Genomic DNA, 130,303 nt, shown 5'->3' with positions numbered 1-130,303 from the left:
GCTGGTATTTCTTCTTCCAAGAGCATGGGTCCTGTCAAACTAGACTCCACCCTCATGACTTCATTCAAGTTTAATTAGTTTCCAAAGGGAGGCCTCATCTCCAATGTCATCACAGGAGGCTCTAGGGAATTGAAATGTGAATTTTTTTTCTGGGATGTGGGGGTGAATACGGGCACACAGCCCAGCTGCAGTCGATGGCAAACGTAGGCTCAGGGACTATTGCTATGACACGAAAACTTCACCTCAGTGACTATCCCCAGACCAGCTGGCGTGTCACTGAAGGACAGAGAGATTCTCCATGTAACAGAGTCTGTCCATCTTTTCTCTCATTCATTTCTGAGCACACACCCAGGAGAAGGATCTAGAACTGATGCTGTAGGAGGCAGACAGAAGGAAAAAGAATTCCTTTGTGTTGGAGTGTCCTGGACTAGGAGAACTGGAAGGTTCTCTGGGAGCTCAGAGGAGGAGGAACAGCCATGACTGTGGACTATGTGAGGAGAACAGAGGATGCCCGGAAGTGGGTGGTGCCTGGACTGAAGAGTGGTGAGGTGAAGGAAACTCCTGGCTCAGAGGAAAGTGTGTGTCTGTGCTGGAGATGTGAGAAAAACCAGGAGCCCTCTAGGCACTGCTGCAGACTCAGTCTTAACCAGAGCCAGAGTCCCATCAAGGCAAAGTCTGGGAAGACACTCAGGGTCAGGTCACAAAGAGGGCGAATTTTACCCTGCAGTTTACCAGGTCCCTGGAGGATTTCGAGCAGGGGGGTGACAGGATGAAGTTTACAAACAAAAGGATCAACCAGACTGTGAGGGGAAAGCTACAAGAGGGGAGGAGGGGGCTGCAGCAGGGTGAGAAGCTAGGAGGTTGGCAGTGTTCTCAGTGGTAGTGCTTGGAGGGCTGGAAGTCCAGGCAGAGGAAGAAGACACTTCCGGGATGCAGGAGGAAGAGATGCCAGAACATAGATGAGGGAAGAAAGGTGTCTTGTTAGGGAATCTGTTGCTATGACGAAACACCGTGACCAAAAGCAACTTGGGAAGGAAAGGGCTTATCTCTCTCTCTCAGTTCCATATAACATTCACCATCAAAAGCAATGATGGACAGGAGCTCATGTAGGGCAGGATCCTGGAGGCAGGAGCTGATACAGAGGCCATGGAGGAATGTTACTTACTGGCTTGCTTCCCATGACTTGTTCAGCCTGCTTTCTTATAGAACCCAGGACCACAGCCCAGGGATGGCACCACCCACAGTGGGCTGGGCTCGCCTCCATTAATCACTAATTAATAAAATGCCTTACAGCTGGATCTTATGGAGGCATTTTCTCAATTGAAGTTCTCTCCTCTCAAATGACTTTAGTTTGTGTCAAATTGACATAAAACTATCCAGCGCAAAAGGGAAACTCCAGTTACACACACACACACACACACACACACACACACACATATGGATATAGAAAGACAAAGGCCAATACACAGGAGCATAAGCAGGTGGCTCTGGTGCCTTCGCCTTGGGACCTAAAGATCTCAGGACACCAGAACTTGTGAACTTGTAGCATGTTCAAGACCATGTTGAACCGACTGGTTGGAAACACATAAGCAGTAAGATTAAATATTTTTTTCTTCTTTCCTAAACATTCTCACCATTCCTGTAGCCAATCAGCAGCCAGGACACCACCTCAAAGAGAATTAAGAATGAAATAACAGGAAAGAAGAGAGGGGAAAGTTAGTACTTTAAAAAGAAAGCAAAACATTAAAACTTTGAAAGTGTAATGAAAGTCCTGGAAAACCGAAAGTCCCTAAAACGGAGAGGTTAAAAAATTCATGTTATAAAAAAGGTGTGAGGATGTGGCTCAGTTGTGTGTATGAAAGCCCCAAGTTCGATCCCCAGCACAGCATAAACTGGGCTTGTTGGTACAAGCCAGTGATCTCAGCACTCGGGAGGGAGAGGCAGGTAGAGGAGAAAATCATCCTTGGCTACTTAGCAAGTTCACGCAAGGCCAGCCTGGGCTCTCTGAAGCACTGTCTCAAAAACCAAGCGAGCAGACGAGCAGTGGTGAAGCCGATGTTGCTTTGAGGCTAATCTGCTGGAGTCAAATTAGAGTTCGTTCTTTTGTTTATCAATGGGATTCTGGGTTTATACACTGAAAGAAACAACTGATCCAGGTTGGAGCTGTTTCCTAAGACAACTGATTAGCAGGCAAGGTTTTGAGATGACTGGATGCATCTCACAGGCAATAGCCTTAAGCTTGTGACGATCACACGTTTCTGTGGGAAATCTCTGGAGATACTTGAACAGGTCTGAGACTGGGAACAGAGCAGGAGAGCTGTAAATGTTAGGCAAGAGCCTTTGTTTTTTATGAATACTTTAGCCTCAAGTTATACCCATGTCAATAGTTTCATCTCCCTAGAGCTTCTTTTCACAAGCAGTGGTTAATTAAGAAGCTTTTTGGAGTCTGGCTTTAGGCAGGATTTTATTATCTACTAAGAATAGAACATAGAGGGCTTGTAAAAACTTAAGACTTAATAAAAGCCTAGAACATTGTAGATATTTAATGATGGTGAGGTATACAATACCATGTTTACACACACACACACACACACACACACACACACACACACACACACAATTAAAATAGGGCTGGAGACTTAAATGAAGAGTGCTTGCAGGGCTGGAGAGATGGCACAGAGGTCAAGAACATTGGCTGTTTCTTCCAGAGGACCCAGGTTCAATTCCATGTCAGCACCAATGTAACAGCTTACAACTGTGTGTAACTCCAGTTCCAGGAGATCCGACATCCTCACACAGACATTCATGCAGGTAAAACACCAATCAATGCTCAAAATAAAAATGATTATTTTAAAAAAGAAAAAAAGAGTGATTCCTGCTCTTGCAGAGGACCTGGGACCTAGCACTCTCCTCTGGCCTTGGAGGGCACCTGAACACACACACACACACACACACACACACACACACACACACACACACACACAAACACGAATAAAAATAAAAGAAATAGCCTGACATTGATGGCATGTGCCTTTAATCTCAACACTCAGAAGGCAGAGCTAGGTGGATCTCTGTGAATCTGAGACTAGCCTAGTTTACATTATGAGTTCCAGGCCAGTCAGGACTACATAGCAAGAACTATCTCAATAAATAAATAATAAAAACAGATAAATGAATGGGGGCAGTGAGAGAAGATACTGTGCTTCCATGTTTGGAAGATAGTGATACAAAATGGGATGAACCTGGGAATGGAGGTAAGGGTGTGTGTGTGTGTGTGTATGTGTGTGTGTGTGTGTGTGTGATGGAAGAGACTGAGCACATTTGTTTAAAAGGAATACTAAGTTCAGCATATGTTTGAATCCTGTTCACATAAATTATTAGATCTGACCTTAGACCTTGTTAACTCTTTTCTTCCTCAGTTTCCTCATTTGAAAAAAAATGAAGGTTATTGTGATATTTGTAGGAAAACAGACCAACCTGGAAATCAAATGTTAAAGACATAGACCAGACTCAGCAAGGCGAATAATGCATGCTTTCTTCATATGAGGAGTCTAGATTTAAAATTACATATGTATGTGTTACAAAAGGACAAATGAGGTTCAATCATAGCAATCCATATGATAGACGTGTGAGGATTAAATACATTAATATGTGTAAAGCAAATGAATCTATGTCAGACACATCAGAAACACTAAATAAGTGCTTGCTGTCACTGTTAACATTCTTTTCTTAAAGACCTTTAGAGGAGATGAAGGTGAAGACTCTGTTGGGAAGCAGGTCTGTGTGGGACAGAAGCTTATGAGTCTCCATGACACCTAATAGGTTTTCTGCCCCTCCCCCCATAGGTTTCTCTGGCAATGCAGTAAGCCAGAGCAAGCTGAATCGAGAAGTATAACAGCAGTCTTATTTGAGCAAAGCAACTCCTGGGTGGGTTCTCCAGTCTCAGAGATCAAGGCTGGAGAAGCTGTGTAGATGAACGGTCTTATTAAATAAGAAACACAGAGCCAAATGCAGAGTTAATAGCCCAAGAGGTCAGAGCAATAGCTAAGAGCTAAAAACCTTACCCTTCACTGCCACTGCTGTCCTATCTCTCCGCAAGAGGCCTACTTCCTGTGTCTCTGTCATTTTATTGACTTTCTGTTCTGCCTTCTCATTGGTTATAAACCCAACCACATGATCTCCTTGTCACTGCCTGTCTGTACAGACCTCCAGGTCTTCTATGGTTGGTATTGAGATTAAAGGCGCGTGCCTCCATGCTGGCTGTATCCTTAAACACACAGAGATCCGCCTAGCTCTGCCTCCCAAGTGCTGGGATTAAAGGCGTGCACCACCACCGCCCAGCTTCTGCTATGGCTTGCTATTAGCTCTGACCCCCAAGCAACTTTATTTATTAACATACAAATAAAATCACATTTCAGTACAAATAAAATATCACCATAAAGCTGCACGCCTGGACTAAAGCAGGTAGGTTATATAGGTTGTAGGCAAGGGGTGATGACGTGTCTGTCACAGGGATTTGTGCCCAAGGATGGTCAAAAGCTGAATGCTTAGGTAGGGACTTGGACAGCTGGCGGTAACAGGGGAGGAAGTCGCAACCGTCACCAGGAATGAGGAACTGGGCTTTTTTGGTGCCTTTTCTTTGTTGGAGATTCTCTGAGAGGACTGGGTTTGGGGAGAGAGAGAGAGAGAGAGAGAGAGAGAGAGAGAGAGAGAGAGAGAGAGAGAGAAATGGGGCTTTCTGAATCGTGCAGGTGCAAGCTGGAGGTTCCAACCGAACAACACCCTCTTCCCAGCACTGATTTCCAACAGTTGCTTAACATTACTACAGGGCAAAGAATAAACAATAAAGTTATCTTGCTTGAATGATGTCAGATAGTTCTAAACCCAGAAAAAATTTCCCCCACTTAAAAAAGAAATGGCACTGGAGAGATGACTCAGCCACTAAGAGCACTGGCTGCTCTTCTGGAGGACCTGAGTTTGAATCCCAGTACCGACATGGCAGCTCACAATTGTCTGTAACTCTAGTGCCAGGGGACCCAACTCCTTCTTCTCTGGCCTCCATGGGCACTGCATGTTCATGGTGCATAGACATATACACAGGCAAAATACCTGAATGCACAAAATAAAAATAGATAAATCTTTTTAAAAATTACCTTGCTTAAGGGTGGTACGTGCCTTTAATCTCAGCACTTGGGAGGCAGAGACAGATGCTCTGTGTGAGTCTGAGGCCAGCCTGGTCTACATATTGAGTTCTAGGTCAGGCAGGGATACATAGTAAGACTCTATCTTAAAAAAAAAAAAAAAAAAGATGTAAGTGAAAACATGCTGAGAAACTGCGTCTTAGAAATAAAATAGCAGTGACAACGAAACTGATGTCACTCGACAAGACTGTGTTAATGTATATTAGCATGTGAATACATATATGATTCATGTCACTGTGTGATACTATCTTAGCAAAGAAGTTGTGCCATCTGTGTGGGCGCAGACTGAGGGTTGAATTCCTCCAGACTATTGCAGAGGTTACAGCGCAGCGCAGCACCGAGTGCTCCTGTTAGGGAGGCATCTCAGTGTTTCTTGTGTTATGTCGTATGTTTTCTTTTTTAAGGTATCATGTGGTCCTTGAGTCCCATAGATGTTATAGAAATGTCTTCTTGTTCTGCTAAACTTAATTCGTGTCTCTTGTAGTGATCACCGTAGATTATGTTATGCAGTGGGCGGTCAAGTACAGACACCTGGCACGCAGCAGGTGCTCTGAACATATTTAAGTAGAATGTGGCAATTACAAGAATTAGCAAAATCGGGCCCGTGAAATGGTTCAGCGGGAGAAAAGAGCTTGCTGTTGGAGCCTGACCATCTCAGTTAGATCGCAGGAATCTGAGGTGGATGGAGAGAACCAGTTTCTGTAAGTTGTCCTCCAACCTCCACAGGTGCGTGGCGGAAACACACGCGCACGCCCGAACCCACACCCACCATATATAGTTTAAAAAAAATTAAATTAGCAAAATTTCTAAGTATTTAATTTTTATTCTCAGTTCCAAACTATAAACTCTAACTACATATTTCTAGTTAGTGTTTTAAGGTCACATAAATCTGCAATAAAACACCCTACCTAATGCATATTCTGAGCAGTGTTTGTAGTTTGGGTAGATTTGCCTTCAAAACGGGCACACTTTTTCTTTTTCTTTTTCTTTTTTCTTTTCTTTTCTTGCCAGCATGTGTTCTTCCGAAGGACTGATATTTGTTATATAACTTTTCCAGCCATTCCTCTGGAAGGTCCCTTCTCTTTGGCTTAGTTCAAACCTGGAAACCAAAGCAGGCCGAGATGGACTGCGCGAACGCGCGCGAGTTCTGACCCTAGTACCGCCCCGTAGTCCGCCGCGGGGACTTTGAAAGTGCGCGCGTCTCAAACGCTTCGGCGGTTGCAGCGAGTGTTGGCCGGAGCTGATCTTGCACTTCCCGGTGCAGCTGTCTAGACAGATTTGAGCCAGCTCGGCAGTACTGACCTAGTGGTTACAGCGAGTGTCGCTGGGAGCTGTTCCTGCACCTTCCGGACTAGGGCCCAGACAGCTTTGACTAGCTCATCACTTTCCCGTTTTTACCCGAGGGTGTGACTGTGGTAAGGGAAAGCGTGGCGGACTCGAGGGAGGACAGCGGACAGGGGTGAGGGGTGGGAGATCGCGGACCAGAAAGAGGGAGGATCGCGGACGGGAGGGAGACAGTGGCTAGGGGACTCAGGACCCATTGGACAGCGGCCGAGGAGATCTACGGGGAAGGACAGCTGACAGGATACACAGAGGCCTGGGGAGGATTGAGGGAGGACCCAGGGGTAGACAGCAGGCAGAGGAGAACAGGGGGACCCTTTGGAACCATCGCGTACCTCCAAGAATCTGACCCTGAGCTCCTGGATCGCCGGGAGTTTGGGGGTTCAGGGAGGAAAACACCCCCTTCTCCATGAAGGAGTTGGGGAAACACCTTTCAGCTAATGCCTCTGCTTTTTAAGGTGAGGCCATAGTAGAGTAGAAAGGGTTAGGGATGTGGCCTCGGGCACAGTCCTTGCCTAGTGTTATGCTCAGATCGCGGGGACCCCAAAAGACCACCGCGGAGACCGAATCCCATATGTAAAAGTAAAGAGCCTTTATTTCAAGCTCGGAGTTTCAAGCTCGGAGCTTGGTTTCTCTGTCTGTCCAACGCAGCGAACCTGGGCTGGGTAGGGTTTTTTTTTTTTTTTTTTTTTTTTTCTGGTTATTTTTTGGGGGCGGGGAGGTTTCCAGACAGGGTTTCTCCACGTAGTTTTGGTGCCTGTCCTGGATCTCACTCTGTAGACCAGGCTGGCCTCGAACTCACAGAGATCTGCCTGGCCCTGCCTCCCAAGTGCTGGGATTAAAGGCGTGCACCACTGCCACCCTTTTTTTTTAATCATAGCAGAGGTTGGGGTGAGGGGATTTCTAGGGTTCAGGACCCTGATTGGCTGACCTTTGTCTAGGGTTGTCTATAAAAGGGAAATGGGTGTGTGCTAGGATCAGGGACACCTGGCGATCTTATCTATTCTTACCTAATGGTTGGAATGTTTGGGATGTCAGCAACGATCAGATTAACCAAGCTTGCTGTACACTTGTAATCTTAGTCCTTGGGAACTGAAGCAGGGGGATGGAACAGTGGATATCAGCTGGGTATACACAGTCAGTTGAAGGCCAGTTAAGCTCTGGTGAGACCCAGACTCAACAGAACAAAACATGACTAAGGATTTAGCAAGCCCATCAGTAGAGCCACCAGCTCCATCACATGTGCCCTTGAACCCTAAGCCTAAAGGTGATGTGGTTTAAAGTTAGTTATTTAACAATTAATGCCTACGGAAAGTATATACAGACCTAAGGTAGTATATAGACTTAGGCTCAAATTCAGCCAGGAAAGAAAAATACCATTAGACACCTGAAATGGGTGGGGCATAGCATATTTTGATACAAATAGCATTAAGTAGAAGGTAAGGCAGTTTTGAGTGTCCAGAATATAAGGGAATGTTGAAACATTTAGACCTAGGTGTTTTAATCTTTTTAAATCGCTGTGTCTGTGTATCCAGTCCTCAAGCTGCAGGGACATGGACATTGACATTCTCCACGCCACTCTTTGCCAAGCATTTTGCACATGGCTTGCCTTCTACAGGCTGATTTGTTCCCTCCATTTCCCAAACTGAGTACTGAGGGTGGCACCCGTTCTCATCTAGCATCTCAGAGTTAAACCCATCTCGATTGAGAAGCCCACAAAATCATGTCTTCAGCTTTGTTCCAGATCTATATTTGGGGCGTCTATTTAATTTGGCTGCCTGTTTGACCTTTCCACCAAGATCTAATAAAGCATCCAAAAATGAGCTCTCAATCTCCGATACCCTCATTTTTTTTTTCATTTGTTCAATGTAGAAAGCCTCCCACCCCACCCCACCCCCTTTTATTTTAACTTTTTTCTTCCTGGCCACAGTTAAGCCATCAGGAAATCAAGGCATATTCTGGACATTTCTGGATAGTCCTAGACATGTGCCATCAATGAAATCATACGTGTGGCTTTCTGTATCTGGTTTTGTTCATTTAGTGAGTTTCCCTGGATCACTTGTATTGTCCATAGCAATACTTGGTTACTTTGTATGCAGATCTCACACTGTGCTCCTCATACAGCATCTAAGGGCTACTTCTCTTGTCTGTTTGGACTGGTAGGAGAATTGCTGCTTATATGCAGTTTTCTTTTTTGTTTTGTTTGAGGCAGGGTCTCAGTGTTGCCCAGGTTGGTCCTAGCCCCAAATGCTGGAATTACAGGCATGCATATAGGCTTGTCTTAAAGGAAAACGAGACCTGTTTGTGACTTCTCCTGGGAAGTATGAGAGGGAGACATACTGTTTACCTTTATGTTTTGGCATTGGGGATCGAACTCATGGCCATGTGCATGCTAGGCTAACACTCTACCACTGAGCTCCTGCTTACTTTTTTGAACTAGGTATTTTTTTATTCAAGTTTTTTAAAAGTTTTATTAAAAGTTTTCTTTTTAAATTACACACACATACACACACACACACACACACACACACATACATACTCACACACACACACACAATTGTGTAAGTGTGTGGGCAGGTGTGTGCCAGTGTGTGCAGAGGTCAGAAGACAACTGGTGGGAGTTGGTTCTCTCAACTCTCTGGGTTCCAGGAATCGAACTCAAGTTGGCAGGCTTGGCAGCAAGAGCCTTTACCTTCTGAGCTCTATCTCTAGCCGCTAAGTATACATTTCCTAGTTAAAACTACAACCCCTGACCACTGATAACCACGAGTAAGTAATCATATCTCTGTGTTTCAATTTTACCATTGTAAATAAAACCGGACAAAGTATTTGCTGAGGTCTTTTTCAGTTCTCAGATTGTGTATTTCTATGATAAAATGATGTTATGGGATTCTTCTCACAGTGTTATTCTTTATAGCTGCATTATAACTTAGCTTGTTTTCATCATAGGACCTAAAGTGATTTCTACAATGGAAGGAGTCAATAATTTCAAGACACCAAACAAATTATCTGAAAAAAGGAAATCTGGTAAGCTTGCAGAAGTAAGACCTATTCTTGTTGCTGTTTCTACTGGAGAAGTTTTAGTGTTTGCTCGTTGTCATTGTCTGTGAACAGTCGTAGCGATGGTTATTATAACCATGCTAACCATAATGACGTGCAGGCCAGACTTTCTGTCGGCTGACATGGTCGTTTGGGATTTTAGGTTCTTCCTGGTGATAGTCTTCTTGCTTGAATCAGATGTTAACAGGAGTTGGTTCTCTCCTAGGAGGAGACTCCTAGGATTCTTTCCAGGAGTCCAGCATCAGGACTTGCATAGCAAACACTTTCTCCTGTCGATGTGTCTCGAAGATTGTTTAGGATGTCTTTTTTGTTTGTTTGGTTTTCGAGACAAGGTTTCTGTGTCACCCTGACTGTCCTGGAACTCACTCTGTAGACCAGGCTGGCCTTGAACTCAGAGATCCACCTGCCTCTACCTCTTGAGTGCTGGGATTAAACCACCGCCTGGCTTGTTTAGGATATCTTAAGTAGTTGGTCATGTATAGATTAATCGACATTTTAACAATTTTTTTCCACTCCAAGCTCTATAACTTTTTAAAAAAATTACCTTGTTACACTGGCTCAGCGTGCTTTTGAGTAGAGGTGCTAGTGGGCATGTTTGTGTTGTTCCCGATGTATATTAGATGTAGCTGTTCACAGATGCATTTATCAGGCTCCAGCCTCTCTCTAGCCTCTGAGTCTTGAGATTATAGCTTGTGCTCCCACACCCAGCCCATAAGGACCTTTAAGAACATCTGTTTAGTCCTCAGTGTGCCCAGACTATCCTTTACATCAGTGAGTATCTTTCTGAGATGCGTGTCTGTTTTTATGATTTGTTACTCTGCCATCCCTGTCCTTTGGTGGGATGTTTCGATTGGTTTCTTTTTCTTCTGGTTCTGCTTCTTTCATACCTGGTAATTTTTGATTAGGTGGTAGATGTTTTATGTCTTCGAGTGCTGGATTTTGTTACTCTACAGGGTGTTCGGTTTTATGAAGCTCCAAAGCTTATTTGGCTGGATGATGGTGAGCCTGCTCCTTTTGAGACTGGCCTTTAAGCTTTCTTACAGACTTTGCTTAAGCTAAAAGTTAGCAGTAGTACTGAGTTGTTCCTTTCAAGGGCTTCACTTAACAGTCTGCTACAGTGCCTCTGGTTTGGCTGATGATGGTAAAGTGATCTTACCCCTAGGCTTCCGTTGCTTTCTTGGTTTGGGGGATACTACCCATCACGTGTGCAGTTAAGTACTAGCCAAGCACTCTACGGGGAATCTTTTCTGATGTCCCTTTTCTTTCTTTTAGCTCCCTCCTGCGTTCTGCTCTGCAGCTTCCAGCTACCTAGTCCTCCTTGACCTCTGCTCTCTGTGTCTGATTTAACAGTACTCTTGGGTTTTTCCTGGGTGCTTGAGTCTGGGACTGCCTTTCGGTGCCATGGGGCGATGATGGGGCTTGCTTCTTCCGTTCATAGGCGCCATGGGGCGATGATGGGGCTTGCTTCTTCCGTTCATAGGCGCCATGGGGCGATGATGGGGCTTGCTTCTTCCGTTCATAGGCGCCATGGGGCGATGATGGGGCTTGCTTCTTCCGTTCATAGGCGCCATGGGGCGATGATGGGGCTTGCTTCGTCACTTTGTCTTTGCTCAGGGGTCACAGCTCTGCTCTGCCTCTTGTCACACATCTGAAAACTACTGTATTGGTCAGGTTTTCCAGTTCACAGAGAGAGCAGCTCCAAGAGCAGTGATTCCTGACCAGAAGCAGACCTGCCTCATCTTTGTAATAATTATAGAATGCTCTGAATTGTTTAGATTTGTTTTGTTTTTGCAGATGCCCAAGCAAATTCTAGTAGTATTCAAACATATGTGTCCATGGTGTGTGTGTGTGTGTGTGTGTGTGTGTGTGTGTGTGTGTGTGTGTGTGTGTGATCTTCTTGGGCACATGTCATGGGATCAGGAAACTTTATGTAAAAGGCCAGGTTGTACATAAAAGGCCAGGTTGTACATAGTTCCAGGCGTGTCCAGCCTGTGGCACATAGGTCATATGTACCCTGGGATGCTATGAATGTGTCACAGCACAGAATCAGAAAAGTACTTAAAACACTACAAAATTTTCTTGCAATTTTCTGTTTTTGTTTTTGTAAACAGAGTGCTGTTTCTGAGCATGGTCTTTGCAGATGACAGCGTGTCTCAATGACACACAGTGATGTTCCTGGTAGACCTTGAGGACCACAACGAGACTTCCTTATCCTTGCTTGTGTGCTTTTCTTCTTTTATCTCTTTATTTTTTCTTTAAGATATGTTTTTATTAATGACTGTTTGTATGCGTGTACGTGTGCATGCCACATACATGTGGGTGCTCTTGGAGGCCAGTAGAAGGCATTGGATTCCCTGGTCCTCTGTAAGAGCAGCAAGTGCTCTTGACCACTGAGCCATCTCACCAGCCTCTCAGTTCTTTATTTTTAAATAGCCCTTTAAGAATGTAACAAAGGGCCAGTGAGATGACTCACTAGGTTGACCCGAGCGTAATCTGCCCAAACAGTTCAAAAGCTGTCCTCTGACCTCCACATATGTGCCATGCATGGCATTCATATCTACACATACACAACTGCAAACACATACCGTGTATACAGACACACAATAATAATTACATCGATTTTTTAAATTTTTACCTTGTATGCCATAAAAACAGGGCATTTGCATTAGTGTTAGTGTGAGAGTTACAGAAGTAGTCTTGATCAAAGGGTACTCACGTACTTTGTAAAAAATGATGCTATTACTAATCTTACCAGTGTTTCCAGACTATGAGGATTCTTCTGTACTGCTGTTTTCAAGTGCTAACTTCTTGCTTTTGTTCTTGATTTTTAGTATTATGTTCGACTCCATGTGTAAATATCCCGGCCTCTCCATTTATGCAGAAGCTTGGCTTTGGGACTGGGGTCAACGTTTACCTAATGAAAAGGTGAGTGCAGGATTTGTGGAACTTAGGTCCATGTGCCCGAACTGGCTAAGTTCCTCATCACACCTGAAGGCTACATTCCAGTTCTCAGACTCTTGATAACTGCCAGAGCTCGTGGCCCAAATACTTTACTCCTAGATTCCTCCTGGTGGATTATTAGAAGGGAAGTAGCTTAATCCTTTTCTGGCTTCTCTAAGAAGGGGAAGTGATAGAAAGATCCTCGAACATAGCTTTGAGTGTGGTATAGGAGAATTGGTCTGTGTGGAGTTGAAATAGCTGTCAGTGAAGAAGAGCGTGTCAGGGATGGGGAACTCTTGGCAGTTAGTGACTATAGGGAGAGTCAGTACTCTTTAGGGATGCAGCCCGTCACAGGCTACCTGCACTCCAGGAGATGGTCTTGTACCCATGCACTAAGGGGACTCAGTGGGCTTAAGGAATAAAGAGCACATGAAGTTAGGGGATGGTGGGATAGAAGAGGATCGGAGTGGGGGAACAGGAAGTGCATCTGATCAAAACGTGTTTGTATGAAATTTCAAATAATAAAAGAGGGCATACCATTATACATAGACTGTTTAAGTTAAATTTCTTTAATATTAATTATAGAATGTTGTAACTCATCTCTGCTACATATAGGTAAAATGTTTGATGAAATAGTAGACTGACATGCTAGCAGTTTTCAAGTTTAATTGTACTTTTATAAATTGTAACATCCCGTCTTTATCTTTCTCCTTTAATTCCTTCCCAGAGCGTAGATATCAGTGCATCAAGACACTGACTTAGTCAAAACAGAAATGTAACGTGTTGATCATCTAAAGAATTTACATATTTTTAAATACATGTTTCTATGGAGTCAATTTGATGATATTGTTGGTTTTTATTCATTTTGTACCTTTAAATTTACACATGTATATTTTAGATCTCCACGAGGGTTGTCTCATTCTCCTTGGGCCGTGAAAAAGATCAATCCTTTATGTAATGATCATTATCGAACTGTGTATCAGAAGAGACTGAGTGATGAAGCTAAGATTTTAAAAAACCTCAATCATCCAAACATCATAGGTAAGTACAGGCTGACTTGGTGGTAGTGTGTGTTGGAGCAATGTTCTGTGCATCTGGAAACACTATAGATACACTCTGAAATGGTCTTGCTAATAAAGTGAAGTTGGGCCTGGATGTTATTGGAAATCAAGTTAATGTGAATTGTCTAAAGTAAAAATTCACATAAGGAGATGGAGAGATGGACCAGCAGTTAAGAGGACTTGGCACACTTGCAGAGGACCCAGATTCAGTTCTTGGCACCCATATGGTGGCTCACAATCATCCACGGGGGATCCAGTGTCTTGACTTGCACTGGTACCAGGCACACATGTGGTGCACATATATACATGCAGGCAAAATATTTATACACATAAGAGAAATCTAAAAAGAAAACATTTAAAATCCACATATCTTAGATGTTTAACCCTCAGCGATTGAGGTGGAGTCGTTTGGTGCAGGTGCAGTGAGGATCTCAGGACTTAGACTGGTCTTCGTTTAGATTACTTACGTGTATATGGATGGGCTCTTGCATTGTTTTGCCTTTGCATGTTTAGTACTAATGCAGCTGGAGGAATCATTCTATTGATGAAAGCATAGAAAAACTGTTTTGATCTGTGGTGCTAGACACACACTTGAGGACATTTAAATTATACCTGAGGGTTAATTTTTTAAATGACAGCTGTCTCATTGTATTAGTTCAGGTCGAAGTTACATTACGGAAGAAGCCCCGGTTTCCAGAGTCTAATAGAAAACTGTTGCACTTTCTTAAGGGTATCGTGCCTTTACTGAAGCCAGTGACGGCAGTCTGTGCCTCGCTATGGAGTATGGAGGTGAGAAGTCTCTGAATGACTTAATAGAAGAGCGCAACAAAGACAGTGGAAGTCCTTTTCCAGCAGCTGTGATTCTCAGAGTTGCTCTGCACATGGCGAGAGGGCTAAAGGTAACTGCCATTCTATTTACATAGCTTTGGTGGATGAGGAAGAAAATAAACATGGTTACACCTGTGGTGCTGTGTTTTTCGATGGATACAACCTAAGGGCTGAAGGTAACTGTGCCATTCTATTTACATAGCTTTGGTGAAGTAGGAAGAAATTAAACATGGGTTAACCTATGGTGCGGTGTTTTTGGATAGATACAACATAAGGGAAGAGAAGAAATGTATATAATAATTAAGTACTAGTAATAGTGACTCTAGGAAACTACTGATGACTCACAGTGTAATGATGATAGTGATGTCAGGGTTACATGTAAGGTTTATGAAATGGTTTATGGAGCAGATTGAGAAAAAAGCATTGTAAATATAGTTAGTACAATTTAGTACATTTATAGATAACTTTAAATAGGATAGAGCTGGGCTTGATGGTGCACACCTTTAATTCCAGAGAGGCAGAGGCAGGTGGATCTCTGAATTAAAGACCATCCTGGTCTGCAGAGTGAGGTCTAGGATAGTCAGGGCTACATAGTGAAATCCCATCTCAAAAAACAAAAACACAAAGGATAGAAACATCTGAATTACTGATGGCTCTAAGTATGTATGTATAATGAAATTAATAATATAACCATGTTGAGGCCTATTGACCACATGCTGGGCTGCATTTGAAGTAAGCATAGGAAGCTCCTGTGGAAGAGCAGGTCATGGACTCTCCTTTCTAAGCTGGGCACATAGTATAGTGCTCAGGTGCTGACAAATGAACAGCCATTTTGCAGCACTGTTCAAAATGTGACTGTGATTACATACAACCCCAAAAGGAGTTAATGCATAAAACATAATATAGCTGTGGAGTACATCTCTGCTTCTGCTCATAAATTATAGTGGCCCCATGCTACCTGCTCTTCTTGCATTACATCACAATTTGAGATACGTTTGCTTTATGGTGAAGATTTCAAAATTTAAAACTATTGGCCTCAAGTGAAATTGGAGTGTTTTGAAATCTGATAGAAAATTATATGGGCTTTTAGAATTCAGATATCTTTAAGAAAATTTAAATGACATGGCATGTTCTCTTCCTATCTTCAAGTACTTTGAAATAGATAAATAAGTCCAGTTTACAAGTCATTTTTTTTTTTTTTTTTGAGACAGGGTTTCTCTGTGTAGCCCCTGCTGCTCTGGAACTTGCTCGGTAGACCAGGCTGGCCTCGAACTCAAGAGATCCTCCTGCTTCTGCCTCCCTAGATATGCGCCACCGCAGCCTGGCTCAAGTCATTGTTTTATTGAAAGAATTTTTTTTAGTTTTTTTTTCTGCTCATGTATTTGATTGTTTTTACAATTTTAGTATCTGCATCAAGAAAAGAAGCTGCTTCATGGAGACATAAAGTCTTCAAATGTTGTAATTAAAGGTGATTTTGAAACAATTAAAATCTGTGATGTAGGAGTCTCTCTGCCATTGGATGAAAATATGACTGGTAAGTACCGTTGTTGTAAATTTCTGCAATTTTTGACCTCCTAATTCCAGCATTCTAAAACATAATAAACTACATAGTTTCAAATGAACTGTTTATGGTAAGTGTATAATACAGAGTGTCTTTCTGGTGTTTTGCTTCCTCTGAGCTCCCAGCTCCTTCCCTTGCTACATGCACAGTTAATGACCTTTTGGTAGTGTGTCTGTGTATTTTTTGTCTTAGTTTGACTTGTTGATCAGTTTAGGATGGCCTCGGGCTCACAGTCCACCCACAGTCTTCAGTGTATGCCCACACTGGCCCTTACTAGCATGGATTTTACCTGAATAATTTTGGAAAGACACACCCACCAGACTAGAGCTTCCCCAGCTTCTGGGCATTCTAATCCAATCATGCTAATCAGGGTTGACTATTATGTCCTCCCTTTTCTCTTCAAATGTTTCTTTCTCTACTTGTAAATTTATTGAGAACCTCAAAGTAGAATTTTGAAGAGAAGCTTCTTTGATTAAACAAACTGCTTGTTTTTCTCTCCCGTTGTTTAGAAGTGAGGTATAAGCGTTGTGTTTTCAATTCTATCCTTATTTATAAAATGGAGATTATAGTAATGAAATACTAAAAATTATATTTGTAGTATAATATGCTTTAACACTGTTCAGTGAATTTGATTTATCTTAGAGAAATTGAGTTTTAAACAGGTAAAGGAAATTTTGCCTTACAGAAGATGTCATAGAATACTTTACTGGACAAAGGAATTAAATTAGAGACTACTAACAAAAATATCTAAGAGAGCCTTGAGTTTTGGGAGTTTAGCAATGCAAATTTACATAACTATTGGGGACTCACTGGCCACAGTTTTGGAAACTCTTTTGAACTGATTTATAAAGTGAAACAACTTGTAAAGTCACTAGTCTCCCTTGGAAACTTGTAGCTATTAGTGATTATGTTAAAAAATGACAAAACTCACCCCTGTTGGCTGCACTTCCTTGTCAGCCTGGACAGAAAAGCAAAGTCCATGGGAGGAATAAGAAAGATAGGAACCGAAGTCTCTGGGAAATGTTAATAAAGCCAAAAGCTGGATCTATGGAAAAACAAAGGTTCTCACCAAGATTGAGAAAAGAGAGAACATAACCACCAATGTCAGACATGAAGAGGGTCACAGCTGCACATTCTACACATGTGTAAGGACTATTACAGGCAGCTGTATTTCACCAAATATGACAGCTTATATGAAAATGACAATTTCCTTGAAAAAATGCAGTTATCAAAATTGATATAAGAACTAAGAAATCCAAAAATAACTAGTAAAGAAGCATTCGTACAAAAAATCTCATGGTTGATTTAAGAAAAGAGATATGATGAGCAGCTATCCATTGTATTCTATATACTAGTAAATAACAAGAAAATGGAAAGTTAAAAAGTCCATTTATAACTGATAAAACCCCAAGATATTTAAAAGTCTAAGAAGAAAAAAAAGAATAAATTCACTAAGTCTAAGCCTCTAGTCTGGAAGCCATAAAGCATCATTGAGATGGACCCAGATAGAGAAAGATCTGTTTATTAGAAGACTTGATACTATTGAGATGTTAATTCTTTGCAAATTGATCTAAGGAGTCCATTCTTTCCAAATTAATTTTTGCTGGTTTTTGTTGTTGTTCCTTTTCTATTGAAGTTGACAAAATGACTTTAGACTGTAAGGGACTGTGAGTGGCATGTGCTACTCCTGGGCAGATGCTTTAAAGGCCAGTGTGCGATTGATTATCCCTCTGGTTCTCCTGACTTAGCAATCATGGAAGCCCTGAAGTTTCATGTGGCTTTCCTCTGTGACTTCAGAGCTTAGAGAAAACCCAAGACCTAGACATGGAGTTGTCTGCCGTGCCACACAGCTTGCATGTCTTTAAAGCTAAGCAAGGTGGTCTGGCTTGAGTCTGGAATTTTGACATCTATCTATACTCTAAATTCCTGTCACCTAAGAGAACTGTTTTCTTACATTCCCATCAACTGATGAGATTTTAATACTTACTAGTTTGATAAGGGACAGATCTTTATAGTGAGGTTGAATACAGTGGTTAACTTCTGAACTCCCCATATAAATGAGTTTTGCTTGTGTTGTTTTGTTGGTTGCTTGTCTTTCTCCATGATCTTCAATGCCTGTTCTTATGACTGTTCTACTTGTATTTTTTTGTGTCTCAGTGTCTGATCCTGAAGCCTGTTACATTGGCACTGAGCCATGGAAACCCAAAGAAGCATTGGAGGAAAACGGCATTATTACTGACAAGGCAGATATGTTTGCTTTTGGCCTTACTCTGTGGGAAATGATGACTTTATGTATTCCACACATCAATCTTCCAGATGATGATGATGATGATGATGATGAAGGTATAAATACAAATAGGTTTTAGCATAAATCTGAGTTTCTTTCTGGTAACTAGTACATCAATTGTCTTTCCATTAAAATTCAAACAGCAAGTTGTTTAAGATTATAGTAACACTGTGATTAGTTTGGCTAGATTTAATCTCATACAAATGAGATATAGATTGAGAATAGGGACATAGGGGTATTCCTCCCTTGTAACTCCTTCACCCATGGGTTCTCATTTTTCTTTAATAAATCTACATTTGCTGGATGGGTAGGTGGAGTATCTAGTTGGAAGTTTCCTTAACTTCTTGCTGGAGAGAAAATATCTAATCTCTGTGGCAGGAGAGCTGAACAGACTGACTGTGGTATAGGGGAACACTTACTGGATAGCTCTGTCTTGTTGCAAGAGGGTAGCTGTTGAGCTATTCCATAACCTACATGATTTTGCTTATATCCATCTCTTAACTCCCTCATGTGAAGATGCAACCTTTGATGAGAGTGACTTCGATGATGAAGCATACTATGCAGCTCTGGGGACCAGGCCATCTATCAACATGGAAGAACTAGATGAGTCCTACCAGAAGGTCATTGAACTTTTCTCTGTGTGTACTAATGAGGATCCTAAAGATCGTCCTTCTGCTGCACACATTGTTGAAGCTTTGGAACTAGATGTCCAGTGATGCTGTTTGTGGTGGTCTAAGCATGAAGCACAGCTTGTATGTGAACTGTTAACTCAGATGCATTTATTTAGTTACTATGACCTGCAGTGGCTAGACTCTGGAAGTGGCTTATTTTAGGACCACTGCACATAGTTAATATTTGCATAACTTTCTGAAATGTTATTTCTTATAAGCATTTAAAGTGGCTTACTTTAGGACCACTGTATATAGTTAATATTTGCATAATTTTTGACATGTTATTTCTTACATGCACTTACTGTACTGGATACTAACTCTTCAGGTACCTAGATGCTGCCCCTACTGATTTAAAACACTAGTCACCCTGTCTGGAGAGGACTTAGAATCGAGGGACCATTGCTTTACTAAAGATCTTTTTAGATATTCTCTTTAGTGGGTTAAAAATGTCACTTTATACAGTACAAAGTTAATCTGCATCTACTCATAAAGTGTCCAGCGTTAGCTGGCCTGTTGGCCCATGTGCTTATTAAATGTTCCCTGGAGCTTGAGAAGAGCATGGTTCAGAAGAGTCGCTCCTAGGGTTTTCAGACCCTGGTTACAGCTGTCTTGCATCTCTTTTCACATCTTAGTGTCTAACTTATTGAATATATTTTTATGCTAATATATTTTGTTTTTACTGATTGCATCCTAAGTCTTTTAAAGTTGTGATGTAAGAATAAATAATAAAGGACAGTTTTGGTACCAGCCACCTCAGCATTATCCTTTATTGTTTGTGTTGCCATTGGACTTGTAGAGTGAATGTGGGTTTTCTTAAAACCTTTTCTTATGTGTAAAGTGAGGTTAAATTGAATCAGTTGTTTGAGTCACAGCTCTTTGGAATTACCATAATTAACTGAATTGGTGAAACCAGGTGGTATACTCAGACTTGGGCTACAGAGAGAATTTAGGTAATGCAGCAACAGATCACTAATTAGCATGCTGTCCATCAAAACAGTAGGAAAGTGACAGCAAATTGAAAGTTTACTCATAGAAAAATTGTGTAAATGTGCACGCTGAGATTCAGTAGTCTTACCAACCCTTTCTCTGATATATTTTTAGTAGGTTTGCCCAAGTGACCTGCTTACAGACCATAAAGCATGAATTGGCTCTAATACATAAAATTTGCACTTTGAGACTTATTCCCAGTTCCTATAGACACCCTATTTCCCATATATCATTTTATATAACCATACTTGTCACAATAAACCAGTACTGGCATGCAATTCAAGTCCACATTTTATTTGGATTTGTTTAGTAACTACTTTTTCTGTTCCAAGATCCCATTCAAATGCCATACTTGGGGATGTCACAACCCCTTGACCACTAAATTTCAGGGTGTGGTGGTTTAGGAATTTGTATAATAGACCTTGACTGGGAGTTGTCCAATGTTGATTTCATGTTCACATGGGACAGGACCTGAGAAAGGTAAATACCCTTCTCATCAGCAAACCATCGAGTGTCAACATGGTAACACTGACTGTTGACTGACTGAGCTGTCACTATTGTTTGCATAGTGTCTGCTAGTACCGTACTCATTTATGTGCAGTCTGCCTTGGAACATGTGGATTGAATGTTCCCATAATTCACTTCTCAGTATGCACTCTTATTACACGACTTCATGCTGCTATTCAGATCAGCTTGTCGCAATGTCTCTGCTGGGGGCTCTTTCAGTGGGCTCCAGTGTTCCTTTGACATGCACCAGAAGATGTGGCTTTCCTTTTTTTTTTTTTGGTTTTTCGAGACAGGGTTTCTCTGTGTAGCTTTGCGCCTTTTCCTGGAACTCACTTGGTAGCCCAGGCTGGCCTCGAACTCACAGAGATCCGCCTGGCTCTGCCTCCCGAGTGCTGGGATTAAAGGCGTGCGCCACCACCGCCCGGCGGCTTTCCTTTTTAAACTTTTTGATATTACAAGATCTAGGTTCATTCTGTATAATCTGACCCAGCAACTCCAGGTTTTTTTTTTTTAAGAAAGGTATTAGAAACAAGATCTAAGTGCTCCATGTACTTGTTGCTGTTATTAAATACCAAGACGTGTGTGTGTGTGTGTGTGTGTGTGTGTGTGTGTGTGTGTGTGTGTGTGTGAAACCAAACTGCAAACAGAGCAATGGTGTCAATACAACCCAGTGTACATTTAAATCCTAAGACACCAAGTGAATTGAGCTGCAGAACTCATCAGAAGCAACGTATCGAGACCCAAAGTAGGATTATAGGGAAACTATTTCTTTCTTTTTTTTTGAGACAGGGTTTCTCTGTGTAGCTTTGTGTCTTTCCTGGAACTCACTCTGTAGACCAGGCTGCCTTTGAACTCAGAGATCCGCCTGCCTGCGCCTCCCAAGTGCTGGGATTAAAGGTGTGCACCACCACCGCCTGGCCGGGAAACCATTTCTTTCAGCATACTATTTCCCTAATATCTCTACAGTTTTGTTTTCAAAAGATATTTATGATAAAGAATAATTTATCAGAGTATTAACAGGATGTTATGAATTCTGGGCCAGTGAGACGGCTCAGTAAATAAAAGTGCTTGCATAATCCTGGCCACCTGACTTGCATCTTTGGAACCCATGGCAGAGAAAAGAACTGACTCCCAAGAGTTGTTCTCTGGCTTCCATGTAGGCACCGTGAAATGCACACATGCACACGCAAACACACTAATAATGATAATTATAAAAAATTATAATTTCTCACAAATCATTGAACAATGAAATAATATTAATAAACTTTATAATAAAACATTTAAAGAGATTTTGTGCAGAAATAGCATTAAAATGTTTGCATAATTACAGATAATTTTAACACTTCCACATTCTTTCTGGAAATATTACAGGCAAATCAAGACTTAAAGATGAACCGATTTTACAATGAGCAATATAACCTAGAAACAAAACCTTCATATGTCTCATGCCAGATATCAATTAAATGACCTTTAAGAATTAAAACAATCTCAGTAATTTTTTGCTTTACAAATGAGTATCCAAATTATACTAGAAAATTGAGTGCACTTAGGTGTACAGAGTATTCGATAAGGTCATTGTGTTCTTAGGTCCACTAGTTTGGTTCATGACTTCAATTACCTACCAGCATTTTCACGCAATAAAAACCTCAGAAAACAACAGTGCCAAATACAGTCTTAATTAAATTTTATGATGTGTGCTTTTATTAATATCCTAAGGGATTAAAATACTAAGTCAGAGAATTATTTCATATAAATGGATATGAGAATGATTCCTGGTATCTTATTACACACAGGAAATTCAAAATACTTTCTCAGTATTTCCAACTTAGCTGCTACAGTATGCTTATAAAGTGAGAACGCTACATAAGGAATTCTGAAATGATCTTATTGTCTGTGTTGAGATTTGCTTCTACTGATGAAGCATGAGACAATCATGGTCTAAGTGTGTTCACGTGTTCCTTTATAAAGTGGCCAAGTTTCTGCAGAAGCCAACTTGCTGTAAAGTTTTCAAAATTAAGAACTCAGTGTATCCAAAGATCTTTTTTTCTCTGAATCTCAAACCAAAACAAATTATCTCTCTAACATATAAGAAATAAAATTGGTATGCACATGTATACAAGTCTTATAATTTTCATTCTGATACTAATTAGTTATCTAGCTGAACTTCTCCATACAGTACCAGTTTTGTAGTTGCAAATGGCTTTAGCTATGAAAATTATATACAAGGAAATTAGGGGTGTTGCAGTACTTGGTTGCAAATAATTTGCCATCTGGTGTTGGGTCAGAAAATGCAATTTCATTAGTGCTGAGAAAACAGCCAAACATGAAGCAATTCCTACAAAATAAAAAAAAGAGAAAACCATTTATCAACTAAAATTTTAGATTTCGATTAAACAAAAACAATTATATACATTAAACAATATAAGTAATCGGTTAAAACTACCACTGTTTTTGGTACCAGAATGCCTTGGATTTAGAGATGGATGTCCCATGGCATCATCTCAGATCAGAAACTCAAAGGTCCACAGACTGGAAAGAGAAAGAAAACTAATTTCCTCAAGATGACTTCTGACTTCCAAAAGTATGCCATGGCATGTGCACACCACACAAAAAACAAATGATAACCACACCACCACCAAAGAAAAATAAAAACTTACTTTTCTCAAACCAAATACAGATGTTTGAGAAGGTTAAAAGAAATCTAAAATTTCCTTGATCTTGTTCAACTGTAATTAAAAGTACTGAAAATGAAGTAGTTAAAAGGAGTTCAAGGCTGGTGAAATGGCTCAGTGACTTAAGGGCACTTACTGCCAAGTCTGATGACCTGAGTTCAAACTCCAGGACCCATATGGTGGTAGGAGAGAACTAATTCCTGCAAGTTGTCCTCTATACACATGCTATGACACATGTGTTACCTCCCCTGCCCTCCCCTACATACAAAATAAATAAATGTTAAAAAACCCTCCAGGGATTCTGTAAAATAACTAGTTATACTCTATGATAGCTGGTTTTGTCAATTTGATTGAATTAAGACATAGATGATCTGGTAGAGCGCACCTCCAGATGTGTCTAAATGCATCTGCATATACAATTAGATCATGAGGCTCTGACCTAACAGATCGATCCTTGATAGGTGCATGCTATGCCACTCCTGGGAGGTGATGCCTAGTTAGAGGAAAGATGTTGCTCGGACATGTTCTTAGGTGCTCTATCTTGCACCTGCTTCTTCCTGTATTTCCTTTTTCCTGCTGCTTGGGCGCCATGAGGTAAGTTGTTCTGCTCATCAGTGCCCTCCCTGCCACGATGGACTGACACTTCTGAAACCCTGAGTCAAAGTTAATCATCCCTACTTTAAATCAGGTCAAGCACCCTGTCACAGCCACAAAAAGGTAAAGCACTTCAAACTCTTCAATGTGGTAAAAACCAGATGGCTAAGAAATGTCCCAGGTTAATGGAGATAAAGTCTAACCAAACCTGAACATGGTGCCAAACACTGGTGATTCCAGCACCTGACAGGCTGTGGCAGAAACAACACTAGCTCGAAGATAGCCTGAGCTACACAGGGAGTGTCAAACAGGATGAAAACAAACAAAACATCTAAAGCAGTGGTTCTCAACCTTTCCAATGCCACAACCCTTTAATACAGTTCCTCATGTTGTGGTGACTCCCGACCATAAAATTATCTTTGTTGATACTTCATAGCTGTAATTTTATAGAGGAGCAGTGTCTCAGTTCCTGAGACCTTTGGAAATAAGTGTTTTCCAATGGTCAACCTATAGGTCTCTGAGAACCGCCGATCTACAGAAACATAACCACTACACAACATGACCTTGCACAGGGGAAAAAGACTAGTAAAAAGCATTTGAGATTAAGTCATGATAATGAAACCTGAACTATCAACTATATAAAGATATTGATACTGTTTCTTTTTTTTTTTTTTTTTTTTTTTTTTTTTTTTTAAAGATTTGTTTATTCATTATGTATATAGAAGAAGGCACCAGATCTCATTACAGATGGTTGTGAGCCACCATATGGGTGCTGGGAATTGAACTCAGGACCTCTAGAAGAACAGTCGGTGCTCTTAACCTCTGAGCCATCTCTCCAGCCCGATACTGTTTCTTGAACTTGACTGTTCTGTGGTTATATAAGAACATAAATATTCTTGTTGTTAAGGAAAATAAACTAGGCTGGGTGACGGTAGCGCACACTTTTAATCCCAGCACTAGGGAGGCAGAGCCAGGCGGGTCTCTGTGAGTCCTAGGCCAGTTTGGTCTACAGAGCAAGATCTAGGACTGGTACCAAGACTATACAGAGAAACCCTGTCTCAAAAAAACAAAAACAAAAACGAAAAAAGGAAAATAAACTGGGGGCTGAAGAGATGGCTCAGTGTTGGGAGTACATATATACTTGTAGAAATGAAAGAGAATGGTCCTAAAGGCTCATATATTGGAATACTTGGTTCCTAGTTGGTAGAACTGTTTAGGTAGGATTAGGTTTGTCATTGGGGATGGGCTTTGATATTTCAAAAGCTCATGCCATTCCTAGTTAGCTTTCTCTGCCTCATGCTTGTGGATGAGATGTGAGCTCTCAGGTATTGCTCTAGGACCATGCCTTCCTGCCTGCTTACTGATGGTCACTCTGGAACTGTGAGTCCCCAAATTAAATACTTTCTTTTCTAAGTTGCCTTGGTTATACTGTTTTGTCACAGTAATAGACAAATAACTAAAACAGTACTGCTCTTGCAGAGGACCCGAGTTTGGTTTCCAGTACCCATATTGGGTGGCTCACAACTATCTGTAACTATCCAGCTCCAGGGGATCTGATCTCTTTTGGCTTCCAAAGACACTGCACTCACATGGCTTATACCCAGACATATATGTAAATATGGACATAAAAACAATACATTTTAAAAACAAAAGACAAAATGAGGTGTGCATGGTGGTGCATGTTCATAATTCCATACTTGAAGCAGAAGATCACTAGTTCAAGGCTAGCCAGGGCTAACAATGAGACTCTATCTCAACCATAAAACCCATCTGAAAAAGAAAAAAAATGCAAGAAAGAAGGGAAGGAAAAAGAGTTACTCTTAAGCTTTGGCATGGATTACATATTGAGTTATTCCCTTCTAATGTCGACATTTGCTTTAGTCTGACTTTAACAGTATTTATACAGAAATGTTTTAGCAAAATTCTTTTGTTTGGCTCATGAGCCAAGGAAGGTTCTGGGAAAGCTAATAAGTCATTGTGCGGGGTTGGGGATTTAGCTCAGTGGTAGAGCGCTTGCCTAGCAAGTGCAAGGTCTGTTTGGTCCTCAGCTCCAGGAAAAAATAAAGAAGAAAAAGAAAAAAAAAAAAAAAAGAAAGAAAAAAAAAAGTCATTATGCAAGGTGAGCTATTCTGTCTCCTTACCTGACAGTGTCTACCAGTCGTCTTGCAATGCGTTTTCTTCTTTTCAATCTGTAGACCCAGATTCTACTTATCCCACAGATTGCAGGTTCTGGTACATCTGAACACCTCCAAGCTCTAGAACACTCTTTAGTGGCACTTGGTTCCGACAGGACACGAAAGGCCTGCAATGACACACAGTAATGTCTACAGTTAAAACCACAGACTTTTCTTTTAAAAAGCAACAAAAATCAAACTTTAAACTTTAAAAATTAAAATGCATACTTTAAACAAAACCTGTCTATAGTTAATCAATCTCCAAAAAATAATATTTTCTGTTCTTCCTTAAATTCTTATACTTCTGTGTATAAGTGTTCTTTCTGCCTGTATGCATGTGCACTTGTGTGCCTGTTATCTGCAGAGGTCAGACTATGAACCACATTAAACTACAAAGCTTCTGCATAGGAAAGGACACAACATGGTGAAAGACAACTTATGAGAAAACATCTACAAATCATACACATTGTAAGGAGTTTAAGTCCAAAATATACAAGGAACTCAACTTAATAGCAAGAAAATAACTCAAATTTTAAAACGAAACAAGGGCCCAGTAAGATGGTTCAATAGGAAAAGCATTTGCTGTACAAAAGTGACAACCTGAGGTTTATTTCCTAGAGCTCACAGTGGAAGGTGAGAACCAACTCCATATGTGCCACACACCCATACATCACGTACACTATCATAATAAAATAAAATTTAAGAAGTGGGACAATGGCCTGACTACCCCTTCTGAAAAAGACCTATAAATGGTTCACAGGTGTTTAAAGAAATGCTCAATACTATAATCAAGGAAATGCAAATTAGAACAAGGAGGTATCACATCATATCTGTTAGAATAGTTACATAAAAGTCTTGGCCAAGAAGGGAACAGGGAACAAAGGGAACCCATATATGCAGCTGGTGGGAGTGTAATAATCAGTAGCAGAAACAGTATGGAAGTCTCTCAAAACCATCAACAAAAACTATCAACTCAGTGCTCCCACTTCAGGGTATGTCTACAAAAGAAAAAATAGGAGGTTGAAGATGCCTCTCAGGTTCACTGCAGCATCATCACACACAAAACCCAGGGCATAGAATCAACTTAAGTGTCTGTCAATGAAGAAATAAAACAGTCAAGGAAATCCCATTCAACTATAACATCCATTTGGGGAAAATGGATAGACCCATAGGACATGCTAAGCACAATTAGCAATCACGAAATGGCAGATCTTACACAGTCTAACAAATAGAGAATCTAAAAGTTGAACTCATAGAAGCAGAGAGTAAAATGGCTATTAGCAAGAACTAGAAGATGGTGAGGGAAGGTACTGGGGAATGTTTGTCAATGCTTCATTTAGATAGAGTAAATTCTGGAGGCCTCCGCATGTTTAGATGTTTTAATGTATATATGCATGCATGTATAGGGTACGTCCAGTATAGTTAAGATATAGTTAAGCCAGACCCAGTGGTACAGGCCTGAAACACAGTAGGCTAAGATCACAACTTCAAGGCCCACCTCATCAACTTGCAGAGAATTTCTTTCAGAAAGTTCAACGTGGTGTTTTAATCTATGGTGACATTATGAGTTAACTAAGTAAATCAAGGCAGATATCATTTTTATCACCACACTTATTTTCCTGTGAGGAAAATACTGAAGATGTAATTTCAACAACTTTCTTTTGTTTTGGTTTTTTTTTTTTTTGAGACAGGGTTTCTCTGTGTAGTTTTGGTGCCTGTCCTGGATCTCGCTCTGTAGACCAGGTTGGCCTCGAACTCAGAGATCCACCTGCCTCTGTCTCCCGAGTGCTGGAATCAAAGCCATGTGCCACCATCGCCCGGCAATTTCAATAATTTTCAAGCAGGTATACACACATGCACAAATACAAAGTGGTACTGAAATCAACCTAGAGCCTTGTGCATGCTACCGGAATGCTCTACTGCTGACCTGCAGATCCATATCCTTTGGTTCTTTGTTGTCAGCAAAAGTGGTTTCTTTGCCTTCTTTCCCAGAACCAACTTTATTAAGGTATAACTATTAATGCATATTTGGTCTTATTGATAATACAAACAAGCTCCTTTTCTCTACTTTATAATAACAAGATAACTGTTTTTTTAGATCACTGCTAATTAGTTTCTAAAATAGGTTCTAGTTGGGCATAGTGGCACACGCCTTTAATCCCAGACTTGGGAGGCAGAGGGAGGAGGATCTCTGTGTTCCATTCTAGGCCAGCCACAGCTTCAGAGATCCTGCCTTTAAAAAGTATATGCTAAGTGAGGAATAAGTAATGACTATTTTGTTAAATACATCCACGAAGCTGCTGTGTAATAACTTAGGTCTACAGATTCTTATATAAAAATCACTGCATTTTTATACTCCCAGGTAGGAAAACAGCTACATGAAAACAAGACTTATTCTGCTTAAGACAGAATACTAAATACAATGTAAATAAGTGGATTTAATTATAGTCAAAGATAGCTTAGTAACCTGAGACATACAACATACCTGTTTGATGGGCTCCGCTATTAAACATCCCACTACTCTCTTTTCATCAATAAAGAGGAAAGTTTTGGTTTTGTTTGGACACATGGGAACAACCTGATGGAAGCCCAATTCCAGATCCACAAGTTCTTGGACATCTTCTACCTGAGTTAAAAAATAGAAGGTGAATTTGTTTTAAAAATTACAACAAAACTAAATTTGTGTATACTCACAAAACATGATCACCATCTTTTAGCTTCTTTTATTTCTATTTCCCAAATTTATAGACACTCAACCTTATTTCAGAATTGATGTACACACCTGATACTTAGGGAAAAGGGCTTAAGAACCTGCTTTAAAGAACGCTTTTAAGACACTCAGACAATCCTAGGAGAGAGGGGTCAGAGGCACCAGGTGGTTTCGCTTTAGCTTTATTATTCCTATTGGCGACATTCAACTCAGGAGAACTAACACATCCAGTCCAGGCACTATAACCACTATGAACTATAAACGCTTAGGCCTATCAATAAGGAAGTTGTTGGCACACCAGTTCACACTTTATTAGTGGGTTTCTGGAGGAGAGAATGAGAAAAACAACCCCATACCTTTTTGATGGCATAACTTGGATCCTGTGGCAGGACCAGCACAATCTTCCCATCCCAAAACTCTGCTACTACCCGTTCTCTTTTCCAGCCCTGTCAAAGTGGGAGAGGGGAAAATTGTTAAGTTACAAACAAAACATAGAAAATACTTTGGTTTGGAGAGGACTGGTGGTCAAACAATGAGTGACAGGAAAGACAAGATGGAGGGAGGATCTGGCCTTGACCACCCACCATGTAGACAAAGGCTACTTAGCCTTAATCAGAGACAATTCTCTCTGTAGTGAATGGTGGAAAATATTCATGGCTATTCAGGGTGCTGAGAACAAATGTTTAGCCCTAACAGGACATTTATGTCATTCCCTCTAAGATTCAGAACATCACAGAAGAGACAATAGAAAGAGCCAGAAGACAAGGAGAAGGGCTGTAAAGTGCCATCTTCTGGGCATGACACAGCAATTGCAATTCTGAACTCGCAGCAGCTGTAGCCCACACTGGACCTGAATAAGACCTGCTGAATTCCCTGAGGGAGGCAGGTGGGCAGCAAACAAGCTGAGTTCCAAGAAGTGGAGGATCACAAAAAGAGGATACAAATGGACTAAAGAGAGAGAAACCCAGGTCATACTGAGGCCCAAGTGCTTTCTCCTTTCAGCAACTCAGCACAGGTCTGACCCGACACGGTGTTTGAATACTTGTCCCCTGCTGATAGTGCTGTTTGAGAAGGTTGTGGAGCCTTCAGGAAATGGAGCTTCACTGGAGGAAGTGGGCTACTGTAGGGTAGGCCTTGAGGTTGTATAGTTGGGTTCCATTTTCTGTTCGCTCTCGCTTCCTGACCACAGATAACAATGTGACTGGCTGGCCGCCACCTCCTGTAACCATGCCAGAAGCTATGTCTTCACGATAGTGGGATGGTCCCCTTCAACTATAACCCAGGATAAACCCTCCCCTCTTTAAATTAATTCCTGCCAAGTATTTTGTCACAGTAGGGAAAAAGTAATTAGTTCTGCACAAAGGAATGCGGAAGCTCTCATTCACACATTCCCTCTTCAGTGTTTCTGCCCACATCCCTCTAAGTGTGTAGAACCTTATAGGGATACAGTCCTCAAGAGCCTATTATTGTGCTAAGTCACTTCTCTACTTCCAGTTTCTGTCAGTGAACCTTCTCTATGCATGTGTGTATGTGATATGCATGCATGCATTGGCAATGTCCTTACATTTTTGCCCCATACTTGAAAAGAGTACACGTTCATTGTTTACCACTCTGATCCCGACATCCTGCAGAGGGCAGGGGTTTACTTAATCTAGTACACTGGGATTGCTAAATCTGAGACAGCATTATGTAACTGCTGCAAGCTACAAAGTAGGATTTCAGTTGATTATGACAAAGCTAATTCCTGGAAGTAGTCAAGGGCCTTCCAGAGGTCAAGCTGAGGCTCAAGGAGCCATGGTGATATTTGGCTTTTGATTATCGGCCGTTTCCTGCTATGAGTTTCTCGTGTGCTATTGTAGCTTTTCCATCATTTACTGGGCACCATTTCCCCTCTACTAAAGGAATATTTAGATGACCTTGTGCGCTGACAGCTATGCACAGCCAGAACCCCAGTTCAAGCCTCCCTGTAATTATCGTCATTGGCAGTATCCGGCCACGTCCATCCCCAGATGGAGGAAAGATACCTCTGTACTCTCTAAGAACAGATTTAAGCATCCAGACTACCTGTTTGAGAAAGCCTGGAGGATGTGCCAATTAAGCTTAACTTCCTCCTTTCCCAAATCTTACCTCTAGTTCCAGATCTCCCTTTAACTATCACCAGAGGCATCTAGCTGTGCACAGGTTGCCTAGCGACTGAGCACACTTTCCCCCACCCTGCAGATAAACAGCAGATAGGAGCCACACGAAAAAAGAAGGCAGTTTTATTTTCTCCCATTGACCTAGCAACTTATAGATTCTTAACATTTTCTACTAATCACGTTTAAGACTATAGTTGAGCACATAAGATCCTTCTTCTTAGATATTACCCGAATTTAGCCTTTAGTTAATTCATTTCCCCATTGGTCACTTCCCTTTGGGGTTGCAAATGATAATTAACAATTACTGCCTCTCTATGTGATTCTTATCACCCCTCCGTTTGACCCTGGAAGCCTGGCTTTGCACTGCCAAGGGATTACTGCTTGTAAGTGTATATATACCAGGACTTCCAGGGCACAGGAGAACGGAGAAAAGAGAATGGAAGAACTAGATGGGTAAGAACTTGAGGGACAAACTGAGATGGGATAGAACTAGACAGAAGGGCTAGAAGAGAGTACCAGAGGAACGAGATGGAAGATGAGGAAGAGCCAGATGGGGAAGAACAAGGTGAAGAAAGAACAAGATGAGAGAGGAGATGGAAGAGGAGCTGATATGGGAAAGAACTAGATGGATGAGAACCTAGAAGGGGCAGAACTAGATGAAGGAATTAAAATAGAACCTGGAGGGGACAACAGATAACTGTAAAGAGAAATTGGGCAAGAAAGGAGCTAAAAATGAGAGCAGAGTATAAGTTTGTAGAGAGAGAACTGATAGAATAATAGTGTATGGACTAAGGAATTTCATGTACATAGATTCATTTCTTTTCTTCAAAAATTAATTATCAGCTGGTTGTAGATTCTTCCCAGACCCTGGGAGGGGACTCTCGAGGGGCTGGACCCCCGAAGTCCCCGATATGTAACAACTTAACCTTTAGATTAGGCATAGCTCCAGTCATGTTTGCCTCATATATGCAAGGACCTGAGTTTGAGGCCCAGCACTGAAGGATAACAAGCAAAGATAACTTTTTAATATCATCAACCTATTTTTATTTTTCAGGGTTGTGTAGGTGCCAGCCAGAAGAAGACATTATGTGTCCCGCTCTTTCATTCTCTTACTTCTGTAAGACAGGGTCCTCACTGAAACTGTAACCATGCAGGTACCTAGAAGAGCCCAGAAATCCTTTTCCACACTCCTCCTTACAGCTCTGGGGTTCTAGACTCCTATGCAGCCCCATCTGGTGCATCAACCACTTTTACCCTCTAAGCCAGCAGTTCTCAACCTTCCTGATGCTGCAACCCCTTAATAGTTCCTCATGCTGTGGTGACCCCCAACCTTAAAATTATTTTTGTTGCTACTTCATAAATGTACTCTTGCTAATTTTATGAATATAAATATCTGATATTTCTGATGGTCTTAAAGAGGATGCGGCCCATAGGTTGAGAACCACTACTCTAAGCCATTTCCCCAGCCTGATGTGTTTGTTTTCTTAAGAGAAGATCTCATTCTTATAGCTCAAACTGACAGGCTGGCCTGAAACTCACTATGTGCCAGACTACATTCAAACTCACAATGATCCTCCTGTCTCAACCTCTTCCCAAGTTCTGGGATCCCAGGTGGGAGCTAACATTCCCAGCTAACTTCTATTGCAAGTAGTGAAATATTTATAGATATAAAGATCCGTCAACAATTAGGGCACAAAATGCCTCCTTCCATAGTTTTACTTAGAGCAAACTGAGAGACTTCTCGACTCACCACATATTTAATGCCCTCCAGAAACCTGTGGTGATGCTGGAGGTGCTGCATTTCATCTTCAGGGTTGGAAGCAGTGTAGATCATACCACAAGACTTACACATAGTCGTCCCAAAATGTTTCTGACCTGCATCCTAAGAGCAAGCAAGCAAACAAACAAAAGCATAAACCCCAAGAATTAGATGAACAATGGACTTTCTTTAGGAAGGACACGAAAGACCAAGAAAAAAGCAAAAGCCTCATTTCTGAGGCTTCTGTACTAATCATTGCTTCGTCTTAAGTCATTTAGAGTGTTAAATACTTTATCCTAGATATTAAAACTCTTTGCCTCAATTATCAAGAATTGGTAAAGTTCTACAAATTCCATTCTCATAAAGCATTGTTTTTAATGACACTGAAAATACTAGATTCTGAATTATTTAAGACAGGGATCAGCAGTTTTTTCTGTGAAAAAGTGGAAGTAAATACTTTAGGCTTTTCAGACCATGTGTGGTTTGTCACTGTTGTGTTTGAATATGACTTATGCGAACACTTGGTTCCTGGTCGGTTGGAGCTGTTTGGGAAGGTTCTGGAACCTTTAGGAGGTACAGCCTTGCTGGAGGAAGTACAGCACTTAGGGGGCTGGCTTGTCCCACTTCTTGCTGTTGTCTCTGCTTCCTGTGGGAGGCTGAAATGGGGCCAGCCAGCTGCCTACTCTGGTTGCCTGCAGTTTTGTCTTCCTCATCATTAGGACTCCCCTTTGGAACCAGAAGCCAAAATAAACTCTTCTATGAGTCACAGTATGTTTTATCATAGCAACAGAAAAGTAACTAATACAGTCATATATTCTCTTTGCTTTAAAACTTCTGAAAGCCTGAGCTTGGAGGCACAGACTTATAATTAGAGCTACTTCAGAGGCTGAGGTAGGATAAATGCAAGTTCAAGGCTGGCTTGTACAACTTAGTAAAATTCTGTCCCCAAATAAAAAGTCTTGGGGGTTCAGTGTAGCTTAGTGGCAGAGCCTTGCCTATCCATGAAGGAAACCAACAGGCTCAATTCCTAGAACCATGAACAAACGAAAACATATAAAAATGTTAACTACCATTTTCCACTCACAGATTCCAGAACTGGATACAGCCCATGGCCATGTTAACATTGTTAAACTTAGTTCTAGTTTGAGGTCGCTCCTTCCATTGCATCTTTTGTTGATCAATGGTTTTCTTACCAGGGCACAAACCATTCATAGCATCCTACTCAAACACTGGCACTACGAGCTCCAAAGTACTGGCTAGCTTTGAATGCTACCACATCAAAACTGGCGATTACAGACCTGGAAATCTACAACCCAAGATAGCCATGCTAGAAGGCTGACTGCATGTTCTACATGTGCAAAGGGGTTATTTTAAATTTACTCACAATGATGAGCTGGTCTTTTCCTCCTTTATTTGTATCTCTGGAATTCAGATTTTTCTGCACAATTGTCTGCTGCAAGAAGTTAGTACATGCAGTGGATCCCAGGGAAGACTGCTCCTCAAGTGGAGACCTTGAAAGAGAAAGTTGGTAAATATCACTGAACAGTGGCAAACCTGAGGTCCACCCAGACATGATCATTCCTCAAAGAAACATAATGAGTAAATTCAGTGTCAAGACTCAAATCCAGATCTGACTTACATCCAAAAACATTCCTCTGTAGTATCAGGCACACATATATAGAATTACTTTGGAAGCTAACTTCACTCTAAAAATGGACTTTTCTTTGCTGTCAGATCTTAGGACAATATTTACCCATTTAAATAAAGAAATTCCTAGGTAGATGTTCATGTTGAATCTCACAGACCCAAGGCAACCATAGAGTCACCAGCATATTAGGATCCAGCAACTTTTTACTTGGTGGGCACTTAAGTGCCAGTGAGAAACCCTGTCTCAGAAAATCAAGTGGTCAGTTCCTTAGGAATGTCATCCAGGGTTGACCTTGGACTTGCATGTGTGCACATGTGCACAAGGGCCCACATGAATGTATACATGTATATGTACACACACACACACACACACACACGAAGAGGGGAGGGAGAGAGAGAGACAGACAGACAGACAGACAGACAGAGAGGAGAGAACTTGGCCAAAAATTTCTTTGCTGAATACCTAGTCATTCAACACCAAATGGGTGAAAAAAAACAAAAAACAAAACAAAACAATGTTTTTTTTAGCATGATGTTTAGACAATATAAAACTTGGATCTTCTACTTGTCATGTTCTACCTACCTACACCACCTCCCCATCACAGTATTTAACTTCAGCCATGACTTATAATAGAATTAAACTACTCTTAATTATTTACTTCTCTGGTCACAATTTTTCCCATCTGTAAAATGCAAACTACAAGTATCTATGATTATAAATGTTCATTAAAATTTAGTTATCATTAACATATTGTCACCTAGGGAAAGCAATATAGCCCAATGAGCTTTTGATTCAAATGTGAATTCTATTCCTGGGCCTAACACTGTCACCCACTAGCTGTGCAGTGGTGGTTAAGTTACTTAGTTTCCTCAGCTGAGATGTAATTGTAACAATACTAATAGTACTTACCTTCTAGATTGTCCTGAGGATCTTTAAGTGAAATAATAAACTAATTCTACAAGCCTGGTACTATATAATAAATGACAGTTATTACTCAAGTCCATGAAGATCTATTCCATCTCTACGAAAAAAAATTAATCTTCTATTCTCAATATTCTGATTATTATTATCTGATATCATATTAGTGATTCAGAAAAAAAAAGAAGTAGCTTTATAAGAGAAAAGGAAGCCTATCTAATTTAATTAATAAAATTAGGATGAGAGAGCAAAAATAATTCCTACCTTTTTGTACTCACTGAAGAAACACTGAAGATGGGAAAGACGACAGACTCGGGAGAAACTGTTAGGGGGAAAACCAGCAATAGTTGCATTACCAAAGAAAATCTAAGCTGACTCATAAGATTCTGAAAGTTAGTAAGAACAAAACATCACATTCAAGAGTCAACCATAATCAAGATAGTATAAATTGCCAAAGGAGACAGGTAGATCAATGGAACAAAGCAGATCAGAAATTGCCCTACACAAATAAACCAACGATTTTTGGCAGAGTCAAAGGTAGTCTTTGACAGATGGTGCTAGAACAATTGGGCACCCATTCAAAATGGGTCACCAATCAAAATGTAAATCATAAAAGTATAGGCTAAACCCGTGACACTAGATTAGAGACATCAATAGGAACTCATGCTAAAACATGAAGATGAAGACACACAGAAACAAATGTGTGTGTTCTCCAGTCCTGTCTGGAGAGAAGGCCTGGAAGCAACAGCACTCTAGTAACACTTATACTCAGAGCCCAGATCTTGATTTCTACATACCATCCTCCAATAAAAGGAGTCAAAGTTCTGTGGAGAAATTGCAGATTCTAGGGCTGGAGCAAGGAAAATACAGAATGAGCCCATAGCAACATGTAGAAATCAGGAACTAAGACAGCACTCAAAAAAACAAGATGAGACATGCCAAAGAGAACTAACCTGAAAAACAACCCTCATGGTCAAAACAGAACAATTTGAGTAATAAAAATATATTGGATTTAAACCCAAAGTGTAAAATAAACGTTCACTTATCCTTAATGACACATATCCATGAGCTCATTTGTTTATTTAAATGAGGGAATAAATAAAAAGATAAATCTGAAAACATTTAACTTCTTAGAGAGCTTAGGTAGGGCTGGTAAGATAGCTTAGTAGATAAGTCACCTGAGGTGGAGGACTGATCCTAAGTTCAACCCATGTAATAAAAAACAAACAAACAGACGCAGAGTTTGGTGCCTGTAATCCCAGTACTCCTACGGGGAGATGGAGTCAGAGGAGAACCATCAAGGCAGCTTACAGGCCAGTTAGCGGGGGTACGAAAACAGAAACAAGAGCCCCTGACTAAACAAGGTGGAAACAGAGAACCCACTCCAGAAAGCTATCCTCTGACCCACACACATGCATCATGCCATAAGGGCACCTACACTTGCATGGACAATAGTAATAACTAGAGAGCTTAGGAAATTTAGAAATAGCCAGAGTTACTTAAGGATAAATTTGTTTTTTTCCTGTCTGATGTTTTAACCTAAAAATCTCCTTTCCTGCTTTTCAAAACTTACTGCTCTGCTTTACCAGAGGCAATAGTTCCTAGAGATAAATAGATATTAATATAGGCACACTCATTTTTTTAAAAGGCCCAGAAAAAATTAGTATATATAAAATTTCAAATTGATATGCACAGTGAAGCTTGTTACAAGTTGCTAGGCTGATTAATGCAGATTTTCTTACTTACTTGTCTTGTTCTCACCAAGTGCATTCTCTGAAGGAAAACTATGTTCATCAAGTTTACATTCTTCTGAAGAAACTACGGCACCTGAGGAATTCTGAAAATAATGAACAGGTTAGGAAGTCCTAATTCTTAGTTGTCTTCTCTTGAGTGAAGGGATCTCAATAGACTGATCATGCATAATACTTCAGAGCATGATTCATCAATTTTCAATCTATTTTTAAGGAGAATTTCCTTTGCATTCATTGAATATGGATCACCTTTTAAACATCAGAGCACAGACATAGACACAGACTGCCATATTTATAAAAATGCACGCTTCAAGGACTGGAGAGATGGTGCAGTGATTAAGAGCTCTGGCTGCTCTTCCTGAGGACCCAGGCTTTGTTCTCAGCACTCACATGGTGGTTCTAGTCTGTAGCTCCAGTTCCAGGGAATTCAATTCCCTCTTTTGGCCTGAAGACACTATACACACAATAATGAAATTAACTTTTAAAAGTTAGTGAAAATGAAAAAATAAACTTTCTCAAACTAGAAAGGGATAATTCTCATTATGGACTTTAAAAAACAATAACCAAGGCTAGAGAGACAGGTAGGTTGGTTGCTTGCTTTGCAGTATGAGGACCTGATTCCAGCATCTGGTGGTGCTTGTAATCCCCAGGCCAGGGAAGCACAGACAGGCAGCATACTTGGATCCTGGGCCAATGAAGAGACCCAGTCTCAAAAAACAAAAACAAACAAACAAAAAAAACCAAACAAACAAATCTCCCAAGTAGATGGCACCTGAGAAACACTTGTCATTGGCCTCTCATTTCCAATGTGTGTGCATATGTATACACACAATAGCAACCTCATTCTGGAATCATTAGAGGGAGTTTTGCCCATAATAATTCCTACTTTTTTTTTTTTTTTGGTTTTTCGAGACAGGGTTTCTCTGTGTAGCTTTGCGCCTTTCCTGGAACTCGCTTTGGAGACCAGGCTGGCCTCGAACTCACAGAGATCCGCCTGGCTCTGCCTCCCGAGTGCTGGGATTAAAGGCGTGCACCACCAACGCCCGGCTAATTCCTACTTTTTAATAGTAGCAGAGAACAAAAAGCAAAGTAGAAAAAGTCCTGCTTACATTTCAGAAAATACTACCTAAAGCCTAGAGGTCTCATTTTTCTATCAGTCTTTATTTTCTCATTTTATACAGGTGGTCCTCCAAACTGTAAAGAAAATCAAATTTCATTTACTCATGTGAGCTACATAATTATATATATAATTTATATCTAAGCTTTATTAAATCGCCAGCTGTTCTTAAACGATACATTTAACTTTACCTTTCTTAGTTTCTCACTTTTACTTCTTGCATCCAGTAGGTCAATGTTCAATTTCTCTTTCACTAACAAGGACTTTGGCACTTGCTTTGCCTCTGGGACAGCATCTTCGGTCACCTCTGGTCCGTTTTTCTGTAAGTGTATTGGTAATGGCTTATCTTCCAGGGATGATTTTTTAATAGAGTTTCTTTTTCTAACAAAAAATGCTGCTCCGCCCTGGAGTGTAACTTGTGGTTTTATTTTCTGGCTTAGAACCCGAGGCGGAGTATTTGGATGGTTTTCCGCTGGATAACAAGTATTCTCTTTATCCACAACTGGCTTATAGATCATTTGATTTGGCTTGGAGTTTTTAGGGTTTCTTGATAGGGACTTGATGTGCTTATGATTTGGTTGATATTTAGCCGTTAAACTCTTCTGTGGTTTTTTGTTCTTCTTGGTACAGATGGGTTTTCTCTGCATTTTTTCTGTCACACTGGAAAAAGATTTATCTTCATTTTTAGTTGCTAGACAAATAGATCTACATTCTCTTATCAACTTCCTCTCAAGTGGATTGAGGTATTGCTTATTTTTATTGTAGAAAGATACAGTAGACACAGCAGATTTAAATAGTGAACTGTAGTTTGCAAATGACAACCTATTATCTTCTGTTGTTTTGAGAGGACTGGAAGTGAAATGGCCTTGGTAGAAGCATGACTTTTCTTCCTTTTGGTCACTGCTTTGACAAGTTTGTTTTTTATTAGGTGACGGAAACAGATTTTCAGAAAAGCTTACTTTGTTTGATGAAATATCTGTTAATAGGCTATGAAAAGAAAAAAAAAGTTCATCTGTAAGTTCAGCATTTTTCTTCAAAATTTATTTAGATCTACTAATAAACTTCTCCTCGCTAGTCACATGAAAATAATACATCCCTGTCCATTGTTTAACATATTCATATTACCTATTAGTTTAACAGAATCCTCAAATTCTGTCTTTATTAAATAAAGCATTTAAATGTATTTCTAAAAATAACTTCCAGAAGCCAGGCTTGGTGGCACACACCTTTGATCCCAGCACTCAAAGATAGAGGCAGGCAGATCTCTGAGTTTAACACTAGCCTGATCTACATGTGGAGTTTCAGAACAGCCAAGGATATATAAAGACCCTGTCTCAAAGAAAACAAAAACAAAACAGAAAGATAACATTCATAAAAGCAAACGGTGTTTACAAAGAAGCTTTGATATGCATACAAGTATGTGTATTTCACAATCTACTTCTCTGTCCTCCACTGGCTCCGGGCATAGTAGCACTTACATTTAATCCCAGCACTCAGGAGGCAAAGGCAGGCAGATCTCACCGAGTCTGAGGCCAGCCTGGTTTACATGGTTAAGATGGTCTCAAATAAAAAACAAACAAAAAGCCAAAGGGCTAGAGGGATGGCTCAGCTGCTGGGGGCGCTGGCTGCTCTGCCGGAGGACCCAGGTCTGAGTCCTCGCACATAGTGCTTCACAAACCATCTATAACTTCAGTCCATCTATGGGAACTGCATCCATGTGGTACAGACATAAATACAGACAAAACACCCCCAAGAATTAAATACTTTTTTAAAAAACTTACAAATTATTCTCCATGTATTTTCCCCAACTAGCTCTTTAAATACCCTATGGTAAATTTTCTGTAATAAACTGTCTCTTTGAGGCCTTTTTATATCTCTGGCATGACTGAATTTTTCTTTCTTTAAAGAGTTCATATATATCGTGGTGGTGGTGGCCTACCTCTTTAATCCCAGCACTTGGGAGGCAGAGGCAGGAGGATCTCTGTGATTTTGAGGCCAGCCTGGGCTACAGAGGGAGTTCTAGGAAAGCAGGGGCTACACAGGGAAACCCTGTCTCGGGGAAAAACAAACAAACAAAAGAGTTCATATGTATAGGTTAAGATTTACCTATCGCCATTATCAGCATTCAGAGTAAGTCGTTTCCTCTTCCTTGGAGTAAAAGCTGCCATCATTTTAACTGAATTCCTAAAAGCAATAAATAGGTCGGTAATAATAAAGTCATCAAATGGATAGAAAATGCACTATGCCAAAATTGTATTTCAAAAATCTTAATTCCAGCCGGGCAGTGGTGGCACACGCCTTTAATCCCAGCACTTGGGAGGCAGAGGCAGGTGGATCTCTGTGAGTTCGAGGCCAGCCTGGTTTACAGTGGGAGTTCCAGGACAGTAGGGGCTACACAGGGAAACTTTGTCTGAGGGGGAGGTTGGGGAGTTGGGATTCCAAATAAATGATTGCAAATAAATACCGAAGGAAATAGTGCCTCCCATAGCCAAGCCTGGCCTCAAATTCAAACTCACTTTGGAGCCAAAGATGAACTTAGAGAACTTTTGAGCTTTCCAGGGCTGGGATTATAGACTGAACTAGCATGCCTGTCTCCAAATAACAATTTTTTTTTTTTTTTTAAAGCCAACTAGTCAGGTGTGAGGGTGCTAATAAGAGGCTGAGGCAAAAGGATCCCGAGTTTGAGGCCAGCCTGGGTCACAGGGGTTGCAAAAAGAGAAGTTAAGCAGTCAGTTACTCTGAGACTTGAACAGTGACAGAAGGAAGGGAGGGAGGGCGGGCAGGCTGGGGAAATACCGCCCGCACCAGGCATTCGAGCAGAAAGGTGAGCCCACTGACAGGGCAGGTGGACCCTCATTAGGGGCACACTTTCCTTGAATTAAAGCAATCCCATCAAGCTTTAGCCCTCCTGGGAGGCCTTCCTTGGCACTGCCCTCCTTCCAGAACGCCCACTGATGGACGGACGCTCTAGTCCCCCCAGCTCTCCGCGCACCCTCTGCCTCTTCCACACTCCACTTGGCATACATTCTGGCTAACCATCTCCACAGCCTGCACGTCCAGTGACCGACCGCAGAGCCTGTGCGGACCCTTCCTGGAAGTGTGAGCAAGGGAATGTGGGGAGGACAACCGTCCCCCACAGCCCGCGGCTGGGCTCCCTCGCAGGAGCTTCCTTATTTATGAAGGACGCGGACCGCGTTCCGGCAGCTGCTGAGGAGATGCAGCAGGCAAGCCTCTGCCCACTGGGAGGAAACCCTAGCACGTTCTTTCCTTCCTTCGGATCTGGCATGTCAGTCCCACAGAACTGCACAAGCGCGACCTCTAAGGCGAATGGAAAAGTCTGCGGGGTTCAGGGACGCCCCACCCGGGTTGCGTGAGAAGCCGGCACCGGGAGCACCGGCCCCGCGTGAGGAGCAGGCGGCGTCCGCCCACAGCCAAGTTCCCCTGCCCCGTGACGTTACCCGCGTTCCTCAGGGCTCTCGCTGGCTCGGCGTCCACTCCGGCCGGGGACCCACTCTGAGAGCGCTCCGCACCTCAGCGACCCCACAACTCTCCTCACAGGAGCCCGGCGGCGCTCTGCCAGGGCGTTCAAATTCACGCGCGCCACTTGAGACCAACGCCGCTGCATTCTGATTCGTCGCTGCGCAGCGCTTCCTAGAGCCTGAGCCGTGATTGGTTTCTCGCCAGTCCTTGCCCCGCCTCCGGGGTGGTGGCCTCCAAGATTCTCCCGCCCTTGTGAGGCAAAGCCGACCCGGGTCAAGGAAGCCACGCCTCCTTAAAAAAAAAAAACAAACCTGCAACCACCTCCCGCTCCAGACTACAGGCCAGTGATCGTGCATTATGGGAATTGTAGTTTATGGTTCAGCTGAATCGGAAGTAAAATTCTGAGGTGGTTAGTGTAAGTAGTTTACATAAAATGATATCTCCAAGATACTGGAAGCTCTCCCTTTTCATAGTTGAAGTCTGATTATTGGTTTTGCTTTTTAAAAAAAATCAATGATATTTTAGGTTTCCATTTCATTATTTTATTCTTCAAATTATGGCATGAACATTCACTAAATTCTTAAGTGTCAGATACTTGATATATTTTAAAAAGATTTTATTATTTTTAATTATTCTCATGTCAGCGAGTGGGTATGTGCATATAAGTGCAGGTACCAGCAGAAGCCAGAGGAGTTGGATTCCCAAGTTTTAGACAGTTGTAGGCCATTCAATGTGGGCATTGGGAATTGCACTCAGGTACTCTTCAAGAGGAGTATGTGTTCTGAATAGCTGAGCCCAAAAAATATCTCCAGCTTGATGCTTTATAAATTTTATTTCACTTACTCCTCACCACAATCTATGAAGTTTGTATCATCATTCCTACTTTACGGAAAATTAAAGCCAAGACCTGAAGACATTTGGTATTTATGCAGAAGGCCTGTGTCACCCCACCCAGCTCTACTTTATCATGTGTCCTTTAGCAAGTGGAAATGTTCTTAAAGCACTCACAGGTTTTTAAGGAGTCATCAGCTTCTAGCAGTCTCAAACACATGTTTAGTTCTAAATGAGTTTAAGTGATGTCGTTCTTCATAGAACAAAATTGGCTGGAATGGGTTCAAATGACTAGCAATTTAGCTATTTTCATGATTCGTGAATAGGTCAACTTCTAGGTTAGAAGATAGAATGAAAGTTCCCATTGCGTAATGGTAGAATAGTGTGTTTTGTTGGGAGATGTCTTTGAAACTGAGGCCTTGCTACCCCAGATTTACCTACAACTTAAAATCGGGCCCCATCTCCCGAGGTCTAGAATCCTAACTATAACAGAGCCCCAGACCTTAGCACAACTGACTCCACGATGGAAATGCCATTCAGGCTGTAAAACTGAGCACGTGGACAGTACCACAAGCCAACATGAAAGCTAAGACCAAATCCACCAAAATCCATAGTTCTGGGAGAGTCTCTAAATGTACTAACTTTGCTTTTTGGCTTCTGTAGTCTTGCTTCTGGCTAACTGTTCTTGCATGTCAACCTAGGACATGGTTTTTGAGGTTAAAAGTTCTCCCTGAGCTTTAAAGGCCTATGGCTACTCTGGGATCTGAACACCTAGTGTGATCACCTGCCAGCAAATAAAGACTTTCTGTTGGCTTAAACCGGTGTCTGAACAGTCTTCTCCCGTGGATACTCCGGAACCCTGACTAGCACCAAGAGACCCAGAATAATAGTGGTTATTGTAAAGTAAAAGAACCAGAGTAGGGGAAACCGGTTAATATCAGGTCATGGCTAGTTACTTTTTTGAAAGAGTTAAAAGCCAGGGGACTTCTTTATCATGCAGATTTTACTAGACTGGAATTTCCTGTTTTTAGGGAAGACCAGGCTCTCCAGGGACCTTAATACTTCAGGTTCTGTGGCATTTAGCCTGAGTGATTCCAGTTTTGTTTGGTCTGACTTGTCGGGGCGTGTTGAGATATTCAGTTCGAAATGGACTCTCATTTTTGTTCATCACAACTAAGAAAAATTACATCAAACCTAGGTGCTCTGGAGCATTTTGTAAATTTATAGCAAGAAGTGATGACGTTCAGAGGTTTGGGATTTGTTCAGTCTTATAGGTAACACAGAGAAGACATTAGATTTAAAGGAACAATAGTCCGAGTCCAACCCCCAATACGCAGACTGCCTCTGGAGAATATCAATAACAACTCATTTGAGTACCTTCTATGTTATGCCCTGATGCACAGCAATTTATTTAATTGTGACAGGGCAAGACAGTGCAGAGGTTCCTCTGTCTTGTATTCTTGCTGAAGCCATTTCAGGTTTAACTAGAATTTGATTGGAGAATCCCATGGAAAATTAGCCAGATCTATTCTGACTAGTTTGGTCAAGCCAAAAACAAAACAAAAACTTCACTTATGTCAAGTAGTGAAGGAATGAGTTCATTTAAAATTGAATTGGCTCCTACTAGGTGCCTACGGATGTAATGGGTACAGGGACTTTTAACTATGAAAGAGGCAGTTCCTGCATCCATGGAGCCCATGCTGGGTTGAGGGGAAAAACAGATAAAAAACCATTTTTCCTTTCCGGCTTCAAATAAGATGCAGTTTCCCGCTAATTTCCTTCAAGCGGCCGCTAGGGCGCACTCCTCAGTCACTGGGACACCCGCCCTCCCGCCAACTCCCTTCCCTTCGCCAGGACCAAAGATGGCGCCGACAGGACGGCATTGTGACGCGACCGCACGTCCGCCGGAAGTGTCCGGAGGAGAGCCTGGAAGCCGGCTCACCCTTGCGCCTGTGGTTATCTTGAGCTTCGCGATTTGAGCACGAGTTGCCACTCTTCTAGCAGGATCATGGTGTTCTACTTCACCAGCAGCAGTGGTGAGTGACGCCAGACCCCCGCCCCGGGGGTCCTGCTGCCCGCAGCTGCCTCCAAAGCCGGCATTCCCCAGCCGCCGCTGGGCTTGGACCTGGTCCTGAAGCGCATCCTCCTGCGGGCGCCTCTCCTGCCGCTTTCTGGGTCCCTGCGGGGCCGTCCCCTCGGTTGCCTGGTGGTCCACTGGTCAGGGCCTGGTGGGAGCCGTGGCAGTGCGCCCCCCTCTTTCCTTACTCCCGGGAATCATTCTCATCCCCAACCTGACAGACCCGCCAAGGCTTCCTGGGCTTGGGCAGTGTGTGGGTTCCTGCACACCCTCCCCGCCTCAAGCCTTTGCCCTAGCATTCTGGCAGCACCCTGGTGGATCGACGTTCACCAATGAGACAGATGCCAACAGCTGTCTCCTACAGGAAGAGTACCTTGCCCTTCTAAGAAGGGAGGGGCTGGGGTGCCATGGAAAGCAATAGGACTAGAATGTCAGTACAACCCGTCGTCACTGGGCAGAGCTGATGTCCAGGTGACATATGGTAATACCACTGAGCTGGTTTTTGGAAGGCCAGAAAAGTGGTGTTTGGTTCCCAGGAAATGCTGTGTCAATCTCGTTTCTTTGCCCATATTGCTCCAAATCAATCCCAAGACAGTGAGTGAGTGGTTCAGGCTGGCTTCAAACAGGGACCCTCCTGCCTCAAGTCTCCCTAATGCTGGCATTCCTTTCTTTCTTTCTTTTCTTTTCCTTTTTCTTTTTTTTTTTGTTTTGTTTTTCAAGACAGGGTTTCTCTGTGAAACAGTTCTGACTTTCCTGGAACTCACTCTGTAGACCAGGCTGACCTCGAACTCAGAGATCCTCCTGCCTCTGCCTCCCGAGTGCTGGGATCAAAGGCGTGCGCCACCACCGCCCGGCCTTGGTACTTTTCTTTTTATTTGTTTATTTTTGAAACAGGATCTAATTATATAGCTCTTGCTGGCCTAGCACTCACTATGTAGATCAGACTGGCCTTGAGTTCCCAGAGCTCTGCCTCCCCAATGCTGGGACTAAAGACATGAGCTACCTAATCTTTCATGATACTTTTAATTGGAGCATTATTTTGTGAAGTGTCCCTCAGTGTGAGGTTTTGTTGTTGTCTGTAATAATGCTATTTCTAAAAACTCTATGTTTGTAGGTGTTTTGCTCATCCACACACCACTTGTGTGCCTAGTGCCTATTCGGGTCAGAAGAGGGTGATGGATCCCTGAAACTGGAGTTACAGACAGTTGTTTGAGTTAGTGTTTGTCTAGCATTCTTGAAGTCCGGGGTTTGATCTCTAGTACCACGTAAACCGAGTGTGTAGTACACACCTGGAATCCCATGATTCAGGAGGTGGGGGCAGGAACTCCCAGGCCTCCTGACTGTCATTTAAAATGTATGGCCTCATAACTTTGGTTTTGTTTTGTTTTTTTGAGTCAGAGTCTCTCAGATAGACCAGGTTGCCTTTGAGCTGGCCTATGTAGCCAAGGATGGCTTGAACTCCTGACTCTTCTCCCTCTCAAATGCTGGGATTACAGGCGTACTACACCATCACAGCCCAGTTCTGCTCAGTGGCACAGACTCCAGCCAACCCCGTTCCTGTCTACCAGGCATTGTGCTTGTAGACTAGAGATCAAGTCACAAACTTAGATCCACTTAGGATCAAACAAGTTTTGGTGGGACTTGCTTGGCAACCCAGCACTTAGTCTTTTCAATGTCCTAATATTGACTTTAGAATCATGATTAAGGAAAGCTTACTAAAACACAAAAAAATGTTCATTACCTCACCGTAAGATTTGGATTCAGTTTGTCTGAAGTAGTTGGAGGGGGTTAATAGAATGAATGGATTGAGCCAGTGTTTGAAGAGGTTTGAGGCTGTGAGTCCCCTGAAGAGAACAGGGCTTCCACTAGCATAGCAGACTGAAAGATAAGTAATGCCAGCTAGATGGGGTTACACAAAATAAAAGCCAGCTAAGTTTAGGAATTTTGGTTGTTTGTTTGTTTGTTGAGAGAAAGTTTCTCTGTGTAGCCCTGGCTGTCCTGAAGCTCACTCTGTAGACCAGGCTGCCCTCGAACTCAGAGATCCCACCTGCCTCTGCCTCCTGAGTGCAGGGATCTGTTTTGAAATATTTGCAGTAGAGATTTTTGTTTGCGGGGGCATGGTTGTTGCTCATCATTGAAGAAGACAAAGGTGTAGGACTGAGCTGTAAGTTGCTGTTAAACTTTACCCCTGAAGTGAAGTAAATAAAAAGCTCTTTCCCTGAAAAGGAGGAAAGCAACCATTCAACAGTAAGGGTTGGCAAACGTCTTGTTTGGGGACAAGAGACTATTTTGAGCTCAGTAAGACTATAATGCATTCTTCATGGTTTAATCTTCTCCTGCTGTTATCAGTCACTTGGAAGTATAAAACTTATACTCAAAGGATGCAAGAGCAGGTGGGTAAGCCAGGTGTGGCCTATGGTTCATATCTCCTAATCAGAGGCTTTGACACTTGGGTACGCCATGAAAAGTTTCTTTGGTGAAGTTAACTAGTTGTCTTTTTGGCTTTGTTTTGTTTCAGTTAACTCATCTACTTACACTATCTACATGGGAAAGGATAAATATGAAAGTAAGTTGACAAAAGCATTTGATTTTGAAATTTCAAACAGGTAGGTGCTGTTCCTGTGCCCTGTTTGTTGGGTTTATGATTTTTGTTATTAATTTCTTTAATTCCTTTTGAAAATTATACTTGACAAACAGCAGTTGTCCATATCTTTGAATACAGTGTTTTGATACATACATACATTGTGACGTAATCCGATCGGAATCCGTGGCATATCTGTCAACTCAAACATTAACTGAAAAGGAATGTTATAGTATTCAAAATCTTGTCTTCTAGCTACTTCGGCATAGCCTTTGGTAATTGTGTTTACTCTACCATAGAATACCATACGTGTTCCTATCTGATTATTACCTGTTGACCAGCCTCTCCCATAGCTCTCCAGTCGCTGGTAGCCTCTACATCTGTGAGGTTTGACTTTCTGCCTCTCCTCTGCTTGTCTTGTTCAACTGGGTCTGGCATGTAGCTTAGTTGTAGTTTATGTGCCTTGTATGACTATAATCCCAGTGTTATAGGGGGCTTCCTGAAGGCTGACCGCAAATACTGCAACTAAGCTGCATGCCAGACCCTTTGAGACAAGATTGCACTCTGTAGCTCAGGTTGGCTTAGAACTCATAGCAATCCTCTTGCCTCATCCTTTGAAGTGCTGAGCTTACACATGTGAACCACTGTGGCTAGCTCAAGTTGACCTTGCTGGTCGAGAGAGCACAGGAGTTTGCAGCACTGATCCTCAGTGTGAAGACGAGAAAGGCAGAACCTCAGAGGAGATGGAGAGAAAGTGTCATTCCCTGAAATCAGAAAACACAGCTGCCCTTCTCCTGGGGGGTAGGACAAGGGTTTAGAGAAGCAGCTGTGAAGTCGAACCAGCATCAGCTTGTTGCTCAAATCTTAAATTGGTCTTTTAATAAAAAAGCCCAGAGCCAGATATTGGGGTAATGCTGAAAGATCAGAGAGACAAAGGAACAAGCCACAGCCACATCTCACCTCACCAACTCCACGAATTCTATGACTGAATGTCTCTGAAGCTCTCCAGCTGAAAAGCCTTTAGTTCCTGTCTCCTCACACCTTATATACCTTTCTCCACCCAGCCATCACTTCCTTCCTAGTGGTGGGATTAATGTCTCCTGTGCTTCCCAAATACTGGGATTAAAGGTGTGAGATCTCAAGTGCTGGGATTAAAGGCATGTGACTCCCAAGTACTGGGAATAAAGGTGTATGCCACCACTGCCTGTTTATTTATTTTTTATTTTTTTTTGTTTTTCGAGACAGGGTTTCTCTGTGTAGCTTTGGAGTCTGTCCTGGTACTCTCTCTGTAGCCCAGGCTGGCCTCGAACTCAGAGATCCGCCTGCCTCTGCCTCCCAAGAGCCGTAGTTACTTAGAGTGGACATGAAAGCAGATCTGTCGCAAGTACGATTTTCTTTCTACTACATCAGGGGTGGAGTCTGAGACTGTGGCCTCTGGGAAGCACTTCGAGCCAGGCTGCTACATGAGTGATGCAGGTTTTGCACTTTGTAACCAGGGGACAGGGGGCAAGGCATTCCTACGTGTCTCTCTCCTTCTGTGGTTGCATACTCTTCATTGAGGGCTTATGCGTGTGGGGCCTCATTCTAGCCTGTGTGAGGAAGACATTGGTAGGTCTCCATTCAGGTATACACACACAAAAAGAAGCATGTGTATTTTGTTGTGAACCTAAAACTGCTCTGCAATATAGGACATGTTTTAAACTGTGGGCAAAATGCAGTCATCACTAGCACATGCTGTAGAAGGGACGGTGAATGTGGTCTTGAGGCTCTGAGCTGAGAAGTCTCAGATGTGTAGTAGAATTTATGCCTAGAGACACACACCTAGATTCCACAGCCGTGAATCTGGATGTCTAGAGTCTTCTGGTGTTTTGTGTCATTGTGTATGTATAGAACATTGCTCGTCAGGAAACTTTGAAGTCGTGTAGAGGTGTCCCCCCTTCCAAGTTAGCCTAATAAGAAAGGGAGCTGCGTTTAAAGTCTCCTTTGGGGGATATTCATAGTACCTCCCACTTATTTCTAGTAGCCCTGCAGTTTCTAAGTGAGCACTGGATAGAGCAGGAATGGAATTTTTAAGACAGGTCTTTTCTCTTCATAGCCAGCAGGTGGCCTCAGTCATACATAGCACACTTAAGAGAAATTTTTTTTTTTTTTTTTTTGGTTTTTCGAGACAGGGTTTCTCTGTATAGCTTTGCGCCTTTCCTGGAACTCACTTGGTAGCCCAGACTGGCCTCGAACTCACAGAGATCCGCCTGGCTCTGCCTCCCGAGTGCTGGGATTAAAGGCGTGCGCCACCACCGCCCGGCTTTTTTTTTTTTTTTTTTGGGTTTTTGGAGACAGGGTTTCTCTGTGTAGCTTTGCGCCTTTCCTGGAACTCACTTGGCAGTCCAGGCTGGCCTCGAACTCACAGAGATCCACCTGCCTCTGCCTCCCGAGTGCTGGGATTAAAGGCGTGAGCCACCACTGCCCGGCGAGAAATGTTTTACTCCTAATATTTTCCTTTATTTTTTCATTATTTGCCCACGTAAATTTCTGATATCTGCCAGAAAACTCCTGGTGTCTACTGTTGCCAAGAGTGCCCTCTCCCAAGGTATATATATCTGAGCCAGTAATAGGCTCTCCTTTTTTAGGTACATCTAAAATCTTCACATAGGAATCACATGTTTTCCTTCAAGTTCTTAATTGATGCTTACCTGCCACATGTACAATTTAAAATATTGATACTAATATAATTCTTAAATAATAAAAAATCAGTTCCTGCCAGGCGGTGGTGGCACACGCCTTTAATCCCAGCACTCGGGAGGCAGAGCCAGGTGGATCTCTGTGAGTTCGAGGCCGGCCTGGGCTACCAAGTGAGTTCCAGGAGAGGCGCAAAGCTACACAGAGAAACCCTGTCTCGAAAAACCAAAACCAAAACAAAACAAAAAAACAAAAACAAAAATCAGTTCCTTACCTCTAGTAGCTCATTCCTCCCCATCTTCCCAAAACTCTCCCTTATAGTGTGTTTTTCTCTGTCCTGCCAGCCAGCTCCCTAATAATGATGTGGAGACTTATTAACTATGAAAGCTGAGCCTGTAGCGTAGGCTTGTTCCTAACTAGCTCTTACAATTTAAATTAACCCGTTTCTATTAATCTTCATTTTACTGTGTGGCTTTTTACCTTTCATTCTGTATGTCCGACTCCCTCAGTGTCTCATTGGCGTCTCCTCGACCTCGATTATCTCCTCTTACTTTCTCTGTCTGCCCAGAAGTCCCACCTATACTTCTGCTTAGCTGTCGGCCATTCAGCTCTTTCTTGAACCAGTCACAGTGAACAATCTTTACGTGGTGTAAATATCCCACACCACTCCCTACCTCCCAGAACAGTTCCTTTTCACTCTTTCCCCTCCTTTTTCTGCTAGTTAGTAGGATTCCGGATAGGATTTTTACTTTCTTTGCATACACACACATTTTGTTCATGATACTTGTACATATACGGTCAAAGGTTTGTTTTCTTTCATTGCTTCTAAGACAGGGTCTTACATCTCTCTAAGTTGACCTGATCTAACTTTTTAGTCCAGGCTGGCCTCAAATTCACCACCCTCCTGTCTCAGCCTCCCACGTGTGTGCAGCTATACCCTGCTGAGTTTTTGAGGTTTTTCTCTGTTTGCTCGTTTGAGACATTTCCAGGCTGGTCTTAACTCCTTATGTGGTCAGGGATGACCCGGACCTTGATGCTCTTGTCTCTACCTCCCAATTGCTGGGATTATAGGCTGTGTGAACCACACTCAGGCTTTTGTGGTGCTGGGGACCAAACCGAGGGCTTCATGAACACCAAGCAAGTAATGCAGCCACTAAACTCCAGTCCCAGACCATCATCATTGTTATTATTTATTATTATGTTGAAGTTTGAACAAAATCATGTTAACATTTAAGAAATATAGTTAGGCAGTCAGAATCACCTACTTCCCAGCTGCTGAGGTTTTTTTCTAGTATTCGTCTCACTGAAAGGAAGTGTCTTTGGGCTTTGAATCAGAAGTGTGAAAAAAGCCATGCAGTGTATGTTTTCTGACTGTAAAAGCTGTCATTCTTTCTTTTCAAGCTACCAAGTCCCCACCTCTGTTGTCTCTATTAAGGAAGAGGAAAAAGTGAAGGAGGGTGGTATGTGTTTCCCTTCCCAACATAAAAATCCTGGTACATTTCCACTTAACAATTTTTCTTAATAACTTTTTCCTTCCTCTTGTATCTTACTGTAGATGAAGATCTGATAAAGTATGGCTGGCCTGAAGACATTTGGTAAGCAGCAATTTTTATTCTGCTTCATTTAGATTGTCATTTAGATGTTTAAACTTGACCATCTACCTGCCTCCTTTAATTACAATTACACCTCCTATGTGGTGTTTTTGTTTATGATGTTCATGAGTAAATAGCTGTGGTTCCCTTCAGTGTTCCACCCCTGTGACCCAGGAGAAATGTGCGGGCTCCTAACAACACACCTTCTTAGCCACTTTCTTTTTCCATGTTCATTTTCCACTGCTTATTCTGACTATCATATTCTCTCTCCTGGAACCTAGTCTTACCATTTGAGTAGAGTATCATTCTCCCTAGAGATAAGTTCTCAGGTCCTGTTTACTTGGGTATAGTTGTTTTTTTGTTTTTTTTTTTATTTGTTGGTCTTTGGGGGCCCACTACCCAGCTCCCAAATAAATACCAGAGACTTATTCTTTCTTATGAATGCTTGGCCTTAGCTTGGCTTGTTTCTAGCCAGCTCTTCTCAAATTATCCCATCTACCTTTTGCCTCCAGGCTTTAGCCTTTCTCTGTTCTGTATACCTTTCTTTCCTTCTTTCTCCGTGGCTGGTTATGTGGCTGGGTGGCTGGCCCCTGGTGTCCTCCTTTCCTTCTCTTTTTCCCGCTCCTCCCTCTTCCTCATTCTTTTTATTCTCTGTCTGGCAGCCCTGCCTATCCCTCTCCTGCCTAGCTATTGACCAGTCAGCCCTTTATTAGACCATCAGGTGTTTTAAGCAGGAAAAGTAATACAGCTTCACCGAGTTAAACAAATGCAACATAAAAGAATACAATACATCTTTGCATCATTACACAAATATTCCACCACATAAATGAATGTAACACATCTTAAGATACTATCCCACAACACTTGGGTGTGATAACAATAGTGCACATTTTTCAAGCACTTAACTCTGCCAGATTTTTGTCAAGTGTCAATACATTTAATTTCTCAACAACCTCTGAAGTATTGCTATCATTATAGTTGAGGAACAGAACAGGTCTGCACTGGTTACTACTGGCCCAGCCTGGGATCTCATAGGCCCAGCTCAGCTTCCAAATCACTGATTCTCCGTCTTCTTAGGGCACCATCTTCTGGCTTCAGTTCGCTGCCCCTGATCTGCTCCCTCTCCCACTTCCCTACCAGGCCCAGTGCTGCAACTCTACAGGTCGCTTTTCTGCAGCTGTGGGCTGGAGAACTTCCCCTTATTTCCCTCGAGTGCTATGAGGTTCGATGGCTGCTTTTCCGAAGAGCTGGTTCAGTTTTCAGTGAGGTGTGCGGCATTGAGCACGTAACAGGGAAGTATTGTGCAGAGAGTAACTCAAGCTCCGCTTGCTCCCCATTACCAGCAGCTCTGCTCAGAACCCCCCGCGTATCTGCAGGAGTTCCCCCAAGGGCCTCTTGGACTTCTCCCTACTTAGTTATGACGGGCTCTAGTTCATGGCCCCAGTGGGCATATTCTATCATTCCAAAGTCCACACTGAGAACCAGGAGGTAGCAGACACATGAGGAATTTTAAAGGCTTAAAAAACCAAAAACTATTCCAGCACAGTGTCTTAGCTTCTGAACTCAAATGTACCATCAGGTTAGCTACTGCTTAGGGTCCCTTCACTCAGTGGTGGGCAGGTTGTATTGCTCAGAATTTCTGGAATTCCTGGCCTTCCTTCAGAAGGCTCTGTGTCTTCAATCAAGCAACTATTCACCTGCTTTGTGAACCACTGAGGTCATCAGTGCTGGTACATATCAAGAGCTCGGTACATCTGTTGTCGTCACACTTCCTCACTGTGACTGGGTCCTGTTGTCCCCTTTGAGTGTCTGTCATCCCCAGCAGAAGTAATTCCCATAGATGCCCCTTTTTCCTCTTTAGTTTTCCAGCTAGAGGTTGACTATTTCAGGCTTTCCTGGAACTCACGATGTAACCCAGGCTGCCTTTGAAAACACACAGGTTTCTTGTCTCGGTCTTCCAAGTGCTAGAACTATAGCTACTTTGTTCATTTATGCTGTACATTAGCCTGCAGATGTGAGGATCGCTGCCTATGTAGGGAAGGTTACATATTAAGATACATCTTGCCGGGCGGTGGTGGTGCACGGCCGGGCGGTGGTGGCGCACGCCTTTAATCCCAGCACTCGAGAGGCAGAGGCAGGCAGATCTCTGTGAGTTCGAGGCCAGCCTGGTCTACAGAGTGAGTTCCAGAAAAGGCGCAAAGCTACACAGAGAAACCCTGTCTGGAAAAACCACACAAAAAAATACATCTCGAAAGTCAGTTTACCATAACTTTTAAACTTTTTTTAATTAAACATGTAGGAAACAAATTTCTAATTTAAAGCCAACACTAGTAAATTGCGGCTTGAGTTTTTATTTTCATTTTTTTTTTTTTTTTTTTTTTTTTTTTGGTTTTTTCGAGACAGGGTTTCTCTGTGTAGCTTTGCGCCTTTTCCTGGAACTCACTTGGTAGCCCAGGCTGGCCTCGAACTCACAGAGATCCGCCTGGCTCTGCCTCCCGAGTGCTGGGATTAAAGGCGTGCGCCACCACCGATGGAGACTCACTAGGCTTATATCTACAGGTACCTGGAGATTCCTTTCAGTATCTTTAATAGTCTAGAGATGAATGACTTATTTTCAGAAGTTACTTGAGAACTCAGGGGAGCTGTAGTGGCCATCAACCTCAGGGCCTATTCCAGGTCATGCGCTGTCAACCCTGACAGTCTTCCTGGGATTGACCTGGACTGAAGAGCAACCCTGAGCTCTTCTGCACTCTAGTTTTAACCTGGTATCCCCTGCTGCTGCCTTGGGGGATTTACCTGGGCAGCATCTGAGTCTATCCTGGTGAAACTTGTGAGATTCCTTTGAGCAAGGACTTTTCTAGGGATTAAACGAGATTAGAAGTAAATTAGTGTTTTGTTTGTTTGTTTGTTTGTTTGTTTTGAGACAGGGTTTCTCTGTGTTGTTTTGGTGCCTGTCCTGGATCTCGCTCTGTAGACCAGGCTGGCCTTGAACTCACAGAGATCTACCTGGCTCTGCCTCCCGAGTGCTGGGATTAAAGGTGTGAGGAAAAGAGACATGGTATGTCTTTGCTACCTCCAGACTGCCTAATGAGTAGTATTTTCACAGACCTCACTTTAAGGGACTGAACCATTCCTGTGTCTCTGTGCCCTCAGGTAATTGTTCTTTTATTGAAAATTCTAGTCTCCGAGTTAGTGAAGGGTGTCGAGATGAGCAGGGATGGGATTATAACAAGGACAGGAAGCTAAGAGTGGGCATAGTTTAAGTGATCACTTTTAGGAACACTGGAAAGACTTATCAAACACAGGAAGTTTGCTCTGAATTGTTTTAGGGTTGGATATTTCAAACCCCGTATTTCCTTTGTAGTGATGCACTGGTATATGTAAACCTGAAGTTGGTATATGCTAGGTGTGAAGAGACACCATGACCACAGCAACTCTAATAAAAAAGCATTTAGTTGGGGCCTTACAGTTTCAGAGGCCATTATCATCATGGTGGAGAACATGGCGGCACACATGGTACTGGAGCAGTAGCTGAGAGCTACATCCTGCTCTGCAGGCAGGAGAGAGAGAGAGAGAGAGGGAGGGAAGGAGGGAGGGAGAGAGAGAGGGAGAGAGAGAGAGGGAGGGAGGGAGGGAGGGAGGGAGGGAGGGAGAGAGGAGAGAGAGGAGAGAGAGAGGAGAGAGAGAGGGAGGGAGGGAGGGAGGGAGAGGGAGGGAGAGAGGAGAGAGAGAGAGAGAGAGAGAGAGAGAGAGAGAGAGAGAGAGAGAGAGAGAGAGAGAGAGAGAGTGTGAGTGTGACTGGGCCTGGCATGAGCTTTTGAAACCTCAAAGCCCACCCCCAGTGACACACTGGCCACACTTCCTAATCCTTTCAAAGAGTTCCATTCCCTGGTGACTAAGTATTCAAATATATGAGCTTGTGAGGGCCATTCTAGCCATGATACTCCTGTGTGCTTTGACTGCCTAGGTATGAACTCCTTAGCAATATTGAATTATTTTGGTATTTCTATTGACAGCGTTCCGTTTAGGAGACCTTGAAGAAAAAGCAGAATCTAATATAGCTGCTATTGCTAGTAGGAAGGGCTGCTACTAATTAAGAGCTGTCACTGAACAAGCAGAAGTCAGGATGATGGCAGAGTTTCCTTCTCAGTTGAGGTCAGTTCTTAAGTTTCTGAAAGGAGAATGAGATATATAAAATTTCTAGATTTATAAAAAATATGGATTTTTCTGGGCAGAAAAATGCCCAGCTAAAGGTGATAATTAGTATGAATTTTGCATGGGAATGCAAATGATAAATGAACAGTTTGGAAAAACATGAATCAAATATGATGTAATGTCCATTTCTGGCTATCAGTAATGACTAAGAATAAGAAGCAGCATAGATCATTTGTCCAAAGTCTGAGTATTGTTCTGTATCCAGAACAAATAACAAGAGATTTAGCTTCTTTGAGGGCATTAGGAACAGCGTAATCTTAGCCTTCAGACTGAATCATACTTGTCTATATCCTGTACCAAGTGAATTATGACCCTTTCACACCTAGACTAGATGTCAGTAACAAGGAAGTGCCCGGGGAATTCTGTAATTGGTACAGTGATGCCTCCTTAGGGTTTTGTTTCTTTGTTTTTGAGACAAGTTTTACTAAGTAGTCCAGACTGACTCTGAACTCATGATCCTCCAGCCTGCTGGGATTATAGGCCTTTGCCACTATGCTCAGCTTCCATAGGCTTCCGTAAACCTCGTTAGGAACAGTACCAACAAAAGTTAACAGTTACGGTGTCAGTGGTGTGTAGGAAGGACTGCCACTAATAAAGAGCTGTCACTAAACACGCAGAAGTCAGAGTGGCGGGTGGTCCTTGTCAGTTGAGGTCAGTTCACAGTGTAGTTGTTTGTGGTTTAATGCTTCAATTCTAGGCCTCTGCATGTTGCAAAGTGAGTCAGCTTCATTTGGTGAGTTATAAGCATGAAAAATGTCACATCAACTTTGAAAGATTGCATTAAATTGATGGATGATAAGAACCCTGTCTTAATTAGGGTTACTGTTGCTATGATTAAAACACCTTGACCAAAAAGAACTTGGGGAGGAAAGTATCTATTTCACTCACAGTTCCATATAACATTCATCATCAAAAGAGGTGAGGACAGGAACTCACACAGGGCAGGAACCTGGAGGCAGGAGCTGATGCAGAGGCCGTGAAGCAGTGCTGCGTACTGGCGTGCTTCCCATGATGCTCAGCCTGCTTCCTTATAGAACCCAGGACCACCAGGCCAGGGGTAGCCCCACCCACAATGGGCTAGGCAACTCAAGCTCCCACTTACATGTGGCTCTGTTCAGAAGCCCCCATGTATCTTCCCACATCAGTCACTAATTAAGAAAATGTCCTACAGGCTTGTCTATAGCCCCATCTTATGGAGACAGTTTCTCAATTGAGGTTTCCTCCTCTGGTGGCTCTAGCTTGTGTCAAGTTGACATAAAACCTAAAGGAAAAAAAAAGTACAAACCCTAAAGAAAAGTGAATTGAAGATGCTGTGGAGGCAGGCTGGAGAGATGGCTCAGAGTTTAAGAGCACTGGCTGCTCTTCCAGAGGTCCTGAGTTCAATTCCCAGCAATCACATGGTGGCTCACAACCATCTGTAATGAGATCTGGTGCCCTCTTCTGGCATGCAGGCAAACATGCAGACAGAACACTGTATATATAATAAATATTTAAAAAAAAAAAAAGATGATGTTGAGGTATGTCCCACCTTATTCCCAGCCCTTGGGAGGCAGAGGTAAGAGGAGCTCTGTGAGTAAAATGCTAGTCCAGTCTGCATAGCAAGTACCATGCCAGCCAGGGCTATGTAGTGAGGCCCTACCTCAAGGGAAAAAAAAAAAAAAAAAAAAACCTACTGTGGGGCATTCTAAATGATTTTAGGACAGTGCCAGTGTGTCATATAGACTATGTTCACCCAGGGGTGCGTGTTGATGTCATTGTCTGGGTGGGGGAGTGGGTGGGGGGATTGGAAGAATTTTTAGTCTGATCCATTTAATGATGCAGGCTGCTTAGTGAGCTGACTTTTCTAAATCTGAGTTTGATCCTTGGTTTTGATTCTTTTGCCATTACTTGAAACTTGGGGGTGTCAGAAGCCATCTTCTCTTCTACTCCAGACGGCAGTCCCGTGAAGCTCCCAGGTTGGCAGCAGTGGAGTTTCACTGACTTCTTCCATCCTTTCTTACTGAAATGCTTCCCCTGCTTTTTTTTTTTTTTTTTTTTTTTGGTTTTTCGAGACAGGGTTTCTCTGTGTAGCTTTGCGCCTTTCCTGGAACTCACTTGGTAGCCCAGGCTGGCCTCGAACTCACAGAGATCGCCTGGCTCTGCCTCCCGAGTGCTGGGATTAAAGGCGTGCGCCACCACCGCCCGGCCCCTGCTTTTCTTATCACTGGAAGTTTCCCTCCTCCCGGGATGTTGTCATATTTATTATCCGACTCATCTTGGCCCGTAGCCACGCCAGCTGCATAGCTCTGCAATTCACTGTGCCTCCTCAGGGTGCTGGCCAGCCCTTTGGAGATGGTGACTGCTTTCTAAGAAGTCCCAGGGAATACGTTCCTGGAATGGGATGCTTTCGATGCAAGTGGCCGAGGACATGGCTGTCTTGTTCTTCTAAACGTTGTGTCTTCCTTTGCAGGTTTCACGTGGACAAACTCTCTTCGGCTCATGTATACCTTCGATTACAAAAGGTAACTGAATGTAAACACGAATTCCTGACTTTGCCTTTGGTGAGGAACACCATATATTCTTTTTGTGTGATTAAGTTGCTTCAATTATAAAAGCGTTCAGAGTCATAAAGTTTAGTAAATGTCTTCCTCCTGCCCAGAAAATGGTTATGGAAACTTCTGAACGGTTTCCCAGGTAGCAGCCCTGCCTTGTCTAGTCCAGTCCAGTGGACGCTGTCAGTCCTCTCTGCTTCCTCTCCTTTCAGTTCAGTCGGGGCTGGCATAATATTTCCAGTGGCTTCTTTTTCTCGGGCTCACACAGCCCGCCTGGCTGACTGAGGGCAGCTGTTCCCAGTTTCCAGAGTGTTGGCCTTGGACAGTCTCAAACCACATGGTGGCGATAGAGGAGCGAAGATGCCATGGGAAGATGCCATGTGCCCTGATAACACAGCACCACTATTTTTTTTTCTAACCTGCCTTTACCCGTGTGTTTTTCATAGTCAAACTACACGGTGTGTGTGCTTGTTGTATGAGTTACCTTTTAAAAATAGATGTATTTTGGACTTAGAAGAAAGTTACAAAAGTTGTATGGCTTCCCTGTTGCTAGCATATTCTCATATCACATGTCAGAGTCTCAAAACCATCAGGCCAATCCCGCTTACTACTCAACTAAATCCTGAACTTTATTTGAGCAGGTTCTCTATTAATGTCTCTTTTCTCTTCCAGAAGCCATTGTAAGGTACCACGGTGCATTCACTTGCCCCCTCTGCCCTGATTTCCATGACAGTGTTTTTTCCTTGTGTTTTGTGATCTTGCCAATACAGTCAGTGACCTTCCAGAATGTCACTCCGGTTATATGTGTCTTATTTTTCTCATGACTAGATGAGGTTACAGGCTTGAGGGGGAGAAAAGCACAGAGGGCAGGGGCCTCTCATTCATCATGTCAGACAGTACGTACCTTCACATGACTTACACTGGTGCCATGAGCCTGAACTGCCTGGGCAGGGCTGAGCCTGCCAGCCTTCTCCGCCATGGCACTGCCTTTCCAGACTTGGTTACTACAAATCAAGTTGGGGTCCAGCTTCCACTCATGGGTAGGGCATAGTTCTACTTTTGTGAGTAGGGTCCATTTCATTATTTGGGGTTCATGCAGAAGGGGACTTGTTTCTTTCTACTTTGTATGCATTAGCAAGGACTTGTATTTATTATGTGCCTTGGGCCCTGTGTATATTCCGATGCTTGTTCCCTGGCTCATATTATATTCAGCTCTAGTGAGATGAGATCCCTTCAGCCTGCCCCTGTGTTCTACTGACATGCACCAACCTCTTTTTATTTATTTTAATTGAAATTTTATTCATTTTTTATTTTGGTTTTGTTTTTATTTTGAGACAGAATTGTAGCTAGAGTTTTCCTGCCTGGCCCACAGTCAGGACAAATCTCTCTCACCTGTCAGTCCCACAGCCGCTCAGACCTGACCAAGTAAACACAGAGACTTATATTGGTTACAAACTGTATGGCCGTGGCAGGCTTCTTGCTAACTTTTCTTACAGCTTAAATTAATCCATTTCTATAAATCTATACCTTGCCACGTGGCTCGTGGCTTACCGGCATCTTCACATGCTGTTTGTCATCGTGGCGGCTGGCAGTGTCTCTCTGACTCAGCCTTCCACTTCCCAGCTTTATTCTCCTCCTTGTCCCGCCTACACTTCCTGCCTAGCCAATGGCCAATCAGTGTTTTATTTATTGACTAATCAGCAACACATTTGCCATACAGACCATCCCACAGCACTTCCCCTTTTATTTAAGAAACTTGTGTACATAATTTTAAATATAGCTGGGAATGTATTTTAGTGGTAGAGTAGTTGCCTAGCATATAGAAGGAAGGCTTTGGGTTCACCTCTCAGATAATACACATACACACACACACACACGCACACGCACACACGCACGCACGCACACACTTGAAAATTATGGAAGTTTGAAACACAGGAGTGAGGTAAAGTTATTTCAGCACTAAGTTCTTTGTAGCATTTGTCCTCTGACGGGTGTTTCTGTAATCCCATGCCTAACAAAACCAGATTCTCAACTGATTTTCCCCACTCTTGCCCCTGGAATGTCTCTGTTCTTTGGAAATAACTTTACGTACTTAGATCTTTGACTGATAGCAATTTCGGTGGAGAAAGTGGCCCCTCTGTCATTTTCCCCTTGTAGTGGTAAATAGTGGGGATCCAACACAAGAGCTGAGTTTGCCTGGGGGGTAGATGGTCTGAGATGTTTGGGATCCAGAACTCCAAGGTGTCTCCTTCAAAGGAAAGCATAGGGACCTCAGCCAGGGAGACTCCCAGATGTCAGAATGTCCAGAAAAGAATGAGGACAAGAACTACTAAGACATAACTGCAGCTAATATCTTCAGCATGGTTTTTAATGTATTAAGTATAGTTGTCTGTGTTGGTGCCTTCTCTTAGTTCAGGTAGCATCCTCTGGTGAGCATGGTAACTGTACTTACCTGAAGAGCCCCTTGCTTGCTGTAAGCCCATGCCGAGCAGGTAAGGCAGCAGGTGCTGTGAGTGTTCCAGTGACCATCAGTAACAAAAGAGGATCATTTGGTTTCTCTTGCAGGGAGAGAAGATAGAAGACATTCCAAAGGAGGTTCTGATGGACTGTGCCCACCTTGTGAAGGCCAATAGCATTCAAGGTCAGTTTTCCTAGAAGTGTTTTCTGAGTCAGCGTGCACCTTTTCTGTGTCTGGAATGAGGTCCATGTTAGCAGGCATGCTGTTGACTTGGCATGCGGCTGAGGACAACAGAGGATAGGTCTGAGGAAGGGGGAGTTTTGCTGCTTGTCAGGGCACTAAAAGCACTTTTCCTCTCCTGAGTTTCACTGTCCTTTCTGAGTCTTGGCCTTTGTGACTCTTTCCCTTTGCTTAAATAGGAAGTCATCCAGCTCTGCCTAAGACTTCCGGCAACACAGCGGTGTTGAGAGCTAAGGAGATGTATCTCGTGGCTTTGTTGCTAATGTTGGCATCTGCTATTATCATTTGTCATCAGATTTTAAGATGAGAGGGGCTTGTTTCAGTTTTCTTTTAATTTTTTAAATACATTTTTATGTGTATGGCATTTTGTTTACATGTGTGTCTCTGTGCCATGTGCATGTCTGGTGCCCTTGGAACACAGAAAAAGGTGTCAGATTGCCTGGAACTGGGGTTACAGACAATTGTAAGCCACTGTGTGGGTACTGGGAATTGAACCCAGGTCCTCTGAAAGAGCATCCAGTGTTCCCTAACTACTAAGCCATCTCTCCAGCCCCTTGTTTGGGTATTTTGAACCAGGATCTTGCAATGTAGCCCAAGCTAGTGTGGAACTCACTGTGTAGCCCAGGCTAGCATCAAACTCACAATTTTCCTATTTCAGCTTCCTGGGTATTGGAAGTGTAGGTGTGTGTGTGTGTGTGTGACTACACCAGGCTTAGAGCTAGAGTCTTTAAATCATTGCCTTTACTTTTTCCCTTCTCTCCCATGCTTTATCCTTCCTTTAAGTTGTGAAGGTTTCGAGTCCTTTGACTCTGTTGTCCTTCTTACCCACAAAATCTTACTTAGCTGGTCTGGGCGATCCTTGGGTTCATTATCTTTCAGAAGCTCTCTGGGTGAGCCAGTGTGCAGTGTGGGTTGGGAACAATCACCCCGTTGTGTTTTAGGTAGTAGTGAAAATACTGGGCTTGGTGCCTGCTTAATTCTACTAGATAAGATTTAACTAAAGGAAAGGTGTAGGATGATAACTAGGATGGGGATAGCAGTTATGAAGACGGTTGATAGGTACTGAACTAAATAAATGATGGAGCTAAGAGGTGAGATACAGGGTAGAGTGTAGACCTGGATAGAGAGAGATAACCGGTTATAAATGAAGCTGGAAGATAATCCAGAGCAAACACAGCTGGTAACAGGCATTGGGGGGTCCATGATTACATGATGAGAGCTTGGCAGCCTTCCTTCATGAGACTGGTGTCTTCAGTCTCAACTCAGGCAGCCTTAATAACAAGCTACAAGTGTATGCAAAGAGGCCTAAAATGTGCCTTCTGGAGCCGCCACTTTTCAACTCCACAAAGCAACAGGTTGTTCCGAGTGAGGATATTCTACTATTGAGTAGAATAGACTGCCTGAGATCTTCAGTTGCTGAAGTAAACATTGAAGCAAGCAAACTGTTGATTCTGTGTTCCAACCTCTTCCACACGGCCTTGTTCTTCCCTGTGCCCCGGGTTCGCAAGTGAGCCTTGGTTCAAAGAGCTGTTGACTCCTCATTCTTGCCTCAGTTTCTTTCTCTCTAGAGAAAACACAGGGGAAGAGGTGACATGGTGATTACTCCCCTTCCTCCCTCAGCCATCCACAGTGAGTGCTCACATAGCACAATGTGAAGCTGAGCCCAGGTTTCTCTCCTAATGAGTTAGTACCAAGGATGCTGCTGAGGACTGAAGAGAACTGTGAGTCTGCAGAGGACACTCCACCTGCAGCAACTCTGTAGTTATCAAGTGCTTTCCTGCTCCACACCACGGGAGCGGGCATTAAACTCGCTGGTTTCTGCTAAACTGGCCCATTTTAGGTCAGAATCATAGGTTTTGTTTCCGGGAAAAAGGCTCCACTGATAACCAAACCAACCTTCCTAAACGTGGTGGTTTCCTCAATGTCAGATGGGGTCAGAGAGTGATAGGCACCTCTCAGCTCACACGGCTGGTTAGGTATTGCCAGGCTGGCTCTCTGAAATCCCAGGCTGTGGCTGGATTTTCCTGGCTAGCCATTACCACCTCAAAGATTCCTTCAAGAGTCTAAGGAAACTCAGGCAGTCCTTTTCTCTTGAAAACTATGCATCTGATAATTTTGCGTTCAATTTTAGGGCGTTCTTGGAAGTCCCTGATGTTAGTCATGGACCCTTGCTTTTTCCACTGTAATACTTTGGCTTAATGTTTGATTTCCCTCTTGCCTTTGGTGCTTCAGGACATCAGAGGTGTGCTTTTCTCAAGCCTTGTCTGGGGTGGATGATGTTTTGCTGTGGGTGAGGGCTGCGCCACTCAGTTTCATATTTCCTGCCTGTTGAAGATGGTCTCTCTTGGCAGGTTGCAAGATGAACAACGTTAATGTGGTATACACACCATGGTCTAACCTGAAGAAAACAGCTGACATGGATGTGGGGCAGATAGGCTTTCACAGGCAGAAGGATGTAAGTGTTCATACCACCCCAGGAGGGGAGCCTGACTCCAAGCTGAGTGTGATGTTCCTAAGGGTGTTAAACTGGGCGAGTAAAGCCCTGGGAGGCCAAAGCCTTGCACCTCCTAGGTGAGAGAAAATAATAAGGCTAAGTACTTTCCCCCTTACCTCCCTCCCTCAAAGGTCAAAATTGTGACAGTGGAGAAGAAAGTGAATGAAATCTTGAACCGATTAGAAAAAACCAAATCGGAGAAGTTTCCCGACCTAGCAGCAGAGAAAGAAGGTCGAGACCGTGAAGAGAGGAATGAGAAAAAAGCCCAGATTCAGGAAATGAAAAGGAGAGAGAAAGAAGAGATGAAGAAGAAAAGGGAAATGGATGAACTTCGGTACGATGGGGCTGTGGTCTTGCTGGTGGTTGACGCAGGTTGTCCCCACAGGCTCTGCTCGCACATTTTCCAGGAAGGATACTGCCCTGGTGGTGGTGTTAAAGGTGGTTCTGTTGATGGGGTGAATTGCCCTTCATGGAGGTGTTGGGTGGGAGTGAGGGGTGAAATGAAGGTCGGGCTTTACTTCACTGTATGCCATTGTGAGCTTTCCTCAGAATCCGGTTTGTTCTTGGGAAAGGAAAAGGTAAAGGAGTGTGTAGTGAGCAGCTGTACCGTTTGGACAGAGGTGTGGAGCTAGGTGACTCAGGGCTGTTCTCAGATGCCTTTTCCGCCTTTTGAAAGTTGCAGGTAGTTAATGTAATGGGGCCCACTTCAGTGTCCTACAGTTTGAAACAGCAGTTAAAACACGGTTTGTCTTCTGAAAGCGCAGTGAAGGTGGACATGAGAATGCTGACTGTATCAGTTTTCTGTTGCTTCTATAACAAATTGCCCCAAATTTAACTCCTCGAGGCAATGTAGACCTAAGAAGTTCTGACTAATCCAAACAGGAATCGGCAGGGCAGTTCCTTTCCGGAGGCTCTCGAGGAGGCCCCTGTTTCCAGAGGCTGCCTACATTCTGTGCCTTGTTGCCCTTCTTGTGCCTTTTCTGCTTTACGGAGCCATGTGACTAGATGAGACATAATCATACCATCCCAGTAATCTCCCTGCCATTTAGAACGGTCACATCTGCACAGTGTGTTCCTGTGCGGTGTGCTTCTAGTGCATGGTTCTCAACCCTCCTAATGCTGCAACCCTTTCATACAGTTCCTCATGTTGTGGTGACCCCCAACCATAAAATGATTTCACTGCTACTTCAAAACTGTAATTTTGTGACTGTTATGAATCATAATGTAAATAGGATATCTGATATGTGACCTCCAAGGGGGTCCTGACCCACAGGTTGAGAACCACTGTTCTAGCTCTTTGGCTGTGAACATTCTAGGGGAGGGAGAGCTTCAGGAGCGTCGTTCACCTGCCACACTGAGTGTGTCACTGCACTCGAATAGGCACCTTGCTCCTGTTTTTGTTGGAGTGAGATGTTGGCTTTTTTTTGGCATAGCTAACCTCAAACTGGTAATCCTGCATCTGCATCCTGAGTGCTGGAATTACTGGGATGTACCAGTACACCCAGCTCCCTCGTGTTTTTCTTTTCATTTTTTTTCTCTCCTTAATGTAGTGCTGGGCATTGAACTAGGGCCTCATGCACACCAGGCAAATGCTGTAGCACAGAGCTCTGTCTCTGAGGCCCTTTTTGTTTCCCTTAATGGGAAGTTGCCCTCATAACTTGTAGCCATGGAACTCCTGGGTTTCCATGGATGCCATTCATGGTATGTGCACCAGAAAGGGCATAAGACCCGTGTGGGGTGGCATCAAATAAAAGCCAGCTATCTGGCCTTGCCCTGGGTTCTTAGGAAGCCTGCTGGGCAAGAGCACAGCTGCTATGATCATATATGCTCAGGTGTGAGGTCCCTGCTTATGTTCCTGTCCAGGTTCTGCTGAAACTGAAGGACTGGCTTCTTTTAGGGTCGAGCATTCCGAAGGGGGGCTCTGGAATGTCATCCTGCTCTGCTCTGCTCTGCAGCAAGCCGTACATAGACTGAGATACTTGCTATGGCCTGCAAATAAGAGCCCGCTGCGGGTTGTTAAAAGTGGCTCACTCTGGTACTGTTTGTGAGTCAGGCAAGCAGGATTTCCAGCTAATTCTTGTTTTTAGTTGGAGCAGGGAAATATATGCCTTGAAGAAAACATGACTTTCTGTTTCCTTTGCATTTGAGCAGTTTTGTTTAGAGATATGGATGTTTAGTGTTCGAAGCACAATGTCACTTCATTTGCATCTTTGCCAAGGAGGAAAGATGACACTTTGAACATTTACCATCTGTCTCACACTATACTTAAAAGTGCTTCCTGCGTGTCCTCACGGAGCAGCCAGATATTCTGGGAGTCTGAACAACACCAAGCAGCTTGCTGAGCGCTATAGCTAAGTGTGTGTGTCTGACTGTTAAATCCACACACTACTATGTTCTGCTGCGTTACACAATACTCATTCAGAATACGTAGATCCACACACTACTACACTCTGCTGCTTTACACAATACTCATTCAGAATACGTAGAGTAATAGAGAGATGCTAGGGTTTACCTGAAATGCATTCTTGGTTTTGAATTAAGCTATATACTATTAAAGTTGGGGGGGGTAGTATTTATTAGTTTCAAAAGTTACAAGCATTTAAACAAAGACCCCATTAACAAAAACTATTTTAGTATCTTCTAGGTTTGTTTTTAAAGTATCTCCATTAAAACTATTCATGGAACTGAGGGGAAAATTCTCCATCTTGCAGAGTAAACTCTCCTCCAGAAGGTCAACCAACCCTTCCATTTTCACCCATTTGTAACCATCCTGTGAGCTTCAGTTGTGTGGTCCCTGGTACTCACAAGCCGTCTAAGTGGCAGTCCATCACAAGCTTCAGAAGGCAGAGCATGAGGCAGGGCCACTGTGTCAGTGAGATGATAGCCTGTCAGGGCTTCTTCCACAAACTCGGTACTTCATTTTGTAAAATCTCCAGCAACAGGCATTATGCTTCCAACATTTGGTGGGCTTGTTTTTGAGACTTTGAGACACAGGGTCTTACAATCAGCCCAGGCTGGCCTCCATTGAAGCCTGGGATTTCACACCCCTTCACCCCCATAATCTATTTTAATACACTTATCATGCTAGCATCTCTTTAAGTTCTATCCTTGAATCTTCTAACCAATAGATCAACTCTGTGCTTCTTGTCTGCTTTATTTTAATCCTGTGTTTTATTTGATTTTTTGAATTATATCAAACACTTATGAACATGAAGTTTAGTCTACCATATAGTCTACCATATAGACCAAAAGACAAAAGCAATGATCAGGAAAATGGAGTTGGACTGTTATGACAAAGGAGCTGGGGGGTGTTTGAAATTGGGGGATACAAGTTAGAACTTGTGACTCTGTAAGTTCTGAAGTTACAGAACTGAGGCTGAAGTTCAGGATGGAAGTGCAGTGGGAAGTCACAGGCCAATGTGTCACCAGCATAAAGACATAAACTTGGTTTCCAGGCAGAGCTCTTCAGCAAGGAGAGTCACATGCAACTGGATAACTAAGTGGTAGAGAGGAAACTGAGACTCACCTGCAATTCTGAATCTGTTGTCCCTGATACAAGGCCAGAGTCAGAATCTTACAGGAGCAAGTAAACAGGAAAAAGTGTGTTTAGTGACTTGAGAAGATTCAGCATAGTTCATAGGTGTCATGGGGTGTGTGTGGGGAAGTGGGCTTGTATAGGCAGGAGTAACATTTAGAAGGCATCATCAGCACAAAGCCTTGGTCAGAGGGTGACCAGTCTCTAAGAGGGGACTGCTCTACCTCCTTTTTATTGCTCATTGCCTTTTTTAAAAAAGAGGACTAGGGGTTGAACCCAGGGCTTTGTGCCTGCAAACACTCTATCACTGAGCTATATTCCTTTAAAAAAATTATCTTGAGATACAGTCTCACCAAGTTGTCCAGGCTAGTCTCAAATTCATGATTCCCCTGCCTTAGACTCCATATGGCTGGGATCATAGACAAGTGCCACCACACCCAAGCTCCTACTGCTGTCTACTGTGACTGATGCTTTGTGTGCGGGGATTCTTCCTGTTGATTGTAAGCTCCCGCAGAGCCTTGTGACCCCTTGTACAAGTCAGCATTTGTATGTGTAGTCAGTCATTGTATCATGAATGAATACATGAAACTGGCTTCCCTCATAGAGTAATTCTAGAAGCTGACATCAGATGGTAGCCATCTGCGAGGTGCGGGTCTTAGGGTGGTGACCATCTGCGGGATGCGGGTTTTAGAGTGGTAGCCATCTGCCGGGTCTTAGGGTGGTAGCCATCTGCGAGATGCGGGTTTTAAGATGGTAACCACCTGTGAGATGCAGGTTTTAGGGTGGTGACCATCTGCGAGATGCGGGTTTTAGGATGGTGGTAACCGTCTGCGAGATGTGGGTTTTAAGATGGTGGCCACACATGAAATGCTTATTAAGTAATAACCTTACTTTAACTGTTTTTTTTCCTTCCAGGAGCTACTCGTCACTAATGAAAGTTGAGAATATGTCCTCAAATCAAGTAAGTTCACGTTTCTTGCTCTAATGTTGTGCCTTGAAATACTCCACAGAGAGTCTGGTAATTGAGTTACTGACTTGTTGCAGATTGCTTGCTGTGAGTGAGATCTAGCACACTGAGGGTAGATTCTGGCAGCCATTGCCTGCCTGCCCTGTGGTCTGGTGTTTGCTTTTGTACGGGTCACTTCACGGGAGGAGAGTCTGACGCCTCACCTGCTGTGACGGGCCAGCTAGTTAGTGTTGCGTGGTGTGTCTGTCATCTCTCTCTTACTCTAACACCATACCTGAGAGAATCAACTGATGAAGAAAGAAGCTTTATTTTGACTCAGGATTTGGGAGGTTTGGGGCTATGGTCAATTGCCCTGCTGCTTTGGGTCCTACATTAAGACAGTGCATCGTGATGGGAAAACATGGGCAGTCAAGCTGCTCACCTTATGACAGATGGGAAGCGAAGAGGGCAAGAGAAAGGGGAGAGTCCAGTACCTCTGAAGGGCATGCCTCTTACCTGACTTCTTCACGCCAAGCAGCACTTCTCCCAGACGTACCATGGGCTGGAGAACAAGCCTTCAGCACATGGCCTTGGGGGACATTTCCAGACCCAGACTATGGCACGGCACTGTAATCAAGTTCCTTCCTCCTTCTGTTTCCAGGCTTTTGAACATATTTGCATTTATTAATTTCCTCTACTAATGTGGCTATAGATTTCACAGTATAGTTAAACAGAACCAGAATTGCACCTTTCAATGAAAAATACATGTACCAAATGCAGAGATCATCTATTACAGCCTAAATACCAACACTGATTTTTTTCATGCTTGTTAAGACCAGGAATAAGTGTTTACGTGTTTCAGGTTTTTTGTTTGGCTTTGCTTTGTTGCTCAGGGTGCCATGAAACCCTCCTTCACCCAACCTGGTCCAGACTTTCTCTTCCTGCCTCTGCTTCCCAAGTGCTGGCATTAGAAGTGTGCACCGTCACATTTGGCTCAGACCCTTTTATAATATGGTTTTAAAATGCATGCTTTAGGTCTATATTGTCAGATATGTTAGAGATGAATTGCAAATGCTGTTTAAATGAAAATTAAGTTAACACTTGTCTTCTTTAGTCGTACTAGCCTTGTGTGGCCCAGTGGCTACTATTTCAGCACAGAGGAAGAACCTGCCATTACTACAGAAAATTCTGTTAAGTGTCTCAGTTTCCCACTTAAGGTTATCTATTCAAGCTCCAAGTTAAGTGCATGAATTGGAATCAGTAGGATTTTAGACTTTGTTTATATCCAATACCTGTCCATCAATGTGTAAAAATGCGTCTTTACTCCCACCTCTGTGAAGGACTAAATTTTTGAGTCTCCTTTATGAGTTAAGATGTATCTTTATAAATTATTTCTCAAAAATTTCAGAATAGAACTGTGTAGTCCAACAGGTCTGAATTTGAAGTCAAGAGATTTAAACTGTCACTAAGGTGAGCCTACATTTTTAGCCTTTCTGGGGGGATATTGCTCAGTACAGAGACATTACCTCATGAGGGTGTTGTAACCTGTAAACAAGGGTGTGCCGTGAAGACCGTGCTAGACTCTGTCGTGGCATAGGTCCTCGTCATTGGTCCTTACTGAGTCCTGAGTTTGTTTGGCCCTCTGCACATTATTCTTGGCTTTCTGAAAACTCAGAACAGTTTAACATTAGCAGAAACCTGTGATAGATTCCAAGTCCAATTCAGTTAAAACTAATGCTCCTGCCTCTGCTCTGCTGACTAGTACTTATTCACACTTTGTATTTAGAAGCTTTCTACCAGAAATCTGGCCTGTGTTTCAGCTTTGTACATATCATTCCTGTCATGGTAGATCTTAAAAGCTTATATGTTTTCTGGAGTTGGAAACACACACACATCATCATTATCATCATCATCATCATCATCATCATCATCATCATCATCTCTTGATATCTTTGAGGCATTGCTTCCAAGGCCCTGGGAATACTAAACTCTGAACTCTGTAGATGTTCAAAACCCTTATGAAATGAAAAAATATTATATATAACTTATATTTTATCTCCTCATGTGTTTTATTCTGTCTATTGTTATTTATACCAAATACAATGTAGATGCAAAGAGTTGTCACAATGTGTTGCTTAGGAAATAATGGCAAGACAAGGGCCTGTGCCTGTGTCTGTGGGATTCCTAAGTGCTTTCTGTCTACATTTGGTTGACTCTGCAGACATAGACTCCCGCAGATGCAGAGGACCAGTGGTGCATGTGTATGCACAGATACTGTCACTAAGAGCCTCCAAGACTACAGTGTTCAACTAGAGACTAATGCTCACCAGTCCCCCTTCCCCCCTACTCTGTTCTTGCTGTTGTGGGTGAGGTGCTCAAATGGGAAGGCTTCGGTCTCCTTGTAACATTTCCTGTTCTCTTACCATCTTGTTTTGAGCATTCAAAGACTGATGCTTAGGTGAGATGGGACTGTGCAAGCTTATCAGGAAGAATGCTGGTCTCCGTCTGAGCTAATTTTCATCTAAACTTGTAGTCTTCTATTTAGTATAACCTCTTTAACTGTAATTTTCAGTCCTTTTTGGTTTGGACTTGTGTAGCTAGAGTTTTCCTGCCTGGCCCACAGTCAGCACAAATCTCTCTCACCTGCCAGTCCCACAGCCGCTCAGACCCAACCAAGGAAACAGAGACTTATATTGCTTACAAACTGTATGGCTGTGGCAGGCTTCTTGATAACTGTTCTTACAGCTTAAATTAATCCATTTCTATAAATCTATACCTTGCCACGTGGCTCGTGGTTTACCGGCATCTTCACATGCTGTTTGTCATCATGGTGGCTGGCAGTGTCTCTGACTCAGCCTTCCACTTCCCAGAATTCTTCTCCTCCTTGTCCCGCCTACACTTCCTGCCTGGCCACTGACCAATCAGTGATTTATTTATTGACCAATCAGCAACACATTTGCCATACAGAACATCCCACAGCAGACTTGGAGGCATAGATTGCTACTGTTACATTCCTCTTGCTTACCAGTTTATCACTGGGTGACAAGAGGTATATCTTTTAAGCTGAATAATACAGGGACTGGGAAATCTGAAAAGTAATAGTTGACCAAGGAAAGTCCTGGACCGTAGATGGATAGTTAGACATTCCTCCAGTCCCAGAACACCTGCCCTTGTGCAGCGGGAACTCTGCACATACATCCAACGCATAGCCCCTGCAGGGACTTTGCCTTTCCTTGGTACCTGCCAGGTCCTCTTACTCAGTTCTTTGTCCTCACTAGCTGGGCAGAGAAGCTGGTATTTGCAGATGTATGCTGACTCCTTCTGATGTCTCAGATGCTGCTCCTGAAGTTTAGGACTCCGAGGCAGTCAGTCCTGGTACCAGAACAAAACACAAACAGTTGAGCCAAGTTTCCTGTGGTTCTGATTCCTGTGCTAATTAAAGAGAAGCACAAGGCTCAGCAGTTAAGAGAGTTCTCTGCTTCTAGTGGACCTGGGTCTCTCCCTGGCACCCACACGATGGCTCACAACCTCTTCCAAGTCCAGTTGCAGGGGTCCAGTGCCCTCTTCTGACTTCCTAAGGGTTTCTGCATATGTGTGGTGTATGCACACACTCTCTAAAATATTTTTTTAAGAAGGGGAAGAGGAGCAGCACAGAGATGTTGACTAAAACCAGAGAAAAACAGCCTTTATAAAAACCACCATTTTCTACCCTCATCTAATATTTTCCTACCATTTCCAACAAGGGTCCTTAAAAAAAAAAAGCCTAAGTTGTACCTCTGTCTCTTGGCAGTGTTGGTGTTAAGCAATACAAGATAGAAGGGGAGGCCAGTGCAGTGGCCAGTGCTGACACCAGTCAGCCATGGTGCCAGAGAAGACCCCTGCCAGTACGTGCTGATGAAAGGCAGCTGGGGCTGCACCTGTGTGTGGCCTGTGGGACTTACCAGTCATGCAGGAAGATTGCCCCTTTACCCGGGCTCTGTTGTTTGTAAGAACCAAACTGGCTAGCTTGATTACTAGCCTTTGTTTGACTCAAGGACTTTACCTACTAAAAAGGAGGAAAAGTAGTCACCTATCATTTGAAATCAGAAATCTATGAAAATCATGAGGTTCAAAATACTGGGGTTTAGCACACAAATTTTTGCATATGGCAGTGTTGTTGGCACAAGGAATCAAGATATTGTTCATTAATGTGCTTGTTGAGGATTGGTCTTTTTCTAAAATTGTGTGTGTTTTAAGGTATCTGACATGACATGAGCTGTTAAGTCGCTCCAGGGACACGGGTTCTATAGCCCTCACCTCAGTTACTCACTTCTTAAAGTTGAGAATTCATGCGAAATGATTAGCTATTTACTACCCTCTGCAAAGTTGCCTTTACTTGTAGCCGCTCTCCTCACACCCGCTGAGTTGGGGTGAGCTTTCTGTTGGAACTTGGAAGTTGCAGTGACTGGCACCTTGGAGGCTATGGCTACTCTCCCTGCTCGTTCTAAGAGCTAATGACACAGAGCCGTGGTGAATTTGGTCATCTTCCTGCTAGCTTCCTAAACCCCGAGATAAGGAATAAGAAGAGGGGTCGTGGGTTAGCATGGTAATAGACGTTAAGTACAGACTGACTGTTCTCAAGGCCTTCATACTTTGACTTTTTTGTCCACTACAGGATGGTAACGATTCGGATGAGTTCATGTGAGCTGAGCAAAGGACCCTGGGAAGACATGAATGTGCAGACCATTACAGATCTTTTGATTTCATCTATGTTCTGAATTATAGAAACCAACCAACCAAAATTCTACCTTCATTCTACATAGACATCACTCATTTTGGAGCTTTTTGTTTTTTTTAAGTCATTTTTTTGCTGATGAACAGATGTGTAATATAGTTGAACTTGAAGACAACTTATAACTCTAGGAAAAGAAAACTATTTTTGACAGAACATATGTCAGAACCTCATGAAGGCTGGCTGCCTCTGTTCCTGAGGTAGACGTTTGAGCAGACCAACTCTGGAAAGTGTTTCTGTGGCTGTGGTCTGTCCTGGAAACAGACATCATCACAAAATGCGTTTCCTATTTCTGAAATATCTCTGCTTCTCATAAGACTGCCGGTGGGTTACTCGGGCCAGGGCCCCTGATGACGATTTCCTGATTGGAAGAAGGGTCTGTGAGTTTTGAAGACAGTGGTAGTACTTCAGACTTGGGTTTCAATATTGAGAAGTTCTCTCTTGTTGGTTTCAGGGTAGCTAGCCCAGCCCTTAGCTTCTTCCAAGGGTCATGTTCTCATCCTTAAGGTGAGGGCCCTTGTCTTAGCATCGTGGTTACACAGTTGATCTTAACCAAGTTTAGGAACTTGTTAACCTGAACTACAAGTGACCCAAGCCACAGATGTGACAACTAGGCTCTGAAGTCACTTCTCGGTGTGGAGGGAGACAGGGAGGGGCGCTCTGCCAGTAGTGGGAGTGACACTGCCTCATTTTTGTCTTGACTATATCATGAAACAAAAGTCCACAGTGGTTGTGAGTTTTCAAAAGAATCAAGCATTTTCTTAGTCAGCAAGTCATCTGTTTCCTTACTTTGAAATAATATTTATTTTGAATTGTAACCCCAGAGTTATAGGCTCGGTGACTTCACACAGAGCACTGGTACTGGTCCGAGCCACCTGCTGTCCAGGAGACACACTTTTATTGCAGTGTTTAAGGGAACCCCTGTAGAGACACAGCAAAACAATGAGAGAGAAGAGAGGGCAAAGCCTGCTGGGAAGTGGCCTGCAGATCCATATTTTCGCATACCACCACACAGTGCCCACAGCTCTAGGGTGCTGAGCCAGCAGAAATGATTTCTTCAGCAAATGTACCAGCTGTCATCACTGAAGTATGGGCAAACCCAGAAGACCTATGATGCCTAGTACTTCAAGTTGAGTATGAGTTGAACTGGAAAATTCCCTGAGGCATACATTACTCATTAGCCAAATTTGAGGGGGTATGGAAGCCAGCACCAGAGGGTGTATGTATGTATGTATGTGTGTGTGATATTTAGACTGGAGTTCTGTGATTTTAAAAAATTATAATAAAGTATCATTTTTATCAGAAAAGACATTGATATATGAATTCTTAGAACTTGTTTTTTTGTTTTGTTTTGTTTTGTTTTTTAAGAGCAGCCCCACCTCCAAGCCAGTTTGAGGCTAATTGCTGTAAAAAATTCAATTATCATAGGTTCCTTCTGTGAACTCAAGGTCTCGTGCATTTGAGGTAGGCACTAGACCACAGCCCCACCCCGCTCAGGCTCTGCTGTGGGGCCTGCAAGGGTGACCTCCTTTTCTCAGATCTGAGCAGAACAAGTGTGAACAGGTGGCAGGGCTGCCCAGTCCTGCAGCCCTCCTGCCAAGTCCCCGTAGACATGCCTTTAATGCTTCGACTCCATTAGTTCTTGGCTGTGGACACGTCATGGGAGGCTTTGCTGCCACCATCTCCTGTGTCTCCTCTGTATCTGCAGAGCCTTGAACACACATAGGGGGAGCTTTGGAAGAAGATGTCCGGTGGCTGGGGTCTGGATTCTAAGTCGGTCAAAACTACACTTACATATCTGGACCTCTCCTGAGTTCTCCGAGTTGAATGTCTGGCTTTCACTCCTTTAGCTCTTCTGTGCCAACTGTCCCCTGCCTCTTCACCCTATTTTATGTTTTTCCAGTTCACTTGGTCTCTGGGAAAAGCAGAGAAGTATTCTTGTAAGGACATAGTTCGCGAATCAGACTGCCGTCATCCAGGCCGTCTTTCTTGCTGTTGGCATGTGTCCTAAGTGTTTGATAGAGAAGTTCCAGGCTTTTGTATGCTTATGAGCTGTGCCTTTGATCAGATCTGTGTGGTGTGTATGTGCGTGTGTACGTGTGCGTGCGTGCGTGCGTGTGCGTGTGTGCGTGCGTGTGTGTGTGTGTGTGTATGTGTGTGTGCGTGTGTGTGTGTGCACATGCCCTGCCATCTATTTCCAGTTTCCTGGCTCACTCTCTGTGCAGAGGAGGCCCACCTTATCACTAATGAACTTCACAAACGTCTGTGGTCACATTTGGGTAGTTACAGCTCTCTCATTTCTTAGCTTTTGCTGTGAGGCCAGGATGCCTAGGCAAGGCAGCTTTTGACACGGTGCTTATGTTGGAACAAATCGGCTAAGCTCTGACATCAGCAGAGCAGGTGCAGGCTTTAGCTGAACCCATCCTGGATCTTTTTATGCTCTCTTGTTTAAACTCTTTCTGGAAGCGTAGATACTACGGAGCCTTTTAGTTGTTCCTAGTCAGTGATCCTGTTTCCCCACCCCCAGGAAAAAGTATTGTGAAGCTACACAGAAAACAGGACTCTGCTTCAGCCTCCAGCTTAACAGGAAGCTGTGCCACCCTTTTGTGTGTGTGTGTGTGTGCTCTTGTTTTTCTGAGCTGCGACTGTTTATGGGGAAAACTGAGCAGGGTGACAAGTTGGAGAATGAGAGCAACCTTCCAGCTTGTCTCTCTGGTCATGACACTGAAAAGTCAGCTTGTTCTTTGAAGCTCAGCGTGTGGATAACATCCCCAAATTGAAAATGGCCATATTAGAGTGGATGGGTGACCTTTCAGTTTTCAAGTAGAACATAAAATAGCAAGCTACAATCAAACATAATAAAGTTAGAAGCTCCAATTCCAGACCAAATGTCAGTCTCCACCCACCTTCCTCCAGGTTTTGCCCCCGCCAGTTTTCTAAAGCTGTGCTTTGTGGGCGCTCTTCCCTGCAAGGCACACAGGAGCCCAGCATGGGCAAGGTTCCATGTACGTCCTGTTATTTTAGTTGTGAGACAGTCAGCCATGGCCACTGTTTTGGAGGGGTGGTCTGTAAAACACAGCACAGCCTTGTCATTTGAGTAGAGCCGTGTGTGCTGGCAGCTTTCTCCATGTTTGCCCTCCCGGGCTCAGTCTCTGTCATGGGACATGCATAGTGCCTTTAGGAGAGTCAGGAGGGGATTCTTGTACAACATGTGGCAAGCGATACCTTTTAGTCACTACTGGACCTGAGCAGGGGGAGAGAGCAAATCAAAGAATATCACCCAGAACCGGAATCTAGAAGCCCATGATATTTAAGCACTAACATGCAGTTTGACTCCCTGTCTACCCCAAATTCTTACTGGTCTGCCTGATGTTTGGACTGGTAATGTTAATCTGTGCTGTGCTGTTATAATATAACTCGAAGCTGGGCAATTTATGTGCAAACAATTTACTTGGTTTGTGATTCTCGTGGCTGGCTTGTCCAGATGCCATGGTTCTAGCATCCTCGTGAGGGCCCTCTTGACTGTCACATCACAGAGAAAAGGCAAGGGAAATGGCTGCATTCAGAAAGGACCAGGGACGGGGTGTAGGGGAGGGCAGGCTCTATGACAACCCACCCATGTGGGAACTGATTCCTGTGAGACCCATCAGTCCATGATGGTGGAGTCGCTTCGCAGTCATGTAGCTCTGTACTTCATGGACCAAGCTTCCAGCATGTGAGCCTGGAGAGGACAGACCACAGTAGGTAAAATGAAGCCACAAATGTGAAGGCTTCCTGCAATGGTTTCCCTAGTGACCAGAGGGCTCTTGGTTGGTATTCTGTTGGTTCTAAGTTTCATCACAGCACACACTGTAGTGTTACTTAGTGTTTAGAGAGAGAGAGAGGCAGGTAATTTTCTCTCAGCCATTCAAAAACAAGTATTTGAATTCTCTTTTAAATATACACTTTTGCTGTGCTGTGGTGGTGCACACCTTTAACCCCAGTACTTGGGAGGCAGAGGCAGGTGGATCTCTGAGTTCGAGGCCAGTCTAGTCTACAGAGTGAGTTCCAGGACAGCCAAGGCTACACAGAGAAACCCTGTCTTGAAGAACAAACAAACAGACAAATACACACTTTAATGTAACTCTGAGGATTTCATACAAGCATACAATTTATTTCAGTCATATCCACCCTCTGCTTCTCTTTCTAATTCTTCCCAGATCCCCTCCCATGTCCACTTCCCAACTTCATGTCCCTTTTTTTTAAATAGCTCACTGAGTCCAACTAGTGTTGCCCGTATATGCTTGGGTGTGAGTGGGTCCATCTGCAGGAACATGGTTAAGCTACAAGGGACCACACTCAGAAAGAAAAGTCACTCACCCTCTCCAAGCAACCACCAACTGTCAGTAACTCTTCAGCTAGGGGTGGAGGCTCCTTAGTACACAGCTTGACATTGAGATATATGTACACTGAATTACGTGTACCTCTTGTCTTCTGTGGGCTACTTTTTGCCTCTCTGATTTCACAGCTGCATCAGCTGTTAGAGGAGCTCTGGGCTTTTTACCACCGTGTTGTGATTGCATTGCATCCTGACCACACAATACACAGAACAGGACCTTGCCATTGGCATGCTCTGACTGGTACCAACTCAGCATTTTCTACATTTATGACCAGCCATGGGAGATAATTGTTCATCCTGGAAGGTCATGTAGCTTTCTCTGGTTCTCAGACCTGCTGATTAGATGTTAATACTGAAGGCTGGAAAACGGAAGAATTCTACAAAGTTAGTATTGTGTTTCCTTCACATCTACCCCGTCCTACAACCCCTGGAGCAAAGGCACTCGACACACAAGCCTGGTGCAATTAGTTTATATCCAGAACACGTGTAAAACAACAGGAGAAAAACAAAAAAAGCCAAAGCTGGATACAGTAACAGGCATTCGAAATCCCTGTGCTCCTACCGTGAGATGAGAGGTGGAGACAGGAAACTCATAGTCTGCTAGCCTAAAGTACAGGATAGCAGAAACAGCAAGAGAGACCCTGTCTCAAAGCAAGGTGGACGGACGATGCCTCAGCTCCTAACAGCTGTCTTCTGACCTCCACATACATGATGTGGCACATGCCTGTGCGCGCATGCGCGTGCACACACACACACACACACACACACACACACACACACACACACACACACACACATCCCTGAGCTCCGAAAATGGCCCATAGAGAATGAGAGAGCCATTTCTGTCCTCTGATGGAGGGTAAAGGGTGAAGAGGAAGCAAGTTTAGGTAGGACCAGGACTAGCCTTGGGCAATTCTAGACCAGTTCCCTATTGTCTTTGATTCTTTCCCCACACTTAGCTTGCTCCCTTAACCAGATGGGGCCTGTCATCTCACCCCATCAGAGGAAACCAGTGGTGTGGGAGAGGAGCTGGGGAAAAGAGCCAAGCAGTATTTGCACACCTGGACTTCAGGGTAGAACCCTTTTAATCTGCGTGACGTTATGAATGACATGTCTCTCTTCTGGGCCATGATTTGTTCACTGGAAAGATGAACAAGACCAATGCAGAGACTTATAAATTCCAGTGCCATACAGGGCAGGCGCCACGGGTAAGGAAGGCAGCAGGCAAGGTGACTTGGCTTGATTAAAGCCATTCTGAAGATGCAGCAGCACGTCAGTTCCGGTATATGCTGTCACAGGGAAGCTGAGTTTACAGAATAAGCCAGTGAGCTGCACTGAAGGAGCTGAACTTCACAGGCCAAAGGCCGTGGCTTTTCCTCCCAATCACTTTCCTCAACGGAATTTCTCTACCCCACACTTTCACGACATCTTCGGAACAGGACCAAATTCCGCGGTGTTCCAATCACATTCCACCTAAAAACAGCTTCATTTTAAAATATGACTCTTGGTCTCGTTTTAGCCAAAACTTCCATATATATATAGCCAAAACAACCTTCTATGTACTTGAGGTCTCCGGCCAACTTTTACTCTGTTTCTTCTCCAGCAGCCAGCTCTAAGAGGGTCAGCTATGGAATAATCCCAGAGGGGGTGGAGAGCAGGGACTGTACAAAAGGGGGAAAGGCTGTCTGGGTACCGGTGGCCACCAAGAACAGGTGACCCGCTCACTGCAAGTTTGTCAAGGCCTTTCTGTGGTTTTTTGGAGCTTACTAGAAACAAATGGTGGGTACCACAGCTCCTGGTCCATGGTTCTTTCTGGCAGCTCCTTACCCATGTCTCTGAGACGAGCGAGCCCACTCACCTGGGCAGGCTGCTCTCCCCAGTGAAGCCTCGATTCACCTGGCCTGCAACCCATCTTTGGTTCTGTTTAACTTTCCTTTTGTCTCTTCACCTGGCTACTGTGGACAGTTCCGACCTGTGTCCCAGGGGTAGGCAGGGTCATTCTCCCCGGGAGACCGTACCAAAGATGGGCCCACAGGTGCAGTAAGGCCTCATTGGTAGATGACATGTCAACCTCTCCCAAGGACTTGGACCCCCACCCCCACCCCAGGCCACTCACAGGTTCTTGAAGGCTCCTGAGTGATGAAGAACTGCAGCTGTCCCTCGGAAGTTGGTGGATTTGCTTCTGTGTGGTATGTGTGTCTCTTTTGAATTGTGCCTTACCTGGTTGTGGAGATGACTGGCTTTTCTGTCTCTGGGCAAGACCCACACGGCGATGTCTTGTAACTGGACTACAGTTGGACACACACACCACTTCTTGCTCTCCATTTTGGGACGTCGTGAACATCTACTAATGTGATATTAAATATCTAGAGTTCTAGGTCAAATTTCTACATTTTTATAGGTTGACTCCAAGTTATAGTGCATGAGCTGTGGGCCACGCACTGCCCACAAACTACCACTCAGTTCTGAGCAGGATCTAGTCAGGTTGAGCACTGAGCTTTCTCCCAGCCCTTATGTTCTGAAAATTTATCTTTTTCTGAGAGTCAGTAAAAGCACCAGGTGTATCTCTGGTGATAGCAGCTCTTGATTTGTGCCATCCTGTTCAGGCCATGTCAGCATCCTGCAGAAATAAGAGATGGAGGGAAGGGCCAGCAGAGGGCAGGAGAGAGTAAGCGGCCTCCGCTTCTGTTTGGGGTGATCCTTAGGAACGTTCACGCTTCTGCAGATGGCCTGCAGCCATCTGGAAGACCTATGCTCCTGGGCAGCAGTGGTGTCTCAGAGCACTTTACCATTGGAATAACAGAAATACAACACCACTCTGATTTAAAAACAACAGAAACAACAAATTACTATCAAGAAGACACTGTGATTGTATTTAAAAACAAAGCTCTGGTTCTGGAGTTGGCTTCTGTCTCTCCTTTGGGCACACAATGTACAAGTCTCACGGTCTCGTCTCAGGGACAGGAGGTGATGGAACTTCAGGGATTATTGGAGCTGCCTCACTCTTCTGTGGCACCCTTTGCAATGGACTAAATAGAAGTCCTGAGCCTTGCCTGGGACACAAGCTCAGGACTTCCCACAGGTATTCCCTTGTGAGAAAGTTACGTTATTTAGCCAGGGTCAGCCTCACAGTGCCTTCAACTACTGGTTACTTTGGCCTCTGGCACTGCAGAGACCTGGCTAGGTTCCTCTGCCATATAATAGCTTGGAAGGTTTGAAGACAGCTGCCAGCTGCTGCTTGTGGCTGCGTCTAAACCCTTCATTTGTTATGATCTCATATGACGGTCAAAGGAAAAGCAGGTTCATCATCTGTGGAGTGTGGTCCCCAGCAACTGTTTGCTTGACGCCTCAGAGAGAACAGCCCTTGAGCTCTGCAAGGTCTCCAGCCAGGACCCCAGATGGGCAGAGCATGACAGAGATGATTTTTTGCATATGATGTGGGTCACCTGACTCTGACTCGCATTATCAATCAAAGGCTCCACTTGACTGGATTGCTCTGGGATTCGGTATTTCCTGCACTGTGCTGTATGGCTCTAAAGGTTTCCTTTTAAAAAATTAGCAACAAATATACAAAAGAGTATATCGAACAGATATAGTCATTTAAAGAGTGACCACAGTGACAGAAGTCCCCGATCAAGAGCCGAGCAGCACCTGCTCCTCAAAGTCCCCTTTGGACCCCCCTCCATTCCCACAACTCTTATTTTTGTCATATTTTCTTCATTGATTTTCTTTATCTTTCACTCCATGGGCACTCCTCTAAACAGCCCATGGTTAGCTTCTTCCCACTTTGAATTTCATATGAAATTTATTGTCATTTTTCTCTGTAACTTCTACTGAATATTGGGCATTTGTTTATGAGAAAGTCTGCTCACTTCGTCCCCTTGACTGATCTTGAACACTCATTCCTCCTGCATTAACCTCTGGAGTGCTGACATTATTGGCCTATATCACCACTACCAGCTTTCAATATTGTTTTTAATGACTTTTCCTGTTAAAGACATCATGTTGGAATTCAGTAAGCTAAGTTGAATTCCAATTAGTTATTCTAATATCACTTTGTGGAGTGTGTGCATGCATGTGTGCAGACACATGTATGTACACCAGTGTGCAGGCCAGAGGTCAACCTTAGTTGTTGCTCCTCAGGTGCCATCCACCTTGGTTTTCTGTTGTTTGGGTTTTGGGGGAGGGGGTGGCACAGTCTCTCAATGGCTTGGAGCTTGCTGATTCAGGTGGACTGGCTGGTCAGCAAGGTTCAGGGATCTGCCTGTCTCTGCTGTCCTGGCCCTGGGATTGTAATATGAACCACTGTACCTGGGCTCCGCTAGCCCAGCACTGGGGTTACAACATGAACCACTGTACCTGGGCTCTGCTAGCCCAGCACTGGGATTGCAACATGAACCACTGTACCTGGGCTCTGCTAGCCCAGCACTGGGATTGCAACGTGAACCACTGTACCTGGATCCTGGAGATCAAACTCTAGTCATCATGCTACCAGCCGACCCACCTCCCCAGCCCCATAATCACACTTATAACCATCATCTACTTGTCTGTAAACATTCTGGTCTATATCATCTACGTGTCTGTAAATGCCTTGTCTATATTTTCTATATGTCTGTGAATGTTCTCTATATATTATCTACTTGTCTGTAAAAGCCCTGTGTATATTGTCATTAGGAAATGGGAAAAGCATTGAATGCAGAATGTCTTGGATACTTCCTTTACTAAACATTCCTTCTGATAGAGATCCGTCTAACATTCAGCATTATTTGGCACACTCTACCAGTTGCAAATCCTCCTGATTTTGCCTTAATCTGGGTGATATTTTCCTCCTTGCTCATATGGCTATTAAAATACCTTGTTTGAAGTGCAGGTAAGAAGTAGTTTTGGTGCTGGGCACTGGTAGCACACACCTTTAATCCCAGCATTCAGGAGGCAGAGCCAGGTGGATTTCTGTGAGTTTGAGGAGCGAGATCCAGAACCAAAACTATACAGAGAAACCCTGTCTCAATAAACCAAAAAAGAAGAAGAAGAAGAAGAAGAAGAAGAAGAAGAAGAAGAAGAAGAAGAAGAAGAAGAAGAAGAAGAAGAAGTATTTTTGGCATCTTCATGGTATGCCAGTCCTGCAGCCTTGAAGAAAGGAAGCAAGGCTTCCTTGTATACATAAGGTGGTCCTTTGGATTCCATGAGTTCAACTGTGACTGATGGCAAATTCTCCACCTCTAGAGTTCTGGGAATTCACCATTGACCTTTGGAAAATCAGAAGCGCAAATTCAGATTTCTTTTCACGCCTTCTGTGCTTCACAGAAGCACTTGAGAGGTCTCTTCACGGGTTCTCAGTACCTAGGTGTCCTTCACATGGGCCAGGAAGCCGGGACTCACCAATGCCAGGAGCCAGTTCTACTGCAGAGAAGGGATGGGAACAGAGTCCTTAATGGTCAGCTTCAAGGGACTGGTAGATGACATCACATGTGACTCTGAGCTGTAGGAGTGGGCAGTCTGCCGAAGAGGGGCACAGGGACAGGAGGGAGCAGGTGGGCACCCCCTGCTGGGAAGCAGGAACACAAGATCCACTGGAGAACAGAAAGAAGGATTGTTGGAGAGAATACCAGCCCCAGGCGGTCTGACTCTCAGCCTTGGCGGGGGGGGGGGGGGGGGGGGGGGGGGGGGGGGGGGGGGGGGGGTGGGGGGGGGGGGGGGGGGAGGTATGAGGAGTTAAGGGTCTGGTTTTCAGCATCGCCATGGAAAGAACAGGCAGAGGAGTTGGACAGGAGACAGCTGTTCTGGATAAGGAGAAGGGTGAAAGGTGAAAAGGGGTTAGGATGAATGAACTTTGTAAGGGAAAGTGAAGGACAGCAGCTGTGTGACAGCAACTTCAGGGACTAAGCATTCAGGATGAGGACAGGACATGGCAAGGAGTAAGACGTGGATGGAGGTACAAGGGGCTGGCAGATCAGTGTGAGGGCTAGAGACTTCTGATACTGACTCACAGCCTCCCTCCAGGGAGAACATGACCTCACTAAACACACAGAAACCCAGAGGCACTCTGACCATAAGCAGGAATGCGCTGTGGACAGGCACGACCAGGGCCTTTATTGGGCTTCACTCCCCCAACACACCTCCCAACCCCCGGGAACAGACAGAGTTTATTAACAGGAACTCATCCATCTCCACAACAGGTACCTTTTCAGTGGTGTGGCGCAGACATGTGACATGCCCTGTTTCCAGATTGAAACAGCAACTGCAGGGTAATTATGCATTTAAAAGTCAGCTATGGGCTGGAGAGATGGCTCAATGGTTAAGAGCACAAGCTGCTCTTCCAGAGGTCCTGAGTTCAATTCCCAGCACCTATGTGGTGGTTCACAGCTGTCTTTAACTGTAGTCCCATGGGATATGATGCCCTTTTCTGGTGTGTGTACATGCAGACAAAACATCCATATACATAAAATACATAAATAAATAAGTCTTTGAAAATGTATAAAAGCCAGGTATACTGAAATGCTTATTAGCCAACTATATGTCCAAACTTATCACTCACAAGCATTTTACTGCAGTTGAGTTACTCGATACCAAACATCAAAATTCACTCTAGGCTAGGAGAGACTTCTAGAGCCCTGGGCAAGAATGTCAAACCCCATACATATGCTTCTTCCTATATGTCCACACTCACAGTTATGTTTAATTCATAAACTAGACACAATGAAAGAGTAATACAACCACTAATACAATAAAAAGATAGCAATATACTCTGATGAAAGTTATTTACAACTTAAAGATTGCTTATTTCTGCATTTTCCATTTAATATTTTCAGACTGAAGTTCACGGCAGGTAACAGATCATGGAAAGGGAAATTGCTGCTGAGGGGGAGGGGGGCTGCCGTGCCTTCTAGTGTTACGTTCCAGAGCTAAGCATCGCCTCTTTCTCTCCGAGGCTGCAAAGTGACTCTGGACTTGGATGATTTAGAGGGAGGGAGAGAATAGTTCTGTGTTTCTGTGGTTATGAGAACACAGACATCTGACCTCAAAGAAGACAAAGACTCACACTTTTTGCTTTTATACAGTTCTCTGGGATTTTGATTTGTCCTAGGAGAGAGAGAACATCCACCCCTACTGTACCTTTGAGGCTGAAAAGCTACTTTTACATATGAGCAGTGACGTCTTCTGTGGCCTCAGTCAATAACTCTATCCTTTTGCAACACTTTCCTAAGAAGCACATCCCAATCCCAAGGGACCCAGGAACGTGACCTGTACCTACTTGTGTCTGGAAACAGTGGGGCTGGAGGAAGAGGTCCCACAGGCTGAGAACCAGGCTTCTATGGAGTCTGAAGAGTCCCAGGCCTCCCATCCTCCTTCAAATCCATCCTTTTCTTGCCCATTCTGGTCTAGTATTTGCAGAAGAACTTTCCCCCATCCAGTTCAATTAAGTTAAAAAGTTCATGAGGCACTTGTTCCCTTCCAGCCTGGCCTGAGTGCTTGGTGAAGGAGATGAGTCCTCCTTGTGAGGTCACTGCTGTCTGTCACCGCTGTCTGACGTCTTAGCAGAGAAGGTAGTGTTTGAAGTATCTCCAAGGGCTGCTCAGAACGTCTCAGGGTGGCTACAAGTGCATCACGCAATGCCACAAGTGTGTGGAGTGCTCAGTGCAACCGGCGGTGCACGGTGAGTACCTCTGTGTGTTGGTGGCAGAGACAGCGCATGAGGATCTGGGGGAGGACTTGAGGGGATGTAACTAGAGATGAGGACAGCAGGGGAAGTTTCAGCGGGATGGACAAACAGAAAGAGGGTAGTGATAAGGAAGTGATAAGGACATACCTTCTCTATAGAAACTTAGCTGGCCCTGGCCTGGGAATCACCCCTCCTCTGTGCTCTCAGGGCCCTTTGTCATCTGGTCAAAGTGTATTCTAGCAGTCTGATAACTGGTTTATTTCTTGAATAGTTGCTATTATTACATAGTTCAAAACAAAAATCCTATTTTATATTGAGAAGTCTGGCCCTGCCCTGACTCTGCCCACTCATTCTCCTATACATACCTCTTCTGTCAGGCTGAGTTTGAACAATTACATGTATTAGAGGTTGGAGAGCTGGCTCAGCAGTCCAGGGAACTTGCTACTCTTGCTGAGGACCTGGGTTTGATTCCCAGTACCCAGGTGGTAGGCTCATCTGCATATAAAACCTATTGGATCCATCCAGTGTTGCTAATACTTCCATGTATTTCAGGATGACCACTTGAGACTGGAGAACTTATCAGGGTGCTCTTCCAGGGGAAGACTGATTCTCCGTCTCTCAGCAGCCCTTGATTGCCTGTAGCTGTTCATCTAGGAGTATGTTTGATATTCATATTGTGCCCTATCTAACCAGTAGGAATGTTCCAGCTAATGTTTAAGTCTTTTCATACGTCCTCGTTATTCTGTGAACATTTTTTGGTATAAAAAAATCCGAGTTCATCTTACATTTTCTCTAGACTCAGTCACGTCCCATGGACTCCTGGGTCTTTTAATAGTGCACCATGTCAGGCCCAGGCACGCTGATTTGCATGGGAGCCTTGCTGCTCACAGGCTCTCCACCTCCCTCTGTGCTTCGTCGCTTCCTCCCTCTTGGCCCTCTTCTTCTCCTACACCAGGGAACTACACCACTGTCTCCAGTTCATTCCATTCCATTCCATGACTGGGCCTTGCTTTTCTTTGTCATTGAGGGAGCTGTTCCTGTTGTCCACATGTGGTTTAGTTATTCAACCTAAGGATGCAGCCAGCCACTGGCCTTCCCCTGCCACATGCCCTGATTTCATTTGGATAAGGCATCCCGGCATTAGCCACCTCTGATCAGGGGCATTCAGTCACTTTTATTTACATCCCGTTGGTCAGAACTCAGTCAATAACCTGCCTTATTACAAAGGAGGCCGAGAATCATTTCTGCACTGTGCCTAGGTGAAAACAGGAAACCCTTGGCACAATAGCTGGCCAGTGTCGGCCACACACATAGATGCTATTTCCAGACTGTGATTAATCATTGCATGCCCTGGAGATCTTTCTTATCAGTATACAAAGAACATCCTCATTCCTTTAACAAATCCCAAGTATACCATTTTCTTTTTTTTACATTTATTTGTTCTGTGTGTGTGTGTGTGTGTGTGTGTGTGTGTGTGTGTGTGTGTGTGTGTGTATGTGTGAGCCTGCAGATACAACGTTTCGTCTGTGGAGGTCGGAGGACAACTTGCAAGAGTCACTTTTCTCTTTTCACCATGTGAGTTCTGGGGATCAAACTCAGGTCATCAGATCTGGCTGCAAGCATCCTTATCCACCGATTCATCTCACCGGCCCTGCTATTCTCTTTTCTACATGTGCCATTTTAAAAAATAGTTCCTACTAGATGGGCACTTGGATTAATTGTTGGCAAGCTGGAGTGTATAACCCTCCATAGAGTCATTTCATACTTGTACAGATGGATCTGCAGGATAATTTCCCAGGACAGGAATTATTCAGCTAAGGGGGGAGTACGTTATATTGTGATACATTTACTAAATCACTGCCTGGGGAGGTCCCGGGGATTGAACCCAGGTCCTCATGCACACTAGGCAAGTGCTCTACCACTAAGCTATACCTCTGCCCAAATTATCCTCTTTTGCAAGCATTTCTCTTATTCAGAATTAAGCTCATCGTCCTTTTTTTGGTCATTGATATTTATTTTTCTATCCCTTTATCCATTTCCTTTTTGGTCTTTTGCTTTATAGGATGATGAGATTTTTGCTGTGATAGAAGTTGAATGTGTTTCCCTAGTCTGTTGTCTTTGGAGTTTACATACATTGTTTTTTACATGCAGTAATTTTGACATAATTGAGTTTTCTTTCCTTTTCTGGCATACAGGTTTTGAATGACTGTTGGAAGGCATCCCTTTTGTTGAGAATGGACTAGGGCAAACTAGGGGGCAGGGGCAGCAGGCAGAATGGAGAGAAGGGTGTATTTGTCTCCTACAAAGGATCACATCAATATGCAGGTGGAGTGAGAGAGGGAATGAGGAAAACCGAGGCTTCTGCCAGCCTGTAATGCCGTTCCCCCTCTTTCTGATGGGTTGGGCTAATCCTGGGGTCTAAGAGGTAGAATAGACACCTCCTAAGTAATAGGCCCGGCCAGTGCCCTGATAGTGGTCCCCATGTATCACGGAAAGGTGCAGGGGTTCAAAAACTAGGACAGGAGCTAGCCAAGATAATGCAGGGACTTAAAAATGTCATTCCTAGGCTGGAGAGATGGATGGCTCAGCAGTTAAGAGCATGTACTTCCAGAGGGCCAGAGTTTGGTTCCCAGCGCCTGCATCTTGTAGCCAACAACTAACTACCTGAAAGTCCGATGCCTCTGGCCTCACTCGTGTGCACACACTTATGCACACATATACACACAATTAAAAATGTAACTTTAAAGCAATCAAATAAAATAACATTCCTGAAAGGAAAGGAGCTATCTAAGACAACGGAGATTGGTTTAGAGGAAGAAACAAGTTTGAGGAAGCCGAGATGAGATGATTTCACACAAATATAAGTAATCAGTGAGATGGACCAACATGCACTAACATTGTTAAAAGCCACAAGTTTACTGTAAAAACAAAAATTAGCTTCTGGGTCATCTTTGGATGGTAAAGATAAAACTTATTCTGAAAACTGTAAAACAACAGCAGCAAACAGTGGGGAGATGGATGGATAATTCCATCTACTTTTCCCACAAGAACTACAGCGGCAGAGAATCGTTACCTGGAGTGATGGGAAAAGGCTTCTCTCTGGAGGGATCCCAGCTGTTAAATGCAGATGTTAATACTCACACAACCATTTCATAAACCCTTTATAAGCCAATGAACCTAAGTATGGCTGTCAGTGTCCATGGACATCACAGAATCAGAGTAAACATTATGTGCCTCCTAATGGTATATACGCCATGAAGAAGTTTTGCTCTGAATTGCATCACCTGTTCTGGGCTTATGGCTCTTTTAGGTTACAAGAAATACCTGGGACACTATAACATTTAAAACATGTGGTCAACTATTGACACAAAAACATAAATCTCACCTCAAAGGGAACAGAATTTATTCTAGAAGCAAATGTGAGTAACCTACCGTGGCTCAGGGACACAGATTCAAGTTATCTCAAATACCACGTTCCAACTCTTGACAGTTTTATCAAGTTTTTATAGTAACAGTGTTCTGTTAGGAAAGCCATAAATTAAGGTATATAGTCTTAATATTTCTTATTTGTTTATTTGCTTACTTACAAGCATGTGGGTATGCATGTGTGTACATGTCAGAGTAGGATTTGCAGGAGTCAGTTCTCTCCCTCCAGCATGTGGGTCTCAGAGATGGAACTCAGGTCTTCAGGCTTGGCAGCAGTCACCTTTATCACTAAACCATCTTGTAGGCCCCAAATCAAGACATTTAAAATATTGATTTATTTTTATTCTGTGAGTGTGGGTGTATTTAGACCCGTGTGTATCTGTGCATCATGTGTGCACTGCCTGCGGAAGCTGTAAGGGGCGTTGGGTCCCCTGGAACTGGAGATGATTGTCTGCGGCCATGTAGGTGCTGGGAATGGAATCTGGCTTCTACCGCTGAGCCATCTCTCCAGCCTTAAATCAAGGTATTTTAAAAATACATTGGTGGGAACATTTGTTGGTGATGAGTTACAGTTCTGTCGGGGAACCTCTGCTATAGGCCTCTGATGATATCTGGTGGCATTCTTTGCCTTTGGGTTGGTAGGAGGTGGGAGTCTGTTTACACATTCCAAAGGATTTACCTAATAACCACAAGGATGTTAAATCACAATAAACGGCTATCAGGAGACTAAGGACAGTCCAAGATAACTTGATTCTTAGCCATGAAATTCTGGCTCTCTAGAGCCTCAGATGTTATCATCAGTCAGCCTTGTAGAACGCGTAACAGGTGCGGCTTCTTTTCCAGTTCATACAGACTAATCCAGAATGTGGAGCTCTGTATGGAAAACAGCCTGGTTTCTTCAACAAACAGCATTTATAAGGGAAAAAGGAAGCACCAGCCTGTAAACCCAGAGACATCCTGCCAGATGTGGTGTGTGGATGTGGGGGAAATTTGAGTTCCAACTGCATGTTGGATGGTATCATGCCTTTGCCTCTAAAAGAATCCCTTTGTGGCAATGGAAGTCGGTGGTGATGGCATAGCCGAAGATGGGTGCCATTTTTTTATTTACTTCTATACATTTTATGACTGTGATTTGTGGCTTATGGATATTTTCATTTTTCCCTAAGTGTTGAGTTTTCCTCTCCTTTTAAAATTGTTTTTGCTGATTAAATTTATTCTTTGACAAATTCGTACATTTACATAGTGTATTCTGCTTACTCTCACCCCCACCCTCTTTCATCTCTCTGCCACCCCTGTCTTCTCCTCCTCTTCCCTACAAGTCTCTTTCCCACAGTCATGCCTTTTAGTTTTGTTTTTGACCCACTGATTTTAACCAGGAGTCTAGATGAGCACAGACATTGTTTGGAACTATCCATTGGAGCCCAGTGGGCTCACTATTGGGTATACAACTGAAGACAATGACTGTCCCTCCCACAGAGTCCATCAGTAGCCAATAGCTGAGCATGGAGGGCTAGACTGCTATGAACCTCTCTGTCTAACACTGACTGTTGACATAGCAATCTTGTGCAGCCCCAATGCAGGCAACTTTGGCTGATGCGAGACCATTTGCCATGGCTGTACCATGCCTTGAAGACAGCATTCCACAGTTCTTCTCTCTAACTTCCAGCTCTTACATTCTTCCACTTCTATGACGTCATCTGAACCTTAGAAGAGCTGGTACAAATGTCCTGTTTAGGGCCAAGCACTCAACCATCGTTTATTCCAAGCTCCTTGGTTACTTAGTCTAATCTACCTTGAGCAGCCATGAGTGTCTCTGCATTTACCGCCATTCACTGCAAATCCAAGCCTGATTAAAGCTGTGAGCAGCCTTTGTCTGTGTGGCCCGGGTGTGATGGGCTGTTTTCTATAGTACACGTTACCATGAGTCACTAAAGCCAGTGTGTGCTGCAGGTTTCTGCCTCCGCTGCTCCAGGCCTGGTGCCTCCTTTAGCCTAGCACCCTTCTGCAGAATAGATTCCCTTTCATGTGTTTGTAGTGTTTCCTTTGCAGACAGTCTTCCTTGTGCTCCTACCAGAAAGAAGGAGAAGCTGGTGAGGAAGGCAGAGCGGAGTCTCAACTCAGAGTCCTCAATAACAAATATAAACAGTGGTTGTGTGGGTCAAACGTGTAAAATAATGTATGCAAAAGAGTCTGCAGAGAGAGCATGCTATGTAAATGTAAGGCAAGACTGTTTTCAATTCTTTCTCCTCAAGAGAGGATTGTTCTTGGCTGCCAACCTATAAGAATATAAGAAATGGGAGTGAGGGGGAGTTGTTCAAACATAAGAGAAGTCTCTCTGACTTTTTGCAGTCAACCACTGTCTAATTCACTGACCTAAGGATGTTAACATCGGGTTCCAAGAACAGAACAGCTCAAGCTAATCTGCTAGCCACGCTCGGCGAGAGTGGTTGGGGGACAGGGAGAGGAACAGGGAGAATGGATGGGATCTGGCGAAGGGTTGAAATGTCGGAATCAGAGTTGGCTATGACCGGACATCTCATGCATCTGGGTCAGGCAGATGGCACAGCTGGATTTTCTGGCCCCAGACCAAGCCAGTACCCTGTTCAGAGCTCTAGACACAGGAGAGCCCAGCAGCAGACAACTGGCCAAAGAGACCCATTGCTTCTCAGGATTCGGGGGAATCTGGGAGTGAGGAGGTGAATCTGAACTGGCTTCTGTGGGACTTGAACCTTGTCCTCCCTGGTTCTTCCTTTACCCTAGTGTTGAATTTCAGTTATCCAGAGGTGTGTGCGACTGTAGTCTCTGGGGTTTAATGGGGCTCACTGAAGAGAAAACCAGTGTAGTAGGGAAACCCGGGTGAGCAAGTATCTGCAGCAGTGTGGGCAGAAGGCCAGGGCCTTTTCTCTGGACCCATTATCTAGGTGTTATGCATGGCCCAGTAACCTTTCCATTTTAAAAATGAAATTAAACTTATTTTAACATGTGCTGACGTGTGTGCATGAGATCATGCACACGCCAAAGAGCCCATGCGGATGTCGGAGGACAGTTCTCAGGGGTTGGTGCTCCACTTCCACCTCACTGAGGCAGGGTCTCCCCTGTTTCTGCTGTGTGTATACTCCAAGACAGCTGGTACCCTCACTGGGGATTGGACACTAGGCCTTGGATACAGTGAGGACACACTGCACCACTGAGCCACATCCCTGGCACCGTTTCCATGTTGTTCACATGATGGTAACGTCATCTGATGACCCATCTTTCAGAATGGACCCTGTCTGTAAACAATGTGGGACCTCAGATTGGAGGCTCCAGTCTTTGCCACCTTCCCAAAGAGTTTTACTTTCCTGGGGAAAGATGCCCACGGGCAAAGATGGCAGGAGAAAGGTCAAGGGAGCCTGACTACTCAGTGGTTAGACTTCTGTGAGCCACTTCTTTGTAGTTTTCAATCTTACCCTCCCGATGGGGTGCTTAGAGCCCTACGTCCACTGCCTCTTCCATTTTTTCCTCCTGAGAAGGAGCCCCAGTCCCCAGCCCAAGGGGCAGGTATCTGACCAATAGCATTTAGGTAGAGAGGTTTCTACCCTGTGTCCTCCATTTCTTGCCCCACCCTCTTCCCTACCCAGTACCCTCAGGTTCTTCTGAGCCCCCCCCCTCTGGCTCTGTGAGACAGGCTAGCTTCTCCCAGAAGTATCCTTCCAAACCCAGCACCTTTTTCCTCCTGCCGGAAGAGTTATTGTTCTCCGACTTCTGAGCCTCCTGCTCTCCCCTCCGGAAGTCCAGTGCTGCTTCTTCCTTATTGCTCTCACCTTCGCCCACCTTCTCCCTCTCTACCCTCATCTCTCTCTCTCTCTCTGTTCCAATTCATGTTGCCTTGATTGGTTTTCACCAACAGCCTCCTTCCAACCATCTCTTCACCCTCTTTTCAGTCTCTCCTCAGTTAAGACTGCATTTGGAAGCACTCAGATGGAAAGTGTCCATTCAGGTGCAAACTCAGGGTGGAATCTCAGCTCCTCCACGGCCCATAAGGGCCTCCAGGCTCACACTGCTTTCCTTCTGGACTTCTCCCCACAGCACAACTCTACTCCATCTGCTGAACCTGTCCCATTCCTCCAGGCAGCCATACTACTCCCTCTGCACCAGCTCTCTGTACTCCCTCCCCTTCCTTTTCCATTTCCTTTGCCAGGACTCTTCCTTGCTTGAAAAATCTCAGCTTAGATGCCACTCTGTATGGTGATATTTTATTTGTGCTGAAATGTGATTTTATTTGTATGTTAATAAATAAAGTTGCCTGGGGATCAGAGGTCATAGCCATTAAGCAGAAGTCTGGCAGTGGTAGCACACGCCCTTAATCCGATCACATGGCAGGCAGAGTCTGTGTGTTCAAGAACACAACCAGCATGGTGACACACACCTTTAATCCAAGTACCAACCATAGAGACCTGGAGGTCTGTATAGACAGGCAGTGATGAGAAAGTCATATGGTTGGGTTTAGAGCCAATGAGAAGGCAGAACAGAAAGAACAAACAATAAAAATACAGACACACAGGAAATAGGTCTCTTTCTCAGGGGAAGGACAGCAGTGGCAGCTAGTGGTAAGAAGGTGGTCTTAGCTCTTGGCTACTGCTCTCTGATGTCTGGGCTTTTAACTCTGCATTTGACTCTGTGTTTCTTATTTAATAAGACCATTTAGAATTATATCTACACTTCTGGAAACATTTCATCTGGCCCCCAAATCTCTCTGTGCCCCTATATTGCCCAGTGTGTGTCAGTAGGGTGGACTTCTGTTTTAGAATTGCCATTTAATTTGTTTTCTGTAAGTGTGGTGGTTTGAATGAGAGTGGTCCCCACTGACTCATAATGATTGAATATTTAGTTCTCAGTTAGTGGAACTGTTTGGGAAGTACTAGGGGGTGTGGCCTTGTTGGAGGAGGTGTGTCAGCGGTGGTGGGCTTTGAGAGTTCAAAAGCTTTATGCCATGCCCATTGTACTCTCTATTTTTCTACTTGCTTTTAGCTTCTGTAGCCATGCTTTTGTTCCATCATCATGGACTCTAACCCCCTGGAACAATAAGCTCAATTAAACTCTTCTATAAGTTGCCTTGGCCATGAGGTCTTAATACAGCAATAGAAAAGTAATTAAGCCAATAAGCTATATATTCTTTCACTTCAGGGACAGAAATTTGATGACTACTGTATCTCCAAGTATCTAGCATAGCGTCCAACATGTAGATGACACACACTTGTATGAATAAATAATTAGATTCCCAAGGTCAGGTTAAAAAAACACTGTCTTAGAGTTTCTATTGCTGTGAAGAGACATCATGACCACGGCAACTCTTATAAAGGAAAACTTTTAATTGGGTAGCTTACAGTCCAGAGGTTCAGTCCATTATCACCATGGCAACATGCAGGCAAACATGGTACTGGAGAAGGAGCTGAGAATTCTACATCTTTGATCCACAGACAACAGGAAGTGAACTGAGACACTGGGCATATCTTGAGCATAGGAGACCTCAAAGCCTGCCCTCACATTGACACAGTGACATATTTCCTCCAACAAGGCCACACCTCCTAATAGTGCCACTCCTTTTGGGGGCCATTTTCTTTCAAAGCACCACAAACACATATGGTAGTTTTAATGAAAAAGGCCCCCAGGGGATCATATATTTGAATACTTGGTTCCCCATTGGTGGAACTGCTTGGGAAGGATTAGGAAATGCAGCCTTGTTGAAGGAGGTATGTCACTGGGGGTGGGCTTTGAGAGGTCAGAAGACTCTCCCCATTCCCACTGTCTCTCTGCCTAGTGGTTATATTTCAAGCTGTGAGCTCTCAGATACTGCTCCAGCACCACGGCATGCTCCCTGCCATAATGGCCATGGACTCTCACCCTCTGAAGCTGTGAGTCCCAAATAAACTCTTCTATAAGGTGCCTTGGTCATGGTGTCTTACCACAGCAATAGAAGAATAACTAGGACAGAATGTTTGAGCCAGGTGTGGCGGCGCACACCTTTAATCCCAGCACTCTAGAAGCAGAGGCAGGAGATCTCTGTCAGTTTGAGGCCAGCCTGGCCTACATAATGAGTTCCAGTCCAGCCAGGGATACACAGTGATACCCCTCTCTAAAAAACAGGTTTTTTTTTTTAAAAAAAATTATTTATTTTTATTTCATGTGAATTCATGTTTTGCCTGTATGTATGAAGGTGTTGGATTCCCTGAAATTGAAGTTACAGGCAGTTGTGAGCTGCCATGTGGGTACTGGGAATTGAACCTGGGTCCTCTAGAAGAGAAGCCAGTGCTTTCAATTGCTGAGCCTTCTCTCCAGCCCCTAAAAAAGTTTTGAAGAAGTCAAGCAAATAACTTAAGTTCCCTCACTCCATTGGGATCTAACCCTGAGGTCCCATAGTTCTCAAGCCCAGAAAGCTTGCTTGGTGATGGGGCACACCATATTCAGAGCTGCACGTGTTTTCCCAGCCCCCGGCCTCTGGCCCACGTGTGTTGACTTTGGCTCTTTGCACCCAGTGAGGATAAAATTCCCTGGGCCCTTGGGGTAGCTTTACCATCAGCCTTGATCTCCAACTGGTCTCGCTTGAATCTGCCAAAGTCTAGCACAAAGTTCCTGAACTAGGGCCCCTGTAATCAAAGACGCCAGCCCTGGAGGGAGGCAGGTGGAGGTCATTCTGCTTTCAATGCCAGGCTCCTTTGGCCCGTCCCTCCCCTCTCCTCCTTAGAGCACTCATTTTCTGTCCCTGGCACCCAGAGAAACACAGACAGGGGCAGAGTTTTATGGGGACAGGGGTTGGAAAGTGTGAGGAAGGTTCTGGCTAATTGGTGGCCTAATGGCTCCCTTAATGAGCAGGGGTGTGAGTTCCTATTTGGCCGAATCCACATAAGGTTGCATCTCTAGGGAGATGCTGGGCTGGAAGTTTAGATTATTCTGCAGCTTTTAAAGCAAACATCTCCTTAGAAAACATGACATCACCGAGGATGGTTTGATGACCCTGCAGGGTGCTGGCAGCAAAGGCCCCTCCCGTCTCCAGTTCCAGCTTGTATTATCTTAGAGAAGGACGGGAAGAACACTTTGAAATGGGGGGGGGGGGTGCTTATGGATGGGCGAGGAGAGAGGAGAGAGACAGAGAGACCCAGAGCCAGACATAGAAAACACACCACATACAGGGACTCTAAGGGATTTTGTGGCCTGTACAGTGATTTGCAGCTGGAAATACTGGTTCAAGAAGCTCCAAGTCCACCACAGGGTCTTTAACATCGGTCCAAAGGAAAGGGATGGGAAAGGGATGGGAAGGGTGGGAGTCAGGGCGCTGACTGATACTGATTCTGATTTGGAAGGTCAGTGCTGAGCCCTAAGAACCCTCAAGATTCTTTAAGGTCGGTGTCCACGTTCTTTCTCTCTTCACTTACCCCTTCGCCTTTGTCTTTGATTTCTTCCTCATTTCCTCTTTTTCAGTCTTTCTTTCTCCCTTCTCCCAGGGGCTTGAGACTGGCATCGACGCTAAGTTTCTGGAGTGCTGGGGATGGGACCTGGGGCTTTGTGCAAGCCAAGCAAGCATTCTACAAGGGAGCCAGGTCCCCAGCTAAGGCCCTCTTCCTTCTCCTTCCTGCTTCCTTGGCCCTCCTCCTTCTCACCCGAGGCAATACTACCTCACTCTGTTCATCGTTATTTAGGGCCAGCTCCTCATTCTGCTGAGCGCCCAATGTCTAGCGGATCATTTCTTTAAAACTCCCCTTTCCCTCTGTTTTTTCACCCACATTGTTCTTGCTTAGCAGGAAACACAGCGAAGCAAAAGGCGAAACAAAGTAGTTTAAAAACGAAGCAACTCCTTGTCTCATTGTGGACACATCCTGTTGCGTGTTCTCCCAAGTTTCTGTCTACAGATGAGCACCTGGAGATCTTCCAGGAGGCCAAGCATGATGGTAGAGGCCTGCACTCCTAGCATGTGCAAGACGGAGGCAATAGAATCAGGGGTTCAGGGTCACTCTGGGCTACACAACAGAGACCCTGTCTCAAAACAACCAGGACTAGAGAGATGGCCCAGCAGCTAAGAGCACTTGCTGCTCTTGCAGAGGACCTGGGTTTGGTTCCCAGCATCCACATAGTGGATAACAATGGTCTGTCACTCCCAGTTCCAGGGCATCTTACCTAGGCCTTCTTCTGGCCTCTTCAGACACTGCGTGCACGTGTTGTACATAACATACGTGCAAGGCAAAACACTCAGTCATTTAATTAAAGAAACACACAAAACCAAACCAAAGCCCAACAAAGCCCCCAACCAAACCAACCAAACCAAACCAGAAAACAAACAAGGAGAGTTTTGGTAAGCGGAGGCCTCCGTTTGAAAGAGCTGTGTGATCTTGGCTGACTCAGTTTCCCCAGGCCTCACCTGGAAGCAGTCCTGGCAATGCCCGCTGTAACCAAGCGCATTACAAGCTGACTGACTAGACTTTTTTTTTTTTTTCCTCTCAAGGAAGCTTTCAGATGGTCGCCTTTTTGCCAACACACCAAGGACAGACCTGGTTGTTGGGCCCACCCGGCCACCCCTCCCTTCCTCCGGCCTTACGCTAGCCTTCTCCCTTTTCACCGTTTCTGCAGTCTTTGGAAATTCCTGCACTCTGGTTTCCCGTCCATCTGTACCAACAAACTCAAAAGTGCTGCCCCAGCGCTCTCTATATCCCCAGGGTGTCTCCCCAGGCACAGGAGGTACGGGGTGGGAAATGGTGTACCACAAGCTGGGGTTCATGGTGCCCACCTAGGGAAGGGGATGGGAGGCGCCCTCCTGCGGCTGGGGGATGATTTTTCTCCTGAAGCTTCTTGGCCAAGTTTCCGTGGCCCTGTGCTCAGGCCCCAGGGCCAGGGCTGTGGGCGTGGGCGACCTTGAGGCTCTCAGCAGGAAGGCTTTCAAGTGGATGCCAGCTGGACTCGGGTGCGGGTGCTTTGGGCCTGGCAGGGCCAGAGCGAGAGCGGCAGTGAGAAAAACACTGCTGGAGAGCTGCCTGGTGGGAGGGGCAAGAAGGGTAAGTAGACTGGCAGGTCCCAGAGCCATCGTGCCACTGTGCAAAGGAGTCAACCAGCCTATTTCACCAAAAAGGAGCCACTGCAGAGACAGGAGTGACAAGTCCGCCCGTCAGGGTGGAAAACAGTTTCTGAAGGCTGCCTTGGTCCCCCGCCCCAAGCTCAGAAGCCTAATCAGGTCAAGCAGGCTCCCCGGCCAGACACAGTGGTATTGTTCAAAGCCACTACTGTCCCCCTCCTGTCCCCAATCCCAGCAGAGACCAGAGTTCTGACAAAGGAGGCCCTGAGGGACAAGGCTGGGAGGACAGAGGTCCAGGGTCCCAGGGAGGCAAGGGCGCTCACCAGCCATTCTCTCTCTCCAGCATGTTATTTTCTACTTCATGCTGCCAGCCCTGGCCAACCCGAAGGTTGTTTTTGTTTGCTTATGGCACTTGAACAAACTACCCCGAAAGGTCAGTCCCTGGGACAGGGCAGCCTATTTGGGAGGTGTGGAGAGAAAGGAAACTACAGCCCCCACCCCCCAACTCCTGGGCTCAGATGACTTCATCGGACCGGGAAATGAGCAGGCAAGGGGAGGGAGACTGTTTCTGGAATACTTTGGCTACCCCATAATATTTAAATAGGGCTGAGGTCAGCAGTTTATCTGCTTTCCAGAACACCCCACAGAGGGGTAAGATCTTAAGCCCTGGGGAGGACCTGGGTGAGCCTCTATAGAGAGGTCAGCCAGTCACTGCCTTAGGCTTCCTGTTCCCGCTCAGCACCTGCCACGCAAGTAGAATTTTGAGGTCTATTCTAGGCTTTGGGTAAACATTACTAAACATACATCACATGCCTGTTGCCAAGCCTAGGGCTGGAGCCAGGAGTGGTACAGGGTTCTACTGATGATAACCAGCCCTCCGACTTTCTTGGAACTTTCTCAGTGTTGATCCAGAATATACACTGTCTTCCGAGGCTCAGGAAACCCTCTGGGAAGACTTGGAGAGTTACTCATGGAGCCCTAGAAGCAGACAGCTCCTGGCCTGGAAGGTGCTGATAAGTGAAGTCATGTGCCAAGGAGTGTATGCAGGCATGGGAATTGGGAGGAGGCGGGAGCATTCTTGAAAGGGAGAAGGTGTTATCTTACTGGTGGACAGTGGGGACCCTTCTGGGGTTTAAGGAATGAACCGTGTTGAGGCATTATTTACATCCAACACATACACAAGTCAATGGATTCTAATAAATGTATACAACTGTTCAATTGCTCTACTAATTGGAATCTCTGTATCATCCAAGAAACTGTCCTGGATCCTTACAGCCAGCTCCGCCCATCTAACCTGATTTCTGATGCATTTTGTCTTTTTTTTTTTTTTTTTAGTTTTTCAAGACAGGGTTTCTTTGTGTAGCTTTGTGCCTTTCCTGGAACTCGCTTTGGAGACCAGGCTGGCCTCAAACTCACAGAGATCCGCCTGCCTCTGCCTCCCGAGTGCTGGGATTAAAGGCGTGTGCCACCACCGCCCGGCCATTTTGCCTATTTTATAACTCGGTGAAATCACACTCCTTCGACTGACTTCCTTTGCTTAACCTCTTTTAAAGGTTCACTCGAAATCCATGTATCAAGAGCTGGATATAGCTCTGTTGGTAGAGCGCTTACTTAGCATGCATGAACCCTGTGGTCCCTGTAGCACGTCATACACCGAAACAGAAGGCACCCACCTGTAATCGCAACACTCCCCCAAGCGGATCAGAAGTTCAAAGTTATCCTCAGTTACAAAGTGAGGTAGAGACAAGCCTGGGCTACAAGAAAAGCAAAAAAGCAAAAGAAAAAACAAACAAACAAAAATACCAACCCACAACAACAAACAAAACAAACAGTAACAACAAATCTTTAAACATTTCTCTCAGAAGTTTTGTAGTTTTTGTTATGAAGGTCATACACATCCCTTAATAATTTCATTTTTCTGCATGTTTTATGGAATTACTATGTGACTATTTAATATTTCTAATTTCTACTCTTAGTATATAGCAGTGTGAAGAATGTTTGTAACACTGGTAAATTCATTTACCACTATTTTTTCCTGGTAGACTCCTTAGGATTTTCTGTATTTGTCTATGAGGTCTGTAAATAAAGACCATTTCATCTCTTCTTTTCCAAGATGTATTTGCTGATCTTTCTGTCTTCAGAAATGATTCCCAGTGAAGTACTGAACAGAAGCAGAGATGAAAGTATTGTCTCATTCCTGATTTTTAGAAGAAAAACGTTTCCTCTCTTACATTTGAGTGTATAATTCTCTATAGATAAAAATATAAATTAATGGTCTTTATTAAGTTGAACTATTTCCCTCTATTTATAATTTGCTTTTTACATTCAAAGGGAGTTTTGAGCCTTGTCAAATGATTTTCGGTTGAAATGGCTAAATTTTCCTCCTGTGTTCTGTCAGAGTGGTGAATGGCATTAATCGGTTTTCAAATGACAACGCAGTATTACATTCCTGGAATAAAGCCCATTTGGTCATAATACATTATATTTTTGTTTCCTGTATTAGATTCAGTTTGGTTCGTGTGTGTGTGTGTGTGTATGTGTGTGTGTGTGTGTGTGTGTGTGTGTGTGTGTGTGTGTGTGTATGTGTGTGTGTGTGTGTGTGTGTGTACGCATGCATGTGGGTGTGTTTGTGCATGTGCACATGTGCGTAGAGGCTAGAGGCCAACCTCATGTATGATTCCTCAGGAGTGCTCCACCTTGTTCTTTGAGACAGGGTCCCTCACAGGCCTGAAGCTTGCTTTGCAGACTAGACCGGCTGACCTGTGAACCACAGGGAGCCATCTGCCATCACCTCCTCCGTGCTGAGATGGCAGGTGCTCATTGCCACACCAGGCTTTATACACAGGTTCTGAGGAGCAAACTCAGGGCCTCAAGCTTGGGAGGCACTAATTGAACCATTTCCCCACCCTTCAATTTGTCAATAATTGTTAACTGTACTACTTAATAAATACTGTTCCTAAGTTCTTTACAGCATTTGCCTGCAATTTTCTTTATTGCTTTTGTCTGATTTTACTAGCAGATTTATACTGGCCTTATAAAATAAACTGAGATTACTTTTTATTTCCTGAGTGTTCATGAGAATTGGATTACATCATTCTTAAATCTTTTATAGAATGCACCTGTGGGAACATCAAAGCCATATTTTCTTTACGAAGACTTTTTGTTTTAGTTTTTTCCTTAAAAAAATAAATTTCTTTAAACGATATAGTTGTTTAGATTTCTATTGTCTTGAGTTATTTTTTATAAGTTGTGTTATTCAGGTATCTCCATTTCGTGTATTATCAAATACATTGGCATTTAATTATACATATTATTTCCCTATTTTCCCTCTAATGTCTGTATCGTCTACATAATAGAATCATTCCTTTATGGTATTAGACTTTATGTTTTTCTCTAATATTCAATTAAATTTCTTTTGGTGGGGGACTCATCAATTTAATTTCTTCAAATAACTTTGGGCTTTGCTAACTCTGTTGCTTGTGGGGTTTTTGGTTGTTGTTAATTTCTGTTCTCATGGTTATCACTCTTTTTATATCTGTTTACCTTGGGTATAATTTTCTCTTCTTTACATATTTATTTTTTATTTGAGACCTGGTCTCATGTAGTCCAAGGTGGCCTTGAACATGCTAAGTAGATTAGATTGGCCTTGAACTCTTTCAGATTTTCCTGCATCCATCTTCTCTCTGTTAGGATTACAGGCATGTACCAGCATGGAGTGCTGGAGATTGAACCCAGGGCTTTGCACATTCTAGACAAACATGCTATCAGCTGAGCCCCAGCCCTCCTGCCAGCTTTCTTATGAGTACTATTTTCATCATGTGTCTTCTGCCAACCATATTACTTCAAATCTACCCTTGTAGTTAAAGTGTACCTAATGTAGGTAACATCAAGTTGGATATTTTTAATTTATTTATTTTACATTCCAAGCGCAGCCTCCGTTCCTCCATAACCACTCAGAAAGGGGCAGGCCTCCCATCGGCTTCAGCAAAGCCTGGCATATCAAGCTGCCATAAAACCAAGCACCTCTGCCTGGATTCAGGCTGAGCAAGGCAATCTAGCATGAGGAATAGGTTCCCAAGAGCCAGTCAATGCACCTGGGACAGCCCCTGCTCCCATTGCCGGGAGTCCCACATATAGACCAAGCTACACAACTGTCACATATATACAGAGGGTCTAGGTCAGTCCCATGCAGTCTCCCTGGTTGTTGGTTCAGACTCTGTGAGTTCCCATGAGCCAGCCTAGTGGTTTCTGTGGGGTTTTTTCCTGTGATGTTCCTGAGCCCCTATTTCATACAGTCCCTCCTCCCTCTCCTCCGTGAGCACAACTCAATGTTTGGCCTTGGATATCTGAATCTGCCTCCATCAGTCACTGGATGAGGCTCTCCGATGACAACGAGGGTAATCACCAATCTGACCACAGGGGATAGCCAGTTCAGACAGCTGCCGGGAGTCTTAGCTGGAGCCATCCTTATAGACTCGTGGAAGTTTCCCTTGCATCAGGCTTCTACCTGACTCCATAAAGCCCCCCTTTCCAGTCATCTTTCTCAGCACTGTCTCCCTCTACCCACCCCCCAACCTGACCCCTCAAGTTCCCATGCCCACCTGTCCCCAGTCTAACCTGGAGATCTCCTCTATTTCCCCTTCCCTGGGAGATCCATGCATCCCCCTCTTGGGCCCTCATTGTTACCTAGCCTCTCTGGGTCTGTGGATTGAACATGATTATTCTTTACTTTACACTTAATATCCACTTATGAGTGGGTACATACCTTGTTTGTCTTTCTGGGTCTGGGTTACCTCACTCAATATGATTTTTTTCTAATTCCATCCATGTGCCTTCAAATTTCCTGATGTTGTTGTTTTTAACAGCTGAGTAGTACTCCATTGTGTAAATGTACCACATTTTCTTTATCCATTCTTTGGTTGAGGGGCATCGAGGCTGTTTCCAGGTTCTGGCTGTTACAAATAAAGCTGCTATGAACATAGTTGAGCAAGTGTTCTTGTTGTATAATTGAGTATCCTTTAGGTATATGCCCAAGAGTGGTATCATTGGGTCTTCAGTTAGATTGATTCTCAGTTTTCTGAGAAACTGTCATACTGATTTCCAGAGTGGCTGTACAAGTTTGCACTTCCACCAGCAATGGAGGAATGTTCCCCTTGCTCCACATTCTCTCCAACATAAGCTGTCATTTGTGTTTTTTTTCTTAGCCATTCTGACAGGTGTAAGATGGAACCTCAGAGTAATTTTGATTTGCATTTCCCTGATGTCTAAGGATGATGAACATTTCTTTAAGTGTTTCTTTGCCTTTTGAGATTCTTCTGTTGGGAATTCTCTGTTTAGGTCAGTACCTCATTTTTAAATTGGATCATTTTTTGATGTCTAGTTTCTTGAGTTCTTTATATATTTTAGAGATTAGCCCTCTGTTGGATGTGGGGTTGGTGAAGATTTTTTTCCAATTCTGTAGGCTGCCGTTTTGTCTTATTGACAGTGTCCTTTGCCTTACAGAAGCTTTTCAGTTTCATGATGTCCCATTTATTAATTGTTGAGAATTTCAAGTCTTTGAAGAAAGAAATTGGAGAAGATATCAGAAGATGGAAAGATCTCCCATGCTCATGGATCAGTAAGATTAACAAAATAAAAATGTCCATCTTACCAAAAGCAATTTACAGATTCAACACAATCCCCATCAAAACTCCAACACAATTCTTTAAAACCTTGAAAGAACAATACTCAACTTCATATGAAAAAAAAAAACCAAACTAGGATAGCTGAAACTATCCTGTACAATGAAAGAACGCTGGAGATATCACCATCCCTGATCTCAAGCTCTATACAGAATTATAGTAATAAAAACAGCAAGGTATTGGCATAAAAACAGGTGGGTCATGGGAATCAAATTGAAGACCCAGACATAAACCCACACATCTATGAACACTTGATTTTCTACAAAGAAGCCAAAACTTTACAATGGAAAAAAGAAAGCTTCTTCAACAAATGATGCTGGCATAACTGGATGTTGCATTTAGAAGAATGTAAAGAGATCCATATCTATCAACATGCACAAAACTCGAGTCCAAGTGAATCAAAGACTTCAACATAAATCCAGTTACACTGAACCTGATAGAAGTGAAAGTGGGGAACTACCTTGAACACATTGACACAGGAGACAACTTTCTGAATTTTTAAATATTTTAAGATTGATTCCTTTTGTTTTATGAGTATTTTCCTTGCACTGATGTCTACGCACCACGTGTTTGCCTGGTGCCCACAGAAGTCAGAAGAGAACACTGGGGTAGATGGTTGTGAGCTGCCATGTGGGTGCTGGGAATCAAATCTAGGTCCTCTGCAACAGTGAGTGCTCTTAACTGTTGAGTTATATAATGACACAGGATATACAGTACCATTTCAAAACATAGGGAAAGGAGCATAGTGAGGAAATACTGGACCAAAGCAAGACCAAAAACCAGCTGGACAAATTCCAAACTCTACATCTCCTTGTCTGATGTCAAAGTGCTCTTCAGATCTTCAATTCCTTTCAGTTTTATTGACTGTAACACACCTCATTCTCTTGAGCTGGTTCCACTCCCTGTTAGCAGCTTTCCTCAGCAGGTATCCCATGACTCTGGCATCTCCAGCATCTTGGGGTATCCAAGGCAATCCAGGCTTCCACCTTCACAAGCTTCACACAAGTGGCCTCTCTGGGCCCCCCGGCCTCAACAACTTTCATTAGTTGTGGAAGAAAATTCTATAACCCTCTCTTCTGTCCTTGACTCTAAAGCCAAGTTCTGCTGCTTGCTGGAGCTGGAACATGATACACCTTCACCAGCTTTCTGTTTTTGATAGTTACCTTCACTTACTAAGCTTCACTGTCCTGAAACTTGCTCTGTAGACCCGGCTGGCCTCAAACTCAGACAAGCTTCTGCCTTCTGAATGCTGGGATTAAAGGTGTGCACCACCATACTTGGACCTAAGATGTTCTTTAATTCCCTTTCACTTTTCTTTAATTTTTTCACAAACTGGAAGCTTAGCTGGGTAGGGTCTTGCCCTGGGGTCACCACTCCCTTTATTCCATTTCTTAATGGAATCTATTTATCTCCTTGAACATAAGACTTAGTTACATTCCATTTCCTGGTGCCCTTTTCTCCTTAATCTGTATATTTTGTATTTTTACTTGCTTAGCTTGCTCCTTTTCATTATAAGTATTCATAAGAGTGAACACCAATAACCACATGACAGAGTCAATGCTAGGCTGTTTTGAAATTTCCTCTGCCAATGGAATTAATCCAAAACTCTTCAATTTAGCCTTAGTCAAACTTTTTGGACAAGGGCAAAAAGCAGCCACATTCTTGGCCAGAATATCACAAGAACAGTTTCTAGGCCACACATTAACATTTTTCTCCCCTGAAACCTCTTCAGAAAGGCCCCCACAGTTCAAATCACCCTCAGCACCACTGCCTTCCATGTTCCTACTAGTATTGCCCATTAAGCCCCACTTAAACTATGCAACTGCTTTTCTAATCCACAATCCCAAAGTCCATATTCCTTCCAACAGAAACATGGTCTGGACTATCACAGCAATACCCCAATCTTTGGTACCAACTTCTGTTTTAGTTAGAGTTTCTATTGCTGTGAAGAGAATCCATGACCACAGCAACTCTTATAATTGAAAAAATTTAATTGGGGCTGGTTTACAGTTTCACAAGTTTAGTCCGTTATCATCACAGTGGGAAATATGGCAGTGTGCAGGCCGTCTTGGTGTTGGAGAAGGAGTTGAGAGTTGTATATCTTGATCCACAGGTAGCAGGGAGAGACTGTGTGCCATACTAGGTGTAGCTTGAGCATATAAGACCTCAAAGCCTGCCTCCACAGTGACACATTTTCTCCAGCAAGGCCATACCTGCTCTAACAAGGCCACACCTCCTAATAGTGCCACTCCCTATGGGCCAAGCATTCAAACACATAAGTCTATGGGGGTGTGGAGGTTTGAAAGAAAATGGCCTCCATAGGGAGTGGCATTATTAGGAGGTGTGGCTTGTTGGAGTGGGTGTGGCCATGTTAGAGGAAGTGTGCCATTGTGGGGGTGGGCTTTGAGGTCTCCTATGCTCAAACTACATTCAGTGTGGTACAGAGTTGCTTCTGCTGCCTGTAGATCAAGATGTAGAACTCTCAGCTCCTTCTCCAGCACCATGTCAGCCTAAGTGTCACCATGGTTTCCTGCCATGATGATAACAGACTAAACCTCTGAAACTGTAAACCAGCTCCAATTAAATGTTTTCCTTTATAAGAGATGCAGTGGTCATGGTGTTTCTTCACAGCAATAGAAAGCTTAACTAAGACAGGGAGACATTCCTATTCAAACCTGTCGCGTCCGCCTCGACCAGCAAGGAAGACACAACACCAGGCTCTTCTCCAAGCAGTTTATTCAGGAATCTTGAGACAATCTTCTGACCCTGGGGAAAGCCATCTTCTCTCTCCAGGGAAAGCCAGCCCATGCCCTTTATAGCCACTGGGCAACCAACCCCGTAGTGCCACGTGGGTCAGACATACGCAATGCCGATAGGGTCAGACATACACAAGCAAGCCAGATTAGGTCCAGGTGCGCGGAAGCAAGCCAGATCCTAGCCTTAGCCAAATAAGGAGTTGTTTATCCCAGAGAACACCTGCCTTCGGGAAGGCGGAAGCCGGACGCCGGCGCCATCTTTGAGTCGCGGCCGTGCATGGCTCTCTACACAAACAACCACACCATCTCTCCAGGCCCTGGATATTTAATACAGATATTAAATAAGTAGCAATCTCTGAATTTTAGTTGTTTAGTCCTTCAGCATTTAACAGACATATGGATACAACAGAGAAGCCATCTATTACCTTTTTTCCCATTTGCTTGTTCTGCTTTCTACTCATCTGTTGCTCTGTTTTTGCCTCTTCATGAGTTAACAGAATACTTTTAAATACCCCCCTTTATTTTGTTTTGGCTTACTAGTGACATTTTATTTTAGTGCTTGCTCTAGGGTTAATAATGTGACTCCTTAGCGTCTTAGTTGCTTTTCCTGTAGCAGTGATAGAGTACTCTAACAAAACAATGTAGGGAGGAAGAGTTTAGCTCACAGTTCACGGTGCAGTCCATCATGGTGGGGAAATCAAGGCAGATGGCGGTTGAGCAGCTGGTCACATTGTGCCTACAGTCAAAAGAGACCAATAAATGCATGCTAGTGCTTAGCTCACTTTTTCCACTCTTGTACAGTTCAGGATACCCTGCAGAGGTATTGGGCACTCCAAGTGGTTCTTCCTACCTCAGCTACCATAATTAAGGCATCATGTCACAGGCATCCTCAAAGGCCTTGCCCCCAGGTTATTCTATGTTTGGTCAAGTTGGCAGGCTAACCATTACATTCAGCTTATAAATGTCTGCTTAGAGTCCACATTGTACCCCTTCACATTTCATTATCTGTTTCCCATTTTCCATATCACACTTACTTATAAGGACAAACAATATGAGAATCTGTCTCAAATGAGGTAGAAAGATATCCAAGGCATAGTAAAGTTGGTTCCATTGTTCTCTTAAAAAGAGGTTAAACTTAAATGCTATGGGATGTAGAAATATGAAATGGGAATTCAGCTGACTATGGCAAAGCTATTACTTGGAAAAGTCAAGGATTATTCTAGAGGAAGCCAAGGCTCAAGGAGTATTGGTGTTATTTTGGCTTTGAATATATCAGCTGTTTTCTGCTACGAATTTCATGTATGCTATTATAGCTTCCCTAATTGATTCTTTTTCCTAAGAGCTTCTAAACAGTGTAGATTGATTATTCTTTGGGCATACACAATTAAGGTATTTGGATAACAGTCACACAGGCAAGGCTTCCTACTTCCAAGCTTTTGTTTCTTCCTTTTAGCATTAGAATCATATGTCTACCTTCTGTAATTATCTCCTTTAGCAAGCATCCAAGGCCAGGGCCAGCTCTGGACAAAAGCATTCTATCTGAGATACCTATCAAATATCCAAGGACAAAGGGCAGACAGTATAAGCATTCCAGACCACCTGCTAGTCTCCTGAATTAAGGTAAATATCCATATGGAGACACTGCATAGGCAAGGTGGTTGTTAGGTACATAGCTTTGTTTCTTGTGCAAATTGAGCTCAGGTCCCCCTTTCTCTCACAGACCAAGTGGCACCTCTAGAATTCCCCTCAAACAATTTACTCAGAACAAAAAGTGTCTTTACATACCAGCTGCATTCAAGCTATGACACAGGTTACCTAGCAACCAAGTACACGCGCCCCGCCCGACCAGAGAACGCAGAGCCAGAAGATTGATGATTATAGGATGGAGATGGGTCATGGAAAGAGGAAGGAGAGGAACAAAGATGGAGAGAGGAATGAAGATGCAGATGAGAATGAGATGAAAAAAAATTTAGAACTATGAGAGGACAGGAGGAGAAGGGACAGAGAGGAGCTAAGTATGAGAACAGAATTGAAGCTGTGTAGATAGGATTTTGTCTTAGAAGAATAAAGTGAATGGACTAAAGAGCTTGGTGTACTTCATTCCCTCAGATTATTTTTTGTCATTGGTAGTGTCTCTTCTGGAACCCTGGGAAAAGACTATTAGAGGCTGGACTTCAACAGTCTTCAATACTTAAACAGGCTGTGTACACTGTAGGGCATCAGGTTAAGCACACAGTCTTAAATGATATCAAAACATATTATTAACTTGGTTTCAAGGTCCAGAAAAACTTCAGTCTCTTTGAAGACTGATAGATCCACAACACGTCCCCATGGTTGGGCATGTTTGCGCATGCCCGGCAGACCTAGACACTTCTGCCTAGCCAGTTCCAGGTCAAAATAGCCATTTCCAGGTCAAGGTGTCTCTTGTGACCAGGACCCCGTGGCTTTGCATGGTTGCGTAAGAGCGCGCAACACAACCATGTGATCTGCACGCATGTGTGGAGTAGCCATATGGACCTTTGTATGCATGTGCCACCCAGCCTTTATAACTTGGCGCCATATTCCCAGCTTCCTTCTTCTTCTTCTCCACACACATGTCTCTTCCGCAGGCCTGAGCACTTGTCTGTCCTTTTCTCTTATCTTAATAAAACTCTCGTTAGTGGATTCTGTCATGTTTCATGACATTTCCTCACAGGGTAAGAGTGCCGCCAAATAACTAACAAAGACAAGAGACATTTTCAGAAAATATATCACCACACAGTTGTGATTTTTCTTTCTATTTCTTCTTATTTTTTTTCACTAAGTGCCTAACTTCATGTGTGTTAGACCATTTGAAAAATTCTCACCTGTCCCTGAAATTCTGTTCAATTTCTGCTCTATTTTTCCCTCTTCATTCTCTAGTTTGAGTAATTTCTACTGATTTATTTTCAAATATACATTTCCATGCCTTCCTCTGCTGAGCCAATTAGGACATCCAATGTGTATTTCAGTTATTCTAATTTTAAATTTTAGAATTTCCATTTTTTTTCTTTTTTTTAATCTTTTGGTTCTTTTCTAGGATTCCTTATTTAGTCAGTCATTATGGCCATCTTTTCCTTTAGTTATTTGAACATATTTATTATCCAAGTTTGTTTTTGTTCTTGTCTACAAACATTTGGTACCTATCATTTCTATTTCTTCTAGTTTTTCTTGACAGCAGGGTCACATTTTTTTTCTAAGCATGGGAAACTTCTAATTTTTATTGGGCATTGCTAGTGATATCTTTTTAGAAACCATGCAATTTCTTATTTTCTTCTGAAGAACATTACTTTTTAATCCATCACACAGTTCAATCACTGGCTTGGTCCCTCACATTTGCCTTGACTTATTTTAGGCAAATCTGTGAGAAAATCCACACATTTTCCCAGTCTCTAAATTTATGCTGTGAGAGTCAAAATTATGTTTTCAGTTTTAATTACTATGCCTAAGAGATCCATGAAACAAAAATGCCTCTAACCTTTAAGCCCCTTGTCCAAGGATAGAAACTCCTGAAATGCTGGAGGTTATTGTTTATGGGAGATAACAAACTACATATTTTCGATGCCCTAAGCAAGTTTGTTTGATCCACATGCACCAGATGTGCTTGATCACATGTATGTGGGAAGTATGTAGACAGGGGATACGTCAGGATATATGCTTGCCTGTGATTGGACCTGATTGGAAATAGGGTGGCCTTGTAGGTTTGCCTTTTTAAGCCTCTATAGAATGTGACTTGTCACTATTTCCTGGGAACCCAGGAGTGGACCTGGCCAAAGCCCATCTTCCTGGCCAGTATTTAAAGCTTACTTCAAATTTGGCTCAAAATTGTAGTAGTGGTCTTATTCTCGTCTGGTGGGATTAACAATACTTCAATTCTTAGATTTTTTTCAGAGTTTGTTTTTGGGTCCTCTCTTTTGTGTGGATGACAGATCTTTTCTAGTGTGTAGTCTTTAGCCTCTGCGTACCTCAACTTGATGTTTGAGATACTAATGATTCATTGATGATATTCTCTCCCTCCTCTCTGGTCCTGATCTTCAGTATCACCAGGACTTCTATCCAATTTCATTCTTAACTCACTGTCACCCTCTCCATTGACCCTGTGCAGTGTTTTTCTGTGTGTGTGTAGCTCAGCTCTTCCTACGTCCTTAGTGATGGCCCAAACCCAATGCCTGCCCCCTGCTCTGCATACCTCTGTCTTCACCAGTGCCCTGCCTTCAGATCACAATTGCTCTAGCTGACTCACTCAATTCTGACTCCTAAGCTAACCAGACTACTACTGTATCATTTTTATCTTTGAGACAGGGTCTCTCTATGTAGCCCTGGATGTCCTAAAACTCAGTGTGTAGACCCAACTGGTCTCGAATGCACAGAGATCCACTTGCCTCTGCCCCCTGAGTGCTAGATTAGAAAAGTATGCCACCATACCCCATACCCAGTGAGACTACTATTGTTTCTTGATTATTGTTAAACAAAACAATGACTTTAAAAAATGAGTGTGTATATGTGTGGTGTGTACATGTGTATGCATACACACACACACACACACACACACACACACACACACACACAAGTATATTCCTGCATATATATGTGGAGGCCAGAGAACAACCTAGAATATCATCTTCAGGAACATTGTCTGTCTTAGGGTTTCTATTGCTGTGAAGAGACACCATGATCATGGCAACTCTTATAAAGGAAAACATTTAATTGAGGTGGCAGCTTACAGTTCAGAGGTTCAGTCTATTATCATCATGGGAGGGAACATGGCGGCATGCAGGGTGACATGGTGCTGGCTACGTCTTGATAACAGGAAGAACTGTGACACTGGATGGGTATCTTGAGCATAGGAAACCTCAAAGCCCACCTCCACAGTGACACATTTCCTCCAACAAGGCCATATCTACTCCAACAAAGCCACATGTCCTAATAGTGCTACTCCCTATGAGCTAATGGGGGCCAATTATATTCAAGCTACCACATTGTGCATCTCCTTTGAGATAGGAACTCTCACTGGCTTGGAGTTAACTGGATTAGAGTGGCTGGCCAGAAGCCTCCGAAATCTTTCTGTCCCTACTTTCTCAGTGCTGGATTACAAATCCACCACTATACCCAATGTTTTCACATAGGGTCTGGGGACAGTTTCCATGGAATGAAACTGTCAGCATCTTGCTGTAGACTGTGCAGAGGGAGAAAGAGTGACCTTGGCATGAAGGTTAGAAACCAGAATAGGGAAGCAGACTCACAGTCCAGTATTGCCTTCTTGGAATCAGGGTTATTTTAGGAATCTTTCATTGTACATTCCTACCTGAAACCTGAGTGACCTGGGGGGATCTGTGATCAGACATGGGAGAACACTAGTGTAGGAGAACTTGGCTGAGGGGAGCAGGGATTCCAGTACCTGCAGAATGCAGAAAGGGAATTCTAGGAGCCACAGGGAAATGGGTGTTGCAATTGAGAATGAGGTCATAGGAAGGACTCAGGAGTCATAAGTGTACTGAAACTCAATTTACAGGAATCCCAGTGGGGACAGGCTTAATGTAGCAGATAAGGGCCTTCCTCCAAGCAACTCACAGGTGGAGAGAGCGACACAGTGGGAAGCCAGCCTCTCCCCCACCCCCCTACACCCCCACCCCCGCTTGCAGGGGCTGCCAGCATGAGTCATTGTCATCATGAAATGACTAAGAGTCAGAGGCTGTGAAAGTGTGTTGAGATGAATCATGATGTCATGACAAGTGTGGATGGAAGAAAGAGAATTTGAGCTGCTCAATTCCCAAATTGTCCCCAAGCTGGTCAAAGTAAATACTTCCTGTTTTGTAAAGGCAGCCCGCCTACTTAACTTTTATTTGGAAGGGGCGGGTGAGGGGGGAGACGAAGTCTCTCATGCATCCCTAATTGACCTCAAGCTCCCTCTGTAGCCAAGGATGATGACTTTGTGTTTCATTTCTGCCTCCACCTCCCATGCTTGGGGATTACAGGGATACATCACTGTGTTCAGTCAGTGCTGTGCTGGGGATCAAAGCCAGGGCCTTGTGCATCCTAAGTAGGTATTCTATCAACTGAGCTACACCTCCAGCACCATCTTGACTTAAAATTATTTAAAAAAAAATTAAAACAGTTGCTTCTCACAGTTATAAAAACCCAAAGGCACAAAACACAGGGAAAGGTCAGCCCCCCCGCCCCTCCGCTGCTGCTTCTGTTCCTAAATCCCCTTGACAGTGAGTGGCAGCTTCTATCACCAGGCTTTAAGGAGGTTTCCATGGGTGCTCTCAGGATTTAGAGGCTTTTATGTAGACACTTACTGTGCATGCTCTTTAGGACCTTGCTATACTAAAAAAAAAAAAAAAGAATTAGTTTTTAAATTAAGCTTTTTAAATTCCTTACCAGTCCAGAAGACAGCTGTCTGTTTACTTTAGAAAGTTATTAAATTCTGACTTGTTTCTTTAACGTGTAGGATGAGCATGTTTGTAGCGATGCACATGCAGAGGTCAGAGGACCACTTGCAGGAGCTGGTTCTCTCCTTCCTCCACGTGGGGCCTGGGGATTGAACTCAGGCCATTAGCCTTGGCCACCGGTGTCTTTACCCGTCAAGCCGTCTTGCTAGCCCCTGACTACTTCTTTTTAAAATGACAGTGGTGATTGAACTCAGGATCTCATGCATGCTAAGCAAGTACTCTACCCTGAACGACTGAGCTACACCTAAAGCCCTTTGTGATTGTTTTGTTGTTTGTTTGTTTGAGTCAGGATCTCACGTTATAGCTCAATCTGGCCCGAAACTCACAATCCTGCCTCTACCTCCTAAGTGCTGGGATTACAGACATGCATAGCCATACCTTTTTTTTTTTAACACCTACATAATTTCCCATCTCAGAGCTGTATCACAACTGACCTAGTCTACTATTAATCGCCAATGTTTACAATTACATGTGATGTTATACACAGCTTTTTGAATGCATTATTTCCTAGGTAAGAGAGAGAAAGAGGTGGAAAAGAGAATGAGAGAGTAGGCATGGGACTGCAGGGTCAAAGGTCATTGGTATTCCAAAATATGGAGCATCTTTAAATGCTCGTGTGCATTGTTTATTTTATTTTTTTATTTTTTCCCCCGAGACAGGGTTTCTCTGTGTAGCTCTAGGCTGTCCTGGAACTCACTCTGTAGACCAAGCTGGCCTTAAACAGAGAAATCCTCCTACCTCTGTCTCACAAGTGCTGGGATTAAAGGTGTGTGCCACCACTGCTCAGCAAACGCTCTTGTGTGCACAGGTGGAACCGGCTGTAAACTGACTGTTGGAAGAAAACTGGTCACAAAGAGTGTTATTTTTGATGTTTGCCTCTCAGGCATGCCCTATATTTATGCCTGCATGTAATTCTTTTACTTTATTCCAGATGGCCAAGCTTAGAAAGACCTAGAAATCCCAGAGTAAGTGAGCAACTTCTGCTGAGTTCCTCGGGCTCATACATGCTGGGGGAGTTGGCAGGTCCCCAAATAAAAGGTCCATCTAGTTCGTTTCTGAAAGTATATGTCCTGGGGCCAGAATTCTGTTACAGAATGAGTCTTGGATGTGGGTCCACAGTCCTTTGCTGGGTCCAGCTCAGCTTGAGTAGAGCCAAGAAAGCCCAACCTGTGCTTGTTTCTATGCACCAACTTCTGGGAAATCTGGGGGTTGAGATAACCTGGCTGGGCCACCCTTGCAAGCACAGGGCCCCCCCAGATTCTAGATTGATTAGATGTCTTCTGCACTTTTATATCCAAGCACAATAGGACTTTTTGTTCCCAGGCACAGGGCCTTGGGAATCCTGTTCTCCCACCTGACTCCCTTTTCTGTGTCGTGGGAAGATTATGAGGGACAGATATGCCACAGCTCAGTGCATGGCATCAGTGCCGAGCTGGGTCACTGGCTTAGCTTGGAAGGGTCACAGAATAATCGGGCTTTTTTAGCAGTGGTTCCTGTTTCATTTCTTTATTCCTCAGAGACTTCCATCCCCGACCAGGCACAAAGTCCTGTTCTGCTTAGTGTGCTGGGTGCAAACAAGAGCAGTCCCCATTATTACCCCCAAGCCCATCCTTTGATTGGGAACAGGGTCTAGAGACTCCTGGCCCCAGAGGGTGCCTTTATTCTGCTGGATGCTTCTGCAAGTGATTTAGGAAATCACTCTTCATGGGACCCTCTCAGGTTACTTGGAATGTGCCTGCAGGACTCTGTTTCTGGTTTGCAAGGCCTCTTCTTAATGACTTGCTCTGGACTGGTGTTCAGAGTGTTTCTGATGGACTTCTAGCATCTAAGAATGTTGGTTATCTGGAGGCTGTTACAGAAAGCATCTTCAAACACAGAACCCCACACCCATTCTCTCTATATGTGTGTGTGTTTCTTTCTTTCTTCTTTCCTTCCTTCCTTTCTCCTTTTTAAATTGTGAGATATTTATTTAGAGAAGCAGAAAAACATTTATTTAAAAATAGCTCTAAAGCCAATACGTGTACCCCCTTCACACAGGTCAAGAAGTAGGATACTGTTGCCTCCCAACAGCTCCCTGTACTGGCTTCTCTGCTCAGTCTGTGTGGAAGTTGCAGGAAAGATTTCCCTTCCTAAGCAAGTCTGGAAAATGTTCATTCAAGTGTGTTCTTTCCTGACACTCCTATAGAAGTCCTCACTGCATGCAGGCATGGATAGTGCTGTCTTCTGTCTGGATCTCTAAAATCATTCTCTCCCTCTATCTGTGTCCCATTTGTCCCCTTTATCCTTTTCTTCCTCATTATTAGTCACTGCTCATCACCAGACATGAGTACAACACATTCCTTCCCGTAGAGGGGGGCAATTACAGGGACAAACCCCAAATGCGTCATTAATTATAGACACAAAGACCAGAATCCATGGAATACAAAAGGCATTTAAATACTTATTTTTTGATGAATGAGTTTCTGGGATTCATCATTATTACTCTGCCCTAGAATTCTTTTCCTGTGGACCCTAAGGAAGCCTATCAGATCCCTAGCTATTCCTTGTTTCTCCTGTTGGCTGACCTACACATCATCTATCTCTCTTGGTTTCTCTGGGTGACTGTACAGTTCAGAGTCCTCTTGGGAGCAGAGACCATGCTAGGCAGTGAGAGAATCTGATACTAAGACTTAAAGACAGGAACTTATCCCCTAGAGAAAAGGCAAGGGGAAAACCCTACAATGTCATGGAAGCTGCCACCCTAGGAAGCCATCACCCACTCCCCTAGGCTAGAAGAACAAAAGGGAAAGTCTAAATTGTCAAAACTCAAAAACATTGAGGAGGGGCCCACTGAGCTCAGGACGGGTCTCAGTTCTGGTGTCTCTGATGCTAGTGTCTCCGATCTTGGAGAAGGGGGTTCCAGACATCTGAAAAGCAGCTAGTGATAGGGTTTCAACAGGGGGAGGGTGCATGAATGATTGTGTCTCGGAAAAACTAAGCCAGGTTCATTGGCTGCCATGGGAAGGAATTGACTACTGTGATTGCAGAATGATGCAGGAGAGTGGGCAGTGCTCGTAGGATGGGAACCAGTCCCATACATAGTAAGGAGCAAGCCGATAGGGGAAGAGCTGAATCTCTTTTTGAACTCCAGGACTGTGGTGTTCTGCATTTCAACTGCATTTCAATAAGGTAGAACCAACTAGGCAAGGCAGATGTGGTCAGACAAGGGAAGAGTTCTTGGCCAGTATGGTAAGAGCAGAGGACTGAATCTGGGGCTGAGGGGTAGAGTTTATTGACTGGCACAAATGACCATCCGGGTAACACAAGACCAGCCCTCCCCAGACCACTAGCTTGGATCATATCTCCTCTGCTTCTGCTCACACAGACCAAACATTTTCTCCAAGTCTGGAGATGGAGGGACTTGCAGCTTGTCATCAGACCACTATGATGCCAGTTGCATGTGAAAAAAATGCCCTTCATTCATGTGAAATATGCCCCATTAAAGTCACCCACCTCCACACTAAATAATTTCTCTATTTTAGAAAGAGTGATCAGAGAGAACCCTTCAGAGGAGAAATTGACTTTTGAGTGGTTCTGAAGGCTGGGAAGAAGTCAGCCATACAAAGGCCATAGGGAAGAATGGTAGACTGTGACATTCACATTTGTTTGTTCTCTGAGAATGGTACCTGCTGGGTCCATGTTAGAAAGATCAGGAAGGTGGCATGTTTGTAAAAACAAAGGAGAGGCTGAAGGCCAGAGAGGATGGAGAAGCCAGTAGGTCCTATGCAAGCATAGCCCAGGAGCCTTATGAAATGTATGGATTTGGGCTGGCAGGATCAGTGGGTAGAAGCACTTTACACACAAGTCTGATGGTCTCTGTTTGACCCATGGAACCCACAATAGAAGGATGGACCAACTCTTGCTCTACACACACACACACACACACACACACACACACACACACACACACACACATACACTCACACACACTCACGTGCGCATGCACATTAAATACATTTGGCTTTTATTCCAAGTAGGATGAGAAACACTGGAAAGATTTTAAACATGGAGCAGAAGTGATCTGACTCACACTAAGAAATAAACAGAAATTCCAACCAACACACAAGCAAACAAAAATGGTTTCTCTATGGAGAAGCAGAGTGGGGATAGGAAGAGTAAGGCTTGGATGTGTGTATGCATTTATCGTCTCAGCCAAATCCCTCGATAACAATATGGAGGGCTGTTGCTACCTTCACCCTTCAGATAAGGACAGTGAGTCTTAGAATGTTGTCTAGCTGGTCAGAGCTGAGAGTCCAACCTGGACCCCAAGAATACAGTTTCTCTGTGTCCCTGTCCCTGACTGAAGTCTCGTTCTGCTTCTAGGTTCCAGAAGGGAAGAGAGGTACCTCTCCCCAGAGTTATTTAAATTCTTTTAAAAATTCATTCACTCACTCATTCATGCATGCATTCATTGTGGGTACTCATGTGTTTGCCATGGTGCATGTGTGGAGGTCACAAAACAACTTGTAGGAGTTGGTTCTTTCCTTCCACCGAGTGGGTACTGAGGACCAAACTCAGGTCATCAGGCTTGGTGGCAAGCACCTCTATCCGATGAGCCATCTTGCCAGTCCTCCTGTAAGTTATTGAGGAGCCAGCTAGACTGTGAGAAGACCAAAGCAAAGGTTGAAATCTAAAATGCTCCCACAGGTTCCTGTGTGGAATACTTGTTCAGTAGCCGGCAGCGCTGTTTTGAAGGCTGTAGAACTTTCAGGAGGTGGGGCCGGGCTGATAGAAGTGGACCACTAGGGGCAGGCCTGGAAGGTTACAACTGATCTATATATAGCTCTGCTTCCTGATCTCCTGGGATGTCTTCTACTCACTCCCCACCCCACGAGCTGAGCTGCTCTGCCATGCGATGGTTGATGAAAACCCATGAAATTATTCTAAAACCAGCCTGTCTTCCTGGGAATGGCTTCTGTCAGGTCCGTTGTCACAGTGAGGCAAAGGGAACTAAGACAGAGAGGGTTAGGATCCTGACTGCAGGTAGTAACCACATAGAAAACAGGTGCATTCAGTTCCTGGGAATGACAGAAGTGAAGATACTGACTGAATTAACCCAGCTCTGCAGAAGCATCTCACACATCAGTCGGTCCCCTGGCATCCTGTCGGCCCCTTGGCATCCTGTACCATCTCTTTCTCCCTCGTCTCTGAAATTTGTGGGGCGTCCCATCCATTGATGAACACAATCGTGATGATGGGTACTCTGGTTGTCCTGTTCTTGGTCCCAGAGTAAAGTCTCTGTCTTCCTCCATCCCTCATTCTGTCAGTCTGTCTCATCCTGTCAGTCTGTCTCTTTCCTTTCTCTTTCTGTAGTCATCATCACTGTTGTTGTGGTGGTCATCATCACCATCACCAGCATCTTTCCCCCACTTCTCTACCCCATCTTTGCTGTTCTACCTGTCCGTCCTTTCTCAAGCAAAGGGCTCCTTTATTGATTAACATACTGGGGGGCTGAGGTGAAGACTGGTTTGGGTGTATGTATGATTATACTGAACACCACTATCTGTGTCTCTTGTTCTCTATGGTGGCTTCTGTCTTGGGCAGAATCTGCTTACACATTGAGGCAAATAGCCCCCGAGAAGTCCAGGCTTGCGTTCACCATCTGAGTTAGCAAACCAGTGGTTGGGTTGGGGGGGCGAAGGGGGGGGAGTCTTTTATCTAATACTTCCAGTAAGTCTGGGAGCTAATCCGATGCTCATGGGCAGCCTTGGCGACATGCCCATTGCTGTAGTCACTGTGGCATTAGCAGCAGCCAGACCTGAGTCACTTGCTATCCCCTGGAGGGGATGTGGGTGGTGAGGTCAGTCTCATGTGAACCACATGATGTTATTAAAAGTGTTTGTCCGTAGGAGAACAGGGGTGTTGACAGCCGAAGAGGATGGGAAGGGTGCTTGGCAAACCAGCACGACAGCTCTCTGAGGCAGATAAGCATTTGAGGTGGGCTTGAGTAACAGAAAGGAAGAGCATTCTGGGAGGGCATGAGAAAAGCACAAGGTGTGGACTGGTCTAGCAGCCTGGTCCCCTGGGCTTCAGGCCGGTAAAGAGGGAGAAACTGTCTCTGTTCTTTTCAGAACAGAGTATGTTGCAGCTCTTACTGCCATGGCCATTCTTCTCACCTTTTGAGTTTCTTTACGGAAGACTTTAAGCAAACCCAAAGACAAAACAGACCAGATAACCAACCCACCTGAGCCTGCCACCCAGCTTTGCAGTTTTGAGTGTTCTGCCAACTTTAAGTGGCCGATCTTCCCTCGTGGAGTGCTTTAAAACAAACCCCAGACACCGCATCATGTCTCCTCTAAACCTGCCGGATATGACATCAGTCAGTTTTTATTGCCGTGGCATAATACCTGAGACAAACAGTTGAAGAAAAGGAAACCTCACTCTGGCTTACAGATCCAGGGTGTTGGTTCCTGGTCACCTGGCAGTGTGTTTCTGGGCAGGTAGAAGGGCATGGTGGGGGAAAGCTTCTTATCTCATGGCAGCCAGGAAACAAGGGAGAGCAGCATGAACCGCCGGGGACAAACACGTCTTCCCAGGATGTAGTCATTACTTTCTCGTTACTGTGGCAAAACATCTGACAATGTAAAGGTGAAGGAGGAGTTTCTTTTGGCCCACAGTTTGGGAATGCAGTCCCTCCTGGCAGGTAGGAAAGGCATGGTGACAGGAGCATGGGACAGCTGGTCACACTGCGTCTACGTTCAGGAAGCAGAGAGATATAGACACCGGTATTCAGCTGTTTTCCTTCTTTTTCTCTGTGATTTTGTATAGGACCCCAGTCTGTTGAATGGCACTGCCCGCATACTTTTTCACCTTCAGTTAAACCTTCACGGACATACCAAGGTGTGTGTCTCCCAGGTGATTCCAAATCTAGTCAAGTTGAAAATGAAGATTAACTACTATGTAAGGGATGACCCCAGGGACCCACTTTTTCCAATGAGACTCTACTTTTCACAATTCTACCACCCCACATAGTGTAGTCTATTCAAATTTAATACACATCAAATAAGCCAGGCATGGTGACTCATGCCTTTAATCCCAGCACTGAGAGGCAAAAGCAGGTGGATCTCTTTGAGTTTGAGGCCAGCCTGGTTACATAGTGAATTCCAGAACATGGCCAGAACAACACAGTGAGACCCAACTCAAAAAACAAAACAAAACAAAAAAACAAACAGAAACAAAAACAAAAACAAAACAAAACAAAAAACCAAAAAGAAAACCTGTCAGGTTACATCTTTTGGAGTCATTGGCCAAGGGGGTCCCATAGACACCCTCAAACATTGCACATTATTGCCAAGGCTATTAGTTACTCTTCATAACCTAATGATGGTAAGACCCTATTGTTGAAGACACAACTTACTTATATCTCTGAACATGGAGAAATCAAGCTGGTGCCCAACTAGAAGCTTCACCCCTGCTGACTAGGATTTGTGGTGCTGGAAGGTACATTGCACACTACTGGAGGAGAAAAGTAAGTGTCAATATCACCCAGTTCAAATTCTGTGACTTACAACAGAGAACTGCCTGCAAGATATACTGGTACAATATTTGCAAAACTGTTATAGGAGTAACCAACTACTTTTTTAAAATTGGATTTAAGGCCCACTCTATAAGGTGGTACTTAACCCTGACACTGCTAAAGTGGCCAAGAACCTGAGACTAGATACATCATAGGCCTTGAGGAAAACTACTGCTATTTTTCTGATAAAGGAACATAGCAATAAAATGACTCCTAATGATGTATTGCTATACTCCATAGTTAGATATAACAGTCAACTCTCATCAGAGAAGCTTCTTCTTGCAGTAGAAGGTAATTAACACAGAGACCCACAACTGGACAATGTGCAGAGAGTAAGAGACTTTGGATAAACTCAGCCCTAAATGGGATGTCTTTACCAAATCCCTCTCTTCAAAGCTCAGGGATCTATGCGGAAGAGAAGGCAGAAAGATTGTAAGAGCTAGAAGTTGTGGATGACTCCAAAGAAACAGAGTCTTCTGCACACAACAGGACTAACACATACATTGTTATGACTGTGACAGCACACATAAGACCCGCACAGGTTCAAACGGAACAAAATCCCAGCACTGAGAAGGGGAAGGGAAACAAAGCCCCACCCCTAACCAAAGAGTTATTCACAACTGATACCCAATTAGAAGGGGGGGGAGCCGGAATCATTTTTCTCAAATCGAGTTTCACTAGTTATATCAACCACACTCATGGGCAGTCTCCATGACCAGGAAAGGTTTGGCCAGCACAAAATGGACTCCGTGTGTGTGTGTGTGTGTGTGTGTGTGTGTGTGTGTGTGTGTGTGCGTGTGTGTTGTTTTGATCTTATTAGTTTTCTATATTTTAGTTTGTTAGTTTTGAATTTCACTTTGTTGTTTTGTTTTTGAGAAAGAGAAAAAGAACTTGAAGTTACTAGATAGATAGAGAGAGGTGGGGAGGGTCTGAGAGAAGTTGGGAAGGGGGAAGAATGTGATCAAAATATATTGTATAAAAATACTTAAATTAAACCCACCAATGGATTAATCCATCGACGAAGGCAGAGGCCTCATGATCCAATCACTTTTCTAAAGCCCCATCTCTGAATCCAACTCCTTCATTAATCATTGCAAAGGTCAAGGTCTCTCTAAAATAGAGGCCTTTACCATAGTCACGAAAGGTTCAAACCCTGACTACGTCTTGCATTTATAGGCACATTTTTTAAGTTCTTTCTTTTCAATAGACTTCTATTTGAAGATCAATTTCAAGTCTATTTAATGTCTAACATTCTTCTCTTCTTATCTTCCATGCCATTTATTTGTTGAAGAAACTGGATCTTTCTGGGTTTGGTTGGCTATCACCTCAATAATATGAAGATGCGGTTTGACACATGAAGAGACACTAGCCCATTTGAGCATGTGGCTCTGGCAGGCCTTGCCCTTCTCCCCCATTCCCTCTGCTTTGCTAAAAATTGTTAGATTACATTCCTGAAGCTAGCTACCAAGGTCTGTTCCCTCCTTTATTTAGCCAATTCCTCCTTCTAAGGCTGATCACCAAGGTCCAGCTATCAAAGTATTGAAGTTCAGAAATCAAAAGCCCCCTTTGGCTCACCTGATTAACATGCCCAGTTAAAATTAAACCTCTCATTCTAACAGGGCTTCCCCTCTTACCTTTACAAACCGCTACTTCCCTATGGGCCACGTCTGTCTCCTCTCTATCTAGAGGCTGTCCTTTGTCTCTCTGGGAAATACTCTTTCTCCCTCCCCCTTGTTCCCTTCCCCTTCTCCCTCTTCCTCTGTCTCCTGTCTCTGTCCCTTATTCCCTGCTTTTTGTCCCTCTGGGGCAAATAAATCTCCTTTGTGCTGAGAACTTGGCCTTAGGGGTCCTGAGCCCATACTGATCCTTTAACATACTTCTCTCTTTGGATGTTGGCTGTAAACTGGAGGATGGTGTAGATGCTCCATTATGTTTTGGGTCCATTTTCTCATCTCCCTTGTTTTGGTGAGTTGCCTTCTCAGTTTGTTATGGTGGCCTATCAGGAAACAATGTCTCACCAATGTCTGGCTCTTTTAAAGAGAACACTTTCTACTTTTCATCTTCAGGAAAGATACTTGTTGTGGGATTTTTTTTTTATACTAAATATTAGGCCTAATACATTTATTCTTAGTTCAATCAAATTCTGTGAACATTGTTCCCAGGTCCTCAGCTTCCCGAGCCTTGTTTTTGTATCTATTTTATTTTTCTGATTTTGGAAAATGTTTTCTTTCTATCCTCATAGAAGAAGCCAGGAAACTGCGCCCTACTTTTCCTGTTCTTTGGGAGAGTTTGTGTTGGATTGGAACATTGTCTTTGAGTGTTTTGGTATATAAAAGTCTGTATGTCTTTCTCCACAGACCTGCTGTTTTTCTTGTGGGAGCATTTTAAACCACTTACATGGTTTCAGACCTTTTAGGATTTTTTTTTTCACTTCTTAAGTTTACTTGGTGAGTTATATTTTCCTACAAATTTGTTTTTTCCATCTGAGTTTTCCAAGTTATTGGCCTTGGATTTTCATAATTCCACCTTCCTCCTAATTCCACCTTTCCCATGCTAACCCTCTCTATTTATGCCTTCATGGACTTCAGTGCTTCAGGTACTAGTCAACATTGCCTACGTCATCAGCACTTCTCAACCTGTGGGTCACTACTCCTTTGGGGGTCAAATGAAGCTTTTACAGGCTTCACATACGACCAGCGGAAAACACAGATACTTATGTTACAGTTCATAACAGTAGCAAAATTAGAGTTATGAAGTAGCAATGAAAATAATTTTATGATTGGGGTTCACTACAACATGAGGAAATATATTAGAGAATCACAGCATTAGAAAAGCTGAGAACCACTGGCTTAGGGTATCTCAATTTTATAGTCTTTGACTTTGTTGACCCTCTCGATTCCAAACTTTCTTCTTATGGACTGGGCATGGTGGCACATGCTTGTAATCTCAGCACTCAGGACATGGAGGCAGGAGGATCACAGTTAGAGATCGCCCACCCTCCATGAAGAAGTAAGCTCAAGGCAAACCTGGGATACAGGACCATCTCAAAAATAAGTCCCATACTTGCTTCTTTATGTTTTTAATCCCTCCATCTTATTAGCTCTTTCTTTCGGATTTACCCTGTTCTGGTTTACTTTTCTATTCTTCTTAAGTAGGCTTCCCGGCTTTCTTCTTCATCTAAAATAACATTTCATGGCTACTAATTTTATGTTTAAGTCTTGCTTCAGCTACTTTCCTAAACTTTCTAACACAGTCTCCTCATTATACAACAGCTTGAAAATATATCCTATATTTATTTAAACTTATTTCTATTATAGTTTCTTTTTGGAAATGAATTATTGTCTTATGATTCTTTTTAACGAGTGAGTTTTAACTTGTACTTAGTGGAATGCACAGATCATGGATCCATTTGGGCAGATTCTACCAAACGCACATCTGTGTAAACTAGACCTCCAGCACCTCAAGGATTGTGCCTATCTTTTCTGTTTCCAGAAAACCCACATGTAGTGACGATTCTGATTTCCACATCATGTAGCATCTTTGCCCTTTCTAAGTCTAACACAATTGGAAACATGTTATGTGTTGTCTTTGTATTGTTGGTTTTTTTTTAACCTCATTTAAATCCGGTTTTGTTTGAGTGTTTGTATTGTTCATGCTGTTGCTTCTATTCCATTGTTATACCTCCTCTTTTTCATTTTCTTCTTCTCCCCTTCCCTGCTTCTTCCGAGTGACCCAGGTCACATAAATATCATGCATTTCTCCCATGGATGCAGATGTGGATTCTTTCTAGATTTGCTTTTTACTTCTCCAGTTATAATGACAACTGCTGCAGATGTTTTCATGCAAATCTTTTTGTAGAACTTGTTCCTATTTCTTTTGGGCAAATACCTAGGAGTGGAAATGCTCAGTCATAGGTGGATGTGTGTTTACCTATATAAGAAACCAAACTATTTCCGAAAGAGGTTTTTCAGAAAATCCTTACCAGCATGTGACCTTTTAAATCCTTTGAATTTTTATAACTCCAGAGAATATCCTAGTTGTACTTAAAAATATCAATTATATGACATATTATTTACCTACAATAAAATGCACAAATTAAAATGTGTGATTGGTGTGTGATGACAAATATAAAACCATCACCCCAATCAGGGTGTAGGACATTCCAATCACCATGTGTTCCTGTGAGGCCAACTAAGCCCCCCCACTAACCTCGTTTCTACCTATGTGTATTGCTCATTAGTATAGAGTTTCACACTGGTGGAGTCATGCACTACATACTCCCTTTCCAATGGTTTGACTTAGCCAGCAACATTCTTTTCAATTAACCCACATGTTTGTGTTTAGTGGTGTCTGTTTCTTTGCTGACTGTTATTCCACTGTACAAACGTCACAACTTTTCGTTCATCTGATGATGGGCTTTTGGTTCATCTTTAATTTTGGCTTTTATGCATAAGCCTTCTATGCAAAATATTTTTTCAAATATTTTGGGGTATAGGATTTTATTTCTTGGATAAATTTCTAAGAAGGGAATGATTAAAGCATATTGGAGGTGTATGTTTAGCTTTTGAAATAGATTTTAAAATGTGTTTTTATAGTGTGTATGAGTGTTTTGTCTATATGGTGCCAGTGGAGGTCATAAGGGGGTATTAGATTATCTGGAACTGGAGTTACAGGTGGTTGTGAGCCACCATGTGGGCTCTGGGAACTGAACACAGGTCCTCTAAAAGAGCAGCAAGCGTTCTTAACCAGTGAGCCATCTCTTGAGCCCCCATGCTTAACGTAAGAAGCTATCAACCTGTTTTCAAAGTGCTTGTATAATTTTACAATCCTGTTAGCAGTGTATGAGCATCCCATTGCTGGGTATCTGCCAATGATTGCTATGGTGATGCCGTGTAGTGGTTTTCATTTGGATTTCTTGCATCACTAATGATACTGGGCATCTTTTCTCATACTACAGTGTTCTTAGTGAAATATATCCAACCATTTCACACATTACTGCTGCCTCTTATCTACTTGTTGCAGGTTTGCAAAAGAGAGTTACATATTTAACATGTATGTGTGCGTGTGACTGAGTCTCTATGTATGTGTGAGCACATGCACGAAGGAGCCCAGGAAGGCCAAAAGAAGGTGTCAAATACCCTGGAACCGGAGCTGCTGGCAGTTGTGAGTCGCCTGATATGGATTTATTCTAAGTCACAGCTTTTCCACTGTCTCAGCTAGTATGACTGACAGGCTGAGTTGGTCAGATTTCCAAAAGCACCTCACTACTGTGCATGCTCGGTGTGTCTGTCTGCTCGGAGCTCCCTCAGTTCATGCCTTGCAGAATCAACTGCTCATGGAGAGGTCTGCACAGATTCATCCTGCCCATTGCCCATTCCAGCTGCTTGGCAGCCCCGATCCCTGACTTCTGTTTCTTCCACCTGTGAGATCATTGTTTTTGGCAGAGCAGAGGTTCTCATCCTGTGGGTTGAGATCCCTTTGTGGGGTGGGGGTGGTGGGGGATGGTGTCATATATCAGACATCCTGCATATCAGATACTTACATTATGATTCACAACAGTAGCAACATTACAGTTATGAAGAAGCAATGAGAATAATTTTATGGTTGGGGGTCACCACAACATGAGGAACTGTATTAGAGAGTCACAGTGTTAGGATGGTTGAGAACCACTGCTGGAGACTCTTGTTCTCTGTACAGAGGTTTGGGAAGAAGTGTCAGGCAAGAGGATGAAATGGGCCTGGTGCCTGCCTCTCACATACCTACTGCAAATGTAGCAGTTGCTGGCAGCTGACCATTTGATGGATGTGTGAACACATTCAGTGGAGTCCTCACCCTCTCTATTAAACTTTGAAACATTTCTATGTCTAGAAGAAGGAGCTCTTTGAGTAAGGGTGGTGATGGATGATGGGGAGCAAGTGAGTGCCAGGTTGCAACTTGGGGGTAGGACCGGCTTGTCTGGGGGATAGAGAACATCTGGAATTTCTTCTGGAGAAGGACTCATAGGTTACAAGTGTGTGCAAAACCATCATATGGAGATTCTTCCACCATTTCCCATCAGAAGCAATAGAGATGGCTTCAGTCTGTGCTATTCAAATGACCTGATCTTTTAAAAGGGTAGCAGGGAATTGAGGAAATGCTATACAAATAAGTTCCAGTGTTTAATACAAGTTTCTCAGTGATGGAGTTGTGTAGTTGGAAGTTTTTCTGTGTCTGCCTGGCCCGCGGTCAGGACAAGTCTCTCTCAACCAATGGTCCCGCAGCCACTTAGACCCAAATAAACATACAGAGGTTTATATTATTTAAAACTGCTTGGCCATTAGCTCAGGCCTACCACTGTCTAGCTCTTACACTTAAACTCAGCCCATTTCTATTAATCTATGTGTTGCCACGTTTTCTGTGGCCTTACCTATGTGCCATTACATGCTGCTCCCTGGACAGTGGGCTGGCGTCTCCTGACTCAGCCTTCCTCTTCCCAGAATTCTCCTTATCTACTTATCCCACTTCTACTTCCTGCCTGGCTCCTGACCAATCAGCATTTTATTAAACCAGTGTACAAAAGCATTATTCCACAGCAAAGTTGGGTCTGCATTTTGGTGAAATTGGGTGGTGGCTCCCCTGGAAGTGGGCATATGACTTCCTTTGAGAAGCCTTCCTGCTCTCATGGTAGGATGCACCCTCCTGAGCCTAGCTCCTGCAAGGCCCTTGCTCCTCATGATTAGTACAAAGCAGTTGAAACTGGGGAGGCCGGCAGCACTTTATTTGGGCCCTGTCACACCTTTATCACTAGCTTGCTCTGCATTCTAGAGGATTCCCCCTTCTGCAGATCTAACCCTTTTCTGAACGACAAAGCTCACTGACTCCCCAACTCCACCATTCTTGAGCTATCTCAGTAAAACCTCCATACATCTGACTGAACATCTTTTTAAAACCACTTAATATATTTATGTATTTAAAAATTATGTGCATGCATATGTGTCTATGTGGGAATATGTGCACATAAGGGCAGGTGCCCATGGTGGTTAGATGAGGGCATTAGATCACCTGGAGCTGGAGTTACAGGCAGTTGTCAGCCCCCAACACGAGGGCTGGGAACTGGACGCCTTCTACAAGAGCAGTATGCGCTCTTAACCAGCCCCCATTTAACATCTTCCGATTATGTGTGTTACTCATCATTTCTGAGTCTCTGCTTTCTGACCTGTAAATGCCAGCGCACTGTGCTCATGAAAATGAAACAAGATAATAAACAGAAACTGAAAAACACTGTGTTCCTTTCTTTATCTGCTACACCTGTGGATCTCAAATTTATGAGGCGTCATAATTCCCTGGGTCTTGGTCTGTAGTACACATTACCTCCCACTCTCAACTTCTCATCCATCTCCACCATTCTGCACCAGTGGGTTTAGGGTGCAAGCACATGGTGTGCATTTTTATGGGCACCTGGGTGGTTGTACCATGGTAGGTGGTTCCCACTACAAGGCACTGAATAAACCTTTGAATGCCCCCCGACCCATCAAGCATGGCTCTTGCACTTGGAAGTTTAAAGGAAAACAAAAGGACTGGACAGGTGAAGGCCAGAAAACCAAGTGGTCTATGCTTCCACAGTCAAGTAGTCCTTAAGAAGGCTGCTCAGTCACCCAAGGGGGTAAGGCTTTCGGGAAAAGCCAGCCCTTGGCAGCCCAGCCACGGTGGAAAGTTCGGTGTGGTCAGATCATGTTTTTCAACTCTTGCTCGACTCTCCAGTGGTTCTGTTTTGACAGGTGTATCCAGGGTTGGTGCAGCAGAGGTTGCCAGCTCAGCCCTGGCCTGGGGAGACAGGCTGGGGGAAGGGCAAGTTTGCCCAACCCTGTCCTGTTCTGCAGGAAGAAGGGAGAGGTTGCCAGGGTGATATGAGAAAGCAAGCCTGGAGTTTTCAGAGGTACTGAGAGACTGTGGCTCGGGTTTGTGGCCTCTAGGAAGCCCCACGGTCTCTTTGGGGAACCCAGGAATAATTTCAGGGCTTTGTAAACTTTGGAATTAAAGTCACACCAGCAGCAAAGCCCATGCTTTGCATCTAGCAGTGGAAATGTCACAGGCTATCGCCTCTTCATGAAGATTCAGACTTAGCTCTAGTGAGACCCAGCGAAGCAATTGAACAGAGCAGGATAAAGATAGCTTGGTGAGGGCAGATAAATGTGAACCCCGAGGCCCAGGGCAGTCAAAACCCCCCACTCTGTGTTTTCTGAGACTCTGATGGTCCAAGAGATCAGCACTGGGCCTATGGTCCCACAAGGAAGAAGAGTCCAGCAGGGCTGAAGCATGACCTGTCCCAGCTCGATGTCCACTGACGGACCCTGTCGGGTAGCCGACCCAATCCCCACTCTCAGACAAGTGGCATCCAGCTCACAAGATCTCATGTTGAGTCATAACCTACATTTCAGGCTCTATTGTTCCAGCTGCCCACTCCTAAACCCCAGTAAGTTCTTTGGAATTTCAACAGACTTGAGCAAAAGTTCAGACATTCTAAAGGACTAGGTGGTGACATGGGACAGAGGGATGCGGGCTGAGAGAAAGAAAGGACAGAAGGGCTGGGCTCGGCTCTCACAGTGCAAGGAGTGTGGTGGCCTCCTGCTCGGGCTGTTCATTTGCAGAGGAGTGGTGAGTGTCTGTGAGGCCTATGAAGCTTAGGTTCTGTGTGATGGTCCCCACTGGATGGTGGCTGATGTCTGTGGAAGACTGACTACTGCTGGGTACCCGGATTGACTGACTTATGCAGCCTTCAGCTCAGTGGGACTCTCTGGAGCCGTGCTCTTCAGGAAGTCAGGAAGCATAAATGAAGCCATAGGGGTGAGCTTAAGACTGTGTCTGGAAAAGCCTAAGTCCTTGTCTGCTGTGTGAGGATGTAGCACCAAGGTGGTGCCAGTTCTTCCAGGTTTGCAGAGGGCCACCTTGAACCTCCTGAACTGTGAGGAAAGAAATGTCTTCTTGTTGGAAGCATGCAATCTGGCGTGCTTTCTAGTGGCGGCTGAGCAGACCAATACCCTGGTAACTGGCCAGAAGAGCTTCCCAGGAATCTCATGGGAGGGAACTAGAGAGCCATTAAACAGCTTGCCCAAGGCTGTCTCAACATGGATTTGTCTAAAAAACTAGTTATGTCTGTGGCCCACAGATGTCAAGGCCTTCCCCCAGCTGTGAGGCAGAGGTGGCCCATTATACATTATAAATGGTAGTTAAAACTGAGTTCCTATTTGTGAAGTGCCCCAGATGGTATGTGGCCTCTGCCTGACTCCACCATTGTGTTTGCGTTCATTGTTACCATTGTCTGGCGTGGACCTCTGGGCTCTGGCATGCCATGACTATTGCCACCTTGCAATCAGAGCAGCTGTGATTACTTATAAGCGACTTTTACGAGATTGACTTTTACCCACCTAAGATTCTCTTATGGAATGGGAGGGCAAGAGGACTCACAAGGTTCATGAGGTTCTCAGTCCTTCTGGAGGATATGTAAGTGGGTAACAGCTGCTGGAGATAGCATGTGTTTCTTTGGTGGTGTTGTATCTGCCTGCTAGTTGCCCATGCTCCTGTGAGTAATTTCAATTAAACTCATTGATTCTCCAAGCTAGACTTGGATGGACCTGTTTCTTTGTTCTGTGATTGCTCTCTCTCTAGGAAACAGAAATGGCTTTTCACATGCAACACTGTCCTGTTGCAGTGTCCACTGGATTTCGCTGCTAGCTTGCCTATAGTTCCTCTTCTCCCATGAATCGTGTTGCCACACGTCCCTTCCTCCCTCTTTCGTCTGCTGTTACAGCTCCCTGGGTTAGGTAAACCCTTAACTCAAGGGGTTAGCAATGGGATTTTCACCTAGACTCTAAGAATCACAGCTGAAGGGCAAGGTCCACGTGTGGCCAATCTCAGTCCTGTTCTGTTGGACCTCATGTAAATAGAAGATGCTGGACAGGGGAAAGGAGACGGGTACAGGAAGCAGAATCACTGAGTGACGGAAATGAGGGATCAGCCAGGTGTCTGATGGAAGGGGTGCAGGGTTTGATGTCTTTTCCCAGTAATCACAGGACTAGCTGGACTTCCGGTTCCATAGTCCCTAGCTTACCCATGGCACCATTCCATGAGAGGACCTTGTTTGCATGGATGATCTCAGTGGTATCTGCCTTCGGCCTGTGCCCTTAAATCAAGTGGTTCCTCAAATCACACTGTTAGGGGCTGGTTTATAACAGCTCAGGCCTCATAGGACTTTTTTGTATCTTTGCTCTTGTGTTCTCAAATTGATTGTTTTTTATCCCTGTGTCTTTTCTCTTATTTTGTCCTCCAAACTCATCCCTTGGAATCAATCCCAGATCTACCTTTGCTGGGATTTAACTCCAAGACCAGCTGATACTCTCACTTCAGCATTTCTTCGTCCCAGAGCCTGGCCTAATTCTTTCCCGACCAGTAGTGTGGCAACCAGTAGTTCAAGATTTCTGGAGGTTGGCTCGTAGTCCAAGAGTGTGAGGTGACTCTAGTAGCCTGTCTTTCCTGTTGTCCTTGTGCTGCCACCTGGGTGTCACCCTTCTGAACATGCCCCACCTCATCACTGAGACTCGCCTCCCACCCCCAACTTTCTCCTCCTTTCCCTGCCTTGTTTCATTCGAGGCTGTAGACATGTCTACTCTTCTGAGGAACGGTGACCAGGTTGGGCTTACTCACCCTCGTGACCCTTAAGCAATGAACTCAGCGGCCCACATATGGCAGGTGCTGTGGGAAGGATGGATCTCATGGCACACAGATGGGCAAGGCCCGTATATGGTGGCTTCATCTCAATCCTTCCACCTTTTTACTCCTGCTAAGTACCCCTGATCATACATACCCCACATCAAACCAGTACCCAGACTTTGCACAGGGTCATGTTTGACTTAGCAAATGAACGTTTTCTCTCTTAAAACCCCTTGTGGAGCAAGGCCCAGTCTGATTTCCAGGGAACGCAACTGACCACTGTTCTTACAGAACCCTTG

General features: G+C 43.8%; 3 protein-coding genes and 1 non-coding gene across 4 annotated transcripts; 2 read left to right on the top strand and 2 right to left on the bottom strand.

Moving 5' to 3' along the window:
• The first annotated feature begins 6,394 nt into the window (after positions 1-6,394).
• Positions 6,395-19,699, top strand: Pbk (PDZ binding kinase). Its single transcript, XM_052734245.1, has 8 exons — positions 6,395-6,616; positions 9,492-9,569; positions 12,434-12,527; positions 13,441-13,583; positions 14,333-14,502; positions 15,836-15,965; positions 18,150-18,335; positions 18,796-19,699. The coding sequence occupies exons 2-8, from the start codon at positions 9,512-9,514 to the stop codon at positions 18,993-18,995; spliced, it is 981 nt and encodes a 326-aa protein (XP_052590205.1). The 5' UTR covers positions 6,395-6,616; positions 9,492-9,511; the 3' UTR covers positions 18,996-19,699.
• Positions 19,700-21,751: 2,052 nt separating this feature from the next.
• Positions 21,752-41,485, bottom strand: Esco2 (establishment of sister chromatid cohesion N-acetyltransferase 2). The gene is made up of 11 exons (XM_052734244.1): positions 41,384-41,485; positions 40,032-40,109; positions 38,117-38,912; positions 36,804-36,894; positions 35,322-35,379; positions 33,876-34,002; positions 32,483-32,614; positions 28,951-29,040; positions 28,370-28,510; positions 25,852-26,012; positions 21,752-22,779 (listed from the first exon to the last, which is right to left on the bottom strand). The coding sequence occupies exons 2-11, from the start codon at positions 40,094-40,096 to the stop codon at positions 22,647-22,649; spliced, it is 1,794 nt and encodes a 597-aa protein (XP_052590204.1). The 5' UTR covers positions 40,097-40,109; positions 41,384-41,485; the 3' UTR covers positions 21,752-22,646.
• Positions 41,486-44,094: 2,609 nt separating this feature from the next.
• Ccdc25 (coiled-coil domain containing 25) lies at positions 44,095-73,661 on the top strand. Its single transcript, XM_052732907.1, has 9 exons — positions 44,095-44,272; positions 46,832-46,879; positions 51,126-51,165; positions 57,827-57,878; positions 60,474-60,549; positions 62,958-63,061; positions 63,232-63,434; positions 67,551-67,596; positions 72,236-73,661. The coding sequence occupies exons 1-9, from the start codon at positions 44,245-44,247 to the stop codon at positions 72,263-72,265; spliced, it is 627 nt and encodes a 208-aa protein (XP_052588867.1). The 5' UTR covers positions 44,095-44,244; the 3' UTR covers positions 72,266-73,661.
• Positions 73,662-86,254: 12,593 nt separating this feature from the next.
• Trnat-agu (transfer RNA threonine (anticodon AGU)) lies at positions 86,255-86,326 on the bottom strand. The gene has a single exon. It is a non-coding gene; the product is annotated as a tRNA-Thr (tRNA).
• Between the last annotated feature and the right edge of the window lie 43,977 nt (positions 86,327-130,303).

The sequence above is a fragment of the Peromyscus californicus genome, unplaced genomic scaffold (assembly GCF_007827085.1).
Source record: "Peromyscus californicus insignis strain IS unplaced genomic scaffold, ASM782708v3 Scaffold_12__1_contigs__length_115047231, whole genome shotgun sequence".
NCBI lineage: Eukaryota > Metazoa > Chordata > Mammalia > Rodentia > Cricetidae > Peromyscus > Peromyscus californicus.
The sequence above is the reverse complement of the archived record's forward strand: the minus strand, read 5'-3'. Positions and strand labels throughout refer to the sequence as shown.

What these genes read in the sequence shown, in the direction of transcription:
- Esco2 (XM_052734244.1), bottom strand. Translation starts at nt 40,096, where the DNA reads ATGATGGCAGCTTTTACTCCAAGGAAGAGGAAACGACTTACTCTGAAT. An exon ending in CAAGTTATGCCATCAAAAAG is followed by an intron (nt 28,511 to 28,950) that starts GTATGGGGTTGT and finishes TTTTTAACTCAG; the next exon opens with GTAGAAGATGTCCAAGAACT. An exon ending in CGACTGGTAGACACTGTCAG is followed by an intron (nt 22,780 to 25,851) that starts GTAAGGAGACAG and finishes TTTATTTTGTAG; the next exon opens with GAATTGCTTCATGTTTGGCT.
- Ccdc25 (XM_052732907.1), top strand. Translation starts at nt 44,245, where the DNA reads ATGGTGTTCTACTTCACCAGCAGCAGTG. An exon ending in CTACTTCACCAGCAGCAGTG is followed by an intron (nt 44,273 to 46,831) that starts GTGAGTGACGCC and finishes GTTTTGTTTCAG; the next exon opens with TTAACTCATCTACTTACACT. An exon ending in AGAATATGTCCTCAAATCAA is followed by an intron (nt 67,597 to 72,235) that starts GTAAGTTCACGT and finishes TGTCCACTACAG; the next exon opens with GATGGTAACGATTCGGATGA.
- Pbk (XM_052734245.1), top strand. Translation starts at nt 9,512, where the DNA reads ATGGAAGGAGTCAATAATTTCAAGACACCAAACAAATTATCTGAAAAA. An exon ending in ACATGGCGAGAGGGCTAAAG is followed by an intron (nt 14,503 to 15,835) that starts GTAACTGCCATT and finishes TTACAATTTTAG; the next exon opens with TATCTGCATCAAGAAAAGAA. An exon ending in ATTGGATGAAAATATGACTG is followed by an intron (nt 15,966 to 18,149) that starts GTAAGTACCGTT and finishes TTTGTGTCTCAG; the next exon opens with TGTCTGATCCTGAAGCCTGT.